This window comes from Pseudorca crassidens, chromosome 2 (genome assembly GCF_039906515.1).
Source record: "Pseudorca crassidens isolate mPseCra1 chromosome 2, mPseCra1.hap1, whole genome shotgun sequence".
Classification (NCBI taxonomy): domain Eukaryota; kingdom Metazoa; phylum Chordata; class Mammalia; order Artiodactyla; family Delphinidae; genus Pseudorca; species Pseudorca crassidens.
The window spans coordinates 123,604,998-123,735,503 of NC_090297.1; the positions used below are offsets into that span (position 1 = coordinate 123,604,998).

Here is a 130,506-nt window from a genome sequence, read left to right on the forward strand (position 1 = left end):
TTCAGACAATATTACAAATCTACAGTACTCAAAACAGTGTGGCATTGGCACAAAAACAGACATATGTATCGATGGAACAGAATGAAGAGCCCAGAAATAAACCCACACACCTATGGTCAATTAATCTTCAACTAAGGAGGCAAGAATATATGATGGGAAACAGTCTCTTCAGCAAGTGGTGTTGGGAAAGTTGGACAGCTGCATGCAAATCAATGAAAGAACACACCACACACAAAAATAAACTCAAAATGGCTTAAACACTTAAATATGACATGACACCATAAAACTCCTAGAACATAGGCAAAACATTCTGACATAAATAGTACCAATGTTTTCTTAAGTCAATCTCCCAAGGCAATAGAAATAAAAGCAAAACGAAACAAATGGAACCTAATGAAACTTACAAGCCTTTGCACAGCTAAGGAAACCATAAACAAAACGAAAAGACAACCTATAGAATGGGAGAAAACATTTGCAAACTATGCAACTGACAAGAGCTTAATTTCCAAAATATAAAAAGAGCTCATAAAACTCAACAGCAACAAAAAACAGCCCATTTGAAAAATGGGCAGAAGACCTAAATAGACATTTCTACAAAGAAGATGTACAGATGGCCAATAGGTACCTGAAAAGATGCTCAATATCGCTAATTATTAGAGAAATACAAATCAAAACTACAATGAGATACCATCTCACACCAGTTAGAATGGCCATCATTAAAAAGTCTACAAATAACAAATGCTGGAGAGGGTGTGGAGAAAAGGGAACCCTCCTACACTGTTGGTGGGAATGTAAATTGGTGCAGCCACTATGGAGAAGAGTATGGAGGTTCCTCAAAAAACTAGAGCTGCCATATTATCCAGCAGTCCCACTCCTGGGCATATATTCGGACAAAACTATAATTCAAAAAGATACATGCACCCCTATGTTCATAGCAGCAGTGTTCACAATAGCCAAGACATGGAACAACCTAAATGTCCATCGAGAGATGAATGGACAAAGAAGATGTGGTACAAATATACAATGGAATACTAATAAGTAATAAAACAATGCCATTTGCATCAACATGGATGGACCTAGACCTTATCATACTAATTGAAGTATGTCAGAAAGAGAAAGACAAATACCATATGATATCACTTATATGTGGAATTTAAAATATGACACAAATGAACTTATCTATGAAACAGAAACAGACTCACATATATAGAGAAGAGACATTGTAGAAGAGACTGTGGGAGTGTATGTCCTGTGAACCACGTCATGTGTGATGTGGCAGAAAAAGAAAAGAGATACTTCCCCCAGCCCACAAGGGCAGCAGTAATGAAATCAGGTTCTCTTGGTTCCTCCCAAATTAGAATTAAGTATTGGGGAGTTTCCTCCTTCTGCTGGGACTCTGACTTCCAAGCTGCACAAGAAACATACCAACCAAACACATACGTATTTCTGAGGGTGACTACAGCCCCAAGGGAGCTGGCTTAGTGTTTAAAAGGGAACTTTGGGTACTCTTTTGCCCCTTAGAGCCACAGGCCCCCTTCTGACTTCTCTAGGTGATTACATTGCTAACCAGATTTCAGAACAAATGGCAGGGCAGCAGTCTTGGCTACCAGGGGAGAGGGAGGATATCAGTTACAGGGGGAACTGACATCAGGTTTGCTCATTGGTTATGAGGGAGACCAGCAGAGGAGCAGGTCCCTCCTAGCCCTCAGGTTAAGGCTGTCCTGGGCAGGTGTTTCCCTTTGATAAACTAGCAGGGTGGAGCTGTTCTGGCCTAAGGATTAGAAAAATCACGAGCTCGGGGGCAGTGGTTGGAGGGCAAGCACATGGGCAGTTACTGTTTAGTTTCCATGATTAAGAGGGAGTCAGGTGAGTTAGGGCGTCGGTAAGGCAGGGACTGGTTGAACAGGAGATGTACAGAGAGCAAGACAGCAGCCATCTTGAGTGGCCTGATCATACACTCCACCCCTACCTACACTGCTTGACCCTCACAATCTTGGCCCTCCCCTCTTCTGTGATATCCCTGGGGTCAGGTATGCAGAGGTGCCCTGCAACTAGATGCCACAAATACAATACAGACAACAGCAGCTAAAGCAGATTAAGAGTAAGACACCTAGTACGCTAAAGACAGTAACTGTCTAGGATGTGCGCAAAGCATGGAGCCAGGAGATTATCCGGTCAATGAAGAGGAAGTCAAGGGCAGCAGCATTCTGTCCAGGCATAAGGAAAGGTCACCTCTGGCTTCCACAAACCCAGAGCCATCTCCATGGGGTGGGGGGCAAGACTCCAGCTTTAAAGGAAACATTCTGGTGGCCCAGCCAAGTGTCAGCAGTCACAGTACAGGTCTGCCACCCCATGTTGTGTTGGGTGCCACTAGGGGCGGGCCCATTAGGTCTTTCCAAACAAAAAGCAGTTAATCCCACTAGTTGGACCTGTGTGGCCAGGAGCCAGCCTATTCTGCTACACACAACATAGCCCGGGGGCATTCATAGGCCGTAATCCTGGCGAAGTGTAAAATGTGTTTTACAGTAACGTTAACCAATGACAGTCCTTCTGACCTATTGGCATGCAGGACAGGAAGAGGGTGAGAGTCTTTTCCCCACACTGCCAGCTGTCCCCACATGGTTGCATTAGCCAGGTCCATTTTCCGTGAAAGTCCAGAGGAGGACACCAACAGCATCTCGCTGTAGACCCAGCAATTAGACTCATTTTGCAGTGAGACCATCGTTGCTGCCCAGTTCCTCTGCTCAGGCTAAGGATGAAATGTAAGGCATCTAACAGGCACAACACAGGGGAGATCATGACCATCAAGCAAAATACAAGCCGTAACCACATTCTGAGATGATTCCACTCCTGCCTGTGTTTTTTTGTCCTGGTCTGTAATACAGTTCGAATACCTCAAGTTTTCAGGAATACAGGAATGTGTCTAAAATCACATCTATGTGGCCATCCTGTTCTATTTTGGATGCCTGAGCCATAGTTAATTTTGATTTTTGATTTTTTGTGTGTGTGTGTGCAGTGGCTTTGAGATATACTTATTAAAAAGGAAGGAAGGAAGGAAGGAAAGAAAAAAAGAAAGAAAGAGGGAAAAAAAGGAAGGAAAAAAAAAGGAGGGAGGAAAAATCAGGAAACTTGGATACAATCTGAAATTTAAAAATACAATTTTGGGGCTTCCCTGGTGGCGCAGTGGTTGAGAGTCCGCCTGCCGATGCAGGGGACACGGGTTCGTGTCCCGGTCCGGGAAGATCCCACATGCCGCGGAGCGGCTGGGCCCGTGAGCCATGGCGCTGAGCCTGCGCGTCCGGAGCCTGTGCTCCGCAATGGGAGAGGCCGCGGCAGTGAGAGGCCCGCGTACCGCAAAAAAAAAAAAAAAAAAAAAAAAAAAAAAAAATTAGTAGAATGGGTCTTAACAGGCCTGGTCCAGATTTTTGTGTCAGTTGCCTACCACTGTTGTCATCTTTTTCTTGGTGTGGATTTCATTTGGGGTTAGCAGTCTTTTCTGTAGACCAGTCCAATGTAGAGGCCCTTCTTAAGTGGGAAGTATGATTTCAAGAGTTAATTTCCTTCAGTTCTATTGTGTCCTTAAGAATATCTGATAAGCGTCCTTTTGAGAAAGACTCTGTTAACTTGTTTTATCCTTTTTTTTTTAATTTTATAAATTTATTTATTTATGGCTGTGTTGGGTCTTCATTGCTGCACGCAGGCTTTCTCTAGTTGTGGTGAGCAGGGGCTACTCTTTATTGCGGTGCGGAGGCTTCTCGTTGTGGTGCCTTCTCTTGTTGCGGAGCACGGGCTCTAGGCACACAGGCTTCAGTAGTTGTGGCACGCAGGCTCAGTAGCTGTGGCTTGTGGGCTCTAGAGCACAGGCTCAGTAGCTGTGGCGCACGGGCTTAGTTGCTCCGCAGCATGTGGGATCTTCCCGGACCAGGGCTCAAACCCATGTCCCCTGCATTGGCAGGCGGATTCTTAACCACTGTGCCACCAGGGAAGTCCCCTGTTTTATCATTTGCACTCATAGGAAATATTCCCCCACTCTAGTTTGTAAGGTGAGACCTGCTATCACATCCATTGTAAGTATCAATATATATTCTGGGATTGGAACTATGAACACTTCATATTTGGTGGGGGGGGGGGGTAACTGCCCAGTTTGTAACATCAGTGACATCTTTTTGCTCTTACCATTCCACCGCCATACCCAGGGCTCTCTGTCATACAGAGAGTGGGCCACAGGGCCAGCTGACATTTCCTTATATTAATGTTCATTCAGCCCTGGTATCCACCAGGGCTAAGATAGTTTGTCTGTTCTTTAGGGACCAATAAATGGTTAATTCTACATGAGGCCTCCGGTTCCCTGAAACCTGCATTACTGTGGCCCAGGATCTTTCCCTGAAACCTACATTACTGTGACCTGGGACCTTCTGGGACCTTGGCTATACCCCTAATCTAGTGGCCTTGGGGGTTGACACATTCCTTCCACCTCCAATGGTAGGGCCTCTTCCTCGGGAGGAGTGGAAGGAGCGTCTTGGGTCTCTCTTATTCGGTAAACTCTTGTTCAGACTTTAGCTTCTGCCATAGCTCCACTAACGTAGCATCGGGCTGCTTATCTATCTTGGTCATAGGGTTCCCCACCGCCACTAGGTCCTGCCCCATCTGTTTTCTAGTTACTCGGGTGAGTCCCCGGAAGGAACAAGGAGGAGCTTTACTTCCTTCTCCCACGTCTTTGGGATCAGTGTTTCTGATCCCCTGGTGCCGTATCTTTTCCATTTCTCCCAACTCTGCTATTGTTTGCACCACCCAAGCAAGTGGGTGCCCTAGGAAGGGACTCAGGGTGCAAACTAGAGCACCACACCATTGCCCAGGAGCAGACTGGAGGATCGTGTTCTTCATGCCTGCTGTAAATAACTCATCGTCCGGGCCCCAATAGTGCTGGGCATATATGGTGGGTTTCACGCCTAGTTTTCTTAATACATCTTGTAGTTTTTCCATGGTTTGCCAATGGAGAGGAGGAGTAGGTACATCCCCTTCATTGGGCCAGGTGGCGCAGCAGGCGGCCAGTATCCAAGAGAGCAAGGAAATCACTTTGCCCTCATTGATGGCCCCATATAAATGCTCCCGGAGGGCTGGGTGCCTAGCCACAGAGGCCATCTTTGACATATCCAGGCCAGTTAACATCATGCCTTCCCCACCAACATCCCAGATATGCAGCAACCAAGCCACGACTGATTCCCTGCCTCTTGTCACCCAATTCAACTGGTTCAGTCTGGGTGCAGTGTCTGAGGGTGGCCAGTTAGCCCCACTCTGGGGGAGGGAGCAGATCGTCATCTGCACTGTGGTCTAAGCCGCTATTTGTATTTGGTGGTCATCACAGGGCCAGCCACTGGCCTCACTGAGGCAGGGAGTCCTATGACCTCATCCCAATTTTCCTCATCAGTGCTCTTGTAGGGTCCCATACTTTGGGGTCCCAATTTGGACAGACCATGACCATTCGGACTGTCAGGGAAGCTGCCTCCCCTTTAGCTGGGCCACGCAGCAGGCTAATGTCTCTAATGTCCCATCTTGTTCCCTCAATCTAGCCACTAATGTGTCTGTAGTTTCAGTTTGGGCCAGCTTAGTGTTTTCTCTCGTTTTTTTTTTTTTTTTAATTTATTTAATTAATTTATTTATTTTTGGCTGCGTTGGATCTTCGTTGCTGTGCGCGGGCTTTCTCTAGTTGCGGTGCGCGGGCTTCTCATTGCGGTGGCTTCTCTTGTTGCAGAGCACGGGCTCTAGGCGCCCCGGCTTCAATAGTTGTGGCTCGTGAGCTCTAGAGCACAGGCTCAGTAGTTGTGGCACACGGGCTTAGTTGCTCCAAGGCATGTGGGATCTTCCCGGACCAGGGCTCAAAACCGTGTCCCCTGCATTGGCCGACAGATTCTTAACCACCGCGACACCAGGGAAGTCCTTCTCTCAAGTTTTTTTTTTTTTTTTTTGCGGTACGCGGGCCTCTCACTGTCGTGGCCTCTCCCGTTGCGGAGCACAGGCTCCGGACGCGCAGGCTCAGCGGCCATGGCTCACGGGCCCAGCCGCTCCGCGGCACGTGGGATCCTCCTGGACCGGGGCACGAACCCGTGTCCCCTGCATCGGCAGGCGGACTCTCAACCACTGCGCCACCAGGGAAGCCCCTCGCAAGTTTTAATTCCTCCTCTAGACACCTAACCTCAGCCTTGTCTGATAGTTCACCATCCATGACCTTTCTTAACGCAGCAAGCAACGGCCAGCCCACAGCTGCAGCCACTATCTTATTGTCTAACTTCTTTTCTCCCACTGTAATGGAGGCCAATAGCTCTGCAATACCCTTAGGGGTATCTATGAGTTCTCCGTACTCTCTTGGCGGCCCCCATTTATCAAGAACAGCCGCCAGAGGGTCCCACATGCTAGCGCACAGCCACCCTGGGATTTTCCTGGTAACTTTCCATTCCCCGTTCTTATTTCCCGACATCTCAGCACTCACGGGAGTTTCCCCGGCCTCCTGGCTGTCTAGACAATTGCTGGGTGCACCTCACAGGCCTGCAAAGCTTGTAGTTGCCCAGCCACGAGACCAAAGAAAGAGCCTGGAGGCACCGACAGAGACGTCAGTGATTTATGGGAGCGGGGAGCTTACACGTCCGAAGCAAGGTCCTGGAGCAGCTCTGCACCGTGGAAGGCTGACAGCAGGCAGGATGAGGCAGCAGTCTTGTACCAGGGGGAGGGGGAAGCTACCAAGTTATAGGAGGAATTGACATCAGGTTGGCTCATTGGTTACCAGGGAAAACAGGGAGGAGCAAGTCCCTCATAGCCTCCTGGGGCAGATGTTTCCCTTAGATAAATTACCTGGATGGAGCCCGTTCTGGCCTAATTAGAACAATCACAAGCTGGGGGTGGGGGAGAGGAAGAGTAGGTGGGTGTCAAGCACATGGGCAGTTACCAATTAGGCTCTATGATTAAGAGGTAAGGTCAGTCGCGTATAGAGTCAGGGACTGGGAGTAGGGGAAGCGCAGAGGGTGAGAGAACAGCAATCCTGAGTGGCCTGATCATACAGCAGGTTCCCCCCTGCATGTTTTTCCTGTATATTCAAGATATTTTATTAAGAAGAATTTCAAATGTTGCAGGAAAGAAAGTGGGGCACAAGAGGATGGTCACATCCCAGGTCTCAGGCTGGTCCCCGGGACAGCCACCAAGTATGGGTTCTTGACATTGTGCAGGAAAGAGTTCAAGAGCGAGACATAGTAAAGTGAAAGAAGGTTTATTCAGGGAGATACACACTCCAATAGACAGTGTGTGGGCCATCTCAGAAGGCGAGAGGCACCAGGGTACGGGGTTGTCAGTTTTTACAGGGTTGGATATTTTCATAGGCTAATGAGTGGGAGGAGTATTCCAACTACTTGGGGGAAGGGGCGGGGATTTCCAGGAATTTGACAACTCCCCACTTTTTGGCCTTTTATGGTCGGCCTTGGAACTGTCATGGCGCCTGTGGGTGGGTCATTTATCATATGCTGATATATTACAATGAGCGGACACTGAGGCTCAAGGTCTAGTGGAAGTCAGTTATCTGCCATTTGGGACCTAGTTGGTTCTATGGTTCTAACCAGTTTATGTCATGTCCTCAATGGCTGTCATTCTTTTAAAGGTTGTGCCCTGCTCCCTTCCTGTCTCACAAACATGCACAAAAGAAGAAAGAATAGTAAAATCAACCTCCATCCTCAGTAATTACTTCATCCATCCCTTTTATCTTTTTCCTTTTTCTGAATTATTTTAAAACAAATCTCCAAATCATATCAGTGCACCTCTACATCCTTTGGCGTGCATCTTTAAAAAACATGGACATTTTCTTACATAACCATAATCGTCCTGTCACATTGGATGGAAACATTTTTAAAAAACACGTTTAAATGAACAATTCCTTGATTTCATCTAATACCCCGTTCATACTCAAATTTCCCCTTGTCTCAAAAATGGCCCTTTTCCAAATGGTTTCTTCTAATCAGGATAGAGATATGGTTCCACTAAAGATGTCTTGCCTGTTTTAAAAAGAAAAATGGGTCAGTGGTGCTCTTCTGTTTGCTTTCACCCCTTGACATTGTGTCTGAGAAGCGTCCCTGTAAGGAAAGAACTAGGCCATTATTATTAACACCTGCAGGGCCTTCTCTTGTATAGATGTGTAAACAGATAGGTTAGGGGGTCCCCAGAGAAAGAGAACCAGGAATGGCTCTCTTGCCATAAGAGAAGCCTCTTTGGCCTAGGCCATTTTGTGATCTAAGCCTGGCCACAGTGCCTGCCCTTGAACAGGTCTCAGTAATTAATGATCTTTAGGGAACAGAGGAATGCAGGAACAGAGAAAAGGCAGTCAAGCACCAGTGCAGTGATAAAGCAGAGTCCTAGTTCCTCTTAGTTCCTTCCCCTACTTAATAATGTATCTTTGAGTTCTGCAGGAACTAAGGCCCCCACCCAGGTGGAGGGTGGGGTGATGTTGACACGCCTGACTTCAATCAGCTAAAGCTTGGACTCTGTCGACCTTTGCCCCAATTCTATGCTGAATTCTCCTCTGCTCAAGCCCCTTTATAAATACGCAGGTATCCTTAGCTTAAAACTTCCCCAATTCTGCTGTTCGGGGAGATACAGCTTTGAGAAGAATCCCCGGTATTCTCCTTACTTGCCGCAAGTAATAATAAATCCTTTCTCCTCCTGATCTTTGGCTTGGTTGTATCTATTGGCTCTACACCCAACAAGAGGTGAACCCAGTTTCTGTGTAACAGATGTGTCATCAAGTTGTAAACCATTTCTGGATATTTAGGTTGTTTCCAGTTGTCTTGTGTTGGGACTTCCCTGGCGGTCCAGTGGTTAAGACTCCACGCTTCCACTGCAGGGAACGTGGGTTTAATCCCTGGTTGGGGAACTAAGATCCCGCATGCTGCGCAGCCCAAAAAAAAAAAAGTCCTACAACCAGGTGTTTTGTTTTGTCTATCACAAGTGGTGCTGTAGTTGTGGTCCGTCCATATGAACTATTAAAGAAAAAAAAGCCAAATTCAAATCTCTTGCAGCCACGGAAAAGCAGCTCAGGATGAAAGACAAGTCCTCCTGGACCTGGAAATGGGACCTAAGTCTGAAGGCGATGATGGCGGCAATCAAGCTCCCCTCCCCTCCTCACATCCTGACGAAAGGCTGCTCTCAAGTCGGACTGAGTCAGGTTGTAAGAAAAACAACTGGGGCGGAAGGCAGGAGGGAGCTCTAGAACCTCCAGGAGACCCGGCTGTGTTTACAAGAAGGAAGCACAAATCTTTCAAGCTCCGAGAGTCCCAGGGGAACAGCTGCTTCCAGCGTCTGTTTCCTCCTGCAAACAGGATGTTAAACTATTGTCCCTTCTCGGCTCAGGGTTTGCGTTTAATTGTCCATCCTTTCCTTCGCTGTGGGCTTTATGGATCTGACCTTTCTTATTCCAGAATGTAAGGAAGGCCTGGGATTTTTTTTTTTTTTTAATCTCCCAACATCTGGGAAGAGGAAGTTTAACAGGTTTAGTATTCTCACATTTGCTTCCGAACGCTGCCATCGAGTGCTGTGTGGCTAACACATTTGTGGTCGCTTTGTCCTTTGGGGCATTAAGTAATTTCAGGCATGTGTACCTAATCACTGCTCTGCTGTGGGCACGGGGGACATGGCAAGGCTAAGGGCCAGCTTGCTTAAGGTCTGAGGTTTCTCTTCCCCCAATAAGGACACCCTGGGGACTGAGTTTTGAATCTAGATTCAATCTAGGTTCTTTCTCTTGCTTTGAATAGAATTGGGTGTGTGTGGGGGGGGGGGGTTGGCTTGTTGTTTTGTTTTGTTTTCTTAAATTACAGAGTCTCTTTCAACTAGACAAAAGAAACAGAAAATCTAAACTTATTTTGTAGGGAATCTCTTAGAATGTACAATGGACCCAGAGGAATATGGATCATTTTGCAAAACCCTGTCATTGATCTTGCTGGCCCAGCAGAACCCTAGGGGCTTTGTTTATAACATGTCTCGGTGTTCCTACAAGCCATTCCTTAAGGAAGTGGGTCTGGCAGAGGGGGAAATGGCTCTGAAAAGCGTATTCAAGGATCTTGGTCCCAAAGAATGTAAAACTTCTGTGGACCACAGGGGCGCTGGCAGCCAGCAAGTACCACGCTGCTCTGTGTCCTTTAGCTGAGGCAGCTAAACCGAGCTCCCGGGTTAAAGGATAAGAACCAGCACCGTATCATCGGGAAGGAGCACACAGTGCAGAGGGCACGGGGTGAATCCTCTGACACAGGACACCTCAAGACACGCCAGGCTCAGACAGGAGGCTAAGCTCATGATTGAATGTTGGCTAATTGAGGTTGAGCAAGAGAGAAAAAAGCCCAAGGGAGAAAAGTGAAATAAACTAAGGAGGAGAGCTAGCACTAGGATGGAAATAACTGGCCTCCTTCCATGACCTCTCTCAAAAATACCATAAGAGAAAGTGAAAGATTTGGGTTCATTGTAAATTTTCTGTCTATTTCAATTAATTTCAAGCTTTTAGATTATGACTCTTCCAGAGCCACCCTTCAGGCCTCTTCCTCCCTGGGAGCCGGCATGCATTAAAGTCATTGCAAAATGCAATCCCTTCCTGTGGAGGCAAAGGCCTGGTAAAGCAACCTCACCGCGGTATGACCTGGGCATTAGACTAACATCTGATCCATTATTAAGCACTAGTTTGGCATCCTGGAATCACATTAATTGGAGAAATACATATCGATAAGAGGTTTAGCCTAACTGGCCTGATACATTTTCTCCTATGTATTAATAATTCCCCTCTGATCCAAGCTGGTATTATTCTCTGACCAGCCCCTAGATAGTTAAGAAACATATCTATGGAAAAATTTCAAAGAGCCCAGATTCTTGCATCTTCCCATACATAAAAGAGCACTAAAATCATTAATTTGAGATGTCTGTTCTTTGTGATTAGCAGTAACCTTTTTATGTTCAACTACATGTTTTGGGTTTTTTTCCAGCAAAAAAAATTCATATATATCCTGGCTCCTCCCCTACTTCTATGGAACAGTTTCTCAGACATCTGAGAGGCTGTCTCCTGCGATATCGTCCTCAGTAAGACACTGAATAAACTCAGCTCACAGCTCTTAGGTTGTCCATGTTTTTTTTTTTAAATAGACATCTGTAACCGCTGTGCGGACCATTTCTTATTCATCATTGTAACCCGAGTACAGAGTCTGGCTAGCAGCGTTGATGATAAGTAATTTTTGTTGATTTCCCTGAAAGTCCATATAGTTTACTTATTCAATAAATACTAGGTTCCTACTTCTAAGAGTGCTTGTAAGAATTAACTTAAGATGATCAAATGAAAATGTGGTTAAATCACTAATTCACATTTCCTAAGCACTGACTATATATCCAGGCACTGAGCATAGTGCTTGGTGATAGGGAATGAGGACAGAGCCTCTGCCTTCTAGGAACTCATAGACTTGGGGAAGAGAGTTCACAGGCTAATGAGAAGGAAGGAAGGAAAGAAAGGGGAAAGAAAGAAAGAAAAAAAGAAAGAAAGCAGGAAGGAAGGAAAGAAAGAAACAAAGAAAGAAGGAGAGAGAAAGAAAGAAAGAGGGAGAGAGAAAGAGAGAGAAGAGAGAGAGAAAGGGAGGAAGGAGGAAAGAAAAGATAGGGATTCACTTCTCCGTTACTCTCTGTTCCTGAAATCTTCATCAATTATTTGCCTTCTCCTAAAAAGAATTCTAGCCAGAATCTACCTTCTCAAGTGATGTTCCTGAGAACCTTATGCTGGAAGCTCCCTGTAGATAATGAGGGGAGCTACCGTGGGAGCCGACATGGTTCTAACTGTTCAGGGCTGAGGCTGTATAGCTGAAGACAAAAGCTTGGAGCTTGACCAGAAACTGTTCCTTGGGCCGTGGCCAGAGCAAAGAGCTGGTGCTGCCATCTGCTGGCCACGGAGAAAGTAGACCCACACCCCGCCTGTTGGTAGGAGGAGGGAATGGCTACCTGACGGGGAGGGATGGGAACCTGTCACAACCTGTTTAGTTTAGAGGTGAGGAAACTGACGAAAAGGTCACATAACTGGTTTGTGGTGTAGCTGCGGCCAGAAAGCAAGTTCAGGATTCCTGTAAAGCCTGACGCCGGCTCCTCCGGATTCAGACACGTGGAATGTAAACTCTCTAAATTGCAGTTTGGCCGTTTCCTACTTCTTCCTCTGTTTTCACTTTCTTAGATCAGTCCTTAGGGAATTACCTCATTGTACTTCTAGTAACAGGCTGCCCTCCCCCTGTCGACCTCCTCCAGTCTTTGCTTTGGCTTGGTCAGAGGCCAATAAAATAAAGTGAAAGAAGTTTTGAAAATCTTGGAGGATGAAGGATTGTGGGCACAGCCCAGCCCCCAGCTTCTCCCTGGAGGACTTCATCTGGGAGGTGCTGGTAATGTAAATGAAAGGTTCTGCCCCAGGAGGGGGCGTGTAGGGGGGGTTGGAAGGACAGCACTTCACTTCCAGGACAGCCTCTGCAGAACAGACCCCCCGATGCTTGGCCGAGGACATCTATAAGCTCCACGTCAAACACCTCTCTGCTATAGGCCAAGCGTTGCTCTCACTTTTCTCCTCATGTGCACCCACTCTCCCTTACACATTCACCTATCTTCACCCACACTTGACCTCCACCCTCACCTGGAAGGCACAGGGTAATCAAAATGACTTCCTGTCAGAGGCAGTTCAGCTAAGTCTTCAGAGATGTCTGGGTTTTGTGTGTGCTACTCTCTCCACCATGCTGTTTGCTGTGTACACACCTCTAGCATAATTACAGTGAAATATGGGCTAAGTGAGGTTGACTTGTGTGTCTGTTTCCACTACAGGACCTATGAGCTTACCAAGGTCAAGGACTGTGTCTTTTATGTCTTTGTGTCTTAATCTCTGGCACTTAATCAATGCCTGATGCATGGTGATCAGTTAAAAAAAATGTTAGTTGGATGAGTAAACAAGTGAATGATTAAGATGAATGTTACATAAAATAATGAAGGCTATTAGAAAGCAAGGAATTTTTATGTAGCACATGGGACAAGTGTGCAACTTTCAGGATGACAGCTTTGAAGGGGACAATATTTATGCAAAGTTCATATCTGATGCATTTGTTTAAAATCAGTCATCTGTCTAATACTAACTTTCTGCTTGTATGGCACAGTGTAATTTTTCAATTCCTTTTTACAACTTTATTATCTTACTTGATACCCACACCCAGTGCTGAAATAGGGTGGTTATGTGATAAGCCCCCAGGAATATGCTTGTGGCAGGGCTCATGTTAGAACCTAATGCTCTGATCTCCTAGCCAGCTGTCCTTACCACCATGTCAGGGCCCAGGCCCCTGTGACTAACCTCCTGGTATCAACTGGGATTATCCAACCTCCTTAGTAGAACTCAGTTATATTACCAGGAGGAAAAACACAGCTTTGCCTTTTGCAGAAGGACAATGAAATACAGGCCTATGAAAGAACGCACCCACATGGGGCACTGCCTGTGGAAATCACTAGGAGAATTTGAGGTGTACGTTAATGTCGGACACGTCGATGTCCATCAGAAGAACCTCTTTCCAGGATCAAAAGGTGACTAGAGTCAACAAAATAGAAATCCTGGGGCACCTGCTTGAGGAGGCCACCTGGGTCTGTGAAATGAGTGAACAGGAGGGAGCTGCAGCAACGCAGAGAGGGGCTGAATCTACAGGTGTTCCACATGAACCATCAGAGGCACAAAGTGCCTATGAGAAATGTTCTGTCTGCCAACAAAGAGAGACAGTGACCACAGATGGCACTAGGGCAGCTTCTCCAACATCTGGGAAATTAAGTTGAATGCTATGACTTTGCTAAATATAGAAATATATCAACTCTAAGCATGTAAAAGATACATCAAAATTGCTAACCTTTCCATTTAAAAATTTATTTCCAGGAGTTCCCTGGTGGCCTAGTGGTTAGGATTCTGGGCTTTCACGGCGGTGGCCTGGGTTCAATCACTGGCCGGGGAACCGAGATCCCACAAGCCGTGCAGCCAAAAAAAGAAAAGTATTTCCACAGATATTTGATCCATGTGCTTAGAGGGGCTTTGGAGGCTGCAGTCACGCACAACAAAGAGGTGTCTTATCAAATCTTGCCCTTACAGACCGTGAGGAGAATTTGCTATTTGTAATCCTGGGCTATATACAAAAGATTAAACAACTGGACATTTAAAAATAACCATTTTCAGTTTAATAGATTAACTAGAAGTGTATCTGTTGCAACATGTACCATTTTGGTATTAAAATTTTTTGATCTGATACAATTTTGCATGGGCTGAAAATAAACAGATCAAGCTAAAACAACACGAAAGGCAAAGGGAATTTGGTTAAAGCTGGGAGAGAGGAAAGCATGACACTACCGACCCTTTCTAACCCTCCAGACAGAGGAGAAACCCAGAGGTCTGGTTCTGTGTCTGGAACAGAAGGGAATATGCAGGAACCTGGATGGTGCTGCCTATAAAGAAAGGTTAATAATGGATAATCACAAGAGGATGAGTCTTACTAAAACCTTTGCTCTCTTCATGAAATGTTAGAAAGGATTGTCCAGGATATTAACTCTCATCAGGAATTTGTTTTTTTGAATATCCTGCATGTTTACCTTGCCTGATACAACTTTTTCCCATGGTGGGAGACTCAAGAGTGTCTGAAGCCACTGGTCTTCTGTTAACTCAGAGTTTGAGTACCACCGTTCCTGAGAGGAGACAAAGAGAACACAGAATTCATCAGTGCTCCTCAGCTTGTGTGGTCAAGAGTGGGGTAATCCCAAAATGGTCAAATGTCCCCGAGCTTTTAAAACCAGGCGAACCCACAGGCAAACAATGAATTTTGCTGCCCAAACTAGGATACTAACACATGACCCTTTAAATAAACATGTAGAAGCGTACATCCATTCACTTATTCAACAAATACTGAGTATAAGGCACTATGCTAGGGACCCAGTGGTTTTTGCATTCTAAGAGTTCACATTCTTGAAGGGAGGCAAGACATGGAACACAAAGTGGAATGTGGTGAGTGAGACCTACGAGAAGGTGGAGATCTTGCTAAAGGGGATTTGCAGGAGGGGAAGATCCCATGAGAACTCAAAGGGGAAGAGGAGGTGCAAATACCTGACCTAAGGATGTGTCACCCCTTTCAGTAAGCCTCTGATTGCCTTTCACACCTGGTGAAACCCAGCCGGGCAGTGGGCTTCTGGGGCTCCTTCGCATCGCCTGTGAGCATCCCGTTCCCCAACTTGCTAGCTGATGCTACATACTTTGCTCATGTTCAGCCAGCATTTCTCCAGCACATTCCCTTGTGTTTCACAGAGCTGTAAGGCTGTGTTCAGGAAGAGGTTGCAGTTCTGGCCATCTCCCATTAGTATACAGACATAGGCCATCAGGTGGTAGAGCCTCGGGTAGAAGACAGGCCCAGTGGTATTTTGAGCCACCAGATTCTCCAAGTTCTAGAGAAAAAAAGCAACATTCAGAATCAGACACGGGTCCTTGACTGGAAAGATTTTTCCTTCTCAGATGATTTGGGATCATTTCAAGGGTATAAGCAAAACAGCATATTACAGAGACATACACAGAAAGTAGTGGAGATTAGATGATAACTGCCAGGTGGAGTAGCCCCAGTGGCCTACCCAGACCAAGAATGTGATATGGGTGGGCGCAATAACCCTTTTTGGCAACCACTTTTTAAAAATGAAACTAGGTCCCCCTGAAATTCAGTTCCCCCGCTGAGTTTATGATTAACCTCTCTATCTAAAACTTTATTCTCTCTCTTGTCCTGCCTCCCTGTTCCCCCCAGGATTGAGGAGTATCAAAGAAAGGGGGTGACTGAAACTAAGCAGGACCCTGCAGGGCTCTCCCACATACAAAAGTCCTTCTGTGTCCCCTGTTTCCTGTTTGTAGAAAAGGGCTTTGGTCTTCTAGGCCTTCCCTGAGTTCCAAAGGGCAGACTCAAGCAGTTACTAATGAGGGAAGTGAGGGGATGCAGAAAAACAGTCAAGAAACAATAGTTCAGTGATAAAACAGAGTCCTAGCTCCTCCCCAAGGGATATACATCACAAACTGATACATATCTTTGAGTTCTTCTGCAGGAACTAAGACCCCCACCCAGGTAGAGGATTGTGACTACATGCTGACTACAAGATACAGATCCAGACTGGTTGGAACCAGAAAGCTGATGATTAAGATTCCTGAAACACCACCCTATTACATCACCACCAGCCAATCAGAATAAAGTCATGTACCCTACAGCTCTCACCCCAAAATGTTGCCTTTAAAAACCCTTCCCTGAGGGACTTCCCTGGTGGTCCAGTGGTTAAGAATCCACCTTCCAGTGCGGGGGACATGGGTTTGATCCCTGGTCAGGGAACTAAGATCCCACGTGCTGCAGGGCAACTAAGCCTGTGCACTCTAGAGCCTGTGCACCACAACTAGAGAGCTTGCGCGCTGCAACTAATGAGCCTGCACACTCTAGAACCAGCGTGCCACAACGAAGATCCCACGTGCCGCAACTAAGACCTGATGCAACCAAATAAATAAATAAATATTAAAAAAATAAAAATAAAAACCCTTCCCTGAAAATCTTTGGGGAGTTTGGGTCTTTTGAACATGAGCCCCCCATTCTCCTTGCTGGGCCTGACAATAAATGCTGTACTTTCCGTCACCACTACCTGGTGTCAGTAAATTGGCTTTGCTGTGTGGTGGGCAAGCAGACCCAAGTTCAGTTCAGTAACAACGACAACAAAACCACAATATTTTCTTTTGATTACCAAAGCAATATAAGTTAGTTTTCAAAATTTAGAGAATTATACCTCAATTGAAAAAAAAAATGTAGACATTGGAGAGGGGGGAAAAAGGGAAAAATGAAAAAACAACTCAGAATTTAGGGAAAAAGTGAGGATAGAAAAACAAATCACTCGTAACCGTAACACCTAAAAAGAAATATTTTCACATTTGGATACATATTCTCCCATTTTGTTATTTCTTTGCTGTGGACAGGGAATGTTGCCCACCATCGCAGTTCTACAAGAATCAAGCCATTAGCCACTGCAGCCACCCACCGATGGTGGGGCCTGAGAAAAACCGGAAGCATTTTGTGTTTTGGATACTGGCCATAGATAGTTAAGATGCATATCTAAGGAATAATTTCAGTGAACCCAGATCCTTGCATCTTCCGTACATAGAAAAGTGCTAAAGTCATTAACTTGAGATATGTGTTCTTTGTGACTAGCAGTAATCTTCTGATGTTCTTCCCAGGAAAAAACTCCTATATATGCTGTCTCCTTCCTTACTTCTTCAGAGCAGTTACTCAAAAGCTATCTGAGAGGCCATCCTCCAGGTTACAGCTATAGTCCTCAGTAAGATCCCTGAAGAAAATTTAACTTGCAACTTTTACGTTGTGTGTTTTTCTTCAGTCGACACTGCCTATCACTTACACACACACACACACACACACACACACACACATACACACACACTCATACCCACCACAACTGGGATCATACTGAAACAGGAGGGAAGGGGGCAGGGAACAATCTTTGAAAGAATAACATAGCCCGAGGACAGGACATAAACTGATTAAAACCAAATGGGTCCAAGGTGGTGGACAAGTCGACTTTCACTAGACCTTGAGACTCAGTATACACTCACTGTAATACATCAGCAAGCTAAATGACACACCCACAGGTACCATAACAGTTCCAAGAATCCATAAGGATCAAAAAATGGGCAGTGGCCCAATTCCTGGAAATCCCCACCCCTTCCCTGAAATAGCTGGAATACTCCTCCCACTCATTAGCCTATGAAATTAGCCAGCCCTATAAAAACTGACAACCCCCATACCCTGGTGCCTTTCTCACCTTCTGAAATGGCCCACACTCTGTCTGTGGAGTGTGTTTCTCTCTAAATAAATCCACTTCTTACCTATTACTTTGTCTCTCACTGAACTCTTTCTGCGATTAGACATCAAAAACCTGAGCTTCAGTAATCCCTGAAACCAGGTGTGTGATCTCAGTTGTAAGACTATGGTTTTCGGCCGGGTTCGGGTCCCAGCACGTGGGTTCTAGTCCCAATCTGAGGTGCATAGTTTCAAAATTAATCACCAATACAGTAACATTTTTTTCTCATTTAGCACCACGTTATGAATATTTTCCAATGACATGATTCTTTTTTTTTCTTTTCTTTTTTTAACATCTTTATTGAGGTATAATTGCTTTACATTGTTGTGTTAGTTGCCGCTGTATAACAAAGTGAATCAGCTATATGTATACATATATCCCCATATACCCTCCCTCTTGGGTCTCCCTCCCACCCTCGTATCCCACCCCTCTAGGTGGTCACAAAGCACTGAGCTGATCTCCCTGTGCTATGCAGCTGCTTCCCACTAGCTATCTATTTTACATTTGGTAGTGTATATATGTCCATGCCACTCTCTCATTTCATCCCAGCGGACCTTCCCCCTCCCCATGTCCTCAAGTCCATTCTCTACGTCTGTGTCTTTATTCCAGTCCTGCCTTAGGTTCATCAGAATCATTTTTGTTTTTTAGATTCCAAATATATGTGCTAGCATATGGTATTTGTTTTTCTCTTTCTGACTTACTTCACTCTGTATGACAGACTCTAGGTCCATCCACCTCATTACAAATAACTCACTTTCGTTTCTCTTTATGGCTAATATTCCATTGTATATATGTGCCACATCTTTATCCATTCATCTGTCGATGGACACTTAGGTTGCTTCCATGTCCTGGCTATTGTAAATAGTGCTGCAATGAACATTGTGGTACATGTCTCTTTTTGAATTATGGTTTTCTCAGGGTATATGCCCAGTGGTGGGATTGCTGGTCGTTAGTTCTATTTTTAGTTTTTTAAGAAACCTCCATACTGTTCTCCATAGTGGCTGTATCAATTTACATTCCCACCAACAGTGCAACAGGGTTACCTTTTCTCCACACCCTCTCCAGCATTTATTGTTTGTAGATTTTTTGATGATGGCCGGTGATTCTGATTTTTTGATTCTGACCGGTGTGAGGTGATACCTCACTGTAGTTTTGATTTGCGTTTCTCTAATGATTAGTGATGTTGAGCATCCTTTCATGTGTTTGTTGATAATCTGTATACCTTCTTGGAAGAAATGTCTGTTTAGGTCTTCTGCCCATTTTTGGATTGGGTTGTTTGTTTTTTTGATATTGGGCTGCATGAGCTGCTTGTAAATTTTGGAGATTAATCCTTTGTCAGTTGCTTTGTTTGCAAATATTTTCTCCTGTTCTGAGGGTTGTCTTTTTGTCTTGTTTATGGTTTCCTTTGCTGTGCAAAAGCTTTGAAGGTTCATTAGGCCCCATTTGTTTATTTTTGTTTCTATTTCCATTTCTCTAGGAGGTGGGTCAAAAAGGATCTTGCTGTGATTTATGTCATAGAGTGTTTTACCTGTGTTTTCCTCTAAGAGTTTGATAGTGTCTGGTCTTACATTTAGGTCTTTAATCCATTTTGAATTTATTTTTGTGTATGGTGTTAGGAAGTGTTCTAATTTCATTCTTTAAATGTAGCTGTCCAGTTTTCCCAGCACCACTTATTGAAGAGGCTGTCGTTTCTCCATTGTATATCCTTGCCTCCTTTGTCAAAGATAAGGTGACCATATGTGCGTGGGTTTATCTCTGCGCTTTCTATCCTGATCTGTATTTCTGTTTCTGTGCCAGTACCATACTGTCTTGATTACTGTAGCTTTGCAATATAGTCTGAAGTCAGGGAGCCTGATTCCTCCAGCTCTGTTTTTCTTTCTCAAGATTACTTTGGCAATTTGGGGTCTTTGGTGTTTCCATACAAATTGTGAAATTTTTTGTTCTAGTTCTGTGAAAAATGCCATTGGTAGTTTGATAGGAGTTGCATTGAATCTGTAGAGTGCTTTGGGTAGTATAGTCATTTTCACAATGTTGATTCTTCCAGTCCAAGAACATGGTATATCTTTCCATCTGTATCACCTTTAATTTCTTTCATCAGTGTCTTATAGGTTTCTGCATACAGGTATTTTGTCTCCTTAGGTAGGTTTATTCCTAGGTATTTTATTCTTTTTGTTGTAATGGTAAATGGGAGTGTTTCTTTAATTTCTCTTTCAGATATTTTGTCATTAGTGTATAGGAATGAAAGAGATTTCTGTGCATTAATTTTGTATCCTGCTACTTTACCAAATTCATTGACTAGCTCTAGTAGTTTTCTGGTAGCATCTTTAGGATCCTCTATGTATAGTATCATGTCATGTGCAAACAGTGACAGTTTTACTTCTTCTTTTCCGATTTGGATTGCTTTTATTTCTTTTCCTTCTCTAATTGCTGTGGCCAAAACGTCCAAAACTATGTTGAATAATAGTGGTGAGAGTGGACAACCTTGTCTTGTTCCTGATCTTAGTGGAAATGGTTTCAATTTTTCACCATTGAGAATTGTGATCCCTGGATCATTATGTAGTGTCCTTCTTTGTCTCTTGTAATAGTCTTTATTTTAAAGTCTATTTTGTCTGATATGAGAATTGCTACCCCAGCTTTCTTTTGATTTCCATTAGCATGGAATATCTTTTTCCATCCCCTCACTTTCAGTCTGTATGTGTCCCTAGGTCTGAAGTCGGTCTGTTGTAGACAGCATATACGGGTCTTGTTTTTGTGTCCATTCAGCCAGTGTATGTCTTTTAGTTGGAGCATTTAATCCATTTACATTTAAGGTACTTATCCATATGTATGTTCCTATTACCATTTTCTTAATTGTTTTGTTATTGTAGATCTTTTCCTTCTTTTGTGTTTCCTGCCTAGAGAAGTTCCTTTATCATTTGCTGTAAAGCTGGTTTGGTGGTGGTGAATTCTCTTAGCTTTTGCTTGTCTGTAAAGGTTTTAATTTCTCCATTGAATCTGAATGAGATCCTTGCTGGGTAGAGTAATCTTGGTTGTAGGGTTTTCCCTTTCACACTTTAAATATGCCCTGCCACTCCCTTCTGGCTTACAGAGTTTCTGCTGAAAGATCAGCTGTTAAACTTATAGGGATTCCCTTGTATGTTATTTGTTGCTTTTCCCTTCCTGCTTTTAATATTTTTTCTTTGTATTTAAAATTTGATGGTTTGATTAATATGTGTCTTGGCTTGTTTCTCCTTGTATTTATCCTGTTTGGGACTCTCTGTGCTTCCTGGACTTGATTGACTGTTTCCTTTCCCGTATTAGGTGATTTATTCTGACCAAGACACCGTCCCTTGAGCACTGGCTAAGGGAGTATTCAAATAAGCAGTTAAAATGCGATGGGGAAGTTTTCAACTATAATCTCTTCAAAGATTTTCTCAGTCCCTTTCTTTTTCTCTTCTTCTTCTGGGACCCCTATAATTCAAATATTGGTGTGTTTAATGTTGTACCAGGGGTCTCTGAGACTGTCCTCAATTCTTTTCATTCTTTTCTCTTTACTCTGCTTGTGTTTGTTATTTCTGCTATTTTATCTTCCAGGTCACTTATCCATTCTTCTGCCTCAGTTATTCTGCTATTGATTCCTTCTGGAGAATTTTATATTTCATTTATTGTGTTGTTCATCATCGTTCGTTTGCTCTTTAGTTCTTCTAGGTCTTTGTTTAATGTTTCTTTTATTTTCTCCATTCTCTTTCCAAGATTTTGGATCATCTTTATTATCATTACTCTGAATTCTTTTTCAGGTAGGCTGCCTATTTTCTCTTCATTTGTTTGGTCTGTTGGGTTTTTACCTTGCTCCTTCATCTGCTGTGTATTTCTCTATCTTCTCATTTTGCTTAATTTCCTGTGTTTGGGGTCTCCTTTTCACAGGCTGCAGGTTCGTAGTTCCTGTTGTTTTTGGTGTCTGCCCCCAATGGGTAAATTTGGTTCAGTGGGTTGTGTAGGCTTCCTGGTGGAGGGGACTGGTGCTGTATTCTGGTGGATGAAGCTGGATCTTGTCTTTCTGGTGGGCAGGACCATGTCTGGTGGTGTATTTTGGGGGGTCTGTGAACTTAGTATGATTTTAGGCAGCCTCTTTGCTAATGGGTGGGGTTGTGTTCCTGTCTTGCTAGTTGTTTGGCATGGGGTGTCCAGCACTGGAGCTTGATGGTCATTGAGTGGAGCTGGGTCTTAGTGTTGAGACGGAGATCACTGGGAGAGCTCTCGCCGATTGATATTACGTGGGGCCAGGAGGTCTCTGGTGGTCCAATGTCCTGAACTCGGCTCTCCCACCTCAGAGGCTCAGGCCTGACACTTGCTGGAACACCAAGACCCTGTCAGCCACACGGCGTAGACAACTGTGGTAAAAATCTGGCTGGTATCTTGGATTTTTCTTTGCTGGGTGATTTATCCTGAGCAAGACCCCATCCCTTGAGCACCAGCTAAGGGAGTATTCAAATAAGCAGTTAAAATGCAGTGCAGGCAACATGGGAATGAGGATCCTCAGGGAGAACACAAAGCAGGAACTTCTTAATTTCTCCTGGAAGATGTGGAAGGGATGTGAGATGTGAAGGAAGAAGACATGGCCAGACAAACAATGTTGAAAGAAAGCAGATTATATATATAAAGGTGCTAGACAAGGGTGGATGGTTGTTGCAAGAATTAAAAATAGTTCTGAAAGTTTGAAGAGTAGATTTGGGTAAAGGGAGTTAAAGAAAATCTGGAGATGAAGCTGAAGTGACATGCAGATGTTCTATCTTGAAGGGCTCTTTTAAACAACATGATTCTTTTACATCAGATCTCACAAATTCAAATGCTGACAGAGCTGGGCAAGAAACATAAATAAGAGGCTGAATGTAGCAAGATAAGAAGCAGAGGGGATTATGTCATACTGAAGAGGGTATGCCCTAAATGTCACCCCTCATCAATTCCAGCCAGTAGCTGCCCTTTAGGATTGGGGCCTAGAGTCATCAGATACTCCAATTTTTAAAACAAGAGTAAGAAATTCAGATTTTTTTTTAATGTGAAAGTATCCCAGGGACTTCCCTGGTGGTTCAGTGGGAAAGAATCCACCTTACAATGCAGGGGATACGGGTTCGATCCCTGGTCAGGGAACTAAGATCCCACATGCTGTGGGGCAAATAAGCCCATGCGCCACAACTACTGAGCTCACATGCCTCACCTAGAGAGTCTGCGTGCCACAAACTACAGAGCCCATGTGCTCTGGAGCCTGAGCGCCACAACTAGAGAGAGAAGAACCCTCATGCCACAACTAGAGAGAAGCCCGTATGCCGCAACGAAGAGCCCATGCGCCGCAACAAAAAGATCCCACATGCTACAACTAAGACCCAACGCAGCCAAAAATAAATAAAATATCTTTAAAAGAAAAGAAAAGAAAAATAAATCCCAATGTTTAAATACACAATTTCTGACTTAACCAATATTTTTGAAAGGCATATGCTTTTTATTTTCCCCTAGTTTTTTAAATACTATAAACCTGAGATCAACATCTTTATAGATAAATTTTTGTTTGCCATCTGATTATTTCCTTAGGTTAGTTCCTAGGAGGACAATTAAATGATGTGCATATTTTAAAGATATTCATGCATTTTGCCAGAATGCTCTCTAGAAAGTTTATGAGAGTCCTTCAGAGTATGAATGTGTCTTCTCTCATGTCTTTGCTAACTTGATGGTCAACAATACAATGTCTTTTTCTTTTATTGCATTTACTTCAATTTCATAGAAATGGATTGAAACATTGAGTTTTCCTGACTAACCTGTTACATGTTTATTTTGTCTATCAATTATTTATTCACAAAATTAAACATCTACTGTGTGTAACCAAGCAGAACCCTATGGGGCCTTCTCGGGACAGACCACTCCCACCATGTCCTCTGCCTTCCTCTTGTCTGCAGAAAAGCTGTAGTCTCCCAGGCCCCCCCTGAGTCACAGAAGCCTGGCTCAAGAATGAATGATTGAAAGGACATGACCATGGAGTGACAAAAATGGCAGTTGGGCCAGGAGCACTAGTAACAATTTAAACAGTACATCAGCCATATGGCAGTCACAGAATCTTTAGTTCCTCCATGAAGTAACTAGATAACACTACGTGTTGCACATTTCCTGAGTTGTTTTATAGATGTTAGAAGCTAACTACTTAATGACCATGAGATATAGCCCCCAGACCTACTGGAGCCTGAGGATTGATGGCGTTAACCCCTGTGACACTGCCCTGTTACCTCAACATCAATCAGTCAGAGAAATGTGTACAAGCTGATCACATACCCTGTGAATCTCCTCCCTCACCTTGCCTTTAAAAATGCTTCCCTGAAACCTTTCGGGGAGTTTGGGTTTTTTGAGCATTAGCTGCCCCAGACTCCTTGTCTGGCACCTTACAGCAAATGCTGCACTTTCCTTCACCACACCTGGTGTCAGTAGATTAGCTTTGCTGCATGTGGGAGAACGAGCCCAAGTTTGGTTCAGTAACATGTGTAAAAGGCATTGCTCTGTGCACTGTGGGAGATACTAAGTTTGATTTTATGTTCTTTTGTGTTCTTGTGTTCTTTCTACTCCCCACCTCTACCACTCCCTCTCATTCCTGGGCTTCCCAGCCCCATCCCCTTCTGGAACTCAAAGCACAAACTCCTTGAATACAAAGACAACATTTTACACATCTTCGTTGTAATCCCAATAGCACCTATTGTGTTTTTAACCTGTACTGTCTTTGGGATAGGTGAGTTTTATACTTTACTACTCATTAAATAAAGACGTGCTTTCTTTTAACCAGCTGCTAATTTATCTACCTGGATTTCCATATATCAGGTTGGCCAAAATTGTGGTATTATTAGCACTGAATATTTAAAAGTGGTAATGACAGTCAACCCATATGTCATACGTAATGTGCCTGGTATTTGAAAGGAAAAAGAGAATGTTGGAATAAATTAAATCATATTTAAGATGGTAAAAATCTATTTTTTTAAAACAACATGAAGTTAAGCATGTTTTAAATCCCCCACAAGTAATTTTCTTAAGGAAAGACATTTGCTCCATCAAATTACGTGAAATAAATTACATAATACACATAATAATTACATAAATCATATGTAATACATAATAATTACATAAAACAAAATGTTTTATATCACCAATTTCCATATACTGTGTGAGAACCAGAAGAATGTTTTATGAATCAGAAATACAAATACATGTTCTATGTCAAAGAGTACATACCTCCAAGCAGTGATGACAGTGAACTTGTGTGTTTTTGGAGGCGGCGATTTAGTCAGCTGGTGTGAACAAATTGCAGGAAGAGATGCTGAGGTTGAGTGTGCTATGAGAGTGGTAGGGAGTGGGCTCCCACCTGGGCAAATTCAAGACTTTTCTATCCAGCAGCAGTGAAGAAGACCCAGCCCATAACAACGCCTCCGAAGATTAAATGAGCTACTATTCTTCACTGGTCTCAAGATGCCTTGTTTTGAAACATTTTAACATCTCTGAAATAGGGATGTGCCTTAAAATTGTCAGCATCTAGATTCTGCCAACAACCTGAAGGAACCTGCAAGCAGGTTCTTCCCCAGATGAGAAAATACCTCAGCCAACACCTTGATTTTAGCCTTGTAAGACCCTCAGCAGAGAACCCAGCCAAGCTCGTCCAGACTTTTGACTGCTAAGCCCGGAGATGAGAAAAGAAGTGCTGTCATTTAAGCTGTTAAGGTTGTGTACTTGGAGACCTAGCAGTAGAAAAGGAATTCACCTGCATTCAGTTTCTAAGAGAACAAGGCAAACACTTGTTAAGACGACCCTGGAGGTTCAGCCCTTCATTCTCTTAGGGAGGCTTGCCCATGCTGGGCTGTAGACTCTGGGAGGCAGGCACCAGGTTTAATTTGCTCACTCTTGTACCCCAACACATAGTACCAGGTCCTTACTATGCATCAGCTGAATGTTTTAAATTGCTGTGTGCAAAGATTTATCTACCAAGATGTTTATCACAGCAACAGCAATAAAGTACTACAGAAAAATTCTATCTAAGAATAGTTTGGCAACATCATCTAATAGTATATCTATAAGATAAAATACTAGGCTTCCTTTTAACTAGTGGTGCAGAAAACAATTTAACGGCAGGGAATTATTCATAAATATATCTTATTTAGTAGCAAGTTTAAAAAATGGAAATGCATGCACACACATGGAAGAAAACTTGGAAAGTGATATCTCAGTATGTATAAACTGATTATCTCTGAGTAGTAAGGTTGTGGGCAATTTATATTCTAATTATGGGGAGGGAGTGGCCTTCAAAAACTTAAACTATAAAACACGTGTAACTTCTGTAATCAGAGAAAATAATTATCACAGGAGGTAGAGAAAAATCCATTCAAGGCATGACTTACCGGGGAAACCAGAGAAGAGGCCTTACCTTGAGTAGGTCAACTCCACTGTCCTGAGCATTCTCTGATTGTTCTTCAATTTGCTTTTGAAGGTAGAGAACTTGCCCTTCCATGTACCTACTGAGGCCTATGTAGTAAAGAGCTGCTGGGGTTCTTCTTGACACTAGACTTTTGGCTCTGTTGGAAAATATGTGAAAGCTGTCCCACTCCTGAAGTCTGGCATACCTGTATCACCACAGAAGAATAAGAAAAATCCCCATCACCCTTGGAATGGGCTGGTTTCCTGAAATGGGTCTCTCTAGAGGTGTAGCTCCTAGTACATTGGTCTCTGGAAGCCTGCCACTGGCCTATTCAGGGAAAATTATGTGATATGCAGCAAGGACAGAATAGAATTTTTTGATGATTTCAAATGAATATAATTGGGGGGAATACTTGGGCAATATTAGCTACCATTTAATTCTTTGGACTCTTTAAAGTGAGGGGATTTCCTGGAAGTCCAGTGATTAGGACTCCTCACTTTTACTACCAGGGGCCCGGGGTTCAATCCCTAGCCAGGGGACTAAGATCCCACAGGCTGCTCGGTGTGGCCAGGAAAAAAATGAAACAGATGAGGCACTTGGAGCTATAAATTCTGGGGCTTGAAGAAATTGCTCTGATTTCAGAGAGAGATAGCCTGGGCTGATACCATTCAAGGTGTGGGCCACAGACAGGCATCATCAGTACCATCTGAGTGCTCCTTAGAAATGCAAGCTCTCTGGTCCAACCCAGATCTACCGAATCAGACAGGCTCTGGGGATGGGGCCAGAAATCTGAGTTAACAAACTCTCCAGATGATCCCCATGCCCATAAAGTGGGAGCAGTATTGGCCTAAGCTACAGCTGTTGCAAGAACGCTTCAGGTGAGGTAGCGTAGAATAAGGAATTAGGGTGATTTTTGGACTTTAGATTCCTTGAACTTTAACTCACAAGGGCAAATTAATTTGACTTTGAACTTTCACTTCTTTAGACTTTAGCTGGCCAGGGTAATTGATTTTTTGGATTTTAATTTCTCCCAATGAGTTTTATAATAAGAGGAGATTTCTATTCAGATTTGAAACTGCTCTAGTTTGTGGCACTTTACATAGGAATGTCTTCGTATTATCATTTAAATCTCATCACAAAATCTTTAGACACTGGACAACATGACTGCATATATAAATTGAGATGGGGAGTGGAATAGGGAATGACTTTCAGTCTTGGGGATGGCTGTGGAAGTAATTTATTTAACGTTCTGGAGCCTTACTGTCCATCTACTTCCTTGAAGCTAAAGCCATAGCTACAGGCTTATTGAGTTTAAAAAATGTAATGGGTTAAAGAGATTAAGCCTCAGGCTCAATGGGTTAATGGAGATACAGGAAGCCTGCTTCTTCCACCCTCCTGAAGTTTCCTTCCACGTGAGGGAGCTCCACTGGTGCAAAGCTCCACATTTCTTTCCCTGCCTCACTCACTCCTCCAATGACAAGGGGTGACTTAGTAGGCTGGTGACTTTGGGACAGAAATTAGGCAGGTGTAGCTCTCTTTCATCTTGAGAGCCAGTGAGACCCACGGGGAGCATGGTACTTCCTGCCTCAATGGGGTGGGGAGGGGGTGGAGTTTTCTAGAACTGCCTGCTGCTGATGGGTAAGTCTAATCCTGGGGTTCAATATTAGGAAGCTCACTTGCCTGCAGATACAAGCCATATCCTCCAGCATCGGCTCTATTAACAATGATTATGATTCCATCTTGGGGGTGGGGAGGGGGTAAGTAGTGCTATTTATTAGTCTCCCTCAAACCCCCAACACTTCTCAGAAGCAAGTACGCTTTTCTTATTCATCTCTGTATTAATACTGCGCGCTATGTATGCAATAAGTGCTTGTTGCATTGAGTACAATTGAAGTGGCATCGCTTTACTGGCCTCAGCTGAGCGGGATGAACTAGGTGATCCCCAAGGTGTTTTTCAGTATAAATCTGCCCTGTCACTTTCAATCTGTCTTGGGTATAAATTAAAAGTACTTTCTCTTCCTTTTCTTTCCTTTTGTCAAATCTCATAGAACTCTTCCAGGATTCAACATTTTCAAATGTGGGAATTCAGTGGTATGCAACACACTGTTACCAGATAGCGATACAGGAGTAAAGTCCCAGGAGGATTCCATTTTGGAACTTCAGTATTCTGTTGTCTTCGTTTTGGTGTATGAATTCCAAACATTCTTCAAATGACCTATAAACAAAGCCTAAAAAAGAGAGAAACAGGAGAGCTTGGCTGGTAGATTAGGGGTGGAGGGGTATCGTCTTTCTGGCCTAACAGCTCCCAGGAGAATTTCCCACTGTGAGGACAGGCCTCGGTCTCTGATTATTTTATGAATCCAAAGGGTCCCACGGATTGCAACAACCAGGTGACTGCACTGCCCTGTTTGCTGAGCCCCTGCTTTTGTGGAAGTTTATGTGTATAAGATACAAGTCCATAATATCAACTAGGCAGGAGTGGGGTTTAAACCAACCCTCCCTGCTTGAGCCCAAGGAATCAGCCTCAGTGCAGCCTGGGACTTCTCAGTCTTCGCGTTCACACTTCCCTTGCTGGCAGCAATATCCACATCCCTCGGTGAAAACATGGCTGGGAAAAAGAATGCCCAGTTTGGCCCCTCTGGTTTAGTATGTACACTGAGGCCTGCCTACCTGGTGTAACATGAAGGCTATCAGGAAAGAACTTGTTTTCCAAATCACTAACAGCTGCCAGTGCCTGGAACCCTCACCTCACCATTAGCAGCCCTACCCTTCATTTTCAAGCAGGAAGTCTCTAAGTCTATCCTGCTAAAAATTAAATGCCCTAGTAGAAGCCACATAGTAAGACCCTGTCAGTCACTATCACTTGTGTGACAAATGATCTGACGCTTTAACTGGCAGCTTAAATTCTAAATTCTCTTGCTTGTTGGTCCCTTGCAATCCTCGCACCTTCTAGCCGGAAACCCAGTGGTCTCAAAGCCCTAGCCCTGTCACCTGCCACACCACACCAACGCAAGTGTTATTCCCCCAGTTTCTTATAAATTCCAAGGCCATGCTCACCAGAATAAAGCATGATGTCCAGGCAGACAAAGTAGAAAAATGCCTTGCTGAAGATATGCTCTTCTGCTACAGAAAGATCCCACAGCCACCCCAGCACCTGGATCAGTTGCTTGTATCTATGGATAAGAAAAGGTGGTAGGATTAAAAAATAGTGTGTGCGGAGAGAAGGAAGTTCAGTCCTAGTCTCAGTCCTGCCCAGCCATTCAGGACCAAATACGATTCTTCAACAGACTTCAAACCCACTCCTAAATCTCAAGTTGGCTCTCTGTTCAAACTGTTCTTTCCTGGACCTCTCTATCGGGTGGCCAGAGTCAGGCCAAGTTGGCCTGTGCCTCTGGTCCTGGTTTGGAAAATGCCTTGAGATAAATACCTGTTTTTCAAGAAGAGGGATTTACAAAGCCAGCAGAGGACCAGATAGTGTTTGTTGGGATTATGAAGCAATGACCACATCTTGTGGGCTCGAGAGCCTGGGAAGAAAACAATTCCAGTATATTTCTGGGCATTACCTGTATCTGCAAGTTCTTTCTTGACCAACCAGGGCTTACCTAAGTCAATGGCCAAGTCCAAGTGACCCATTAGGAGCTTGATATAGCCAAGTGTATCGGCCACGTAGGTCATGATTTCAACGCCCTCGCGTTTCAGGGGGAGGTTGAAGATGTGCTCCATGGTCATGACCTCATATTTGAACCACACGCCCTGGTAGCCGGCTAGATGGTGGTACAGTGAATAGTCCAGGTAGGCCTTAATGATCTGAAATGGCAGCAGTGGAGGAGAAGAGGAGAGACGGGGCAAGACTGGGATGGAACCCGAAGCAGAAAGCCCAGGATATCACCAATCATCTGCCAGTAAACATGGATTTATTAAGCTTGGGAATGGAGCTGGACATTTGGCAAAACCATAGACTTAGACACAGAAATTAAGCTGAGTTTCTGCCACCTATTTAATGCATGATCCAGGACAAGCTCAATGGCCCCTTTTGCCTACACAGGATCCTTAAACAAAATATATGCATTTTAACTTTTGTGAAAAATAAAAGCAATAGCTTATATGTGTGGATATATGACTGCATACCAAAAAGCCTGGAAGGATTCATTCCAAACTACCAAATGGGTAACTGTAAAAAGCAGTTACCTATTTGTTGCAGTTGGAGTAGAGATTTGAGGGACTTTTTACTTTATGCATTTCTGTGAGGTTTAATTTATTGTTATAACAAGCATGTTATTGCTTTTGTTGTTTAACAATAAAGGAAGGTTGGTTTGGTTTTGTTTGCTTTCAAAAATAATGTTAAGGACTCTAGTTCTAAACTTAACAGGGAGATTGAAGAGAAGTTGGTTACTCTTTAAACAACTCTTCAATCTGGTGATGCTGTCATCGTTGATATGGTTCCTGGCAAACCCACGTGTGTTAAGAGCTTCTCTGACTATCCTCCTCTGGGCCGTTTTGCTGTTCGTGACATGAGACAGACAGTTGCTGTGGGTGTCATCAAAGCAGTGGACAAGAAGGCAACTGGGGTTGGCAAGGTCACCAAGTCTGCCCAGAAAGCCCAGAAGGCTAAATGAATGTTATCCCCAATACCTGCCACCCTAGTCTTAACCAGTGGTGGAAGAACAGTCTTAAAAATGTTTGTTTCAACTGGCCATTTAAGTTTAATAGCAAAAGACTGGTTAATGATAACAATGCATGGTAAAACCTTCAGAAAGAAGGGAGAATGTTTTGTGGACCATTTGTTTTGTGTGTAGCAGTTTTTCAGGAAAAACAGTGAAAGAACTTGAAATGGGCCAAAACAAAAAAATTCAGTGGGTGTCCTGTCTAGCTCACTCATCAAGGTTATATCTCTGCCTTTCACTGCCTTTGGGAAACTGGTAATAATGTAAATGATCCTTTTTCATAGAAATAGAAATGTTCAGTGGAATACAAGTGATTCTATTCTTGCCCTGTGACTAGTTTTGTATACATTCATAAATTAAATTCCCCTGGGAACCAGTTGTAACATCTTACTAGTTCTCTCACTAACTTTAATGAGCTCAATAACATCTCTGATGGGTGTTCTTCTACTTTTACTTTTTTTGGCCATGCTGTGCAGCTTGTGGGATTTTAGTTCCCTGACCAGGGATTGAACTCTGGCCCTCGGCAGTGAGAGCACGGAGTCCTAACCTCTGGACCGCCAGGGAATGATTTTATCTTTTTAAAAGAATTATCCTGTTACATTTTCCTTTTTCACCCTCATTCTCTTACAAGTACAATGTGGAGTTTTCCAAGGGAGAGTTATGTGACATTACAAGGAAGTGAAAGTAGAAGCAGATTGAGAATCTAGCTGTCTTCTGTGAAGTCAGACATTAAGGTATTTGCAAAAATGTAATACATGCCATTCTTCTCACAAATTTTTTTGTTTGGGGAAATAAAGTTTTTTTCAGTGAAAATGTTAATTATGTTCATATGTCATGGGTTTATTTTCTCTAAAAAATAGTTTTGAAGTATCTCAGTTTTTGTTTCTTATATGACAGTATCAATAGATATACCCCATAAAAATATACGATCCCATATAAAAAATATAAATATATAAACCCATATAAAAAGCTATTTGAGGTCCTCAATTATTAGGAGTATAAGGGGATCCTGGGACCAAAGTGTTTGACAACTGCTAGCCTCAGCGGAACAATCTAGTCTGCAAGGTTTTTATTAAATCTTCATGATTTTGAATTTTGATTGGCTTTCACTAGGCTTTTCTCTCCAAATGAGATTCAGAAACGTAAAAAGCAGCTACAAAAATATCTTACCTGGAAATCATCTTGAGTTTCCAGGGCAGTATTCACTTGCATCAGAGCTGCCAGGTGGCAATAATACTTGTAGTGAAAAAAATAATTTAAGCTATAGATCTGCCACAGTAAGGAGAAGCAAGTGGTTTGCTGGTAAAGTTGCGCCAGCCTCTTCTTCCTATTAGATAAAGTACACACATGGGACATAAGAAGAAGGTATCGCCACCAGCATGCCTGAGGGAAGCGCAGGGGCAGAGTCCTCACTACTGGCTTGGGGGTCAAAACAGACTTGAGTTTGAGGCCTGTTTCCTTTACATGGAAATTAACATGCACGTTAATTTTCTCTTTTTTTCAGTTTCAGCACATAGTATTTTTTTATTGACACATAGTTGATTTACCATGTTGTGTTAATTTCTGCTGTACAGCAAAGTGATTCCGTTATACATATGTATATTGATACATTAGTTTTTTAAAATATTCTTTTCCATTATGGTTTATCACAGGATATTGAATATAGTTCCTCCTGCTATACAGTAGGATCTTGTTGTACATGTGCAAGAATCTTTATGAAGCACAATTTTTCCACTGGACAATGGGGACCATAATACCTACTTTGTGATGATTAATTAAGGTAATTGATGTAACTCACCTGTCCCCTGTCAGTTCACTGCCATTTAAATGAAATTATTTAAAAAGCACATTTATATCATTTTATCACATTTGAGACTGATGACAACCCCGTAAGAAAGGAAGGAATAATTAACCCCATTTTACATGAGCGGAAGGTGAGACTCAGACAGGTTAAGTAATTAAGTCAAAGTCACATAGCTAGAATGTGATGGTGCCAGGACTCCAGCCTTGGCCACCTCCAGCCCGGCCAGTCCAGTGTGTCATTTCCTCTGTTACACATGGTTGTCAGGAACTAGGTCTCAGCTCAACAAAGGAAATGAGTCTTTTAAACAATCCCATTCTGCTGTGATCTGAATGCATCCCCCAAAATTCATAAGTTGAATTCTAACTCCCCAAAGTGACGGTAATAGTAGGTGGCGTCTTTAGGACATGATAAGGTCATGAGGGTGGAGCCTTCATGACTGGGATTAGAGCTCTTATAAAAGAGACTCCACAGAGTTCCCGGTCCCTTTCCACCATGTGAGGATACGAGAAGAAGCCTGTGACCCTGAAGAGGGCCCTGGCCCAGCCACGCTGGCACTAGGACCTCAGACTTCCAGCCTCCAGAACTGTGAGCAATAAACTTCTGCTGTTAATAAGCCACCCGGCCTGTGGTAATTTGTCACAACAGTCCAAACAGACTAAAACACATTCTGACAATGGAGTGGAATGTCGCAGGAGATGGTGAACTTCCTGTGCTGGAATTATTCAAGGGAAGGATGGCTGACCACATACCGAGAATGTTTGGGGTCTCAGCCACAGCATCCACAAGTCATTTAACTGGTAAAGTAGCCCCCAATCTTCTCTATTTGTGATAAAAATGGGATCCTAAATTGGCTGCAATATTAGTAATTTAACAAAGCCAAGAAAACAAAATATAACTAGAAATAACTATCAAAAAGCAGATTTTAGGGCTTCCTTGGTAGCGCAGTGGTTGAGAGTCTGCCTGCCGATGCAATGGACATGGGCTCGTGCCCCAGTCAGGGAAGATCCCACATGCCGCGGAGCGGCTGGGCCCGTGAGCCATGGCCACTGAGCCTGCGCGTCCGGAGCCTGTGCTCCGCAACGGGAGAGGCCGCAACAGTGAGAGGCCCATGTACCGCAAAAAAAAAAAAAAAAAAGCAGATTTTAAATAAAGATGAGAAAGGAAGATATCCTACTAGAGATTCTTAAAGAAGAATTCCAGGTACTTTCACTTTAGACATTGATGACATTCATTCTGTTGTGGAAACTATTTTTTAAAGTTTCTAAGGAAACATGGAGAAGGTAAAATCCCTTATAACATAGGGAGTTCATGAAGCTGTAGAAATTCTGACATTAAATATTGTTTCTTTTTTTCTTCTTTTTTTTTGCGGTACACAGGCCTCTCACTCTTGTGGCCTCTCCCGTTGCGGAGCACAGGCTTCAGACGCGCAGGCTCAGCAGCCATGGTTCACGGGCCCAGCCGCTCCGCGGCACATGCGATCCTCCTGGACCGGGGCACAAACCCGTGTCCCCAGCATTGGCAGGCGGACTCTCAACCACTGCGCCACCAGGGAAGCCCCTAAATATTGTTTCTTAACGTCCTTATTTTTGAGATGAGAACCTTTTGACTGGACACCATTTTAAGCCAATTGTTCTGTAGTTTCTTCCTGATCATCACTTTTTCACCTTCTCCTCTTGTGCAGGTACTTCTTATTCCTTTTACAAACTGTGGCTGTACATTAGGCTTGTCAGATTTAGGGAATGAAAATATGGGATGCCAAGTTAAATCTGAATTTCAAAACAATTTTTTAGAATGCATATGTCCTAAATATCTTGTGTGATATAAGGTGTACTAAAAAAAAATCATTTATTATTGATCTGAACTTTAAATTCAACTAGGCATCCTTTATTTCATCTGGCAACCCTCTGTGTGAACCCAAACTCCAATTCTCTCTTACCTCTCCGAGAGATCTCTGCTGAACTTCTCCCCGCCCCTCCCCCTCCTGGTGTCTCCTGAAGCAGCAGGCTTAGATTCTCAGAAGCCTGTCCCCAGCCTGCAAAGGAGCTCAGCTGCACCTCATTTCCATCCCAGCCTCCCCCATAGTCAAGGGAACACTTTCAGGAAACTGGGGAAGGCAGTTTTTGGTGGGATTGCCAAAGAATTGCAGCAATTTGCCCATAGAAATAGATACTTGTATCTCAGGCAGAACCTGTGGGAATATTGCAGCTGGCCTCTCCCAAGATGGAAGAGATCTACTGCCAGCTCTCCAGATCCCCAACTAGGTGGCATTTCTCTTGGTATGAATTGCTAGGTAGGGGGAATACATTTTTAAAACTTTTATTGTGGAACATTTCAAACATGCACACACAGTAAAACAGGAAACTATAATGAGCCACATGTACCCAGCATCCAGCTTCAGCAACTATCAACATGCTTATTACATCTGTCCTTCTACTCTGTTTCCTTCTCCTACCCCACCTCATTATTTTTTATAGTTCTTTTATAGATAAAATTTACGTACATTGAAATGTACATATCTTAATGGTATAATCTTGACCGATGGATACCCCATGTAACCCACGTATCTATATAGAGTTAAAAAATGGGTGGGCTGTTTTGTCTTTTGGCAGATGTCTTCAGGACCTGCCATTTTTTGGGGGGGCAGGGACAATACCCACGGTTTTAGCACTGAATTGGAAGAGGACTTGTGACTGAGGCTCTAGGAACAGGGGGTGCAGATTCCCATTGGAACGTGGATGGCCAGAGGGGTTAGTGGGTAAGATGAGTGGGGAGGGGCACTGGAGCTCACCTTGCAAAGGACTCCCTTAAGGTTTTGTCACCTGAACTCCCTTTGGCAAAAGCTTCCTGTTAAGTTGTTCTGAGGCAACCCAGCCCTGGCCTGGCAGCCCCGCTCCCACACATCCCCTCCCACACCAGCGAGCCACCAGGACTCCTTGCGCCCGCTAGAGGCCCAGGCTTTGGGGGCTGACTGTTGGACTATGTGTAGGTCTCTCTCCTCTGGGGAGTGAGATGAGACACCCAGCTCTCCCCAGCTCCTTCCTTACCCTGGAGGTGAGCTCTCTTGGGCCTGCTGATTCTGATTCACATAATGAAAGTGTCTGTTTTTTTCAACATGAATCTGGAGAAACAAGGAGATTAAGTTGTAAGGAAAGATTCGATTGAGGAGCTTCAAGGCCTTCCTCAGCATTTTCTTGGCAAGCACCATCTGGCCCATGTTGAAACAGACCTACAAGGAGAAGAAAGGGGAAGAAAGGAAAAGAAGAAAAGCAGTGATTCTAGGCTTGGTTGGTATGTTCCAAAAATACATAGTTAAGGAATCTTATCCAAAAAAGGTCATTTAAGGCCCAGGAACAAGATCTCCCAGGGCCTGGCACAATCGGAAATGTTTCTTGGATGTATCTGTGGAAGGATGGTTGAATGACTAGGACTTTGCATCCTCATTGTTCATCATCTACCTCTGAGAAAATGTTTACCCATTCCTGTCCATTTTGGGAGGTTGTTAGATAAACATTTCATAAAGCTGTCAACCGAGAGGCTAAAGAAGATCTTGCTGCAGACAAGTGATGGTGAGGAGGTTTGAGGCCCGGGGCTTGGGGTTCTGGAATCTTGGGAAAGATCTGTGGCAGAGGATGGGAGGAGGATGTAGAAAGTATAGGGATGACTTCTACTACTTCTTCTACGTAAAGCCGCAGTGATAAAGAACAGATGAACTGCGTTTCTAATGGTTTCTTACCTGACCTTTGAGGGTAAAAAAGGTAGTCCACTCAAAAGTCTTACTCCAAGATTTTTCCTTCTTGAGAATTTTCAGCAACCTCTCTCCCTCATTCAAATATATGTAAGCCTGCAACCAGCACAAGGAGTAGAAGGTATTGAGTCATCAGGGATTGGGACCAAGGAGGGGCCATTGCCCCAGACTCTACTGAAGGAAGAGAAACAGGACCACCCAGCTTCCACCTCCATCTCTTCCTTCAGCTCCTGACCAGAGTCCTTCAAACTCTAGACAGAAAGGGTGGGGAAAGTTCCTGCTGAAGATATGGGTCACCTTCATGTTCCTCTTGATCTACTGAATCTCATTCTAGAGGATGAATCTAGAAACCTCCTCCTTTCCTCATGCTGTCATGTAAGTCACCTTACCTGAAGTTTTCCCCAGGGCAATTTCCCTCTTTGAGTAATTCCATCGCCAACCTCCCTATTTCCAACAGTGTACTCATGGCTCCTGAGAGCATCCTCACATCTATGACAAGCCAGTCTCTACTTTTGGAATGAGTTAGGAGCCACTCCCATTTCTTTTGCCAGGGCCATCGTTGGGAAGTGGAAGAGGAAGGTAAGGCCCTGAGCAACCTTCCTCCCTTCCTCTTCAACGTCCTATGAAATCGTGAAGAGAGTCTTGGCACTTGTAAACACCAAGGCAAGGTCAGACTTGAAGAGTAAAATAAGGTGAGGCCCTGTCCCCAAGTCTCATGCAGCCTAAGGCGTAGGTGTTGGATGCAGAAAGAGGGAGACAAGGTGTCTTTGCTGGGAGATGGGGAAGCAAATGGCACATTTTGGGACCCTGCACTGGGGCTCTGCTTCCAATCATTGTTTTCCTGAGCATTTGTCACTCCCTGGATAATGAGATGAGGGTGAGCACAGGTTTAGCAAGTTAGCCCCCAAGGCTGCCTAAACCTTCCCTTCCTGGTACTCACTGGCCGCATCACTGCCTTCTTCACCTATGTGTATAAAATATGCACAGGAGCCTTTTGTTCATAAATATTTGAGAGAACCACAGCTTACTGACATTTTTAATGGTTTAATTTTAAAATTTTATATAAATCTAAGGTGTGGAGTTTAATTAGGCCACAAATATAAAATCTGAAACCGTCCACAAGTGCAGGCATAAAGGGTGGCAGCCATGGCTACTCGGGTGTGGGAGGCTCTGCCCAGAAAGGCATTTCCTCAAGTGAGTTCGTGGAAGCTTAGTCAGCCAGCTGCTCTATGAAAAGTGGTCTAAGGTCAAATAAGTTTGAGAGAAAAAATATGTCTCAGTCCTAGCCCAACCCTCTGGGAGACTTCTATGGATCTTAGCGTATTAAGATCCTGAAATATTGTAGTACAAAAATCTATTTAGCTTTATTCAGCTCAGTGCTTCCCAACTTACTTACCAATAAATTCTTTTATTTCATCATATGTATCAGATCCCCATATTTCTAAGGGCATATTGCCCTGGAAGGTTATTTACAATTATCCTAGAGAAATAGTCACTAGGGCTTTGGTGGCCTAAAGGTATGTATGATAATTTAGCACAAGTTACATGAAGACCAAAGTGAGCGAGCCCCTTCAGGGATCACAAGACTAAAACTAGATTTCTGCTTATTCAAAGACCTACAGGTATTTGTGCTGACAGATACTTGGGGAAGACGGAGAGCAAATGCGGCTGGGACATTACTGAGGAAGACGCTACTGAAACTGAAGAGTTGAAACCAGGGTCCCATGTAGGTAGACGATTCAAAGCAAGTTTCTAATGACAGCAGTATTTTAAATGATGTATAATGGTAGTTGTGGTTTGTTCTGACTTTTTCACAATCTCAGCTCATTTCCTTTCTGAGCAATTTGATTTTCAAAGAAGGGGGTGCTGCTCAGAATCAAGAACGTGAAGTAATAATAATAATAAAAAAAAAGCACTTGAGCTTTCTTTCTGGTCCTGTGGGCTGTAGGTCCGTCTCAAAGGTGGAGGGGATCTGGGCAGAAACAGCTTACCATATAATTATCACCCAAGATGAGATAAGCAGACGCAAGTTCTAGGAAGTAATATAAGGCTTTGTTGTTTTCTCCCAAAGCCAGAAAATGGTGAGCCAGAGGCATGATGACAATCTCTAAGATTTCCTCACACTGGCAAGATTCCAGAGGGATGATGTCATTCTCAGATGTCCTCATTTTTGATATAATGATGTCAAAGAAACTCAAGATCTTTTCTCTTATTTCTTCAGAACTGTCCAAATGCAGAAATAAATAGGAGTAATAATTTGTAGATATAGTATAGTGTTTGATATGAAGATATCTTCAAAAACAAAACAGCAAGATAAGAAAAACTAATGTAGATTTCTTCCACTTGGTGGTGGTTTTAGCATCTGTAAAACAACTCAGGAAGTGTGCATCAGATACTATTATCTAGGTACTTCAAAGAGGAGCTACAGGGACTTCCCTGATGGCACAGTGGTTAAGACTCTGCACTCCTAATGCAGGGGGTCTGGTTTCGATCCCTGACCAGGAAGCTAGATCCCACATGCATGCATGCTGCAACTAAGGAGCTGGTGAGCCATAACTAAGGAGCCCACCTGTCACAACTAAGGAGCCTATATGCTGCAACTACTGAGCCCATGTGCTCTGGAGCCTGTGTGCCACAACTAGAGAGAAGCCCGCACACCACAACGAAGAGCCTGCTTGCCGCAACAAAAGATCCCACATGCCACAACTGAGGAGCCCGCCTGCTGTAACTAAGACCCAGCGCAACGAAATATGTAAATAAATATTTAAAACAAAACAAAACAAAAAAACCCGAAGAGGAGCTACAGGAGAGGATATGGGGGAGAGGGTCTGTCCTGGGAAGGGCCCATAGGTCCCCGCTCCATTACATAACTACTGACCAAACTCACCACACACCCCCTCTGATTTGTGCCTAAAAGACCCAGAGTACTGGCCAGACAAGTGATTCTAACAGTGTTCTGAATTTAATGCCAGTTGTTCAGCTCTACCTCCTAAACAATTACAGAAGCCTGTACCTGAGATTTTCAGAAAATATTGCAGATCTCTTAGAAGTCTCTATTCTGGAAAAGGTGATCTCTTCTTCAGCTGGAAAATAAACAAACAAGTGAGTTGTATGGGTCATTGAAATGTTCATGTGGCAGAGATGTCCGGTGTCCGCTGAAGCTTCCTGTTCCCCTTCCACGACAAAGTTGTTGTTGCCCAGCCAGGATCTACATTTTCCAGTCCCCAATGCATCTTAAGTGAACACATGTGTTTACTTTGAAAATGGGATTCCATCAGAAGTAATGTATGTCACCTCTGAATTGAGATGGTTAGATATCTTCACTACCTTCTCCTTCCACAGGAAAACAAATTAACTGTGGGGATCTAAGGGATAGCAAATCTACAACATAGTCAGGGAGGCTGGGTCCCTGACTGACTGTGTTCAAGGCTATTGGACAACATTCTCATTGGATCATTACCTGGGCAGAAAAAAAACTGTCATTCGACGGTGTTAACCCACTGAAATGCTGGGGTTTGTTTTAGATGATAACATTATCCTAACTAATTCACCCTGCAGTAATTCAAACTATGAATTAATGATGCTGAAGAAAGCGATGTCAGCTTCTAATGGAGACATACAGACAATTAATGGAATACCCCAAAGGGCTAACTTAAGGGCTGAGAGCCTTGAATTTGAAACCTTCAGTCTATCTAGACTTCAATAGGTTAGAAAATTCCATAATGATCTTAAAACAGAAAACAAATGAGGATTGTTGAAATCTAGCCACTTCTCCATTCAGGGAGAAGGAAGAATCCTAAAGAGAGGAAGGGACTTGTCTCAGATCATATATCTGTTCGTGATGGAAGTCTCCTGACTCCAAGGTGAATGCATAACTCCACAGATCTTTTAATTTACAAAATTCAGTTTCAGCATCTATTGATACTTATCACCTTCTTCTGAAAGCTTTCTGTGCCCTTGCCCCATAGAATTAGTGCCTCAACTTGTGTGTGCCCATTGACCCCATGCAGACCTCTATCATCATCCTTTATCACACTGTATAAGGATTAATTTGCCCACCTCTCCTAGTCTGCTGTCTAGTTTATCTCTAGTAGACTAGAGGCTGAATAAATTGAATTATGCCTTTATCCTCCTATTCCTCTAAAACTTTCTTGTCAGGGTTACCAGTGACAACCAAGTTGCCAAATCCAAAGGTTACATCTTTGTCTGCATCTTATTACACCTCTTGGCAGCATTTACGACAATTGACCACTCCTTTTTTTCACCGGCTTTCAAAATACCCATTCCCTTGTTTCCCTCCCTCATTGGCTGCTCGCTTTACTGGCTCCTACTCCTCTATCAATGTTCCAAATTTTGGTAAGCCTCAGTTTGACTGTGGGCTCTTTCCTCCATCCAAATTTCTCCCTAGATAATTTCACCTGCCCATGACTTTAAATTCTACCCATATGACAATGACTTTGGGTTTTACATCTTTAAGACCTGACATCAGCCCTTACCTACCGACTCATACATCCAAGTGTCTCCTTGGCAGCTACCACGTGGATGCCTAATTGCAAAATTAAAATGATCTAAACAGAACTCTTGAATCTCTTTTCCATAAACCTACATCCACCAACGTTTCGCCTGTCTTAGTAAGCATCACTGCTGTATTCATTTCTCAAGGCATCACTGCCATATTCATCTCCTCAAGGCAAAAACCTAGACAACGTCCTTGATTCTTTTCTTTCCCTCACCCCTATCCCCATTCAGTCCATCAGAAAGTCCCATTATGTCTGCTCCAATACATATCTGAATTCATCTTCTTCTGTCAATCTTCTCTAGAGCACCACCCTAGTCCATCACCAAATTTCATCTAGACAAGTGTGAAAAACTGATCTCCCTCCTATTCCTATCCTCTTCAATCTGTTTTCTAAAATGAAGGCAAAGTAAGTTTTTAAAAACATGATTCAGGACTTCCCTGGCAGTGCAGTAATTAAGAATCCACCTGCCAATGCAGGGGACACGGGTTCGAGCCCTGGTCCAGGAAGATCCTACATGCTGTAGAGCAACTAAGCCCATGTGTCACAACTACTGAGCCTGAGCTCTAGACCCCATGCTCCACAACAAGAGAAGCCACCGCAATGAGAGAAGCCACCGCAATGAGAGCAGCCACTGCAATGAGAAGCCCACGCACCGCAATGAAGAGTAGCCCCCCTCGCCACAACTAGAAACAAAAAAACAAACAAACAAAAAAGCCCATGCACAGCAATGAAGACCCAATGCAGCCAAAAATAAATAAATGAAATAATAATTTTAAAAAAATGATTCAGATCTCAGTGGCAGAAACTGCTTGTTTCCTATCTCAACTTCCATTGTCCCTTTTCTCCTTAGTAATAGAACTCAATTTTACTTGGGGAAGCTACATTTTCCAACCTCCCTTGCAACTGGATATATAGCCATGTGACTATTGTATTGTATTGTATTGGTCCTTGAGATATAAGGGGAGTATTGGGTAGGAAGAATTCTAGAAAACTACTGAAAAAGGAAGGGGTATCCCTTTCATTTTTTGGTTTCTTTTCTCCTCCTTCTAGTGTTAAATGTGAACATGATGGCTGGAACTCCAGCTACTATTTTGAACCAAGGATCTCTGATGATCATGAAGACACCAAACCAGTCCCAGTGATGAGACAAGCATTTTACATAGAGAGAAATACATTTAATAATAAATTTAAGCCACTCTAGCTGGGTCCTTGTTATATGCAGCCAATACTAATTCTAATCAATGCTATTCCTTCTTCAACATCCTATATGTTTTGTTTTATATTTCAAATTGTAATAGTGATAGAATGAGATGTGGCAAAAAGCAATATTGGCTAAATAAAGCAAATAAAGTCAGGATATATGAGATATGATTTTTGTCATATCATTCAACCCTTGGGTGAATCATATTATTTTTAGGTCTCAATTTTCTTCATTTATGAAGGAAATATATTAAAAGTTCCCTACTTCAAAGAGGATCTGTAAAAATCAAAAGAAAAGAAATATACGGAATGCTTGTAGGTTCTCAGAATAAAGGAGAAAAGCAAAGAGAGTACTTGCTCACCTGTGGTTTCAAAGACTCAGAAATAAGACTTCAAGTTCAAGATGAAAAACTGACCTCTTTTATTTATCTCCTGACCAGCACATTTTACCCCATTAAAACAAGAATAAAATAATTTTTAAAAGCATAAACTCACAATATACAGAATGGAAGGGGTCAATTCCTATCTTAGGGCCATGACCCTGGCCCTCCCCTCTGCCTAGAATGCTCTTCCCCAGCCATCCATACAATAAAATCCCTCATTTCCTTTGCCTTTCCATGAATCTTACCTCTCACTGAGGGCTACCCTAACGACTCTGCACTCCTCATCTCCCTTGCCCTACCCAACATTCTCTTCTGGTTTTCTCCTTGGGATCACTTACACATACTACAGAATTTACTTCTTTGTTAATGTTTTCTCTCCATTGTCTGCTTCTCCGCAACAGAATGCTGTTTTGTTCCCTGATGCATCTAAGGTGCCTAGAGCACTGTTTGACACATATCAGAAACCCAATAAATATTTGATGAATGAGTAAACGAAACATTAAATGAGATTTCAGCACATGTCAAGAAGATCAAGGAATGAGAGGAGTGCTCCCTGAAGAATTAGATGGAGCAAGTGGAACGAAAGAGCCCAGGAGGGAGCCCATGGGCTGTTGATCCTTGGAATGGATCAAGAGTCAGATAAGTTTTTAGGAAGGACATGAGGATTGATAGAGAATTGAAAAGAAAATCAACTTCCTCACTATCTGATTCATAGCTAATGCTGTGTCCTTGAACCTCTTATGATATGTCCTTCTCCAACCTTTTTTTTTTTTTTTTTGCGGTATGCGGGCCTCTCACTGTTGTGGCCTCTCCCGTTGCAGAGCACAGGCTCCGGATGCGCAGGCTCAGCGGCCATGGCTCACAGGCCTAACCACTCTGCAGCATGTGGGATCTTCCTGGACTGGGGCACGAACTCGTGTCCCCTGCATCTGCAGGCAGACTCTCAACCACTGCGCCACCAGGGAAGCCCCTCCAGCATTTCTTAAAAGCATACCTCATGGACTTCCCTGGTGGTACAGTGGTTAAGAATCTGCCTGCCAATGCAGGGGACACGGGTTTGAGCCCTGGTCCAGGAAGATCCCACACGCCGTAGAGCAACTAAGCCCGTGAGCCACAACTACTGAGCCTGCACTCTAGAGCCAGTGCTCCGCAACAAGAGAAGCCACCACAATGAGAAACCAATGCACTGCAACAAAGAGTAGACCCACTCGCCGCAACTAGAGAAGGCCTGCATGCAGCAACAAAGACCCAATGCAGCCAAAAATAAAATAAAATAAAATAAAATAAAATAAAAATAATTATTAAAATAAAAGCATACCTCACACTTTGGGAGATTCAGGGGTAATGGACAGACTGTCCAGCCAAGATTGAAGCAGGATATTATAAAGAAGACATGGCAAAAAAAAAGTTTCCTAGAAACTCTAGGAAAAATAAACTTCTGTTAAGAAATCTATTCACGAAGAGGAACCAAGATGGTGGAGTAGAAGGACATGCTCTCACTCCCTCTTGTGAGAACACCAGAATCACAACTAACTGCTGGACAATCATCGACAGGAAGACACTGGAACTCGGCAGAAAACATACCCCACCATCCAAAGACAAGGAGGAGCCACAATGAGATGGTAGGAGGGGCACAATCACAGTAAAATCAAATCCCATAACTGGTGGGTGGGTGATTCACACACTGGAGAACACTTATGCCACAGAAGTCCACCCACTGGAGTGAAGGTTCTGAGCCCCACGTCAGGCTTCCCAACCTGGGGGTCTGGCAACGGGAGAAGGAATTCCTAGAGAATCAGACTTTGAAGCCTCGTGGGATTTGATTTCAGGACTTTGACAGGACTGGGGGAAACAGAGACCCATCTCTTGGAGGGCACACACAAAGTAGTGTGTGCATTGGGACCCAGAGGAAGGAGCAGTGACCCCATAGGAGACTGAACCAGACCTACCTGCTAGTGTTGGAGGGTCTACTGCAGAGGTGGCGGGTGGCTGTGGCTCACTGTGGGGACAAGGGCACTGGCAGCAGAAGTTCTGGGAAGTACTCCTTGGTGTGAGCCCTCCCAGAGTCTGCCATTACCCCCACCAAAGAGCCCAGGTAGGCTCCAGTGTTGGGTTGCCTCAGGCCAAACAACCAACGGGGAGGGAACCCAGCCCCACTCATCAGCAGTCAAGTGGATTAAAGATTTACTGAGCTCTGCCCACCAGAGCAACAGTCAGCTCTACCCACCACCAGTCCCTCCCATCAGGAAACTTACACAAGGCTCTTAGATAGCCTCATCCACCAGAGGGCAGAGAGCAGAAGCAAGAAGAATTACAATCCTGCAGCCTGTGGAAGAAAAAACATATTCACAGAAAGACAGACAAGATGAAAAGGCAGAGGGCTATGTACCAGATGAAAGAACAAGATAAAACCCCAGAAAAACAACTAAATGAAGTGGAGACAGGCAACATTCCAGAAAAACAATTCAGAATAATGATAGTGAAGATGATCCAGGACCTCCCAAAAAGAATGGAGGCAAAGATCCAGAATATGCAAGAAATGTTTAACAAAGACCTAGAAGAATTAAAGAACAAACAAACAGATAAACACTACAATAACTGAAATGAAAACTACACTAGAAGGAATCAATAGCAGAATAACTGAGGCAGAAGAATGGATAAGTGACCTGGAAGACAGAAAGGTGGAATTCACTGCTGCGGAACAGAATAAAGAAAAAAGAATGAAAAGAAATGAAGACAGGCTAACAGACCTCTGGGACAACATTAAACGCAACAACATTCGCATTATAAGGGTCCCAGAAAGAGAAGAGAGAGAGAAAGGACCCGAGAAAATATTTGAAGAGATTATAGTCGAAAACTTCCCTAACATGGAAAGGAAACAGACACCCAAGTCCAGGAAGCGCAGCGAGTCCCATACAGGATAAACCCAAGGAGAAACACACCAAGACACACAGTAATCAAATTGGCAAAAATTAAAGACAAAGAAAAATTATTGAAAGCAGCAAAGGAAAAACGAAAAATAACATACAAGGGAACTCCCACCAAGTTAACAGCTGATTTCTCAGCAGAAACTCTACAAGCCAGAAGGGAGAGGCATGACATACTTAAAGTGATGAAGGGGAAGAACCTACAACCAAGATTACTCTACCTGGCAAGGATCTCATTCAGATTCGATGGAGAAATCAAAATCTTTACAGACAAGCAAAAGCTAAGAGAATTTAGCACCACCAAACCAGCTCTACAACAAATGCTAAAGGAACTTCTCTAAGTGGGAAACACAAGAGAAGAAAAGGACCTACAAAAACAAACCCAAAACAATTAAGAAAATGGTCACAGGAACATACATATCGATAATTACCTTAAACGTGAATGGATTAAATGCTCCGACCAAAAGACACAGGCTTGCTGAATGGATACAAAAACAAGACCCATATATATGCTGTCTACAAGAGACCCACTTCAGACCTAGGGACACATACAGACTGAAAGTGATGGGATGGAAAAAGATATTCCATGCCAATGGAAATCAAAAGAAAGTTGGAGTAGCAATACTCCTATCAGATAAAATAGACTTTAAAATAAAGAATGTTACAAGAGACAAGGAAGAACACCACATGATGATCAAGGGATCAATCCAAGAAGAAATAACAATCGTAAATATTTATGCACCCAACATAGGAGCACCTTAGTACATAAGGCAAATGCTAACAGCCATAAAAGGGGAAATCAACAGTAACACAATAATAGTGGGAGACTTTAACATCTCACTTACACCAATGGACAGATCATCCAAAATGAAAATAAATAAGGAAACAGAAGCTTTAAATGACACAATACACCAGATAGATTTAATTGATATTTATAGGACATTCCATCCAAAAGCAGCAGATTACACTTTCTTCTCAAGTGCGCATGGAACATTCTCTAGGATAGATCACATCTTGGGTCACAAATCAAGCCTCAGTAAATTTAAGAAAATTGAAATCATATCAAGCATCTTTTCTGACCACAATGCTATGAGATTAGAAATGAATTACAGGGGAAAAACCCGTAAAAAACACAGACACATGGAGGCTAAACAATACGTTACTAAATAACCAAGAGATCACTGAAGAAATCAGAGAGGAAATCAAAAAATACCTAGAGACAAATGACAATGAAAACACAACGATCCAAAACCTATGGGATGCAGCAAAAGCAGTTCTAAGAGGGAAGTTTATAGCTATACAAGCCTACCTCAAGAAACAAGAAAAATCTCAGATAAACAATCTAACCTTACACCTAAAGGAACTAGAGAAAGAAGAACAAACAAAACCCAAAGTTAGCAGAAGGAAAGAAATCATAAAGGTCAGAGAAGAAATAAATGAAATAGAAACAAAGAAAACAATAGCAAAGATCAATAAAACTAAAAGCTGGTTCTTTGAGAAGATAAACAAAATTGATAAACCATTAGCCAGACTCATCAAGAAAAAGAGGGAGAGGACTCAAATCAATAAAATTAAAAATGAAAAATGAGAAGTTACAACAGACACTGCAGAAATACAAAGCATCCTAAGAGACTACTACAAGCAACTCTATGACAATAAAATGGACAACCTGGAAGAAATGGACAAATTCTTAGAAAGCTATAACCTTCCAAGACTGAACCAGGAAGAAACAGAAAATATGAAGAGACCAATCACAAGTAATGAAATTGAAGCTGTGATTAAAAATCTTCCAACAAACAAAAGTCCAGGACCAGATGGCTTCACAGGTTAATTCTATCAAACATTTAGAGAAGAGCTAACACCCATCCTTCTCAAACTCTTCCCAAAAATTGCAGAGGAAGGAACACTCCCAGACTCATTCTGTGAGGCCACCATTACCCTGATACCAAAACCAGACAAAGATACTACAAAAAAAGAAAATTACAGACCAATATCACTGACAAAGAGAGACGCAAAATTCCTCAACAAAATACTAGCAAACAGAATCCAACAACACAATAAAAGGATCATACACCATGATCAAGTGGGATTTATCCCAGGGACGCAAGGATTCTTCAATATATGCAAATCAATCAATATGATACACCATATTAGTAAACTGAAGAATAAAAACCATATGATCATCTCAATAGATGTAGAAAAAGCTTTTGACAAAATTCAACACCCATTTATGATAAAAACTCTCCAGAAAGTGGGCATAGAGGGAACCTACCTCAACATAATAAAGGCCATATACGACAAATCCACAGCAAACATCATTCTCAATGGTGAAAAACTGAAAGCATCTCCTCTAAGATCAGGAATGAGACAAGGATGTTCACTCTCACCACTATTATTCAACATACTTTTGGAAGTCCTAGCCACGGCAATCAGAGAAGAAAAGGAAATAAAAGGAATCCAAATTGGAAAAGAAGAAGTAAAACTGACACTGTTTGCAGATGGCATGATACTATACATAGAGAATCCTAAAAATGCCACCAGAAAACTACTAGAGCTAACCAATGAATTTGGTAAAGTTGCAGGATACAAAATTAATGCACAGAAATCTCGTGCATTCCTAGACACTAATGATGAAAAATCTGAAAGAGAAATTAAGGAAACACTCCTATTTACCATTGCAACAAAAAGAATAAAATACCTAGGAATAAACCTACCTAGGGAGACGAAAGATCTGTATGCTGAAAACTATAAGACACTGATGAAAGGAATTAAAGATGATACAAACAGATGGAGAAATATGCCATGTTCTTGGATTGGAAGAATCAATACTGTGAAAATGACTATACTACCCAAAGCAATCTACAGATTCAATGCAATCCCTATCAAATTACCAACGGCATTTTTGATGGAACTAGAACAAAAACTCTTGAAATTTGTATGGAAACACAAAAGACCCTGAATAGCCAAAGCAGTCTTGAGGGAAAAAAATGGACCAGGAAGAATCAGACTCCTTGACTTCAGACTATACTACAAAGCTACAATAATCAGGACAATATGGTACTGGCACAAAAACAGAAACATAGATCAATGGAACAAGATAGAAATCCCAGAGATAAACCCACACACCAATGGTCAACTAATCTATGACAAAGGAAGCAAGGATATGCAATGGAGAAAAGACAGTCTCTTCAATAAGTGGTGCTGGGAAGCTACATGTAAAAGAATGAAGTTAGAACACTCCCTAACACCATACACAAAAATAAACTCAAAATGGATTTGAGGCCTAAATGTAAGACCAGACACTATAAATCTCTTAGAGGAAAACATAGGAAGAACACTCTTTGACATAAATCACAGCAAGATATTTTTTAATCTATCTCCTAGAGTAATGGAAATAAAAACAAAAATAAAGAAATGGGACCTAATGAAACTTCAAAGCTTTTACACAGCAAAGGAAACCATACACAAGATGAAAAGACAACACTCTGAATGGGAGAAAATATTTGCAAACAAATCAGTGGACAAAGGATTAATCTCCAAAATATATAAACAGCTCATGCAGCTCAATATTAAAGAAACAAACAATCCAATCCAAAAATGGGCAGAAGACCTAAATAGACATTTCTCCAAAGAAGACATACAGATGGCCAAGAAGTACATGAAAAGCTGCTCAACATCACTAATTATTAGAGAAATGCAAATCAAAACTACAATGAGGTATCATCTCACACCAGTTAGAATGGGCATCATCAGAAAATCTACAAACAACAAGTGCTGGAGAGGGTGTGGAGAAAAGGGACCCCTCTTGCACTGTTGGTGGGAATGTAAGGTGATACAGCCACTATGGAGAACAGTATGGAAGTTCCTTAGAAAACTAAAAATAGAACTACCGTACGACCCAGCAATCCCACTACTGGGCATATACCCAGAGAAAACCATAATTCAAAAAGATGCATGCACCCCAATGTTCATTGCAGCATTTTTTACAATAGCCAGGTCACGGCAGCAACCTAACACCCATCGACAGACGAATGGATAAAGAAGTTGTGGTACATATATACAATGGAATATTACTCAGCCATAAAAAGGAACGAAATTGGGTCATTTGTTGAGATGTGAATGGATCTAGAGACTGTCATACAGAGTGAAATAAGTCAGAAAGAGAAAAACAAATATTGTATATTAACGCATGTATGTGGAACCTAGAAAAATGGTACCGGTGAACCGGTTTGCAGGGCAGAAGTTGAGACACAGATGTAGAGAACAAACATATGGACACCAAGGGGGGAAAGCCGTAGGTGGGTGGGGATGGTGGTGTGATGAATTGGGAGATTGGAATTGACATGTATACACTGATGTGTATAAAACTGATGACTAATAAGAATCTGCCGTATAAAAAATAAATAAAATTAAATTTAAAAATTAAAAAAAGAAATCTATTCACAGTATATTACTACTTAGTTCTCTAATGGACAGCATTTTCATAGTCTTAATGATGTAAATACTTGATTGATTTATCTAATGATAATTCTATAACAATATTGGAGGAGAGGTGCCCAAGGGTGGCTTAATAGAGTTCAAATCCTTACCTACCATAGCAAGACTAAAACAGATGATGTCAAATTTGATTTTTAAAAAAGCAGCATTGGGCTTCCCTGGTGGCACAGTGGTTGAGAGTCCGCCTGCCGATGCAGGGGACACGGGTTCGTGCCCCGGTCCGGGAAGATCTCACATGCCGCGGAGCGGCTAGGCCCGTGAGCCATGGCCGCTAAGCCTGCATGTCCGGAGCCTGTGCTCCGCAACGGGAGAGGCCACAACAGTGAGAGGCCCGCGTACCGGAAAAAAAAAAAAAAAAAGCAGCATTAACATACCACTTAGTGTATGCAAGTAATGACTAGAGGGAACAGCTAAGTTAAAAATGTTTGCCCCTGAGAAGAAATATTGAACATACATATGCAGGGCAGTAGGTCATGGGACTATTGCTTTTATGGTAAAACTTTCAGGAAATCTAAAAAATGTCTTTATTTAAAGATGTCTAGTTGATACTCTTTTAAATAGGTGAAAAATTATAAGGGAAATAGTCAAACCCTGGCCTCACTCAGGTGGAGGTTCTGTTGAAAGGACATCAGTAGATATGACTCAGAGATATCTGGTAACATATGCTCCAAAGTCAAACGGTTAAGGAACATTGGAGAACCTGAAATAACTGGAGTTGTTTCCTTTGGTGGCCCTAGCCAGCCTGCTTAAGACCAACGAACTACTCAGGCTAAACTGTCTGCTAGCTGCCAGCTGATTCTACCCCTCACCAAATAAATAATTAAAACATACATATATAATATATGTAGTTTATATATAATTTGTTTATATATATAATGTGTATATAAAATAAGACTCACTGATCCCACAGAGTCTGGAATACAGTAGGTCCCCTACATACAAATGAGTTCCGTTCTGAGAACACGTTCAAGTCCAATTTGTTCGTAAGTCCAACAAAGTTAGCCTTGGTACCCAACCAACACAATCATCTGTATAGTACTGTACTATAATAAGTTTATAATACTTTTCACACAAATAATACATAAAAAACAAACACAAAAGTAAAGCATTTTTAATCTCACAGCACAGTACCTTGAAAAGTACAGTAGTACCAGCTATATCACTGCTGCTTTTATGCCTGCTTCTGGACATCCTGGGCTTGTAATAAAGATACTGTACTACTGTACTCTATACAGTACTGTACAGTAAAGTACACAAAAGCACCACCACTTGTAGAGGATGCACACACCTGACAATGTACGCCAGACACATGAACTAACTTACATGACTGGACATGCGAACGCACGTTCACATCTTTGAAAGTTTGCAACTTGAAGGTTCCTATATAGGGGACTTAGCTGTATTCTTTCCCTTTTCTCTTATCTCTGTCAGTTGACTCTCTCCTATTAATGCTTTCATTGGTGCTTTGACTATGGCCCTGTGTTGGGAGCCTTCACTGAAGATCCCCTGATCCAGTCATGCATCCTCTTCAGCTCTCCATCACCTGCCCTCTAGGTGCCTGTTTTATTCTAGCAGCCCACTACTAGGGGTCTTCTCACACTCCTAGGGGTACTCTTGGGAACAACTTAAAATGATGCCAGGCTGGCTTTTTCTCCCAGGTGAGTTATATCTGATTTATAGGAAACCCTCACACATCCTCTCCCAAACTCTGGGAGGGCAGGTTGATCCTGGTGCAGCCACAGGCCACTCTGGCCTCATTAGGTGTGAGGTCTTCTGTGTCATCTAACTGATTCCAAGGAAGACATCTTCCTAGCACTGACGCTTATACATTTTTTCCACTGGAACCTTGTTTCAAACTAGACAGAGAGCAACAACATTTTATCTGCCAAGAAACACCACTCCCTCTCGGATCTTGCTCTCCCCCCCCCACTTCATGTCAGACCCTGCTCCCTACCCGCTACCCTCCTTGGATTCCATCCCTTGGTGCGAAGGAAGCTGGGTCTGTTTTATTCCTTTGGACATTTTAATTTGGGCTCTGGTCACACCCTATTTTGCCAGAGTCCTTACCCCCGAATCCTCCCTGACAGTCTCACAGTGAGATTGGTTCTGCCAACTCAGCTACATGTATACTCCCCAACTTCCTGCCCTGCTGACCTACACTGCTCATGTCTCATCATTCATGGTGCCCGAGCCTGCAGAGGACTTGAAATCCTCATGGTCCAGACCCACTTCTTCTAGGTCTTGTCTCCACGTCCCCCAGTTATAGTTAGGACTAATTAGGAACGAAGAAAGTTTACTTTGAAATCCATGGGACTTAGCCATCTTCCTAATGGTATCCAAGTCCAAAGTGTTGAGCCGGATGTCCACTGCAAAGTGGTGAAAGGGGACGAAGTCTCCACTTCGGCAGTGGTCACACCTGTGGGCGTTTTCTTCCAGAAAGCGGGCACATTTCAAGTGCATGGCTTTCTTCTGGTCTTTCAGCCACAGCTCATAGGCTGTTTTCTGCATCATCGGGCTGCAGAAGCGAATGATGTGGCACTCAATCACCTCACTTTCCAGCTCACAGAGCTCTTCCTCTTCACCATGGGCTAGAGAGGACAGAAAGGCAGTGGGCCATAAGTCAGCCCCTGCTACAAAATACAGATCAGTTCTTTTAGCAAGATGTGCCTTAAACTAAAGGAAATATGGGTCACTTCCAGGCTCTACTTACCCATTCCTTCAGAGGGTGGCTGCAGAGAGAGGGAACGATAATTCACCTCAAACGAGGCCGCGTTCTGTTTTAGGGCTATTCGTAGCTCCTTGCCATTCCGGAAACAGTCAAAGACGTTGGATTTCACGAGGGTTGCCAGGGCAGTGATCATCATCTTCATGTTCCAACAAGGGAGAATCTCATACAACAGTTCTGTAGTGAAGGTCAGGCCAATGATGGCTGCACATCTCACCAACATCTGGCGGGACAGGCTCATGCTATCCAGCTGGACCAGAGAGATTTCTGCAGGTGGAAAGCCACACAATAGGGAACTAGTCATCTGTCTTTATCAAATACATTCTAGAGATGGACAACTGTCCTGTTCTCTAGTTCTTGTTCAATAGAACTACACCCAGCTGAGCTAGGCCAAAAGAAGTATTTGCTTAGTACCTATTTCACAGATAGCACTTGTGTCAGGAGTATAAAAGATGGAGATGCTATGACCTAAAAATATGCATGTCCCATTGGCCATGACAATAAGATGGATTTCAAGGTGTTCTGATTTTGTGTTAAAGTGTGACAAGGGTGTGTGAGGAGAGCAGAGGTCATGCTGAGAAGTGGTCAGAAGGAGAAGGGCCTGCCATCCGTGTTCTGTGTTGACTTATCCAGCTGCTCATTCTCTGTCTTCTTCACTGGCTGCCCTTTCTCCTGGAACTTCCCAGCAATAAGCTTTCTCTCTATCTGCCTCAGGGATTCAGTTATTCTTGTGACAACCCATTACCATCTCTATGCTCATGACCAAGTGTCAGAGAGCTCCTAGCTCCAATTCCATCTTCTCATCTACGTTCGCGTATCATAGCTCACATGGCTTCTTGGACATCTTGACCAGGATGTCCTTCTATTACATCACCCTCCTCAGGGACAAAATATGAACTTCTCAATATGTCCACAGAACATTGTAGAAACCGAGCTAGTCCAGATATAAGTAGGGTTAGCAGATGTAAGCTTTTATATGTAGAACAGATAAACAAAGGCTACTGTATAGCACAGAGGACTATATTCAGTATCCTATAATAAACCATAATAGAAAAAAATATTTTAAAAAAAAAGAATGTGGGAATTCCCTGGTCGCCTAGTGGTTAGGATTCCAGGCTTTCACTGCCATGGCCTGGGTTCAATCCCGGGTCAGGGAACTGAGATCCTGCAAGCTGCATGGTGTGGCCAAAAAAAAAAAAAAGAATATATATATATATGTATGTATAACTGAATCATTTGGCTGTACAGCAGAAATTAACACAACATTGTAAATCAACTATACTTCAATAAAAAAATATTGATTAAAAGAAACCAAGCTAATCCACCTTGCTATTTTAGTAGACATAGTGAATGAAACACAAATGATGCTCTTTTGGAGATAGAGAACTTGAGGTCTCATCCTTGTACTAAACATTTGAAGTTGAACATTTTATAGATGGCATGGATTGGAGCTGAATGCATGCTAGAACACTGCTTGAAATTCATTTTTCTTGAAATAAATAACAGTACATCCCTGATATAAATTCACTTGTTTGTCATTTCTTATGGAAGTAGATAGCAGGAAAAGTATCACTGTTAGATCTTCTCTCTCACTATTTGATTTCTGTTTAATTGAAAATGTACTATACCTCATTCTTTTATGCAGACGAATAAAACTTTGTTCAAATCAGACTCCAGCGTATGCACAGGGGGAAGGTGGCTCCTGTTTAGAAGCAGAAAAGCCAAGCTTGTAAAGGAACCTTCCCATTGCCTGGGCAACACACAATAAAAACAAAGCCAGTCTTCTATCTTCCTTTCTCCTTTGTTGGAGGCATCCTAGAGAAAGCAAGAGGGGAATCTAGGTCCTGGAAAATGAACACCAGGTCAAATTTTCTTTACCTTTTAATGATGCTGGCAGTGACAAGTTTTTCAATCTGACACCACTAGCGAGGTTACAGACTTCTTCATTTCCCTCCTCAAGACCAAAAGTAAATTTTTTTAAGTCCTCTGTTGGCTTAGCAAAATTCTCTACAGAGGGGTAAAAGGGAAGAAAAGTTGAGAGTCATTGTCCTATTATCGTCTGGATTTTCCAATAAACTTCGAGATGGGTCTCACATGAGAAAGAGCAGGCAGAGATGTGTGTTGGTTTGTAAAGTATTCTGGAATACTGTGTTTTAAGTAAAACTGATATATGAAAATCACAATTTACTCAAAACATGTTTTTCCTCCCCTGCCCCCAAGAAAAAAAAGGATTGGTAATAACTACAGGATGTCTTCCATAAGACATGCAGTTTTACAAATATAGCTTATATTATATACTTATATATATACTGGTATGCACATTGAAATACCCACACTCGGAGGCAAACACATTCTGTGGAAGACTGTACTCTACTTAAAGATGTGGTTATTGTCAGAAAGAGATATTAAAAATGGTGAAGATTTCACGATGGCGGAGTAAGACGTGGAGGTCACCTTCTCCCCCACAAATACATAAGAAATACATCTATATGTGGAACAACCCCTACAGAACACCTACTGAATGCTGGCAGAAGACTTCAGACTTTCCAAAAGGGTGTGCGAGGAGAGGGGATTCAGAACACCGCCTAAACGAGCTCTAGAGACAGGTGCGAGCTGTGACTATCAGCGCAGACACCAGAGACAGGTATGAAACGCTAAGGCTGCTGCTGCAGCCACCAAGAAGCCTGTGTGCGAGCACAGGTCACTATCCACACCTCCCCTCCCAGGAGCCTGTGCAGCCCGCCACTGCCAGGGTCCCGTGATCCAGGGACAACTTCCCTGGGAGAACACACAGCGCACCTCAGGCTGTTGAAACATTGTGCTGGCCTCTGCGGCCGCAGGCCCGCCCCGCACTCCGTGCCCCTCTCTTCCACCCCCCCCCCCCCCCCCCGGCCTGAGTGATCCAGAGCCCCTGAATCAGCTGCTGCTTTAACCCCGTCCTGTCTGAGAGGGGAAGAGATGCCCTCAGGCGATCTACACGCAGAGGAGGGGCCAAATCCAAAGCTGAAACCCAGGAGCTGTGAGAACAAAGAAGAGAAAGGGAAATCTCTCCCAGCAGCCTCAGGAACAGCGGATTAAATCTCCACAATCAACATGATGTACCCTGCATCTGTGGAATACATGAATAGACAAGGAATCATCCCAAATTAAGGAGCCGTGTGGATGAAAGTCTCTCGGTGCTGCAGCCAGGAGTCAGTGCTGTGCCTCTGAGGTGGGAGAGCCAACTTCAGGACACTGGTCCACAAGAGACCTCCCAGCTCCACATAATATCAAACGGCGAAAATCTCCCAGAGATCTCCATCTCAACACCAGCACCCAGCTTCACTCAACGACCAGCAAGCTACAGTGCTGGACATCCTATGCCAAACAACTAGCAAGACAGGAACACAACCCCACCCATTAGCAGAGAGGCTGCTTGAAAATATAATAAGGTCACAGGCACCCCAAAATGCACCACCGGACGTGGTCAAGCCCACCAGAAAGACAAGATCCAGCCTCATCCACCAGAACATAGGCAGCAGTCCCCTTCACCAGAAAGCCTATACAACTCACTGAACCAAACTTACCCACTGGGGGCAGACACCAAAAACAACAGGAACTATGAACATGCAGCCTGCGAAAAGGAGACCCCAAACACAGTAAGTTAACCAAAATAAGAAGACAGAGAAATACACAGCAGATGAAGGAGCAAGGTAAAAACCCAACAGACCAAACAAATGAAGAGGAAATAGGCAGCCTACCTGAAAAAGAATTCAGTAATGTTAGTAAAGATGATCCAAAATCTTGGAAATAGAATGAAGAAAATACAAGAAACGTTTAACAAAGACCTAGGAGAACTAAAGAGCAAACAAACAATGATGAACAACACAATAAATGAAATTAAAAATTCTCTAGAAGGAATCAATAGCAGTATAACTGAGGCAGAAGAACGGATAAGTGACCTGGAAGATAAAATATTGGAAATAACTATCACTGAGCAGAATAAAGAAAAAAGACTGAAAAGAATTGAGACAGTCTCAGAAACCTCTGGGACAACATTAAATGCACTGACATTCTAATTATAGGGGTCTCAGAAGAAGAAGAGAAAAAAAAGGGACTGAGAAAATATTTGAAGAGATTATAGCTGAAAATTTCCCTAATATGGGAAAGGAAATAGTCAATCAAGTCCAAGAAGCACACAGAGTCCCATACAGGAAAAATCCAAGGAGAAACACGCCAAGACACATATTAATCAAACTATCAAAAATTAAATACAAAGGAAAAATATTAAAAGCAGCAAGGGGAAAGCAACAAATAACATACACAGGAATCACCATAAGGTTAACAGCAGATCTGTCAGCAGAAACTTTGCAAGCCAGAAGGGAGTGGCAGGACATATTTAAAGTGATGAAAGGGAAAAACCTACAACCAAGATTACTCTACCTAGCAAGGATCTCATTCAGACTCGACGGAGAAATTAAAAGCTTTACAGACAAGCAAAACCTAAGAGAATTCAGCACCTCCAAACCAGCTTTACAACAAATGGTAAAGGAATTTTTCTAGGTAGGAAACACAAGAGAAGGAAAAGACCTACAATAAAAAACACAAGACAGTTAAGAAAATGGTAATAGGAACATACATATAGATAATTACCTTAAATGTAAATGGATTAAATGCTCCAATGAAAAGACATACACTGGCTGAACGGACACAAAAACAAGACCCGTATATATGCTGTCTACAAGAGACCCACTTCAGACCTAGGGACACATACAGACTTAAAGTGAGGGGATGGAAAAAAGATATTCCATGCAAAAGGAAATCAAAAGAAAGTTGGCGTAGCAATTCTCATACCAGACAAAATAGACTTTAAAGACTATTACAAGAGACAAAGAAGGACACTACATAATGATCAAAGGATCAATCCAAGAAGAAGATATAACAGTTGTAAATATTTATGCACCCAACATAGAAGCATCTCAATACATAAGGCAAATGCGAACTGCCATAAAAGGGGAAATCAACAGTAACACAGTCATAGTAGGGGACTTTAACACCCCACTTTCACCAATGGACAGATCATCCAAAATGAAAATAAATAAGGAAACACAAGCTTTAAATGATACATTAAACACGATGGACTTAATTGATATTTGTAGGACAATCCATCCAAAAACAACAGAACACACTTTCTTCTCAAGTGCTCATGGAACATTCTCCAGGATAGATCATATCTTGGGTCACAAATCAAGCCTTGGTAAATTTAAGAAAATTGAAATTGTATCAAGTATCTTTTCCAACCACAAGGCTATGAGACTAGATATCAATTACAGGAAAAAAATCTGTAAAAAATACAAACACATGGAGGCTAACTAAAAGTACAATACTAAATAACCAAGAGAGCACTGAATAAATCAAAGTGGAGATCAAAAAATATCTACAAACAAATGACAATGAAAACACGATGACCCAAAACCTATGGGATGCAGCAAAAACGGTTCTAAGAGGGAAGTTTATAGCAATACAATCCAACCTCAAGAAACAAGAAACATCTCAAATAAACAACCTAACCTTACACCTAAAGCAGTTAGAGAAAGAAAAACAAAAAACCCCCAAAGTTACCAGAAGGAAAGGAATCATAAAGATCAGATCAGAAATGAAGGAAACGATAGATAAGATCAATAAAACTAAAAGCTGGTTCTTTGAGAAGATAAAATTGATAAACCATTAACCAGACTCATGAAGAAAAAAAGGGAGAAGACTCAAATCAACAGAATTAGAAATGAAAAAGAAGTAAAAACTGACACTGCAGAAACACAAAAGATCACGAGACATTACTATAAGAAACTATATGCCAATAAAATGGACAACTTGGAAGAAATGGACAAATTCTTAGAAAAGCACAACCTTCTGAGACTGAACCAGGAAGAAATAGAAATTATAAACAGACCAATCACAAGCACTGAAATTGAAACTGGGATTAAAAATCTTCCAACAAACAAAAGTCCAGTACCAGATGGCTTTATAAGTCAATTTTATTAAACATTTAGAGAAGACCTAACACCTATCCTTCTCAAACTCTTCCAAAACATAGCAGAGGGAGGAACACTCCCTCTGCTATGATGCGAGGCCACCATCACCCTGACACCAAAACCAGACAAAGATGTCACAAAAAAAGAAAACTTCAGGCCAATATCACTGATGAACATAGATGTAAAAATCCTCAACAAAATACTAGCAAGCAGAATCGAACAGCACATTAAAGGGATCATACACCATGATCAAGTGGGGTTTATCCCAGGAATGCAAGGATTCTTCAATATATGCAAATCAATCAATGCGATACACCATATTAACAAACTGAAGGAGAAAAACCATATAATCATCTCAATAGATGCACAGAAAGCTTTCGACAAAATTCAACACCGATTTATGATAAAAACCCTCCAGAGAGTAAGCATAGAGGGAACTTACCTGAACATAATAAAGGCCATATATGACAAACCAACAGTCAGCATTGTTCTCAATGGTGAAAAACTGAAACCATTTCCACTAAGATAAGGAACAAGACAAGGTTGCCCATTCTCACCACTACTATTCAACATAGTTTTGGAAGTTTTAGCCACAGCAATCAGAGAAGAAAAGGAAATAAAAGGAATCCAAATTGGAAAAGAAGAAGTAAAACTGACACTGTTTGCAGATGACATGATACTATACATAGAGAATCCTAAACATGCTACCAGAAAACTGCTAGAGCTAATCAATGAATTTGGTAAAGTTGCAGGATACAAAATTAATGCACAGAAATCTCTTGCATTCCTAGACACTAATGATGAAAAATCTGAAAGAGAAATTAAGGAAACACTCCCATTTACCACTGCAACAAAAAGAATAAAATACCTAGGAATAAACCTACCTAAGGAGACAAAAGACCTGTATGCAGAAAACTATAAGACACTGATGAAAGAAACTGAAGAAGATACAAACAGATGGAGAGATACACCATGTTCTTGGATTGGAAGAATCAACATTGTGAAAATGACTATAATACCCAAAGCAATCTACAGGTTCAATGCAATCCCTATCAAACTACCACTGGCATTTTTCACAGAACTAGAACAAAAATTTCACAATTTGCATGGAAACACAAAAGACCCTGAATAGCCAAAGCAATCTTGAGAAAGAAAAATGGAGGTGGAGGAATCAGGCTCCGTGACTTCAGACTATATTACAAAGCTACAGTAATCAAGACAGTATGGTACTGGCACAAAAACAGAAATATAGATCAATGGAACAGGATAGAAAGCCCAGAGATAAACCCATGCATATATGGTCAACTAATCTATGATAAAGGAGGCAAGAATATACAATGGAGAAAAGACACCCTCTTCAATAAGTGGTGCTGGGAAAACTGGATAGCTACATGTAAAAGAATGAAATTAGAACACTCCCTAACACTATACACAAAAAGAAAGTCAAAATGGATTAAAGACCTAAATGTAAGGCCAGACATTATAAAACTCTTAGAGGAAAACATAGGCAGAACACTCTATGACATAAATCACAGCAAGATCCCTTTTGACCCACCTCCTAGAGAAATGGAAATAAAAGCAAAAATAAACAAATAGGACCTAATGAAACTTAAAAACTTTTGCACACCACAGGAAACTAGAAACAAGATGAAAAGACAACCCTCAAAATGGGAGAAAATATTTGTAAATGAAGCAGCTGACAAAGGATTAATCTCCAAAATTTACAAGCAGCTCATGCAGCTCAAGATCAAAAAAGCAAATAACCCAATCCAAAAATGGGCAGAAGACCTAAATAGACATTTCTCTAAAGAAGATACACAGATTGCCAACAAACACATGAAAGGATGTTCAACATCACTAATCATTAGAGAAATGCAAATCAAAACTACAATGAGGTATCACCTCACACTGGTCAGATTGGCCATCATCAAAAAATCCACAAACAATAAATGCTGGAGAGGTTGTGGAGAAAAGGGAACCCTCTTGCACTGTTGATGGGAATGTAAATTGATACAGCCACTATGGAGAACAGTATGGAGGTTTCTTAAAAAACTAAAAGTAATGCTGATCTTTGGGAAACACTGATGTCATACTCAGCTTTCAAAGAATCATATTGCATTTTAAGACAACTAGGTTAAGTAGAAGGCATTGAAGAATGTACTAACTTGCAGGAAATATTTTGATACATGAAATTCCCAACTGAAGGAATTATTTAATAAGTAAAAGCTAAGAAATTTCTTTGAAATCAGAAAGCAGTTTAAAAGTAAATTGGTAAAAATAACTGTACTACCTAGTAGAAAATTATTCAACGAAGAGGAGAGTCAAGTCAAGTGAATATTATTTGTTTCTTGGTTACAGTATTTGTAACTTTGATTACATTGAAAGATAACTTTCTGTTAGTATGTTCTGTATTAATAAAAATGAACAAAATTAAAAAAAAAAAAAAAACAACTAAAAGTAGAACTACCATATGACCCAGCAAACCCAGTACTGGCCATATACCCTGAGAAAACCAGAATTCAAAAAGAGTCATGTACTACAATGTTCATTGCAGCACTATTTACAATAGCCAGGATATGGAAGCAACCTAAGTGCCTGTCAAATGATGAATGGATAAAGAAGATGTGCCACATATATGCAACGGAGTATTACTCAGCCATAAAAAGAAACGAAATTGAGTTATTTGCGGTGAGGTGATGGACCTAGAGTCTGTCATACAGAGTGAAGTAAGTCAGAAAGAAAAAAACAAATACCATATACTAACACATATATATGGAATCTAAAAACAAAATGGATCTGAAAAACTTAGGGGAAGGACAGGAATAAAGATGCAGATGTAGAGAATGGACTTGAGGATACGGGGAGGGGGAAGGGTAAGCTGGGATGAAGTGAGGAGTGGCATGGAGATATACACACTACCAAATGTAAAATAGCTAGTGGGAAGCAGCCGCATGGCACAGGGAGATCAGCTCGGTGCTTTGTATCCACCTAGAGGGTGGGATAGGGAGGGTGGGAGGGAGATGCAAGAGAGAGGAGAAATGGGGATAAATGTACATGCATAGATGATTCACTTTGTTATACAGTGGAAACTAACACACCATTGTAAAGCAATTATACTCCAAGAAAGATGTTTAAAAAAACACAACAATTTAACCAAAATCCTTAAGATTATAACTTTCAGCAAGGTAATTTTTCATATTAGAAACTCATATGATTACAGTGATCCAGAAAAAATATGTTGAAAACAGATGCTCATAGTCTCCTTAAACATTAAAATATTGTACATAGCCTAAATATCCAGCCATAACACAGTGATTACCTTAAATATTACATAGCCATTATGGTACAATTGTTGAGGAATACTGAGTTTGGAAAATCTTCAGCTGAGTGAAATAGGATAGTAAATATACCATATGATACCAAAAAAAAAAAAAAAGGTGAAGTTTGAATAGTGAGCTTGCCTAGTCATTTTTCTCCCGGTACTCCAAAATGCATTACTTATTTGTCCCTCCAGTCACTCATTAACAGTTGAGTTGCAAGACACTGAAATAGGTGATGTGGAAATATGAGGGTGAACGTACTAAGTTCCCGACCTCCTGGAAAGATAAGGTATATACACAGAGAGCCAGACGACCAGACAGTAAACAAGTGCCACGTGAGTAGGCACAGACAGTAAGGGCTGGAGAGTTCATATCAACACAGTACAGACTTTTTATGCACCATAACCTGGGAAGGCTATAAATGTGGCTAATGCATGCTTCCAGCCCTCAAGGATCTTAACATTTATGGAGACAGATATCTAGGCAACAAATCATAATACAGGAAAAGTGACTTAATAAGATAATCTCCTAATGTGAGTCAGTTTTGTGAAAGAAATAAACTTGGTGATAGAGACTAACAGGAAAGTGCAGACAGAGGAAGGCCTTCCTTTAAGCAGGGCATGGTCAGAGAAAGTGGCTGTGAGGAGGTAACACCTGAGCTAAGGGAGAGAGGGAGCAGGTATGTGAAATGCCAGAGGAGAGGGAGCAGAAAGGAGCTCGGGTGCTGGAGGAGCAGAAATGTGGCTGGAGCACATTTCAGAGTATCGGTGAGGCCACAGAGGGGGTGGAAGGAAGCTCCCTCAGGGATCTCCAGTCCAAGGTAAGGAGTTTGGATTTCATTGTAAACTCAGTAGGAAACCACTAAAAGTTGTTTGGTTTTTCAAAAATTCTTTTATTTGGTAAGTTTCAAATTTATGAAAAGTTATAAGAATAACACTATATAGTCTTTATTCCAATTCATCTACTGTTAACATTTTGCTCCATTTTTTATAGCCTTTGTTCTCTCTATATGTACTTATTTTTTCTGAAGCATTTCATTTGAGTGTTAAGTTGCATAATTCATGCCCTTTAATCCCCAAATACTTTACTCTGAATTCCCCAAGAATAACAACATTCTCTTACGTAAGTAGAATATACTTATCATCTTCAGAAAATTTAACATTGATACAATAATTTACTGTCCATAATCCAGTTTTGTCAACTGACTCAGTATGTTCTTTAACATTCTTTTTCTTCTTTTTTTTGTAAACAGCCCAGATGTCCTCCAACAGATGAATGGAGGTATGTCCATACCATGGAACACTACTCAGCAGCTAATAAGACCAAACTATTGATACACACAACAACCTAGATAATCTCCAGAGAGTTACACTGAGAGAAAAACAAATCTCAAAAGATTACATATACAATATTATTCCACTTATAAAAATTTTTTAAATGACAAAATTATAGAAATGGAGAACTGATTAGCAATTACCAGGGGTTAAGAAGGAAGTAGGGGTAGGAGAGAAGTGGGGGGTGGCTATCATAGGGCAATATAAGGGATCCTCATGGTGATGGAAATGTTCTGTATCTTGACTGTATCAATATTAATATCCTGGTTGTGATATATATATATATTTAACATCTTTATTGGACCTGGTTGTGATACTATACTGTAGTTTTGCTGATGTTACTACTGGGGAAAACTAGGTAAAGGGTACACAGAATCTCTCTATATTATTTTTACAATGGCCTGTAAATTTATAATCACCTCAAAAAGTTTAATTAAAAAAAATCAATGAGACAGCAAAGTATTATTGTATTCAGTCACTTCATTTATACTCCAAGAGGTCCCCAGAATGCTTCCTGTGGTGTCAGACAGAGAGAAGGTGCTCAGTAGATGTTTGTTGAATGAATAAATAAGAAAGGATTTGAGTTGCCTTTACCCCCCCACCCCCATTTTATAGCAGGTACCTGGCCATAAAGGCTGTGACTAATCCCAAAATACTAGCTATTAAATGGCATATGTGGAACTGTAACTCTGGACTCCTAACTTCAAGACCAAAATTTTCTTTTGACTACATTTTTTTTTAACATCTTTATTGGAGTATAATTGCTTTACAATGGTGTATTAGTTTCTGCTTTATAACAAAGTGAATCAGTTATACATATACATATGTCCCCATATCTCTTCCCTCTTGCATCTCCCTCCCTCCCACCCTCCCTATCCCACCCCTCTAGGTGATCACAAAGCACCGAGCTGATCTCCCTCTGCTATGTGGCTGCTTCCTACTAGCTATCTATTTTACATTTGGTAGTGTGTATATGTCCATACCACTCTCTCACTTTGTCCCAGCTTACCCTTCCCCCTCCCCGTATCCTCAAGTCCATTCTCTAGTAGGTCTGTGTCTTTATTCCCATCTTGCCCCTAGGTTCTTCATGACCATTTTTTTTTAGATTCCATATATATGTGTTAGCATATGGTATTTATTTTTCTCTTTCTGACTTACTTCACTCTGTATGACAGTCTCTAAGTCCATCCACCTCACTACAAATAACTCAATTTCGTTTCTTTTTATGGGTGAGTAATATTCCATTGTATATATGTGCCACATCTTCTTTATCCATTCATCTGTTGATGGACACTTAGGTTGCTTCCGTGTCCTGGCTATTGTAAATAGAGCTGCAATGAACATTTTAGTACATGACTCTTTTTGAATTATGGTTTTCTCAGGGTATATGCCCAGTAGTGGGATTGCTGGGTCATATGGTAGTTCTATTTGTAGTTTTTTAAGGAACCTCCATACTGTTCTCCATAGTGGCTGTATCACCTTACATTCCCACCAACAGTGCAACAGGGTTCCCTTTTCTCCACACCCTCTCCAGCATTTACTGTTTGTGGATGTTTTGATGATGGCCATTCTGACCGGTGTCAGATGACAGAAAGCCCAGAGATGATTACATCTTTATACTCTCTCTTTTCATGGAAGAGATGCTATCTCTTAAACCTTCATGGTCCTCTTTGTGTCAAAACATAGTTTCTTTCTTTCTTTCTTTTTATTTTTGCTAGAATATGATTTTTTTCTTCTCATCACTGCCATCTCTCTAAACAACTAGTATATCCACCACAGATATTTTCTTATCATTCACATTAACCTTAATCCTCTACATCCCAGCTTGCATCCTTACCCCATTCCCCAACCCCTACCCTTCTCCCTTCACTAAACTATTTTCTTAAAAATTCCAACTGCCCTCTTTGTGACATCATATGAAAGTTCATCCTTCTGTATGTCTCTGTAGCATGAGAACCTTGTTGACAATTCACTTTGAGCTAATAATTTTACCTTTTTCCCAGATAACATCTACATCCCCCGTCAGTTCTGATTCTGGGCTTTAAGATTCTCCAGTGTTCTTTCATTTCTATTACACGTCTACATTCATTCTCCCAGTTCAGTGAGTCCCGGGCAATGTTAAGTTCTCTCACAATCTGGGATATCAAGTCCAACGTTCTTTGCCTCCCCAAAGCCTCTGACCCATATAGGAAGCAGCCTATGGAAAAGCCCACCCTTGCCACCCTCTCTGCAGAAGGAGACAGGAAGAACCATCATTATGGGACTTACTGAACAGGTTATTCCAGGTCACACTTGTCTTCTCCTCAGACTCTATTGTTTGGAAAACGAGTACCCTGTGATGGTCCAGGTTTTTAAGCAATTCTTCACAGTAAATTGGAATCCCACAGCTTCCCTCGGCCAGGTACCTGTAGTGAAAACAACGCAATCTATTTATATCAAAGAACCATCTTTAAAGAAGTAAAAATATTTGCGTTTTCTCAATCACCTGAAAATAATCACTTCTCTTTCTCCATTTGTTTTGGTTTGTTTTTCATTTTTAGGGATTGCTTTTTCTTTTTTCTTTCTTTTTTTTTTTTTTTTTTTGCTGTACGTGGGCCTCTCACTGTTGTGGCCTCTCCCGTTGTGGAGCACAGGCTCCAGACGCGTGCAGGCTCAGCGGCCATGGCTCACGGGCCCAGCCACTCCACGGCATGTGGGATCTTCCCGGACTGGGGCATGAACCCGTGTTCCCTGCATCGGCAGGTGGACTCTCAACCACTGCGCCACCAGGGAAGCCCTTTCTTTCATTTTTAAAATTACATAATAAACCATTTAAATCTTTCCGAAGTCAAAGCTATGTAATAAGGTACATCCTCAGTCTTGCTTCCCTTCCTCGCCTTATAAGTAAGCATTTAAATTAGTTTCTGGTTTATCTTTTCAACGTTTCTTTTTAAAACTATAGAAAATGCACACACGTATTTCACTCTCTTCATTAGATAAAAGACAGCAAGTTATATATACTGCACACTAGGCAACCCCTTGTTTTTTCACTCAACAATGTATCCTGGTCATCCCTTCATATCAGTAGATCTTTCTTATTTCTCTTTATAGCTACATAGGGCTCAATCGTGTGGATGCATCCTAGTTTATTCTGACTATCCTCTTAGAGATGGACATTTGGATTGCTTTCAGTCTTTTACTAGTACAAATAATGCCTCAATAAAAACTGTGCCCATATGTCACTTCATATTTTTGTCACTATATATATTTTAAAAATTTTTAAATTTTTTATTGAAGTATAGCTGATTTACAATGTTGTGTTAGTTTCAGGTGTACAGCAAAGTGATTCATTCATATATATATATATATATATATATATATATATATATATATATTCTTTTTCAGATTCTTTTCCCTTATAGGTTATTACAAAATATTGAGCATAGTTCCCTGTCAGTATATCTTTGAGATAGGTTCCTAGAATTGGGAAGGCTAGATCAAAAAGTAAATGCATATCTAATAAATGCATACATATATAATAAATACATACATAATAAATAAATAAATACATACATACAGAGAGAAAGAGGGAGAGACAGAGAGACAAAGGGAAAGAACACACAAAATTCATGCCTGCAGGCTTCCCTGGTGGCGCAGTGGTTGAGAATCTGCCTGCCAATGTGGGGGACACGGGTTCGAGCCCTGGTCTGGGAGGGTCCCACATGCTGCGGAGCAACTAGGCCCATGAGCCATGGCCGCTGAGCCTGCGCGTCCGGAGCCTGTGCTCCGCAACGGGAGAGGCCACAACAGTGAGAGGCCCGCGCACCGCAATGAAGAGTGGCCCCCACTTACTGCAACTGGAGAAAGCACTCGCATAGAAACGAAGACCCAACAGAGCCAAAAATAAATAAATAAATAAAAATACAATTTGAAAAAAAAAATAAATTCATGCCTGGAGTTATTTTAAATGAGACTTTGTCCAAGACATTTCTCTTCCAGAAGCAAAGCAACCTCATTAGAAAGAACAGATACAGATACCAAGGTGGCTTGTAAACAGCCAGCTAAGGAAGAGGCATTGTCCACGTTGTTAAGGGGACTGCTGTCAAGACCCCAGGAGAGGAGCCACTGAGAAGCTCAGAGAGCACTGACGTCACCATCTGCCATGACAGGGGACACCAGTACCAGACCACGTTATTGCCAGCGACTAAGACCTTGCTCAGCTGTGGGCTGTGGTGCTTAAGGCTTACCAGTTTGCCTTTCATGTTACTTGCCCATGACAGTGCCCTTAGTCACTGTGGGTTAGAGTGAGTGTGCCCATAGCCAGCATGATGAAAGGGAAGCAAAACTGATGTCCTAAGCAACGTCTGAGACGGTGTAACAGGGACCATAACGAGGAAAAGTGAGCGGCATCCATCCTATCAAGCATGTTCAGTGGCCCCTTGGAAAGGCGGGACCAGCAAGAATCCTGAAATGGCCGCTTTCAGACACATCTTAAGGAATCTGATGAAGTCTGGACCTGGAGAATGAGTGCAGATGTCAAGGCCTCAGGATAGAAACAGGTTACTCACATGTCTAGTTCTTTGGGGATGCCCCTGACGTTGAGGTCCAGGCAGACCTTGTTGAGGATGTCCTTAGGCTGCACGGCTCCAAGGATGACATAGGTGGTGTTCCTGTTCTTCATTATGGCACGGGCAGCTGCACAGGGTATGTCGATGAAGGGAGACAGGGACATGATGATGAAGATGGGAACAGACCGGATAAGCTTCTCCATAAATGTCCAGGAGGCTGAATCGATAAACTGGCCTTCATCGATGATGAAAATAATCCTTTCCTCTTTCATTGTCTGGACAAGGTGGAGAAACACAAAGAAAAATGCTGTAGGACTTCAGGGTTTTTTTTTGTTTTTGTTTGATTTTTTGGCCGCACCGAGCAGCTTGCGGGATCTCAGTTCCCCGACCAGGGATTGAACCCAGGCCATGGTCAGCGAAAGCACCAAATCCTAACTAGACCACTAGGGAACTCCCGTGACTTCAGTTTTTTATACACATGTATGGGTACGCATGTGTATCCACCGAATTTTGTGAAGCTAAGCTAAATCTGTTCTTTCTAATAACTTTGTGTTAATTTAGATTCCACTAATTGGAATCTGTGGCAATTGGGACGGAACTGGCTGGAATAGACTCTTACTTGGTCAAATCTTTGTGTACAGATAATGTAAATATATAGGATAGATGGGGTTTTAGTCAACCTAAACAGCCATTACATAAAAATTACTGAGGTTTACTTCAAGTCATTCTAATCTATTGAAAAATGAAGGTCTCCTGGAAATATCTATTTGACATTTATTCAACCAACATCGATTCAACACATACTTACCAAGCACCCACTGGGCTAGGTGCTGGAGGCAGGCTGCTGAGAGAAACTCACCTGGTCTTTGCCCTGCCGGCAGTTTATGCTGTTCTAGCTTGAACTGCGGCACTTGTTACACTTAAAAACAGATCATGTGTCCCTCTTCTTGTGTAGAGTACCTTTCCCTAACAAGTCTGAATTATTTATTTACTCATTAAGCATTTATTGTGCATCTGTTAGGGTCAGGTACTGTTTTAAGCACTGGGGATAGAGTATTAGACAAAATACAGAGCTTACATTTAGTGTGAGCCCCTGCATAGCGGGCCCTGCATTTCCATAGTGTAAGATGTCTAAATGGAGAAAACCTTCCCCATTCTTACTGCTCCAGACTGCTCTTGGCTTCTTTTGTTTCCCTCTGGGAAGAGATTGGGTTAAGCCATTCTTTCCCTCTGCATGTTTTTATAAACTAGAGCAGCAAAGGCTACATTCAAATTTCAAATTTCAGAAGATGATCATTATAAAGTATTATAGCCTGCCTTATCACATATACGTAAGTCCCCTCTTACAGCCCCATTCTGTCACCAGATCGTTAGTTCTTCACTGACCCTGAGAACATTTTAATGAATAGGGGTTAGCATCCCATTGTTTTGTTTTGTTTTGTATTTGACTAATATCTTTAAAACTACGGGGCAGGGAATTCCCTGGTAGCGCAGTGGTTGAGAGTCTGTCTGCCAATGCAGGGGACACAGGTTAGAGCCCTGGTCCAGGGAGATCCCACATGCCACAGAACAACTAAGCCCATGCACCACAACTACTGAGCCTGTGCTCTAGAGCCCACAAGCCACAACTACTAAGGCTGCAAGCCACAACTACTAAAGCCCGCGCACCTGGAGCCCGTGCTCCACAGCAAGAGAAGCCACCGCAATGAGAAGACTGCGAATTGCAACAAAGAGTAGCCCCCACTCACCGCAACTAGAGAAAGCCTGTGCAGCAACGAAGACCCAACGCAGCCAAATAAATAAATAAATAAATAAAACTACGGGGCAGTTAGAAATGAGAGTTTTAGTCATAGAATAGCCTTGTCAGTGAATTATTTGTGAATTGGGGAGAGTAAAGCAGGAACCAAAAAACCTACATGAATTCAATAGTACATCAATGGCGCCAGCTTCTTCACATTTAAAATGAGGAGACTGAAATATTACTCAGCCATAAAAAGGAACGAAATAATGCCGTTTACAGCGACATGGATGGACCTAAAGATTATCACACTAAGTGAAGTAAGTCAGACAGAGAAAGACAAATATCATGTGATATCACTTATATGTGGAATCTAAAAAAAAGGTACAAATGAACCTATTTACAAAACAGAAACAGAATCACAGATGTGGAACACAAACTTATGGTTACAAAGGGGGAAAGGTGGGGGGAGGGATAAACTGGGAGATTGGGATTGACATATACACACTACTATATATAAAATAGATAGCTAACAAGAACCTATTTTATAGCACAGGGAACTCTACTCAACACTCTGTGATGACCCATATGGGAATAGAATCTAAAAAAGAGTGGATATATATATATATATGTATAACTGATTCACTTTGCTATACACAACAAACTAACACAACATAGAAACTAACACAACATTGTAAGTCAACTATACTCCAATAAAAATTAATTAAAAACATAAAATAAAATGAGGAGATGGAATCAGGTCCTCTCTGATGTGAAAAAAGCCAACACTTACACTGCACCTACTATGTTCCCAGCACTGCGTGATGTGCTTTCATAAATGAACTTATTTAAAATCTTCGTTAATGGACTTCCCTGGTGTTGCAGTGGTTAAGAATCCACCTGCCAATGTAGGGGACATGGGTTCGAGCCCTGGTCCGGGAAGATCCCACATGCTGCAGAGCAACTAAGCCTGTGCGCCACAACTACTGAGCCTGCGTTCTAGAGCCCACGAGCCACAACTACTGAGCCTGAGTGCCACAACTACTGAGCCCACATGTGGCAACTACTGAAGCCCGTGCGCCTAGAGCCCGTGCTCCACAACAAGAGAAGCCACCACAATGAGAAGCCCGCACACCGCAACGAAGAGTAGCCCCTGCTCACCGCAACTAGAGAAAGGCCGTGTGCAGGAACAAAGACCCAATACAGCCAAAAAAAAAATTTTTTTAATTAAAAAAAAAAAATCTTCGTAACATTCATAGGAGGTGGCACTATTGAATCTATTTACTGAGAAAATTTAGGCACAGAGAAGTTAAACCACTTGCCCGAGGTCATACTGATAGTAAATGATCCAAAGATTGTTGTCATAGCACAGAGTCAAAGCACAGCTTTACTCATGGTTTCCAACTAGGTTGTGGATTGGAACCAACTGAGAAGTTTCAAAACAAAAAGAAACAACTAAACAGATTCCTAGGCCCCAACGAAGCCCTTTTCAATTTGGGGTAGAATTCACAAATCCATATATTTTATGAAGCTTCCTGGACACTTGTGATGCAAACAGTCCAAAGTCTGACATTTAGAAACTACTGATATAGCCTTATTTGCCTGCAGTGGAGAAGAAGGAAGTTGTATTATAAACTTACACAATGCCACAAACTTGAATTGTTTATTTATTATGTGCCAGACACTCCGCTGGTCAGTAGTGATACAAAAATGAGAAAGAGGCTCCCTTTCCTTAAGAAGCTCACAACCTCCTGAGGGGGAGAGACGCATATATAAGTAGCAAATCGCAATACAGTATGGAAAATACAGTAAGAAAGATGTTCAAAGTGTTACAGAAACACAGCAGAAGAGGAATTAGTCATGCCTTGTGATTTGGGGGAGTTCTCACTGAAGAGGTGACACTGAATGATGAGTAGCATTTCTCCAGGTTTAAAAAAAAAAAAAGTCTTTTGGCTTTTATCTCATTAGTATTGAGAATTACTTGGATAGTATAAAGTACAGGTTGGAGCGATTTGCATACACTTTGGCAGTTGTATGGAGGATGAATTGGAGTGGAGAGGTATGAGGCACAGAGATTAGTTGGAAAGCTATGGAAACAGTCCAGGAAGAGAAAGAGGCTGAACTACAGTAGGGAACAGAGGACGGGGAGATTCCAGAGTCAGTCTGAGGTAGACATGGTAGGACTTGTCAACTGAGCAAAGGTAACTTTAAATGATGTGTGAATGAATTTGCTATTGACTAAATCAAGGGTCAGGATCAAGATGAGGGAGATAGGGCACTAAAGTAGGGAAAAAAATGAATTTAGTATTAGACACTGAACTGAGTGTGAGTCCCCATACCCAAGTGGAATATACAGCTCTTGGAAATATAGTTTTGGTGCTTATACGAGAGCTGAGGAATGGGATATAAAGTTGGTGATCATCAACATATAATGGACAGTCATGATATTATTCAGAGAGCAAAAGTTAACATTGGTTGAGTGTTTCCAATGAAAGAGGCACTAATATAGGTTTTACACATAATCTAGTCATTTAAACCTTACAATCCTGTGAGCTAGGTACTATTATTTCCTCATTTTATAGAAGGTAAAGTAAAAGCATGGACAGGTTGAGTCACTTGATCAAGGTTACCCAGGTAGCAAGTGATAGGCCTAAGGGCTCAAACCTTGGTAGACTGATTACAGAGCCTATATACATAACCAGTTTGATAGACTGCATCTCATACAGAAGGAGAGAAAAAGAGGACTGGTTTTAAGGTGAGGCCAAACTCCCAGGAGTAATGTTAAAGGACTCCTTTTAAGCACAGCTAAATTCTGAACAGACTCTTAGCTTGAGGTTTGGAAGGATGGAGGAAAATGAAACACTTTGGGTTAAAGCTTTCACATACTTCAATGCTTCTTGCCATTGGAGTCTAAACCCTTGAGGTCACCTGGCTTTGCGGTGAGACGCCCAGTTTCCCCCTCCCCATTATTTGACCTATAGACGCTCTTACTTGCTCCAAGATCTTCATAAACAACGCTTCCAACTGCTTCTGCTTTCTCGTGGTGCTCATCCTGGAAACCTCTCGTGAAATAGGGAACTGTATAAAGAATTATGAGAATATTGAGTATGGGCAAATAGCAGGGAGAACTACTAGTTGTATGACTCTGGTAATTCACTATACTGTTCTGTGCCTTAAAATCCTCATGTGCTAGGTAATCCATAACATCCCTTCCAGCTCTGATACTCTATGTCATTGAATCTAATAGATACAGGAAAGAACAGGGCACATTCTTGTCTTTGCATTGGCAGTCACCTGTGGGAGCAGAGTGATTTCGTGCCCTGGACTAGCTAGTATAGTATAGCTATGATGGGAAGGTGAGAAAAGAAATGAATCAGCAGGTGGATATTTGGGTTTTCTTGAGTCTGGTACCAATATATCTCAGGAAGGTGGCTCATTCAAGGATTGGGAGTCATTTCCTTACCACCTGGACGCTGCAGATGAGAAAACAAGAGGATAATAAAGGCCAAAGAGATGCAAAGTCATAAAGCATCAGAGAGGAGTGGCCACATCTGCCCCTTCACTATTTCTAACGGGAGTCTAACACTAGCTAGTTACCTGCACATGGAAAATGTCATTAAGAAGACAATGGAACTTTTCCTCCAGCAGTAACTTGACTTTATTTTGAAGGTTGGTCTGTCGTTCTTTATAATGTTTGCAAGTATCCAGACCTAGTACATTGGCCATGAGTATCTGGATGGTATAAAAATTCTGATGGAAGCTGATCTTAGTCAACGCAATAGCAATAGTCCTGTTTATAAGAAAGTCAGGAATCAGAGTTTTAAAATATATTTTTTGAAAACAATAAAGGTTGAAGGAAAGCCCTGACTCCTCATATTCAGTTGTAATGACAGATTTCCCAAGCTATCTGGAAGCTGTTCTTTATTTGTGCTTCAGATACCCTCCCTTATTCCACTATGTTTCTAAGCTCTGTAAATGTATCCTAGCTATCCCCTCTTCTCTAGCCCTACCGCCAATGCCTGGGTTCAGGCCCTCATACTCTCACCTATACTCCCTAACAGCATACTACTACCCCTGTCTAGCGCCAAGACTCTCTGAATGCATCACCTTTATGGAAGCCTGAAGCACCTAGGGAGATGCAAGTCTAGGTTAAGTCTAGACTCCTTCACGTGACATATAAGCCTTTTCAAGTCCTCATGGTCATTTCTTGCCACTCTCTGCCCAGCAGTCTACCCTCCACCAACAACAAACCGGTGAGTGTTCCCTGTACATCCAACTGTTTCTTCTCTTTATGCCTTTGCTTTCCTCAGCCTAGAGTGTTATCACGTCTCACAGTCCCTCCTAATCCCTCATTTCCTGTTCATTTGTATATCTCAGCTCAGGAGTAACCTCCTGGAAATCTTCCCTGATGCCCTCAGGTTGGATGACATACCCTTCTTTCTCGTAGCTTTTACAGCACTCTACTGCGTGCTTCTATCACTGTCCTCACCACATTCTATTTTTACTGTCATCTCTCTTTCCTTCTCTTTTGTGAGAACTCCTTGAGGGTAGGGATCAGATATTATTCGTCTTCAAGGCTTTGCAACTTGTTATGGATTCATTTATGCACCCCTCCCCCCCACCAATTCATATGCTGAAGTCTTAGCCCTCAGAATGTGACCTTATTTGGGAATAGGGTCATTGCAGATGTAACTAGGTAAGTTAAGATGAGGCCATACTGGAATAGGGTGGGCCCCTAATCCGATATGACTGTCTCTTTATAGGAAGGGGAAATTTGGGGGATTCCCTGGTGGTCCAGTGGTTAGGACTCGGTGCTTTCACTGGTGTGGCCCAGGTTCAATCCCTGGTTGGGGAACTAAGATCCCGCAAGCCACGCAGTGGGAAAAAAAAAAAAGAAGAGGGAAATTTTTTGGACACAGACAGCACACATGGAGAACATCATGTGAAGATGGAGGCAGAGACGGGGGTGATGCTTCTACAAGCCAATGAACACCAGTGACTGCCAGCAAGCCACCAGAAGCTAGGAAAGAGGCACAGAACAGATTGTCCCTCACAGCTGATGGAAGGAACCAACTTTACGCCACCTGGATCTTGGACTTCTACCCTCCTGTACACCGAGATAATATACTTCTGTTGCTTAAGCCACCTAGCTTGTGATGCTTTGTCATGGTAGCTCTAGCAAACTAATATAGCACTAAGTTCCTGGAACATAGTAGGTACTCAGTAAGTGATGGAATAAATGAGTGTCTTCTGGCTATTTTGAATTATCCTTTCAACAATGTTAAAGATATTTTAAAACTAGTGTTTCTCAGGCCTGGCATTAAAAAAGAGTAGAAACATAGCTAAAAATAAGATTAATAAGAACTTTCCCTAACTTAAAGCCTTTAGGTTAGATGGTGAAAGGATGTGAGACACCATTACCATTGTCTTGGTCATCACCACTGTTACTGAATACCATACCGTCCACCTCCATGAGATGGGTTGTCCCAAAGAGAGCCCTCATGACATTCCTTATATGAAAAGAGACAAACAGCATGAGGTAAGTGCATCAGCTCTGCCTTCCGAAGGAAAATCCAGAGGCCTTTCATTCTCTAACCATACGCTCAGGCCTCAGTGGTTTGAACCAGTGATTCCCCGTTGGCCACATGGATAAACTTACATATTTGTTCTGCAAACCCAATCTATCCTCAACATTTATACCAGTTGTTCTCAAACTGTGCATTAGGAAACTTAAAAATATCAATGTCCAAGTCCGTCCTGGCATTAAATCAGGATCTCCAGGGGTCAGCCCATCTTCATTTTCTCAGTTCGATATGTTTATCGTTAATTACTTATCTAGCACAAGGGGCATGACACCCAATAATAACTGATAGATTGTGGATAGTTTACATAGGCAACTTATATAAAGGAGAGGAACATTGAAACAAATGAAACTCTTAAAGATGTCAAGATTCTCTGGATTCACAAAAAAAATGGTCATTGCAAGACACTCACCTGTGGTTCTCACCTTGGGCCAGGTACTCAATTTCCACTAGTAGCTCGCTTTTTCCATATCCTGATAATCCTTCGTACATCAGGACTCGGCTGCAGTTAGATATCAAAAATTCCTTCATAGTACACATGAAGTATTTGATCTCCTTATCGCGTCCTGTTATTTTCATTTTTTAAAAAGGGAGCAAACCCAATCAACATAAAATAGTCTAGAAACATAAAAAAGCACATAGTGATACAGCTTCTAAGAATACCCTTGGAATTTCCATGGCATTGTTCATGGAGTTTCTTGAGGTCCTGTGCACTTTAAAATTAAAAAAAAATCTTTCTCTAGAACTTTCCAGTTTAACAATGTGGTTTTACAGTTTTGTTTTGGTTTGGTTTGGTTTTTTTTGATTCCCACAAGCTGTGAGGGAAAGGATTCTTATAATGCTCATTATGATGTCCATTTAACTTTAGTGTAGAAAACTGAGATTTGCTTAAATTATACAACCAGGAATTAAACCAGGGCTATCCGACCCTAATGCTTGTTTTCTTTTCCTTTTTCTGTAACACACTAGAAGTAACTATAGATTATTACATTAGGAAATCAACTTAATAAAGTTAGGGTTCCCATGTTGAACAATATGGATAAACAGTTTTTATTTCCGATTCTGTGAAGGAAAACTTGCTCTTTGTAAATGAGAAATTATACTTATCTCAGGGCTACTAAAAGTATTAACGGTGATAAACAAATTCAATTTGCTTTAAAAAACTCATATATAGATTAATTCTATCATAAGAACAACCTAAATTCTTAGTAAAAATAAATTATAGTTTTTTTCCTTATTATAAAACTAATGCATGCTCACTGTAGAAAATATAGAAAACTTAAAAAGGAAAAGAAGAAAATAAAAGTCATCTTGGGTTACAACCCTATCACTCTTATTTTTCTTATGTGTCTTTAAATATGTGTAACAGGATGCCCTGACTGAAATCTGAAACTCAGCCTACAATCTTTGAAACCTGGGTGGGCGGGAAGGAGTTGGCAAAACCGTAATTTCTGTCAAAAGAGCTGGAGACCAAATCAGGGCTGACTCTTCCTTCTTTGCTGGACAGATCACTGTGGAGGGCCCATTCTGTTATCCATTGATAGAGTAAATACATACCTAGGTGTTAGCTAAAGTCTATTGAAAACCAAGACCACTACTCTAAGCTTAGATGTTTTATACAAAGAAGCTGAGTGTTTATTTGGTAATGTAAATTTCTGGGTAAGATTTAGTGAGAATTACTCTGCAGACCATATTGTTTCTTTTAGGTGCAACATTTCCTTTCTGAAAGCACATTTGAATTTCAATTTTGTGAGATGTGTAGTATTGTTCTTTGGCCTAAAGTTTACACAGGAACTTAGAAGATGCCCAGAAGGCTGCAAAGCAGACTCTTCTAGCTGTTTTATGTTCTGTTTGTCTAGAACACATACAGGTAAGAACTTACTGATTGTCTTTTTAGTTGGATTCTAAAATGAGGTTAACTCAACTTGCCTTGAAGTATGCATACCTTGTTTCTATTTGAACAAGGCCCTAATACCTGAGACTGTTGTACATATTTTTGACACTAAAAGAACACTTTTTGTTCATTTTAGTTTTGTTATCAGTTAGCATATACAATTTCACTTACAGGCACTCTTGTAAAAGAAGGGTGTTTCCCATACTCCTAACCTCTGACAGTCTGTTTTTGGTTATAGCTTTAAGGAAAGATATGTGGGCCTGATCTTTACCTTATACTGGTGAAATCAGGGCAAAAAGTCAAGTACAGAGAATTCCCTGGCAGTCCAGTGGTTAGGACTCTGAGCTTTCAATGCTGAGGGCCTGGGTTCAATCCCTGTTCAGGGAACTAAGGTCTCACAAGCCGCTCAGCAGCAGCCGAAAAACAAAACAAAGCAAAACACATGCACAGAAAACAAACAAACAAACAAAGGCAACTAGACCAGGCTGAGAAACATATGCATATTGTAGCAATGTATTCTAATATGTCTGTCATAGTGAGTCCTCAATTTTGTAGAAAGGGGGTTAGGACTTCCATTTACTGTCAATCATTATCACAACAAGCATATCCTAGGATGAAAAGTTAGGCCTCGGAGGAGGGTGAGAGTGGGCATTCCTTCTCCTTTCTAGCCTTCAAGAGTTTGGGGATCTGGACTTATAAAAAGTGATGTGCTTGCAGACTCTGAAAACTACCTGAATGCACTGAAAGTTAGGCATTGCTGCTGGCTCAAGTGCTCTTTGAAGTTCTGGAACTGTTGCCTTCTTTTATGCTCTGCTGACATCAAGATTCTGTCCTAATACTCCCCCAAGGTGTGGGACAGAGCCTCTTCTCAATTGCCCTAACACAGTTATGACCGAGATTTAATTTATAATGATACTTTTAGGGATGTTCAAGTCTAACAGAAGGAAATTACAAGTGTTACTTGAAATGGCTGCCTTCAGAATCCACAGGCCAATCTTCATGTGGGTCTCTTCTCTACCTCATTTTGTGTCTACTTCCCTGCATAGTCTTGAGTTAGCTTTCTTATGATAGGGTCTCTCTCACCAAGAATCACAAAAACATCACTGCCGGATGGATCATAGCTCTAAATGTAAAAGGTAAAACAAAATTTCTGGAAGAGAATCTAGAAAAATATCTTCATGACTTTTGGATGAGGAAAGATTTCTCAAACAGTATACAAAAGCACTAATTATAAAGAAAAAAATTGATAAATTGGATTTCATTAAAATCAAAAGTTGTGTTCATTAAATACATCACTAATAGAGTAAAAAGGCAAGCACAGAATGGGAAAAGTTACATACAGTAAAAACAAAGGGACCCATTTTCAGAATATATAAATAATTCCAACGGATCTATAAAAAAATACAATCCAATTGAAAAATAGACAAAAGATTTGTACAGACACTTTATAAAAGATGATTTCCAAATGGCCAATAAATATTTGGAAAAGGCACTCAACCACATCAGGGAAATACAGATGGAAACCATGGTGAGATACCACTATAAACCCAACAGAATTATTAAAATTATAAAGACTGAGAAAACTATCTACCAAAATTGTACCCTTTGCCCCAACAGTATCACTCCTATATATATACTCAACAGCAGAAATGCATACATATGTTCACCATAAGACTTGTACAAAAATCTTTATGGCAGTATTATTCATAAGAACCCAAACTGGAAACAACTCAAATGTTGTACAAAAGCAGAATGAATACATTGTTATATACTTATAAAAGGGAATATAGTCATCCCTCTGTATCCACAGGAGATTGGTTCCAGGACCCCCGGGGATATCAAAATATTCGGATGCTCAAGTCCCTTATATAAAATGGTGTAGTATTTGCATACAACCTAAACACATCCTCCTGTATACTTTAACTCATCTCTAGGTTGATTATAATAGCAAATACAATGTAAATGCTATGTAAATAGTTGCCAGTGTGCAGCAAATTCAAGTTTTGCTTTTTGGAATTTTCTGGAATTAAAAAAAAAATTTTTTTTTGATTTGTGGTTGTTTGCATCCCTGGATGCACACCCTGCAGATACAGAGGGCCAACTGTACTACAAAGCAATGAAAATGGATGAGTTATAGCTACATCCAACAATATGGATGAATTTCATAATGTAATGTTGATTAAAAGAAGGCTTATGTAAATGAAGACCCGAGAGGCTTCCGGGAAGATGGCGGAAGAGTAAGATGCGGAGATCATCTTCCTCCCCACAGATACACCAGAAATACATTTACACGTGGAACAACAACTACAGAACACCTACTGAACGCTGGCAGAAGACCTCAAACCTCCCAAAAGGCAAGAAACTCCCCAGGTACCTGGAAGGGATTAAGAGCGCTGCTTAAAGGAGCTCCAGAGATGGGCGCGAGCCGCGGCTAAAAGCGCGGACGCCAGAGACGGGCATAAGACGCTAAGGCTGTTGCTGCCGCCACCAAGAAGCCTGTGTGCGAGCACAGGTCACTATCCACACTCCCCTTCCGGAGAGCCTGTCCAGCCCGCCACTGCCAGGGTCCCGGGAGCCAGGGACAACTCTCCCGGGAGAACGCACGGCGCGCCTCAGGCCGGCGGGGCGAGCTGCCGCCGCAGGCTCGCCCCGCCCTCCGTGCCCTTCCCTCCCCCACCGCCTGAGTGAGCCAGAGCCCCCGCATCAGCGGCTCCTTTAACCCCGTCCTGTCTGAGCGAAGAACAGCCGCCCTCCGGCGACCTACACGCAGAGGCGGGGCCAAATCCAAAGCTGAGCCCCAGGAGCTGTGAGAACAAAGAAGAGAAAGGGAAATCTCTCCCAGCAGCCTCAGAAGCAGCGGATTAAAGCTCCACAATCAACTTGATGCACCCTGCATCTGTGGAATACATGAATAGACAACGAATCATCCCAAATTGAGGAGGTGGACTTTGAGAGCAAGATTTATGATTTTTTCCCCTTTTCCTCTTTTTGTGAGTGTGTATGTGTATGCTTCTGTGTGAGATTTTGTCTGTATAGCTTTGCTTCCACCATTTGTCCTAGGGTTCTATCCATCCTTTTTTTTTTTTTTAATTTTTTTCTTAATAATTAGTTTTTATTTTAATTATTTTATTTTATCTTACTTTATTTTATTTTACTTTATCTTCTTTCTTTCTTTCTTCTTTTCTTCCTTCCCTCCTTCCTTCCTTCCTTCCTCCCTCTCTCCCTCCCTCCTTTCTTTCTTTCCCTTTCTTTCTTTCTCTCTACTTCTACCAATTCTTTCTTTCTACTTTTTCTCCCTTTTATTCTGAGCCGTGTGGATGAAAGGCTCTTGGTGCTGCAGCCAGGAGTCACTGCTGTGCCTCTGAGGTGGGAGAGCCAACTTCAGGACACTGGTCCACAAGAGACCTCCCAGCTCCACATAATATCAAATGGTGAAAATCTCCCAGAGATCTCCATCTCAACGCCAGCACCCAGCTTCACTCAACGACCAGCAAGCTACAGTGCTGGACATCCTATGCCAAACAACTAGCAAGACAGGAACACAACCCCACCCATTAGCAGAGAGGCTGCCTAAAATCATAACAAGTCCACAGACACCCCAAAACACACAACCAGACGTGGACTTACCCTCCAGAAAGACAAGATCCAGCCTCATCCACCAGAACACAAGCACTAGTCCCCTCCACCAAGAAGCCTACACAACCTTAGCCACTGGGGACAGACACCAAAAACAATGGGAACTATGAACCTGCAGCCTGCAAAAAGGAGACCCCAAACACAGGAAATTAAGCAAAATGAGAAGACAGAAAAACACACAGCAGTTGAAGGAGCAAGATAAAAACCCACCAGACCTAACAAATGAAGAGGAAATAGGCAGTCTACCTGAAAAAGAATTCAGAATAATGATAGTAAAGATGATCCAAAATCTTGGAAATAGAATAGACAAAATGCAAGAAACATTTAACAAGGACCTAGGAGAACTAAAGATGAAACAAGCAACGATGAACAACACAATAAATGAAATGAAAAATACTCTAGATGGGATCAATAGCAGAATAACTGAGGCAGAAGAACGGATAAGTGACCTGGAAGGTAAAATAGTGGAAATAACTACTGCAGAGCAGAATAAAGAAAAAAGAATGAAAAGAGCTGAGGACAGTCTCAGAGACCTCTGGGACAACATTAAATGCACCAACATTCAAATTATAGGGGTTCCAAAAGAAGAAGAGAAAAAGAAAGGGACTGAGAAAATATTTGAAGAGATTATAGTTGAAAACTTCCCTAATATGGGAAAGGAAATAGTTAATCAAGTCCAGGAAGCACAGAGAGTCCCATTCAGAATAAATCCAAGGAGAAATATGCCAAGACACATATTAATCAAACTGTCAAAAATTAAATACAAATAAAACATATTAAAAGCAGCAAGGGAAAAACAACAAACAACACACGAGAGAATCCCCATAAGGTTAACCAGTGATCTTTCAGCAGAAACTCTGCAAGCCAGAAGGGACTGGCAGGACATATTTAAAGTGATGAAGGAGAAAAACCTGCAACCAAGATTACTCTACCCAGGGCTTCCCTGGTGGCGCAGTGGTTGAGAGTCCGCCTGCCGATGAAGGGGACATGGGTTCATGACCCGGTCCGGGAGGATCCCACATGCCACGGAGCAGCTGTGCCAGTGAGCTATGGCGCTGAGCCTGAGCGTCCTGAGCCTGCGCTCTGCAGCGGGAGAGGCCACAGCAGTGAGAGACACGCGTACCGCAAAAAAAAAAAAAAAAGATTACTCTACCCAGCAAGGATCTCATTCAGATTTGATGAAGAAATTAAAACCTTTACAGACAAGCAAAAGCTGAGAGAGTTCAGCACCACCAAACCAGCTTTACAACAAATACTAAAGGAACTTCTCTAGACAAGAAACACAAGAGAAGGAAAAGACCTACAATAATGTACCCAAAACAGTTAAGAAAATGGGAATAGGAACATACATATCGATAATTACCTTAAATGTAAATGGACTAAATGCTCCCACCAAAAGACACAGATTGGCTGAATGGATACAAAAACAACACCCATATATATGCTATCTACAAGAGACCCACTTCAGACCTAGAGACACATACAGACTGAAAGTAAGGGGATGGAAAAAGATATTCCATGCAAATGGAAACCAAAAGAAAGCTGGAGTAGCAATTATCATATCAGACAAAATGGACCTTAAAATAAAGACTATTAGAAGAGAGAAAGAAGGACACTACATAATGATCAAGGGATCAATCCAAGAAGATATAACAATTGTAAATATTTATGCACCCAACATAGGAGCACCTCAATACATAAGGCAAATACTAACAGCCATAAAAGGGGAAATCGACAGTAACACATTCATAGTAGGGGACTTTAACACCCCACTTTCACCAATGGACAGATCATCCAAAATGAAAATAAATAAGGAAACACAAGCTTTAAATGATACATTAAACAAGATGGACTTAATTGATATTTATAGGACATTCCATCCAAAAACAATAGAATACACATTTTTCTCAAGTGCCCATGGGACATTCTCCAGGATAGATCATATCTTGGGTCACAAATCAAGCCTTGGTAAATTTAAGAAAATTGAAATTGTATCAAGTATCTTTTCTGACCACAATGCTATGAGACTAGATATCAATTACAGGAAAAGATCTGTAAAAAATACAAACACATGGAGGCTAAACAATACACTACTTAATAACGAAGTGATCACTGAAGAAATCAAAGAGGAAATCAAAAAATACCTAGAAACAAATGACAATGGAGTCACGACGACCCAAAACCTATGGGGTGCAGCAAAAGCAGTTCTAAGAGGGAAGATTATAGCAATACAATCCTACCTTAAGAAACAGGAAACATCTCAAATAAACAACCTAACCTTGCACCTAAAGCAATTAGAGAAAGAAGAACAAAAAAACCCCCAAAGTTAGCAGAAGGAAAGAAATCATAAAAATCAGATTAGAAATAAATGAAAAAGAAATGAAGGAAATGATAGCAAAGATCAATAAAATTAAAGGTTGGTTCTTTGAGAAGATAAAGGAAATTGATAAACCATTAGCCAGACTCATCAAGAAAAAAAGGGAGAAGACTGAAATCAATAGAATTAGAAATGAAAAAGGAGAAGTAACAACTGACACTGCAGAAATACAAAAGATCATGAGAGATTACTACAAGCAACTCTATGCCAATAAAATGGACAACCTGGAAGAAATGGACAAATTCTTAGAAATGCACAACCTGCCAAGACTGAATCAGGAAGAAATAGAAACTATGAACAGACCAATCACAAGCACTGAAATTGAAACTGTGATTAAAAATCTTCCAACAAACAAAAGCCCAGGACCAGATGGCTTCACAGGCGAATTCTGTCAAACACTTAGAGAAGAGCTAACACCTATCCTTCTCAAACTCTTCCAAAATATAGCAGAGGGAAGAACACTCCCAAACTCATTCTACGAGGCCACCATCACCTTGATAACAAAACCAGACAAGGATGTAACAAAGAAAGAAAACTACAGGCCAATATCACTGATGAACATAGATGCAAAAATCCTCAACAAAATACTAGCAAACAGAATCCAACAGCACATTAAAAGGATCATACACCATGATCAAGTGGGGTTTATCCCAGGAATGCAAGGATTCTTCAATATACGCAAATCAATCAACGTGATATACCATATTAACAAACTGAAGGAGAAAAACCATATGATCATCTCAATAGATGCAGAGAAAGCTTTCGACAAAATTCAACACCCATTTATGATAAAAACCCTGCAGAAAGTAGGCATAGAAGGAACTTTCCTCAACATAATAAAGGCCATATATGACAAACCCACAGCCAACATCATCCTCAATGGTGAAAAACTGAAAGCATTTCCACTAAGATCAAGAACAAGACAAGGTTGCCTACTCTCACCACTCTTATTCAACATAGTTTTGGAAGTTTTAGCCACAGCAATCAGAGAAGAAAAGGAAATAAAAGCAATTCAAATCAGAAAAGAAGAAGTAAAGCTGTCACTCTTTGCAGATGACATGATACTATACATAGAGAATCCTAAACATGCTACCAGAAAACTACTAGAGCTAATCAATGAATTTGGTAAAGTAGCAGGATACAAAATTAATGCACAGAAATCTCTGGCATTCCTAGGCACTAATGCTGAAAAATCTGAAAGTGAAATCAAGAAAACACTCCCATTTACCATTGCAACAAAAAGAATAAAATAGGAATAAACCTACCTAAGGAGACAAAAGACCTGTATGCAGAAAATTATAAGACACTGATGAAGGAAATTAAAGATGATACAAATAGATGGAGAGATATACCATGTTCCTGGATTGGAAGAATCAACATTGTGAAAATCACTCTACTATACAAAGCAATCTACAGATTCAATGCAATCCCTATCAAACTACCAATGGCATTTTTCACAGAACTAGAAAAAAAATTTCACAATTTGTATGGAAACAAATAGCCAAATAGCCAAAGCAATCTTGAGAACGAAAAACCGAGCTGGAGGAATCAGGCTCCCTGACTTCACACTGTACTACAAAGCTACAGTAATCGAGACAATATGGTACTGGCACAGAAACAAAAATATAGAACAATGGAACAGGATAGAAAGCCCAGAGATAAACCCACACACATATGGTCACCTTATCTTTGATAAAGGAGGCAGGAATGTACAGTGGAGAAAGGTCAGCCTCTTCAATAAGTGGTGCTGGGAAAACTGGACAGGTACATGTAAAAGTATGAGATTAGATCACTCCCTAACACCATACACAAAAATAAGCTCACAATGGATTCAAGACCTAGATGTAAGGCCAGAAACTATCAAACTCTTAGAGGAAAACATAGGCAGAACACTCTATGACATAAATCACAGCAAGATCTTTTTTGACCCACTTCCTAGAGAAATGGAAATAAAAACAAAAATAAACAAATGAGACCTAATGAAACTTAAAAGCTTTTGCACAGCAAAGGAAACCATAAACAAGACCAAAAGACAACCCTCAGGATGGGAGAAAATATTTGCAAGTGAAGTAACTGACAAAGGATTAATCTCCAAAATTTATAAGCAGTTCATGCAGCTCAATAACAAAGAAACAAACAACCCAAAAAACGAACAACCCAATTCAAAAATGGGCAGAAGACCTAAACAGACATTTCTCCAAAGAAGATATACAGACTGCCAACAAACACATGAAAGAATGCTCAACATCATTAATCATTAGAGAAATGCAAATCAAAACTACAATGAGATATCATCTCACACCAGTCAGAATGGCCATCATCAAAAAATCTAGAAACAATAAATGCTGGAGAGGGTGTGGAGAAAAGGGAACACTCTTGCACCGCTGGTGTGAATGTGAATTGGTTCAGCCACTATGGAGAACAGTATGGAGGTTCCTTAAAAAACTACAAATAGAACTACCATATGACCCAGCAATCCCACTACTGGGCATATACCTTGAGAAAACCATAATTCAAAAAGAGTCATGTACCAAAATGTTCATTGCAGCTCTATTCACAATAGCCCGGAGATGGAAACACCCTAAGTGCCCATCATCGGATGAATGGATAAAGAAGATGTGGCACATATATACAATGGAATATTACTCAGCCATAAAAAGAAACTAAATTGAGCTATTTGTAATGAGGTGGATAGACCTAGAGTCTGTCATACAGAGTGAAGTAAGTCAGAAAGAGAAAGACAAATACCGTATGCTAACACATATATATGGAATTTAAGAAAAAAAAATGTCATGAAGAACCTAGGCGTAAGACAGGAATAAAGACACAGACCTAGTAGAGAATGGACTTGAGGATATTGGGAGCGGGAAGGGTAAGCTATGATAAAGCGAGAGAGAGGCATGGACATATATACACTACCGAACGTAAGGTAGATAGCTAGTGGGAAGCAGCTGCATAACACGGGGAGATCAGCTTGGTGCTTTGTGACCGCCTGGAGGGGTGGGATAGGGAGGGTGGGAGGGAGGGAGACGCAAGAGGGAAGAGATATGGGAACATATGTATGTGTATAGCTGATTCACTTTGTTATGAAGCAGAAGCTAGCACACCATTGTAGGGCAATTGTATTCCAATAAAGATGTAAAAAAATAAAAAAAAAAAGAAATGAAGACCCCATTCACTAAAAAAAAAAAAAAAAGAAGACTTATGTAATTACACAATATGTGATTTCATTCATATAAATTTTAAGAACAGGTCTAAGTAATTTAGGGTGTTAGAAATCTTTGGGTAAAGGGAGAGGGATAAAGCATGTGAGGGTTTCCAGAGTACTGTTATTTTTCTATTTCTTGGCCTGGATGGTGATTATACATTCATTTTGTGATAATTCATTAAGCTGAAGACTTATCATTGGTGTACTTTTCTGTATGTTTTGTTATAGTTCAATAAAGAGGTTTAAAAATCAAGGCTCACTACCTACCTAGCAAAGGGTAACCCTCATTTCTGTTGCAGATGAGGTATGCCATCCCAAACATGCTGAAGAGAAGAAAAGAAAAGATGTTAGCATCGAAACAGGGAAATACTGAGAGCCAGAGGACTAGTTCTTAGTTCCCAGAAAGCCTCCTTTTCAGTCTCCAACAGGAATCTATCCCCTGTTATCAAGGGGTCTATCAAGGGGTGCAGATGCCAAGAGGAAGGGAAAGGAGAAGTTCTTACCTGGTAATAGAGTCTCCAAACAACTTATGTAGCTGCCTTTACCACAGCACCTGGTACATTGTTCAAAAAATGCTTGTTGAGTCTGCATTGGTAGAACTGACCCTTTTCTAGGGAAACCAGACACTCAGTATGGGACCCAATACAGTTAGATGTGTTGTATTGTCTCACAGCATGGAAAAATTCTACCAGTTGCTCAAACAATGATAGTTTACCTTTGTGGAACACATGCTATGTGCCTGGCAGTTTCAAGGGCTGTACATGTATCATTTCTTTACTCCTGACAAAAACCTTATTAAGAAGGTATTATTATTATTATGTCCATTTTACAAATGCGAAAATTGAGGTACAGAGAATTTAACTTGAACAAGATCCCATGGCTAGTGGTGACAGAGGATAGTGACAGAGTCAGTATCTAAAACGAGGCCAGAGGCATATATGTTTGCCCACTGCATAATATCATCTCTTGAAGGGGCCTTTTTAGACAAACGGCTCATTCCCTTGTTTATACTATTATACTACCTTGTTATGCCTCTGTTATAGCACATACCAAAGTTTCCTAGGTTATATACACCTAATTTTGTGTATGTTGTCTTCCCCATTAGATTTCAGGACAGGAACCAGGCCCTGTTCATATTTGTATGTGTATTTCTATAGTCTCTTATTTGCAGAGATGGTACAGAGAAACCATAAAGAGGGCAGGCTTTGGGATCAGATAGTCCTGGTAGTTTCAGAAACAGTAGATAGTTTCTGTGGTAGACTGACTGCATTAATGGCGCCACATCTTCATCTCTACTTGTATCTATGTCCTTTGCTATGTACTGTACCTTTGCAGTGTCCTCCCACTCTGGGCTCAGACTTGTGAATGTTTTGGCCAATGGGATGTTAGCAAACATGACATAGAGGCTTGAAAAATGCTTGCTCTCTCTTGATCTTCTGATATTGCCATGACTACATGCATGGGTTAGCCCAGTTTAAGATGAGACACATAGAGTCAAACTGTCCCAGTTATGTCAGCCAAAATTCCCAGTTATTCCACCTGAGGTCATCCTGGATCAGCCAACACCCTGTTGAACCCCAGGCATGTGAACAAGCCTAGGCAAGATCATCCAAATCCGCCAAGATCAGCTGAACCCCACATATTCATGAGATAAGTAAAAATTTACTGTTGTATACAACTGAGGTTTTGTGGTTGACTATAATGCAGCATTATTGTGGCATTTTGAACCTTGGCTCAATTATTTACTAGATTTATGACTATGGACAAGTCATTTAACATCTCAGAGTCTCAGTTTTTAAATTTATAAAATAGAGTTAATAATAGTTTGTTTCTACCTCATATAGTTGATATTGAGGTAAAGTGCCTAATATTTAATAAGGGCTCGCAAAAATTATTATTCATTCATTTATTCGAACAGCATTTTATTGATGATCTACACATGCCAAGAACAGTGCTGAGCCCTGGGAATACAAAGATGAATACTAAAGACTCCTTGAACCAATTATAGCCCCGATTCTGTTATCTGACCCTTTAAGACCTAGATTCTAGCTTGCTAGTATAAAGAATAATACCTTTTCACTTTCCATCCACCAAGCACTACCATATAGAGCTTTCCATGCTGTTCATTCATTTATTCATCATTACTGATGCCTACCAAGCATTGGTAGGATATAAGAATGAACATTATATTATATTGGGGATATAAGAATGAACAAGAAATAATCACTATCCTCAAAAAGTTCCCAGTGTAGTAGGTGAAAAGGCACATCGAGTCTGTGATTGTGATGAGTGTAATGAATGTTCTAATGTGCTGTAGAGTTACACAGAGGAGGAGACAGCTAAACTGTCTGAGCTGGGGTTGGGTAGCTTCCAAAGGCAGCTTCAGAGAGGAGGACATCCTTGAGCTGGATTTCAAAAACTGACTGTGTTAGCATATGGTATTTGTTTTTCTCTTTCTGACTTACTTCACTCTGTATGACAGACTCTAGGTCCATCCACCTCACTACAAATTTCATATGGAATCTAAAAAGAAAAGAAAATGGTTCTGATGAACCTAGGGGCAGGACAGGAATAAAGACACAGACGTAGAGAATGGACTTGAGGACATGGGGAGTGGGGAGTGTAAGCTGGGACGAAGTGAGAGAGTAGCATTGACATATATACACTACCAAATGTAAAACAGATAGCTAGTGGGAAGCAGCCGCATAGCATAGGGAGATCAGCTCGGTGCTTTGTGACCACCTAGAGGGGTTGGATAGGGACGGTGGGAGGGAGACGCAAGAGGGAGGGGATATGGGGATATATGTATATGTATAGCTGATTCACTTTGTTGTAAAGCAGAAACTAACACACCATTGTAAAGCAATTATACTCCAATAAAGATGTTAAAAAAAAAAACTGACTGTGGTTTTCCTAGGAGACTGAGGATGGAATGAGTGAAAGGGAAGATAATCCCCTTAGAACGCCCCCTGGATCCCCACCCAGAGGAAAGGGCACAGGAGGAGGTGAGGTAGGAAAAGCAGGTGGTTACTTTGCATGTCTTTGCAAGGACTTTGAAAATTATCATGAAAATGATTGGAAGATACTGAGGGGTTTTAAGCCCCAATGCGAGAGCAAGTTGGGCTTTGAGGGAATGTATTTCACTAAACACTTAGAGGAGGAGCAATCCCTGTTAATGCCTGGACACACAGTTGATGTGATCAATAGTTAATGGTTGGTGATTGGGTCCATCTGGGTCCAAATAGAAACTCGAATGAGGGGATTCTCTGTTCTCTTTACACAACCTTTGAAGAATTACCCTCATAGTCTCGGAACTGAGGGTAGAATGGGATCTTCCACCGTGCTATACTATCAGCAGGATAGAGGAAGATGAAGGAATTTGAAATCTGGGCCTTGGTCTGGGAAGGAATAGATTTTAATTTCATGAGCTGCCTTTGAATCTGAAATGGGTGACCTGTTGTTTTGCTATCATAATTGTCCCACTTCTTTACTAAAGAGTACTGCAAGATCAATGCCCCACACTCACACTTTCTCATTAAGGCCCAAACACTGATACACTGGTCCAGAATCTGCAACACCTTTCATGACTTTCTTTGGAAGCTCTTTAAAAAAGTAGGCTGGTAGGTTGCTGCCATTGTAGGTGACGGAGTCACAGGTCACGATTCCTGGGTAGTACATCATCATCCTGGCAGCTATGTTGACTTTTTGACCAATGACTATAATAAGAAGGAGAGAGAAAGGCAAAGAGTTGGGAGAAAACAGCCATTGAACTGAATGTAATCTGAGGCATACTGTCCCCAAACGGCATTGTTACCCTTTACTCCCTTTGCCTCTCATGGATGACACAGCAATCTCACCTTCAACTACCCAGATTCAGCCAATGGCTATTTTAAAATACATAGGGAGTTAACTCATTTAGCCACCTGGGAGGCTAAGGGGATGATCTGCTCAGGGATAGCAGGACCCTGAATATGGAGAGGATTCTGTTAAGTGGGATGGTGGACAGGACCTGAGGGCCCTCAGATGAGGTATCCTTGGTCTTCTGCTACAAGAGAGATAAGCAGAAGCTTGGGCCTGGAACAGTGATCTCCAATTGGGTCTGCATGTTCCTGTGTATGAGCCTTCGTTTAATTTTTTAAGAGTGAGTAAATGGGGCTGGAAGGAGTGTGTGTGTAGGATTGGTTTAGGGGATATTGTAAGAGGTAATACACTGTAGTGCACAGAGTCTGAAACCAGGTTATGCAGGTTTGGATCTCAGCTCTACCTCTAACTACTATATGTAAGTTACTTGGGCAAAATACTTGAACTCTTCCATGCCTCAGTTTTCTAATCTGTAAAATGGGGTTGATAACAGTACCTCTCTCAGAAGGTAGTTTATGAAGATTAATGTGTTAATACACATAAAGAACTTCGAGAAGTGCTGGGCTGCTAGTAAACCCTCAGTTAATACTACTACTAATTAGGTATTAAATGTTGCACTTTGACATAAACTTGAATATTTCTGATTAAGATATTCATTTTTTAAAAACAGTTTATTATGGGGAAATTTGACCATACAATAAAGCATGGTATCATGAATCTATACACCCATCACCCAGTCCCCAAAACCATTAACCCGTGGCCAATCCTGCTCCATCCCCATTCCCATCCACTCTCCACTCTGTATTATTGTGAAGAAAATCTCAGATGTCGTATCATTTCAGACATAACTATTTCAGTTTTATATGTATTCAGTATTTTAGATGTATTATTTCTGAACATTTAAAACTGTAATAGCTTTGAAGAGGAAAAAGCAGTGAAATCTTGAGATAACACCTACTTACTATTTCCTTTTGAGATTAGTACTATTTATCAGTAATGCCAATAGTCATAATTTTTAAGAAGCAGTCCTGGGGCTTCCCTGGTGGCGCAGTGGTTAAGAATCCCCCTGCCAATTCAGGGGATAGGGGTTCGAGCCCTGGTCCAGGAAGATCCCACATGCCACGGAGCAACTAAGCCTATGCGCCACAACTACTGAGCCTGCGCTCTAGAGCCCGCGAGGCAGAGCTACTGAGTCTGCGCACCTAGAGCCCGTGCTCCGCAACAAGAGAAGCCACCGCAATGAGAAGCCCGCGCAGCGCAACGAGAAGCCCGCGCACCGCAACGAAGAGTAGCACCCGCTTGCCGCAACTAGAGAAAGCCCGTGCGCAGCAACGAAGACCCAAAGCAGCCAAAAATAAATAAATTAAAAAAAAAAAAAGCAGTCCTAACCTATCCCAGGAATTAAGAGGAGTAACCGTTTAATGTGAACAGAAAATTAACATAAAGGTCCATCGTCCCATGAGATTATGGCCCCCCATGGCTCCCCTCCATTGACTGCATATTTCTTATACTCAATCATAGCCCTAGAAATGCATATTTGCAATCATTGAGCTGTCAAGGGGCAAAGCTATATGGCTTGGTTCTGTCCGGAAGACTGTAAACTTTCTGAACGCAGGGCCCACGTCTCACTTATTTTTGTCCTTCCTCCCACCAAGCCCAGTGGCAAGGCACAGTGTTTGCTGAAAGGAAGATGGAGATAAGTTAGCCCAGCACACCTGTGTACTCGTGCCTCACAGAGTGTCCAACGATTCCGCAGAAGACAATCCCGCTGGCCACGCCGATGGAAACAGTGCTGGCTCGGGGCAGAAAGAGAGTTGTGAGGAAAGAGACAAAAACAATGAGGACAAAGAAGGCAGGGAGGGTGGGGACAAGGTGATGAATGGGATGGGGGAGGGGTGGGAAAGGATCTTCAAGAAATAACTCTCTTCCCTTTATAGTTAGGTTAGGGCAATTGTACATGGCCTGGAGATGTAAAGGAGGGGCACTTTGTGACTGAGAGCTAAGTTCTTAGAAGTGATAACTCAGTTCACTTTTCTGCTATTTTTAAGTATTCATCTGAGCTATTTTTCTGTAAAATAAGCTCATCACCCCAAATGGACTTTCAATATAGAATGACTTTGAGTAAACAATTTTAACTATCTTTTGTGATTGCTAGAAAGAACAAGGTCATTGTTTTGAAAGGAAGTCTCAGTGTGTGGCATCAAAACCTAACTTGGCTAATGCATACAGATGACTAGAGGCTGAGAAGGTGGAATATTTAGGGCAAGGGGTGGTACCTGTTAGAGTAGACCAGAGTGGGCCACAAGTAGGGTCACTGGGGTGCTCAGTCTGGGGGAGCCTGAGGGCACTGGGCTCTTGGACAGCTGGGGTTGAGGATTGGTAAACATTAACTTGACAGTTTTGTTCAGTGGATCATCTTGGGGCCAGATCAATATATAAATTTCTAACCCAAGGACTTACTTTATCTCCTAGTTATTAAAAATCAACTCAGGTCTCCAACATAGTTGGGAGTGCGACCTCTACCAGAAAGTAAGCCAGAGTAGAGAGAGACAACTCAGTTAGACTCTCTCTGGTACATTTGGACTTTTTAGGAGTATCCTTTCTCCACCTGGCCTTGACCATCCCCCGTCTGACTGCGTCAGGGCTGGGTTTGCTCACCCTACCTGTACATTAGGTGAGTAATGAATGCAGACATAAGGGCACCCAGGCAAGGACAGCCTTCTCCTGCCTTCCTCTTTCCTGACACTTGTCCTATCTCCCCATATCCTACACCAGGGTCAGGGACCAGACGGAATCAGGGTCTGGAAACACTCACTGGATCTTGTGGACGTGAGAGCAGAAGTCAAATATATCCACAGCACTTTCCAAGGCATGAGTGACCTCATCACGTGCCTTTTCCCCGGGAAAACCAAAGACACAGAGAAAGGAGCAGCCCTGTGAGGGAGAGAATCAGCAAACACAGCTGGTGGACAGTCAGCTTTAAACTGGACCAGCTAGAAGGCCCAGTGGAGGGTGGGCAGCAATTTTCACTCTCTGAAACAAATTTCATTGTGATTTCTCTCACACCCATTTTATTTTTAGCAAACTTCATGTAACTTCTAGTGCATCATCAACAGTAGGGCTTGAGCCTGAGAGGGGCTTGTTTTTGCTCCAGAGATAGTGGGTTGTACTGAGCTATTTGTGTGCACCCTCCTCTATTCTCTCCTGTGGCCAAGGTCTTAGGCTGCAAGGTACTAAGTTTCAGGCCAAGAAGCAGCACAGAGCAAAAGGTACCAGCTCTGGAATCAGAAAATCTGTGTTCTCAGGCCACTTCCCAAGTGTAGAAACTTGGACAAGTCAATTACACTCTATGAACTTCAGTTGATGAATCTGAAAATGGGTATAACCTAGACTTGCTGAGGTTGGTTTGACTACTGAAAATATTAATATATTATATATACATATTCACACATGTATACACATATACCTTATAAACTCTAAAGTTCTTTTCAGATATTGTTATTGTTCATTTTTCTTAAGGATAAAGGCTTAAGCTGGGAGTGGTTTTTCTCACAAAAAGTTAACTCTTTCAAGCAGAGAGTAAACTCTAAAACTTGGCACTTTTACTACCAGTCCCTTAAAAAATGATCTCAGACGCTGTTTTCTGTAAGAAAAGGGCATAATGAATAAAGCGCAATGAGTTAAAAATTTGAGTCTATGTATGTTATATCCTGATAAAATGCAAAAGAACAGCAAAACGCCTCAATTTCTTCAACCCTCTCCAAAAAGAAGCTGACCAAGAATCAAATCCTAATTGGCGCTGGGTTCTGTTGTGATGTGCGAGGGAAGCCCTGAATCCAGGTCTGTGAAGAGACTAGAGGGCAGCCCCTTTGGGGCCACTGGTGGGTCTGCTTTGCCTGGAAATTCTGCCTAGTGGCTTGGGAAGGTCTCACGCTGGCAGTGAGACTAGCACCTCTCATCTGCTGAGTGCTGACGTGAACTGGCATTGCAACAAGTGCTTCACACATATATTTTTTAAAACTTCCAACAATCATTTGAGGCAAATACTATCCCCATTTAAATAATATCCCTATTTTTATTCAGGAACAAACCAAGTCTCAGAGAAGTTCAATGACTTGCTTAAGGTCACACAGCTGAGAATTGCTGGAGCCAGGAACTGTCTCTCCAGGAATTGTCTGGAGTGTCTGTTAGACACCGAAGACTGTTCTCTTAGGTTCTATGCTCTTTTCTGATGATACTCATGAATGAATATGGAAGAAAGTACTAGAGCACACTGTGCTGGAGGGCCCCACTCCCTCAGAAGCACAGAGTTTATTTTTCCTACAAAGAATTTGTTCTTTCTGCCTGGTTCTGGGACAACGTGTGTGAGTTACCCATCTTTGCAGCCCTAGCTTTCAGTGGCTATGAAATGCTCAATAAGTGCTTACTAAATTAGTGAATGAATGAGTGTGGGGCAGTAACTGAGTGCCCTGCTCTTAAGATACAGAAACACCTGAGATGGGGAGTCAATTTTTTTTTCTTTTTTTTGCAATATGCTGGCCTCTCACTGTTGTGGCCTCTCCCATTGCGGAGCACAGGCTCCGGAAGCGCAGGCCTAGCGGCCATGGCTCACGGGCCCAGCCACTCCGCGGCATGTGGGATCTTCCCGGACTGGGACACGAACCCGTGTCCCCTGCATCGACAGGCGGACTCTCAACAACTGTGCCACCAGGGAAGCCAGGGTAGTCAATTCTCACGAGCACTTCTGTGATAATTTATCACATCATTTTTCTCTGAATTGAATAAGAGCAGATTGAAAACACTGAGAGCTAGATGTGACACCCACCACCCACCACCCACCCACCCCAACTGATTAAGAAACTGAAAGGGGAACTGGAAGTGTACCTACGGCAGGTGGAGGTTATCGGAAATTACAGCTTCTGGGGTATGACGGTTGCTAGAAACCTGACCTAAAATCTCTGGGAGATGCATTATACCCTGGGTTGCAGATATACGTATGTATAGTGAAAGCTAGTTGAACACAGTGGTTAAGAGCACAGACGAAGAAGGCACATTACCTAGGTTTGAATCCCAATCCACCATTTAATCTCATCTTGTCTCAGTAGCCTCATCTCTACCTAAACCTCCTCATCTGTCAACTGGGGACAATAAGAGCAGTACCTACCTCTTGGAGTAGTCATGAGGAGAAATGAGTGAAATATGTAAAGTGTGGAGAACAATGCCTGGCACGTAGTGAGTGCCATATCCACCACGTAAGCTGTACTTATAACTATGAATAAAGACTGATAGTTCTAGGTTAAAGGTGTCTATTCCCTCCCTCTCCCCCATGTCCACAGACATGAACGCTAACCTTAAATTATTGGTAGGTTCCCACACCTTTAGTGGGAAATTTACCTTGTCAAACATGAAGACTTTGTTGATTTGGCCTCGGAAGACCCTCAGGACAGAATTAATGTGCACGCAGGCATCCTGGATGGCCGAGCCTATGACTTCTGCTTTGTCTTGGTCCTTAAACACCAGGTTCACAAACACGATCGTCACTGGGCGAAGCTCAGACAGATAACCCTGAAGCTGTTTGTCATCAATCTGCAATTCAGAGGGAAGCTTTCCTTAACATGTGTCCTTGGCAGTGGCTCTTTCCTCCCAATATCACCCCTACACCCAAAATGATCACTGGGATAGAACTAGCCTTTTGAGTTTCTCTAGGGAAGCTGAAGTTATCAAAGTTGGGAGGTACAACACAGAAGAGGCAACCCAAAGTAAAAAAGATGGAAATGGAATGGCCTATCAAAATCCCTTCCAGGGCTTCCCTGGCGGCGCAGTGGTTGAGAGTCCGCCTGCTGATGCAGGGGATGTGGGTTCGTGCCCCGGTCCAGGAGGATCCCATGTACCGCGGAGCGGCTGGGCCCGTGAGCCATGGCCGCTGAGCCTGTGCGTCTGGAGCCTGTGCTCCGCAACGGGAGAGGCTACAGCAGTGAGAGGCCCGCGCACCACAAAAAACAAAGAAACAAACAAAACAAACAAACAAAAATCTCTTCAATGGAAACCTACACACCTGCTCATTTTTGGCCAGACACCACTCCCTTGCCCCAACTGCTAGCTCCCTCATGCCAATATGAGCCATCACAATAAAAAAAGGACTGCTGCTCTTTTGGCTCCCTTACAATGTAGGAATAAGAATAGCATGCTATGTAATTCAACCTTATGTTTTCAGAGAATATTTTCATATTCTACCCTATTTTATCCTCAAATGAAATAAAATCAGCATTATTATGCCCACTTTACTAATTAGATAACTGAGAGATGGTGAAATAACATAATTTTCCCAAGTCACATGGGGAAACAGTAGCAAACAAAAATGCAAATCTACAGACTTCTAGTCCAACATTCCATTTATAACATTCCCCTGCACAGGGAAAGGAAAGGAGGGTGTTCCCAAATTATCCCTGCCTGTATCATCAGCCCTGAATTTTGTTAAATTAACTGCATAGCAAACCAATGGGGGAGAATCACTGCATTTTTTTCTCCCCCAAATAGCACAAAAGTGTCAAATTCTCCATTGGCTATATGAAACACATCTTCTGGATGAAAGAGGAAATTGTGTATAGGGAATCTTGCAGGCTGAGACAGTCCTGGTTTCATGTAATTTGAGACTTTTCATAAAAGATAATTTAATAATTTCTAACTCACCAATATGATAACTTTATGAGTTTTCAAATGAATTTCTTAAATAAGTGTCAATATTTAATATTAAATACATGATTTTAAATGTTAAATTAATTAATTAATTTAAAATTTATTCTATCAGGCCGTGTGTTCTGAGTTTTGGTTTGGAAAATGCAACCACATCTCTGTTCTTTTTTTTTTTTTAAACATATCTTTCTATTATATGCCTACAACTCTCTGTTTTGTTTTACCTTGAATTTTTAGGGGTGCTTTTTATTTTTTTATTGTTATTATTTTAAAATTTTATTTTATTTATTTATTTTGGCTGCATTGGGTTTTCATTGTTGCACTCGGGCTTTCTCTAGTTGCAGCAAGGGTTACTCTTTGCTGCAGTGCACGCGTTTCTCATTGTGGTGGCTTCTCTTTGCTGCAGAGCACAGGCTCTAGGCGTCCGGGCTTCAGTAGTTGTAGCATGCATGCTCAGTAGTTGTGGCTCACGGGCTCTAGAGCACAGGTTCAGTAGTTATGGTACACAGGCTTAGTTGCTCCGTGGCATGTGGGATCTTCCCGGACCAGGGATCGAACCCGTGTCCCCTGCATTGGCAGGCGGATTCTTAACCACTACGCTACCAGGGAAGTCCCCACATCTCTGTTCTTGAAGTGCAGGGACAGGCCTTGGTAAAGCTGTAAAAGGTTTCTCTTTTGCCTCCTTTCAGCCCCCTTAGCTGTTATATCTTCAGCTGGTGTTTGTCATTCCTACCCACAATTTTCACAGTGACTCACGGAGTCTCACATATCCCATTCCTGTAGAACTTGCTCTCAGCTGGTAACAGCTGAAGAGGCATAATGTGTTATATCTCTTAGAGGGAGGGAGGGGAAGAGGGGGTGGCTCTCTTGAGCTTCAAAAACCTTGAAGAGTCGAACAATTGCAGCCACTAAAGGGAGTGTTTCTAAATTGAGCAGAATGTGGAGGGGTGCATTCTGATAGCTCTTCAACCCATACTGTGAAGGCAGCTGCCCACTGATCAGGCTTGTCCTACAAAGATTTCCTCTAGGGCACAACTGCATTTTGATGGGATTAAGAATTAAAACAGCCATATATTAGAGGCAGTGTATAGCCTGTGCAAAAAATGTAGGGTTCAGAGAGAACAGAGTTCAAATCCTAGGCACATTTGCTACTTTACAACCTCAGGAAAGTTCATGGCGTCCTCTTGGTCTCAGTTTTCTCACATATAAGGGATAAAAATACCTGCCAAGGACTGTGAAGAATAAATATATGAAAGGGTAGAGGGACTTCCCTGGTGGTGCAGTGGATAGGACTCCGAGCTCCCAACGCAGGGGCGCTGGGTTCAATCCCCGGTCAGGGAATTAGATCCCATGTGCATGCTGCAACTAAGAGTTCACATGCCACAACTAAGTAGCCCACCTGCCACAACTAAGACCCAGTGCAACCAAAAAAATAAATATGAAAAAAAAAAAAAAGGTGAACCACTTGGCTATAAATGTAGTTCAGATATATGTAGGCTATAAAAAGAAAGAAAGAAAGAGTAGAGTGTCTGGCATATGGTGAGTGCTCAGAAACAGTTATAATTTGCACAGATTAATGCATTTGAGAGACTCTAGATCTAAGGAAATGCAAAGGGAAAACTTTGGGGGCTGGAGGTAGCTCTGAGAGTTCTAATTATCTGTATTAACTTTCAAAGCTTAAGATCCAATTCAAGTGACTTAAGAGAAACAGTATCATTCATTTGACGTCTTTCTGCTATGTGGCCTATAGAAAGGGTAACCATATGTTCTTATATGCTTGGGACAGGTTCAGTTTGCCCAGTTGTGTAAGGCAACACAGTCTAGTTTACGCCTGTTGTCACAGTGTAATTATGAATAATGCTCCTTTAACTCTTAAAAGTATCCTGACGTGAACAATAAACTTTTCAGTCACCTAGGCATGGAGAATGTCAGCCCCACCTCTTTTTACTTCAATGAAACATTTTACAAGCTACTGATTTTCTTGATCTTAACAGCTGTCCAAGATCCCTGACACACCAAAAGCCAATAAATTAAAATATGAAAATACCTGTTTCGATATGCTTTCCATCACATACTTTTGTAGGGACAACTCCAGTTCAGGATCGGACTCCAGCATGCAAGCAAGCCTCAGGAGGTCTAAGAGGGCAGAAGGAGGGGCAGGCTCAGAAAGGGAAGCTTGGCTCTGCAGTGCTAGAGAGAGGCACCTCCCAGTCCCCATTCCCCTGGGCAGTGGTCTTCACTGTTCAGTCAGGACACTCTGGGCTACCTAGTGGCCAAATAGGGCCAAGGGAAATCCAATGAGAAGTTCTCAGAAGTTGCAGGTTTCCCAAAATTCAGTTGCGTGTAGCTCAAAACCCTGCTCTAATTGTCATCACGCCTCAGAACTTAAGGAGACTCTCACCTCCATACTTGGCCTAAAAGTCTTGCCACAGGTGATGGGAATGGAGAGATGAGGGAATGCCAGTGGAGGACAATGGTGACAGAATGTAGGGGATGACAGAGTTGAAAGAGCTGCACAAGTAAGATTCAGGACACTGGCTTCTGATCTCAGGTTTGATACCAACTCACTGTGTGACTCTGGACAAGTCGCTTCACTGCCCTGGTTGATTCCTACTTCCTTGTCCAGGGAAAAAAAGCACTGGGGTTTCATTATCGCTATGGTTCTCGTTACTGTAATGGTTGATAGTTCCATACTCTAAAATAGACTGATAGGAGGTGGTAAGAATGAGCTTGAAGAAATCAAAAAGTGAGGGAGAAAGAAAGGATGATAGGCTTTTAGCAGGGAATAAAATAATGATAATGTGAAAAAAATAGTTGAAAAATAACAACGGAGTCTGAAAGGGATACAAATTACGAAGAAAATTTAATTTTAAAGTCTTTATGGAATATATTCAAAACCTAGTATATTTAAAACACCATGCTAGGCACTGTGTGAGGAAAAAAAGTCATTAGGAAACTTGGACTTTTTCCTGGAGGCACTGACTTATGGACATTCAAGTATAATATTTTTAGAAAATTTAAATAGAAAAGAGGCCAAATGGGCTAAAAGATTATAAAGACCAGAGAGATTCAGAGGAAGCAGGGGCCTGGACAAACTGGTTTAATCTGAAAAGGGTTAAAAGGAGAACTAGGGATTTTACTCAATCTTGAATGACTTACAGCTTTTTACTAGAAGGACTGAGGAGGGCATTCCTAGCAGAGGGAACCAAGTTGGTTAAAGTCAAGAATGAGCACAGTATGTTACTCTAGCCTGCCTGGAGCCCCATGTGAATATTGGAGATTAGCAAGAAATGACACTAAATAGACTGTGGAAAAAGGCAAAGAGCTCAGGAAGAGAGCAGGAGTTGTAAAGGTCTAGACCATTACGGTGGCAATGGTGATGGAGACAAAACTTATAAAGAATTTGGCTGGTTTTCGTTTCTGGTACCTGAGAGTAACTTCTAAACCGTTGGGATTTCCCAGTTAATAGGATTGTCTCTGTTATTCACTGTGGGCCCTTTGGACCACACCTGAATTTATGCTAATGAGATGATTCAGGATAGGGGTCTATCTGGAAAGACCAAGCACATGATAAGAGGGGTGGGGCTTTGAGCCAGGTGATTAGAGCCTGACCTCCAGGACTTCTGAAGAGGGAATGGGGACTGGAGATTTAGTTCAATTGCAAGGCCAATGATTCAATCAACATGCCTACTTAATTAAACGCCAATAAAATCTCTGAACCCCCAAAAGCTTGGGTGAGCTTCCCTGGTTGGTAATCATACCTTGATGTGCAGGGAGAGTGATGTGTCCTGAGGATATAGAAGCTTCATGTTTGGGACTCTCCCAGACCTCACCCTATGTGTCTAGAGATAAATACAACACTGGTCTTCATTTGTATCCTTTACAATAAAGCCATCATTATAAGCATAACACTTTCCTGAGTTCTGTGAGTTATAGTGAATTATTTATTGAACCTGAGAGCATTGTGGGAACCCTTGGATCTGTAGCCAATTGGTCAGAAGTGCAGGTGGCCTGGTGATCTCAGAGCTTGCAGCTGGTGTCTGAAATAAGGAGAGTCTTATGGAGGACTCCACCTATCTGTGCTAACTCCAGGTAATTAGCACCAGAATTGCACTGCACTATTGCAGTGACCAATATAAGGCCAGAAGAAGCTCTTTATTGAAGGCATCATTAAGATCTAGGAGTTGGGATGGGATACAACTCAAGGAGTGTCACTAGACTTTCTCCATCCTTGGAGCTTTTGGGTTCTTGGCCTTTCCTGGTCAATTTTCCTGCAGTTCCCCTCAGTGTCCCTCCCACCCCATTACCTACTGCAATTTTGTAAAATTACAGTCTACTATTTGTGATGTTCAAAATATTCAAGACCTACACATAAATGATGAGAAAGAAAAATGATTCAAAGATGTTTCTGAAGTTTCTAGTTTGGATGAAGAAACAGTTTTTAGGGAAAGATAAGTAGCATAGAATTTGGACAATGTTGAAATAAATTTCTAGGCCCAAGATGGAGCTGTTCCCTGCCCAGGGTGCCATGTCAGCAAACCAAGACTTAGATAACGTTTATTTCCCTGTAAATGCTCCTCTTAACCAGAAATGCAATAATCCAGTCAGCCAATCCCCAAATGCCAAGCCAACTCTGGGCCTTCTCACCCCACACAAGACTAACTATATGACCCCACCCCATCAGATATTTTTTATTTGTCTCTTCCTTTATTCTTTACCCTATAAAAGCTTCTTGCCCTCCGCACCATTTTGCAGAAGACTGTCTACTTCATGAAGTGTTAAAGTTTGTTTTGTATCACCTAAATTGTCCTGCTTTCCTCACCCTAGTCCCAGCCCTGTGGAGTCATGGGGAAATCCAGCATAGATGAATGGTTCCACAAAATGTGGGTAGAGAAGACCAGACAGTCAAGGACAGATCCCTGAAATCATCAGCATTTAAGGAATAGAAAGGGCACTGAAAATGGGTAGTTTGAGGGGTAAAAGCAAAACTAAGAAAGAATCTTCTTGAAAGCAAGGAAAGAGGAGAAGGTAGTATCCAGAAAAAGAGAGTAATCTAAAGCCAAGCACCTAGTATGAGGCCTGAAGAGAGGTCAGCTGGTTTGGTAAGTTGATGGTTATTAGTGTCCTCAGTAGACAGGAGAAGTGGACAGAAGCTAGATGTCAGGGGCTCAAGACTGACAAGTAGGTGAACACATGCCCCCTCATCTCCGAGGTGCATGTAATCAATGCTTATTAGGTGAATAAATAAATGAGAGGATAGAAGAAGAGGCAGAGACATATAGATTACTATTCTGAGAAGTTTGGTGGTGAAGGTTAGAAGGGAAAAGTAGGGTTCATAGAAGTTTTATTTTTTTCTTTTATCATGGAGAAGACTTACAAATGTTTGGACGACGAGGGAAGGAGTCATTGCCAAGGGAGAGGTAGAGGATCCGAGGAAGGTTGTGGGGAATGGGAAGGAGGTCCCTTTTGTGTGCTGCTGGGGCTGGGAGCTGTACTGAGGAGGCCAATCCCTTGTAATGGAGCCCCTGGCATTGGTATAAGACCCTACTGACCAATTGTAGAGGCAAAGGCTTTTGTCTATAGAGGGTACTTACCTTTGTGGTCACTAGAAGGGTAATAATCCATGAAAGCCATACACCTTGTGAAAAATTCGTCAAAGTTAAAAGAAGGGGGTGGTTTTAAGAAATTAACCTAAATTGAAAAAGAAAAAAAGAGAAGTTTTTGGTTATTCTGAGGGCTGTCTGGTCCTTTGAATGTAATTTCTCAACAGAAAGGGCAGGGTGTATGCTTTTGAATATCCAGGACATGATAAACAGGGACTAGCATACTTAAACAATGAAGAGCTTTATTTGCATGTGACTACGTTAAAAGTATCTCCGATCGGTCATTAAAATCTCAATCTTTGGTATATACACAGAGGGCTATTTCCAAGGGGCTGACCTGTATACTTTTCCAGGCTTAGAACTTTCTTCTTCTTTTTCTTCTTCTTTTATAATATTTTAATTCAAATAAAGCTTGGTTAAACTGTACATCATTTCTTTCTTACAAGCGTAAAAAGACAAAGGGTGCTAATGCCCCAAAAGGTATCAGGAACAGCACCAGTAATAAGATTCATATCAAACCATGAACCCCAAGATATGATACATGGAGAATGGCACAACCTCACTTCTGTGACATTCTTGCCCCCCAAATGGATAACCTTAGTCCAATAATGAGAACCTATCAGGCAAAACCAGACAGAGGGACATACACTAAAATAACTGATTCATGCTCTTCTTACATGTCAAGGTCATAAAAGACAAGGAAAAACTAAAAAACTGTTTTAGAGATTGCAGGAGGCTAGGTAAAAATAACAAAGTGTGGTGTGAGATCACGGATAGAGTCCTGGAACATTCTACTGAGGACTTTAGTGGGAAAACAGGTGAAATCCAAATAAGGCCTTTAATTAGTGAGTAGTATTGCACCAATGTTAATTTTCAGGTTTTGACTATTGCACTCTGGTTATGAAGAATGCTAACATTTGGGGAAGCTGGGTAAGGGATATATGGAAACACTCATATTATTTTTGAACTTTCTTGTAAGTCTAAAATTAATTTAAAAATTAAAAACAATTTTTAAAGGTATAAGGAACAATTGAAGAAGATGGGGAATGGGGGGCATTGCTATCACCCAGCTAGGTCATGCAGCTGGGATGTGTATTACTGGGAGAGTGAGTGGGGGAGGGCTGTGAGGGTTGTAGACTGATGCATACCTAGTACATTGTGTGTGTGAGGGTGAGGGGGCTTTCATCTTTGCCTTCAATTCCATGTGTTCACCATCTCTTCTTTCCATCTGCCAAGCAGTCTCATTCTTGCTTCATCTAGCAGCACAGCTCTGCCCCCTTTCTCTAATTGGCTATATCCCAAGGACAGTTCTGCTTATAGTTGGTCTTCAACTTAACTACAGTGCTTTCTACTAGGCAGGGCCTAGTAGAGACAGGAAAAGTCTCTTCCTTCACTAATCTTTGCTGCCCCTGCTCACCTCCAATCCTCACCCTCGGTGATTCCTCACACTGAGTTAGGAGAGTGTTGAGTAGAGAACCTGAAGGCCAATGGCAGCCGTCAAAACTACAACCTCTGCTCCTAAGGAATAGCCAGGAGACTCTTCCTTTCATTAAGCAAGGGCACTGTTCCCCCCAAAGGCCTCCATACCCAAATTCCACATCCTTAATTACCACGGAGAAGCCTGATCATTTCCTCTTGAACTCACCAGCCTTGGTTCCTCCCAGAGGAGGTGTTCTGGACCAATACTTTATTTATTTATTTATTTATTTATTTGGCTGTGTTGGGTCCTTGTTGTTGCATGCAGGCTTTCCTCTAGTTTCAGGGAGCAGGGGCTACTCTTCATTGTGGTGTGTGGGTTTCTCATTGCAGTGGCTTCTCTTGTTGCGGAGCACGGACTCTAGGCGCCCGGGCTTCAGTAGTTGTGGCATGCAGGCTTAGTAGTTGTGGCTCATGGGCTTAGCTGCTCTGTGGCATGTGGGATCTTCCTGGACAAGGGCTTGAACCCATGTCGCCTGCATTGGCAGGCGGATTCTTAACCACTGTGCCACCAGGGAAGTCCCTGGACCAATACTTTTTAATCTAACCCAGATTGACCCCATCCAAGTCTCCAGCCTGGAAGCTTCATGGAACCAGTGGCTTCCCAGTGGCTTTTCTGACAGGAGGCCCCTGGCACAGAATGGCAGAACTTTCTGCAAGTGACAGGATCACACCTACCTTTACTGCTCTCTGATCTGGAATCCTCTCAATTTCAATCATGCTCCGGTCACAGAGCTGCCAGCAGTTTGGTGATAGAATGACATCATTCATCTGCGCCATGTTCTGCGCCAGGCGTACGTCATCCACTGCCTGACCAATCACTAGGAAGTAGTTTCGAGTTTCATCTCCAAAGACCAACATGGTGATGTGGCCGGCAGCCAGGCCTGGCAAGAAGGCAAGCAATGGATTTGCATGAGAAGTTTTGGCTTGGTCCCCAGCAGCATGAGTTCTTGGACAAATCAGAATCTTGAGCATCCCAGAGCAAAATCTAGTTTCTAAAATTTTACATGGAAATCAGAGCAGTCTATTCTGGGCCTGGCCCTTCCCAAACTCCTTTTCTCCCAAAGCTAGCAAGTTACCTACTTGTTTTCACCTTTCTATGACATTTAGCTCCCTAGATATCTGGCCCTATCAGTCCCCAAAGTTATTTTATCGTTTCTTCAATTTATTTATACTTTGACTTATTTACACTTCTTATTTATACAGAGGACAGTTTTAATGGTTTCTGTTTGGGAACAACTTGCATTTTATCAGAGATTGAGGCTCTTGCTGAAAAGAAGCACTTGGGGTGAAATTTCAGGCAACAGCCAGAGAAGAAAAGGTAGGGGAAAGGAACAGGCATTTTGACCATCAAGTTCTATCCCAAGAATGTGTCCTCCAGTTGTTTTCAAGTTGGGAGCTGAAGGTTTTGGTACCAAAGCAACAGAAGAGAGAATGTTGTAAAATATGACATGTATGCGAAATGTATGTATACATGAACTGTAAGTGATACACAGTTCTTTTAAATGACTATAATTAACATAATCAAAATTTGGTGTTTTTTTTTTTTTTGCGGTATGCGGGCCTCTCACGTTGCGGAGCACAGGCTCCGGATGCGCAGGCTCAGCGGCCATGGCTCACGGGCCCAGCCGCTCCGCAGCATGTGCAGTCCTCCCAGACCAGGACACGAACCCGTGTCCCCTGCATCGGCAGGCGGACTCTCAACCACTCCGCCACCAGGGAAGCACCAAAATTTGTTTTTTATCTTCGCTCTCTGCCATGCTGATTTGTCAAAGCTGATTTCCCCTGATATATACATATGATTTTTTTTCCCTCTGAAACATACTGATGCTTAGGCTCGTTAAAAGAAAAGTTACTGCAATAGAATAGAAACAAAAATAAACGAATGGGACCTAATCAAACTTACAAGCTTTTTGCAAAGCAAAGGAAACCATAAAAACAAACAAAAAACAGAAAAGATGACCTACGGAATGGGAGAAAATATTTGCAAATGATGTGACAGACTAAGGCTTAATCTCCAAAATATACAAATGGCTCATACAACTCAACAACAAAAAAACAAACAACCCAATTGAAAAATGGGGAGAAGACCTTAAGAGACATTTCTCCAAAGACATACAGATGGCCAGTAGGCGCATGAAAAGATGCTCAACATCACGAATTATTAGAGAAATGCAAATCAAAACTACAATGAGGTACCACCTCACACCAGTCAGAATGGCCATCATTAATAAGTCTACAAATAACAAATGCTGGAGAGGGTGTGGAGGAAAGGGAACTCCTACACTGTTGGTGGGAATGTAAGTTGGTTCAGCCACTATGGAAAGCACTGTGGAGGTTCCTCAGAAAACTAAAAATAGAATTACTATATGACCCAGCAATCCCACTCCTGGGCATATACCTGGACAAAACTATAATTCAAAAAGATACATGCACCCCTATATTCATAGCAGCACGATTCACAATAGCCAAAACATGGAAACAACCTAAATGCCCATCGACAGATGAATGGATAAAGAAGATGTGGTACATATATACAATGGAATACTACCCAGCCATAAAAAAGAATGAAATAATGCCATTTGCAGTAACATGGATGCAACTAGAGATTATCATACTAGTGAAGTAAGTCAGAAAGAGAAAGACAAATACCATATGATATCACTTATATGTGGAATCTAAAATATGGCACAAGTGAACCTATCTACAAAACAAAAACAGATTCATAGACATGGAGAACAGACTTGTGGTTGCCAAGCAAAGGAGTGGGAGTTTGGGATTAGCAGATGTAAACTATTATATATAGGATGGATAAACAACAAGGTCCTACTGTATAGCACAGGGAACTATATTGAATATCCTGTGATAAACCATAATGGAAAAGCATATAAAAAAAGAATGTATGTGTATAAGTGAGTCACTTTGCTGTACAGCAGAGATTGGCACAGCATTGTAAATTAACTATACTTCAATTTTAAAAATTTTTAAATAAATAAAATTAAATTAAAAAAAAAGAAAAGGTACTGGAACCACTTCACTTCTCTAACAGCCAATCAGCATACACATGAAGGGTCCCCATCATTTTCCAAGAAGGGTAATATGTCAAAAATCTCTAGGTGTTAACTTGGAAAAATAAGATTCAGTATTATAACAACTTTGATTATTTTTTCAACAGAAGATTTAACTAATTTGGAAATTCTGAATAACCTAAAGAAAACTGAGAAGCAGTTAATTGGATAACCTCTGATCTTCTCATCATTTATGATACTGGAGAATTATAAAGTTTACAAAGTTTAGTTAGGCAAAAGCTAACGTCAACAGCATCAGCTGTAACTCATCATTTACACTTCTCAGAATCTCATTCCCCACCTGTGAAATCCTTTGATGCCTGTACCTCAGGACTGTGGTGAAGTGGAAATGACATAGTGTAATGTCTGCAACACAATTGGAAATATGTGTGATTGCTATTGTACGTGTGAATTTAAGAAGCCCTCTGTTAAGTGGAGCTGTGTCGCAGGTTGAACTTTTAAGCTTTTCTTGCACATGATTCTTATGAAGTGGGGGAGGACCAGTCTTACGACATTGCTGAATCTATGTAATCACAAGCTGCTGCCTGTTGTGCTTAATGATACATATTGTGGACAGAAGCAAGACCTAATCATAATAACAGCAATAGTAACGATAAAGACTATTTTGTGGAGTGGTGACTATGTGCCGGGTACTATACTAACCACTTAAATTTACTTTTTTGTAAGTCTATGGGGTAGATATTAGTTCTCTTGACTGATAAGTGAGGGAACCAAAATTCACATTCTGGTTAACCTAATCCAAAGTTCAAGACAAGATGGTGGACCTGAGTCACAGTGTTCTACTGTTTTCTCTTTACCGGGAGATGCCTCAGGAGTCAGGACCTATATCCAAACTGCTATAGCATCTCTTCTTTCTCAAGAGCTTACCTATCTTGACTCGGACATCCAGGCCTTCTTCAGACTTCTGGGTCTCAAACAATCCATGGATCTCCAGGCTACATTTAATTACCACCGTGATGATGTTTTTCAGTTGCCTCCGCTCCACCTTCCACAGGGCTAGCAGAGCATCACCTTGAAAAGAAAGACACACCAGAGGTCCTGACCTGCCCTGGGGGCCAGTCTATTTTGTATGAAATCTGTACAGAATTATGCTTCAAACATTTCTCCACCCGGTCTGCTGGCCACTGTTTTCTCTGAGATGCTTCCTTTGTCAGAGCACAGGCCCCTTGGCATTCCTTTCTTACCCCTGCTATGTCGGTAAGCCCCCATACCTGCAAATTTTAAGATGTCTCCTCCAAAAATCAACACTTCTGAGGAAAAAAAAAAAAGAAAAGAAGGTAAAATCAAACTCTGGTTTCTTTCTTTCTTTTTAAATTATGTAAGTTTCAGGTGTACAGAATAACTTTGATTTCTTAAAGCTAATAAAAGGAATCTACTCTTCAACAGTGGGATAGAAATTAGGTCAAGAGAAGAGCAATTCAGAGAATAGGTTTATACTAAAGATGTCATCTCAGACAAGGCATTTAAACCCATTTGAGTCTCTTTCCTCAACTGCAGAATGAGAACAGTGAACTAAATTATGTACCTGCTCTGTTTTTGTGAATGGGAAAAGATAGGAACGAAGATGGTGGGATTGCTGAGGAGGCTTAAGGACAGCTATCCTACTCCCATGATAATGGGACGTTCTTCACTGATCTATGTATGTCATGAGCAGGGGCTTGAGTGAGCGTGGGTGAGTACATGAGTGACAGGACTCCATAAGAACTGAAAATCAGAAAAAACCCACAACTATGGTCGACTTGGGTTTTGTTTATTACCAACTTGCATTTTGTTTATTTAGGCTTTCTGACATAAATGGACATTTTTCCTCTTATTTCTGCATCATCACAAATTTGTTGAGCACCGTTGTGCTGAGTGTAATGCAAAAAGGAATTAGATACAGTTTCTGCTTTTAATGACAATCAAATTTTATCTAGCGGGTGATATTAAGATATTACTAGGGAACTCAGAGCCTGATAATGGACTAGACCTAAGATTTACCTTAATAGAATAAATCCTTTTCTTCATGAATAGTTCGAATTAATAATGCAAACAATAATGCAAATAAGTCCTACAAGTTTGTAGGCAGAGGTTGAAAAGGAGACCAAAGTTTCAGTCAGCTGGAAGTACTTCAGAGTCCATTATTAGGACACAAATTACTGACAAGTTGATTGTAAATCACTCATGTATTCATACCATATTCTCTTAATGACTGTGTTTGAGTTATATTGATGCTAGTTTTTTGGAGTTATTGAATATAACTAAAAGAATTACTACTACGGTTTTTTAAAAGTAGTCTCTAATTTAGTTTTGTAACTAATGCAAAACTAATCCCTCAAATAGTCTGTGTTAATGAGGTTTGATTGCATTCCTTCATTTGTACTGTATTATATTTCAAAAAGACTAGTTTCATACACATTTCATGGAGACAATGAAGAATGCTAAGCAACAGTACTTTATCAGGTTATAACCACCAAATACAGAAAAACAATGAATTGAAATATGCTTGAGCCAGAAACCCATGGGGACACTTACTCTCCACTATTGCACTTATATAGTGGTTGAGGATCTCCACCAACTGCTCAGCCCCTCTGTCCATGTACATGGCTGTGCTGAACTTCTCAGTCATTGCAGTAAAACCTGTAACAAACGTGCAGCTAGTTTCCTTGTGTGCTGGGAGGAACTAAACAGTCAGGAGAAGAGGACCACACTGGTGAGCAGTGGGCCTCAGCTTTTAAGAACTGGCAGGGTTTCTCTTAAATGATCTATGTGGCTGGTCAAGTGTCAGATATTGGGTCTTCTCTATTTATTATTTTAGGGGTCAGGGAAAGGCACCAGATAACTCTTCCCTCCTAATTTCTCAACTTGTACAGGGATGACTGCAGTTTCTTTAACTGGATATAGAACTTCCATTTCATGGCAATGAAAACTCATAAAATTCAAAGACTTCTGAAGAGGTGGCAAGTTTCCTGTTAAGCTGTAAACAACATCTGGAGAGGCCATTTCCTGAGGTCAATTTTGCCTGGGATGCTGTTGGGTGTGGGGGGTTGAGTCAGTTGGGACAGGGCCATTGGAGCCTGAAGTTCCAGGCCTGGGACGTAGACATCTTAAAGATTTGCCCATTACTGGACATGCTGGGTAAGGGAAGAAGAAAGGGAGCCAGGTCCACGGGTTATCCCTCCTCCCTCCAGTTTTCTCAGTAGGAATATTTGCAGTAACAGCACAAAAACTCGAAAATGCCGCCCCCCCCGCCCCCACTCAGCAGTCAAGCTCTGCATGTAATTCCGATTCAAGCCTGTTGTTCCCCCACATTAAACATCCCTTTTGTGCTTGCCTGAAATATCAACAAACATCAAGACTCCGTCAAAATAATCCACAGAAGGTCGCTCTGGAGAAAAATCTCCATAGACAATGAGGTCCGGTAAATGAGCTGCTATTTTGACGATGGACCGATCCTGTGATTCATGTTCTCTTTGAGTGCTCATGTTAAGGCAGATGTTCAGCGTTGTATGGTCACCGCAGACAGTCCCCAGATAGACCTTCTGGAAAGCAAAGCTGAGAATGGTGGCAATCTGACTTACATTCATTCACTCACTTTCCTATTTCTTTCTTCCCTTTTGCTTTGTCTAACCTGTGGACTGCTTATTTAAGTGGTTGAGGTGATAATGACTGAGTTGTTGACCATGCATTTCCGTGAAGGGGTGAGCCCTCAGGGTACAAGTGCTGCGGTAGAGGGGCCAGTAGTACTAATCCCTCCATCCAAGCCCCTTTTCCTTCTGTCCACATGTCTCCACTTTCCCTCTCCCTCCCTTTTGGTCTCTCATCTTTTCTCTCTCCTTTTTGAAAATTAAAAGAGAAAGTGTAGACATGAGTTTATGTTTGTGGATATTTATATAAAGGTGAGTAGCAAAGTGGAGTATTATATATAAGAAAGAGATTGTTTTAAGGTATAGGCGTAAAGAAATAGAGAGAAAGAATTAAAAGGTGTGTGTGTGTGTGTAAGACTTTAAACTGTAAGTGGGAGGAAATATTGAAATTTTAATGTGTTACGCAGTTAGCTTTGAGAAAACTAGGATTTCCTAAGGCGTTCATTTAGCTGCTGGGGCTGACGAAATGATCATGCCTGAATGTTGTAAAAATCATGCTCCACCACCCTGAACAGGAATAGCATACCCAGTATTTTCAGAGCAATTCAAGTTCTTGGAATAAGTGATAAAGATACTAAGTGAATTAAAAAAAAAAAAAAGGAGGAACTGATAACTCACCAACATGGAGGACCTGCTTAGTAATTTCAACCAAACATAGGTCATGTTGGGGTACATAAGAGTATTAGAAGGAAAAAGTGAGTTAACATATATCTTAGACTTCAGGAAAGCATTTTTTTTTTAAATCAGGGAAAACATTAGTATATTAGTATATATAACAAACAAAAAAAACAAACCTTAAAATGGATAGAAACCTCTAAAAATGGGTACTAAATATTAAGTATTAGATAATCTTTAAAAGGAAAAACATTGGTAAATGCAAATGTTAAGAAGTGAACAAAAGGTAGAAGGAGAAGCATATAACTAAGGTTAAAAAAAATAAAAGTATCATTAAAACACAGCATATGCTAGGAACAGTTAACAGATAACAAATACATCAAATAAAAAATTTCAGAGAGTGAATTTGATAAATGCTATATGAATTTATCAAAGAAGGGTGTGAGAATGCCCAGAATGAGCTGAGACTTAGGAAAAATGATGAAGTTAAGAAAACCCAGAGGGACTTTTAGGTTTTATTGAAAGCAAGGTAATTAATAAAAGAGGAATAAGGACAAAGCTTAACTATGATGTACTACACAGCTCTTCTTTTGTTTCTGTCTTCTCCACTATGGAGAATTGAAAATATAACAAATATTGACAAGAAAGAGTTGAAGTCCAAGATAAGAAAGCAGTGATAAAAAACTAGTCATTTAAATTCAAGTAGCCATTCCCAGATAACCTATATCCACTGAAATATATGGAAGAACTGACAGATGTAATGTCAGTAATCTCAAAGAATAATGTAGAATGAGAGAGAGGTTGGAAAACTAGAGACAGGTACATTCTCTTCTGAATTTCAAAAGATGAGACTACATGTGGATTCCTGAAAACACCATCTGGTAAACGTGATGTATCAGTCAGTATAAGCTAGGTTTTGCTTCATTAACAAAAAAATCCAAAATCTCAATGGCTTGAAATAGCCAATGCTTATTTCTTATTCATTTCCTGCTGGTGCTACATGTCCATTGTAGGTTGTCTGAGGCCCTACTCTATCGTTGCCTTCACTTTGGGACACAGGCTGGGACATTTTGGTTGTGGAGACAGTGGGAAAAGAGGATTTGATTGCAGACTCTTTCTTAAAGTGTTTTCCCAGAAGCGATATATTTCACTTCCACTCAAATGACATTGGCCAAAGCAAGTTATGCAACATATCTAATTTCACCTAAGTGGGAAAGTACAATTCTACCATGTGTGCAGTGAGAGTGAGAGCTGGGATATTTGTGAGTTATCATACTTGATAATATGTGAGCATTTAATCAGTAACAGGTGATTAATCATACTCGATAATATGTGAGCACTTAGTAACAGGTGATTAAAAGTAGTCAAAAGGGATTCAGAGCTGAGAACAAACTAGCCTTATTTCCTTTTTTTTTTTTTCTTTTTGCGGTACACGGGCCTCTCACTGTTGTGGCCTCTCCCGTTGCGGAGCACAGGCTCTGGACGCGCAGGCCCAGCGGCCATGGCTCATGGGAGCAGCCGCTTTTCCCGCACCGGGGCATGAACCCGTGTCCCCTGCATTGGCAGGCGGATTCTCAACCACTGCACCACCAGGGAAGCCCATATTTCTTTTTCTGATTTATTAAACTTTAAAATCAAGAGAATGCTGTTGACAAAGTATATCTTGACTTTAACAAGGCATTTGGCCAAATTTCTCACATCTTTGTGGGTAACATACAAAATTATAGGAGTGATGAAAATATAGTTAGCTGGTTAACAATTAGACCTAAAGGATATTGATTTGTGTTCTAGTGTCCATTCAGAGGGGGCCTCCATGAGTGTGCTAGAGGACTCAGATAAAGATATAATTGGAAGGAGAGCTGATGTACTGAATGATAGAATCAGGATCTTAAAATATTTTAATTGACTGAAATAACAATGAAGTTTTGGAAGAATAAATGCAAATAAGTGCTGTGCTTAGAATTTTAACAAAATCAAATGCATAAGCATGTGGTGTAAAATACTAGATTTACTGCAAATTCAATGTTATCTTTTAAAAAACTTACTTATTGAAGCATAACACATGCACAGAAAAATGCAAAATTCCTAACTGGATAGCTTGATGAATTATTATAAAGTGAACAAATCCATGTTCTCTACTCATATCAAGAAAGAATAGTACTTCCCCAGTGGCGGGTTGAGAGTCCGCCTGCCAATGCAGGGGACATGGGTTGGAGCCCTGGTCTGGGAGGATCCCACATGCTATGGAGCAACTGGGCCCATGCGCCACAGCTGCTGAGCCTGCACTCTGGAGCCTGTGGGCCACAACTGCTGAGCCCGTGTGCCACGACTGCTGCGGCCCGTGCGGCTGGAGCCTGTGCTCTGCAACGGTGGAGGCCACCGCGGTGAGAGGCCTGCACACCGTGGCGAAGAGTGACCCCAGCTTGCTGCAGCTGGAGAGAGCCTGCACACAGCAGCGAAGACCCAACAAAACCAAAATTCATTCATTCATTCAAAAAACAAATAAGGAACATGAGCAGCACTACAGAAGCCTGTTTCATATTATCTCCCGCTCATTCCCCCCACATCTCCCCAAAGGTGACCTATCTCCTGATTTCTAGCACCATAGATCATTTTTACCTTATTTTTTAACTTTATATAAATGGAATCATATATACTTTCTTATTTTTTCTCAATTGTTTGTGATGTTTATCCATGTTGTTGTGTGTATACAGTACTCATTTATTTTCAGTGCTGTATGATATTGCTTGATTATACACAAATTATTTATCCCTTCTACTACTGACCTATGGGTTGTTTCGTTTTAGGCTATTAGAAATATAATGCTGCTAAGAACATCCTTGTATATGTGTTTTCGTAAACACATGTACGCATTTCACTTCGGCATATACCTAGGAGTGGAACTGCTGGGTCAATTTACACCCCACAAGCAAGATGTGAGAAGTCAGAAGCTCCATAACCCAGCTAACATTTGCTATTGTCAGTCTTTTAAAATTTTGGTCATCTTGGTAGGTGAGTGGTGTTATCTGTGGTTTTGTTTCCCTGGTGGTACTAATGAAATTAAGCACCTTTTCATATGTTTATTGGCCATTTGGATGTAATGCAAATCTTATGGTAGTAAGCAGTGTTCATATCTGATTCGGAGTATTGGGTTAAGTTTGGCCCACTTTATTTGAAGTTCATGGACTATGGAATGTGAGGAATGATGGGAGAGATTGGAAACATTGTCAGATGATGACACTTGGGTGAAAATGGCCACTGTCTTCCGGTATTTATTTATTATTATTATTTTTTAATTTTTATTTTATATTTTTTACATCTTTATTGCAGTATAATTACTTTACAATGGTGTGTTAATTTCTGCTTTATAACAAAGTGAATCGGTTGTACATATACATATGTTCCCATATCTCTACCCTCTTGCATCTCCCCCGCCCATCCTACCGCTCCAGGTGGTCACAAAGCACCGAGCTGATCTCCCTGTGCTATGCAGCTGCTTCCCACTAGCTATCTACCTTACGTTTGGTAGTGTATATATGTCCATACCTCTCTCTCGCTTTGTCACGCTTACCCTTCCCCCTCCCCATATCCTCAAGTCCATTCTCTAGTAGGTCTGTGTATTTATTCCTGTCTTACCCCTAGGTTCTTCATGACATTTTTTTTCTTAAATTCCATATATATGTGTTAGCATGCGGTATTTGTCTTTCTCTTTCTGACGTACTTCACTCTGTATGACAGACTCTAGGAATATCCAACTCACTACAAATAGCTCAATTTCATTTCTTTTTATGGCTGAGTAATATTCCATTGTATATATGTGCCACATTTTCTTTATCCATGCATCCGATGATGGACACTTAGGTTGTTTCCATCTCCTGGCTATTGTAAAAAGAGCTGCAATGAACATTTTGGTACATGACTCTTTTTGAATTATGGTTTTCTCAAGGTATATGCCCAGTAGTGGGATTGCTGGGTCATATGGTAGTTCTATTTGTTGTTTATTAAGGAACCTCCATAGTGTTCTCCACAGTGGCTGTATCAATTTACATTCCCACCAACAGTGCAAGAGTGTTCCCTTTTCTCCACACCCTCTCCAGCATTTATTGTTTCTAGATTTTTTGATGATGGCCATTCTGACTGGTGTGAGGCGATACCTCATTGTAGTTTTGATTTGCATTTCTCTAATGATTAGTGATGTTGAGCATTCTTTCATGTGTTTGTTGGCAGTCTGTATATCTTCTTTGGAGAAATGTCTATTTAGGTCTTCTGTCCATTTTTGGATTGGGTTGTTTGGTTTTTTGTTATTGAGCTGCATGAGCTGCTTATAAATTTTGGAGATTAATCCTTTGTCAGTTGCTTCATTTGCAAATATTTTCTCCCATTCTGAGGGTTGTCGTTTGGTCTGGTTTATGGTTTCCTTTGCTGTGCAAAAGCTTTGAAGTTTCATTAGGTCCCATTTGTTTATTTTTGTTTTTATTTCCATTTCTCTAGGAGGTGGATCAATACGGATGTTGCTGTGATTTATGTCATAGAGTGTTCTGCCTATGTTTTCCTCTAAGAGTTTGATAGTTTCTGGCCTTACATTTAGGTCTTTAATGCATTTTGAGCTTATTTTTGTGTATGGTGCTAGGGAGTGATCTAATCTCATACTTTTACATGTACCTGTCCAGTTTTCCCAGCACCACTTATTGAAGAGGCTGTCCTTTCTCCACTGTACATTCCTGCCTCCTTTATCAAAGATAAGGTGACCATATGTGTGTGGGTTTATCTCTGGGCTTTCTATCCTGTTCCACTGATCTATCTTTCTGTTTTTGTGCCAGTACCATATTGTCTTTTTTTTTTTTTTTTTGCGGTACGCGGGCCTCTCACCGCTGCGGCCTCTCCCGTTGCGGAGCACAGGCTCCGGACGCGCAGGCTCAGCGGCCATGGCTCACGGGCCCAGCCGCTCCGTGGCATGTGGGATCTTCCCGGACCGGGGAACGAACCCGTGTCCCCTGCATCGGCAGGCGGACTCTCAACCATGGCGCCACCAGGGAAGCCCACCATATTGTCTTGATTACTGTAGCTTTGTAGTACAGTGTGAAGTCAGGGAGCCAAATTCCTCCAGCTCCGTTTTTCGTTCCCAAGATTGCTTTGGCTATTCGGGGTCTTTTGTGTTTCCAAATAAATTGTGAATTTTTTTGTTCTAGTTCTATGAAAAATACCAGTGGTAGTTTGATAGGGATTGCATTGAATCTGTAGATTGCTTTGGGTAGTAGAGTCATTTCCACAATGTTGATTCTTCCAATCCAAGAACATGGTATATATCTCCATCTATTTGTATCATCTTTAATTTCCTTCATCAGTGTCTTATAATTTTCTGCATACAGGTCTTTTGTCTCCTTAGGTAGTTTTATTCCTAGATATTTTATTCTTTTTGTTGCAGTGGTAAATGGGAGTGTTTCCTTGATTTCACTTTCAGATTTTTCATCATTAGTGTATAGGAATGCCAGAGATTTCTGTGCATTAATTTTGAATCCTGCTACTTTACCAAATTCATTGATTCACTCTAGTAGTTTTCTGGTAGCATCTTTAGGATTCTCTATGTATAGTATCATGTCATCTGCAAACAGTGACAGCTTTACTTCTTCTTTTCCGATTTGGATTGCTTTTATTTCCTTTCCTTCTCTGACTGCTGTGGCTAAAACTTCCAAAACTATGTTGAATAAGAGTGGTGAGAGTGGGCAAACTTGTCTTGTTCTTGATCTTAGTGGAAATGCTTTCAGTTTTTCACCATTGAGGACGATGTTGGCTGTGGGTTTGTCCTATATGGCCTTTATTATGTTGAGGAAAGTTCCCTCTATGCCTACTTTCTGCAGGGTTTTTTCATAAATGGGTGTTGAATTTTGTCGAAAGCTTTCTCTGCATCTATTGAGATGATCATATGGTTTTTCTCCTTCAATTTGTTAATAAGGTTGATCACATTGATTATTTTGCGTATATTGAAGATTCCTTGCATTTTTGGAATAAACCCCACCTGATCATGGTGTATGATCCTTTTAGTGTGCTGTTGGATTCTGTTTGCTAGTATTTTGTTGAGGATTTTTGCATCTTTGTTCATCAGTGATATTGGCCTGTAGTTTTCTTTCTTTGTTACATCCTTGTCTGGTTTTGGTAACAAGGTGATGGTGGCCTCGTAGAATGAGTTTGGGAGTGTTCCTCCCTCTGTTATATTTTGGAAGTGTTTGAGAAGGATAGGTGTTAGCTCTTCTCTAAGTGTTTGATAGAATTTGCCTGTGAAGCCATCTGGTCCTGGGCTTTTGTTTGTTGGAAGATTTTTAATCACAGTTTCAATTTCAGTGCTTGTGATTCATCTGTTCATATTTTCTATTTCTTCCTGATTTAGTCTTGGCAGGTTGTGCATTTCTAAGAATTTGTCCATTTCTTCCAGGTTGTCCATTTTATTGGCATAGAGTTGCTTGTAGTAATCTCTCATGATCTTTTGTATTTCTGCAGTGTCAGTTGTTACTTTTCCTGTTTCATTTCTAATTCTATTGACTTGAGTCTTCTCCCTTTTTTTCTTGATGAGTCTGGCTAATGGTTTATCAATTTCCTTTATCTTCTCAAAGAACCAACCTTTAATTTTATTGATCTTTGCTATTGTTTCATTTCTTTTTCATTTATTTCTGATCTGATTTTTATGATTTCTTTCCTTCTGCTAACTTTGGGGGTTTTTTTGTTCTTCTTTCTCTAATTGCTTTAGGTGCAAGGTTAGGTTGTTTATTCGAGATGTTTCCTGTTTCTTAAGGTAGGATTGTATTGCTATAATCTTCCCTCTTAGAACTGCTTTTGCTGCACCCCATAGGTTTTGGGTCGTCGTGACTCCATTGTCATTTGTTTCTAGGTATTTTTTGATTTCCTCTTTGATTTCTTCAGTGATCACTTCGTTATTAAGTAGTGTATTGTTTAGCCTCGTGTTTGTATTTTTTACAAATCTTTTCCTGTAATTGATATCTAGTCTCATAGCATTGTGGTCAGAAAAGACACTTGAAAAATTTCAATTTTCTTAAATTTACCAAGGCTTGACTTGTGACCCAAGATATGATCTATCCTGGAGAATGTTCCATGGGCACTTGAGAAAAATGTGTATTCTTTTGTTTTTGGATGCAATATCCTATAAATATCAATTAAGTCCATCTTGTTTAATGTATCATTTAAAGCTTGTGTTTCTTTATTTATTTTCATTTTGGATGATCTGTCCATTGGTGAAAGTGGGGTGTTAAAGTCCCTTACTATGAATGTGTTACTGTCGATTTCCCCTTTTATGGCTGTTAGTATTTGCCTTATGTATTGAGGTGCTCCTATGTTGGGTGCATAAATATTTACAATTGTTATATCTTCTTCTGGGATCGATCCCTTGATCATTATGTAGTGTCCTTCTTTGTCTCTTCTAATAGTCTTTATTTTAAAGTCCATTTTGTCTGATATGATAATTGCTACTCCAGCTTTCTTTTGGTTTCCATTTGCATGAAATATCTTTTACCATCCCCTTACTTTCAGTCTGTATGTGTCTCTAGGTCTGAAGTGGGTCTCTTGTAGACAGCAAATATATGGGTTTTGTTTTTGTATCCATTCAGCCAATCTGTGTCTTTTGGTGGGAGCATTTAGTCCATTTACATTTAAGGTAATTATCGATATGTATGTTCCTATTTCCATTTTCTTAATTGTTTTGGGTTCGTTATTGTAGGTCTTTTCCTCCTCTTGTGCTTCTTGCCTAGAGAGGTTCCTTTAGCAGTTGTTGTAAAGCTGGTTTGGTGGTGCTGAACTCTCTCAGCTTTTGCTTGTCTGTAAAGGTTTTAATTTCTCCATCAAATCTGAATGAGATCCTTGCTGGGTAGAGTAATCTTGGTTGCAGGTTTTTCTCCTTCATCACTTTAAATATGTCCTGCCAGTCCCTTCTGGCTTGCAGAGTTTCTGCTGAAAGATCAGCTGTTAACCTTATGGGGATTCCCTTTTGTGTTATTTGTTGTTTTTCCCTTGCTGCTTTTAATATGTTTTATTTGTATTTAATTTTTGATACATTGATTAATATGTGTCTTGGCGTATTTCTCCTTGGATTTATCATGTACGGGACTCTCTGTGCTTCCTGGACTTGATTAACTATTTCCTTTCCCATATTAGGGGAGTTTTCAACTATAATTTCTTCAAATATCTTCTCAGTCCCTTTCTTTTTCTCTTCTTCTTCTGGAACCCCTATATTTCGAATGTTGGTGTGTTTAATGTTGTCCCAGAGGTCTCTGAGACTGTCCTCAGTTCTTTTCATTCTTTTTTCTTTATTCTGCTCTGCAGTAGTTATTTCCACTATTTTATCTTCCAGGTCACTTATCCGTTCTTCTGCCTCAGTTATTCTGCTATTGATCCCATCTAGAGTATTTTTAATTTTATTTATTGTGTTGTTCATCATTGTTTGTTTCATCTTTAGTTCTTCTAGGTCCTTATTAAATGTTTCTTGCATTTTGTCTATTCTACTTCCAAGATTTTGGATCATCTTTACTATCATTATTCTGAATTCTTTTTCAGGTAGACTGCCTATTTCCTCTTCATTTGTTAAGTCTGGTGGGTTTTTATCTTGCTCCTTCAACTGCTGTGTGTTTTTCTGTCTTCTCATTTTGCTTATCTTACTGTGTTTGGCGTCTCCTTTTTGCAGGCTGCAGGCTCGTAGTTCCCGTTGTTTTTGGTGTCTTACCCCAGTGGCTAAGGTTGGTTCAGTGGGTTGTGTAGGCTTCCTGGTGGAGGGGACTAGTGCCTGTGTTCTGGTGGATGAGGCTGGATCTTGTGTTTCTGGTGGGCAGGTCCACGTCTGTTGGTGTGTTTTGGGGTGTCTGTGGACTTATTATGATTTTAGGCGCCTCTCTGCTAATGGATGGGGTTGTGTTCCTGTCTTGTTAGTTGTTTGGCATAGGGTATCCAGCACTGTAGCTTGCAGGTCGTTGAGTGAAGCTGGGTGCTGGTGTTGAGATGGAGATCTCTGGGAGATTTTCACCATTTGATATTATGTGGAGCTGGGAGGTCTCTTGTGGACCAGTGTCCTGACGTTGGCGCTCCCACCTCAGAGGCACAGCACTGACTCCTGGCTGCAGCACCAAGAGCCCTTCATCCACACAACTCAGAATAAAAGGGAGAAAAAGTAGAAAGAAAGAATTAGTAGAAATAGAAAGAAAGAAGGGAGGGAGGGAGGGAGGAAGAAAAACAGAAAGAAGATAAAGTAAAATAAAATAAAGTAAGATAAAATATAATAAAGTTATTAAAATAAAAAATAATTATTAAGAAAAAAATTTTTTTAAAAAATGTACGGATAGAACCCTAGGCCAAATGGTGGAAGCAAAGCCATACAGCATAAATCTTGCTCTCAAAGTACACCTCCTCAGTTTGGGATGATTCGTTGTCTATTCATGTATTCCACAGACATCAAGCTGATTGTGGAGCTTTAATCCGCTGCTTCTGAGGCTGCTGGGAGAGATTTCCCTTTCTCTTCTTTGTTCTCATAGCTCCCAGGGGCTCAGCTTTGGATTTGGCCCCGCCTCTGCATGTAGATCGCCGGAGGGCGTCTGTTCTTCGCTCAGACAGGATGGGGTTAAAGGAGCTGCTGATGCGGAGGCTCTGGGTCACTCAGGCGGGGGGGGGGGGGGGGGGGGGGGCGGGGAGCGGGGCACGGAGGGCGGGGCGAGCCTGCGGCGGCAGAGGCCGGCCTGACGTTGCACCTGCCTGAGGCGCTCCGTGCGTTCTCCCGGGGAAGTTGTCCCTGGATCCCGGGACCCTGGCAGTGGCGGGCTGGACAGGCTCCCCGGAAGTGGGGTGTGGATAGTAACCTGTACTCGCAAACAGGCTTCTTGGTGGCGGCAGCAGCAGCCTTAGCGTCTCATGCCCGTCTCTGGGGTCCGCGCTTTTAGCCGCGGCTCGCGCCCGTCTCTGGAGCTCCTTTAAGCGGCGCTCTTAATCCCCTCTCCTCGTGCTCCAGGAAACAAAGAGGGAAGAAAAAGTCTCTTGCCTCTTCGGCAGGTCCAGACTTTTCCCCAGACTCCCTCCCGGCTAGCCGTGGTGCACTAACCCCCTGCAGGCTGTGTTCACGCCGCCAACCCCAGTCCTCTCCCGACGCTCCGACCGAAGCCCGAGCCTCAACTCCCAGCCCCGCCCGCCCAGGCGGGTGAGCAGACAAGCTTCTCGGGCTGGTGAGTGCCGGTCGGCCCTGATCCTCTGCGCTGGAATCTCTCCGCTTTGCCCTCCGCACCCATGTTGCTGTGCTCTCCTCCGCGGCTCCGAAGCTTTCCCCCTCCGCCACCCCCAGTCTCCGCCCGTGAAGGGGCTTCCTAGTGTGTGGAAACGTTTCGTCCCTCACAGCTCCCTCCCACTGGTGCAGGTCCCGTCCCTATCCTTTTGTCTCTGTTTATTCTTTTTTCTTTTGCCCTACCCAGGTACGTGGGGGGTTTCTTGCCTTTTGGGAGGTCTGAGGTCTTCTGCCAGCATTCAGTAGGTGTTCTGTAGGAGTTGTTCCACGTGTAGATGTATTTCTGGTGTATCTGTGGGGAGGAAGGTGAACTCCGCGTCTTACTCTTCCGCCATCTTCCCGGAAGCTTTCCTGTCTTCCGGTATTTAAACTGAACTGTGAAAGTTGTGGAGTAACCAGGAGATACATGTGCAAAGTCTAATGCAGACCCCTGAATTTAACAAAAGAATTCCCCTACTTTCTCCCTCAGGTAGGCATTGGATTTGGCTAAGCAAGAATAAACTTCATGGGAGGGCTGAAGAGGGAAAGGAAAGCTGGCGTTCTTTTTCCTCAGTGGAGGGAGCTGCTCTATCAAAGAATAGGTAACCTTAAATAGTATACGTTCTGTAGGAATGGGTGCTCCGAACAGGCTTCCACAGATGGGCTGAGCGGCCATGAACAGTTAGGACTGAGCAGAACTGAGCAGGGTGTAGCTCTATTCCTCCCTCTCCTGCCCCTCTTTGTTGACTATCTCAACTTTGCTCTCTTTTGCTGTCACTTGAAAGAGTGTCAGATTTAGCAAATAACAATATAGGACATCCAGTTAAATTTGAATTTTAAATAAACAGTGAGTAATTTTTTAATATAAATATATTTCAAATATTACATTTTATTTAGCAACTCTACTACCAGCCCCTTCAATGTTGGCAATACCACATACTCTTCACATGCACAGTACGGAATGTTTTGCTTTAGTCTTAAAACCCACACTAAAACGGGTTAGATTTATTGATTGATTGATTGATTGATTCAAAAAGATCAAGTGGGATCAATGGCTGGCAATGCCTGGGAGGCAAATTTAAACAGTGTAAGGATGAACATTGGACCTGGGTAGTCTTAGGAAATATTGGATTTCCTTGTGAGAGACTGCATGTCCATCTGCCTTCAAGGTTGTAGAGGTGATTCTCCTCTTTAGTGGAAAGATGAATTAGATGATTGCTAAGATTCCATTTTTATTGAAGTATAGTTGATTTACAATGTTTCAGGTGATTAAATGAGGTGATTTGAAGATTTAGACAGATTTTTCTAAGTTTACGATTACTAGGTAAGGAAAGTAGATGCATTTGGAGATTAAGATGACAAATAAAGAAGGGAAACTAGAATAACAAAATTATTTGTTCATGGGCTGAAGAGGCAAAGACATCTAAGATGAACACCTGAGCTTTTCTCATGAACATCCATAAGAACACAATTGGAATTTTCTCTTTTAGAAGACCTAGTTTTCTGCTTTAAGTTCTGCAACATCAGAAAATGATTAGTGATATGGCACATACCACATTGTAATAATAATTTATTAAGAACTTTTTTAAAATAATCTTTTTTAAATTAATTAATTATTTATTTTTGGCTACGTTGGGTCTTTGTTGCTGCGCACGGGCTTTTTCTAGTTGTGGCGAGCAGGGGCTACTGTTTGTTGCAGTGCATGTGCTTCTCATTGTGGTGGTTTCTCTTGTTGCGGAGCATGGGTTCTATGCGCACGGGCTTCAGTAATTGTGACACTCAGGCTCAGTAGTTGTGGCGCACAGGCTTAGTTGGTCTGTGGTATGTGGGATTTTCCTGGACCAGGGCTTGAACCCATGTCCCCTGCTTTGGCAAGTGGATTCTTAACCACTGCACCACCAGGGAAGCCCTATTAAGACCTTTTTAATGTAAAGCATTTTACAGAGGTTGCCTCATTTAATCCTCAAAACCGCACTGTGAAGTAGGCCTCATCCCCATTTTATAGATACAGAAAATGAAGCTCAGATGAATTTGCCTTAGGTCACATAGCTGGAAAGCAAGCCCAGGTCTGTGGAATTTCAAAGTCCATATTCTTTCTACTATACCACGGTATACCCCATTTGTATATGTTTTATGACACTTTGGGGATGTTTATGACCTAGAGAAAATATGTATTTAATTTTAGAGCATTTTCAAAGCATGTTGATGGTACCCTCATCAAATATTTGGCCAATTCAATCACAATCAAGAATAGAGCTTGAACAGAGAGCAGACACTCAGAAAGCATGAAAGCATCTAGGAATGAGGGTACCTGACAGAGTGAAAGAGCAAGGCCCCAAAGATATACCAACACAGATTTTCCTGAATGGAGAGTGTGTGTCCAGTTTTATTCTGCTTAAAGAGAACTCAGCAGTACCCCCAAAGGCAAATGAAACTAAAGATCAATCAATTATATCCATTATTGTTTCTCTAAATATCTTTTCTAGAAACTTCTAATAGATTTCAGTTTTCATCCCATTTTTCATCAATACGTAAAGTCAGGTTTTACAAGAATCCAAAGGAGATACTCTCAACATAAAGGGATAATGTTATCTGTCACGAAAGCTTGCCAGACCACTCTAGCCAAGGCAATTTTTCCTCTGAGCTATTAGGGCACTTAGTGTTTGTAAACTTAAGTGCTTTATTATCTATTTAAAAATCTTTGATTATCTATTAATCTGTTTATGGCTTCTCTGAATTGAAGCTTCTCTGTTAGAGATCACGTTCTACATATATGTTCGTTTCCTCCATAGTATCTTTCTAGAGCTCCTTCACATGGTAGGCATTTGCTATTTGATGTCTGATAAGAAGGATATTATGTGAGAAGATGCAGAAGCTAGGCAAGTAGACAGGAAGCTAAAAAAATAGAGCATCTAGGGTAAATAGGATGAGGTAACGTTGAAACCTTCAAGCTTCTAACCTCACTTAAATGACTGACACAGATATATACAAGGGGGACCTCTATTCCTAGCCCAAGGCCTTCCCACTTTCCTTAAGCTCCCAAACCTGTCTTCTTCCCCAAGGGTTGCCCTCATCTTTAGCTCTGCAACCATTCTTTCTACTCAGACTCCTACTGCCACATACCTCTTCTTTCTTCAAGGCTGAGGAAAAGTCAGAGCTTACATTAGGGCCTAGATCTTTCAGGAGTGCAGAAAACAGGAAAGGGGCCTGGATGACATTATTCAGAAGACAGCAAAAGTGCCATGTCTGTCTATAGCTGACACATAAAATGACAGTTGTGTCTAAAAACCGTTTTCCTGGCCACAACCTCATCAGAAGCTCATTGTTTCATGGGCACTGACTATGCTTCTGATTGGCTGGCACTGCCCTCCCCTCCCCCACCAGCCCCAGTGGCCTATTGCTCACGCAAGGACTGTTTCAGGTTCTCTAGACTGGATATATGGGGCAGGGGTCAGGGAGACTGATAAGACGCCCGAGTAGTTTTCACAACTCTTTCTCTATGTGGCGGGTGGTTGAAATTAGGCAATAGTTGGTAGGTGATTATCGTAAAGACAAGTATCTCCTGAGTAAACACCCAATTTTGGTCAATAATGACTGTGACTTTTACCAGGACTATGAAATTTACATTACAATACTTCTCTTCAGAGATTTTTGTGAGGTAAAATTTTGACCTGTCCTTTCTGACTGGTCAAGCCCATACATCCACTCAAATTCACCCCACAGATAACAGCAATACAATGTGGCACTGGATTTGAGTTTCTTCATCCTATGGACGCTGGCAAAATGTGTTTTAAGAGGGCGGCATACTTTCTTTTCTTTTTTTTTTTTTTGCGGTACGCGGGCCTCTCACTGCCGTGGCCTGTCCCGTTGCGGAGCACAGGCTCCGGACACGCAGGCTCAGCGGCCATGGCTCACGGGCCCAGCCGCTACGCGGCATGTGGGATCTTCACGGACCGGGGCACGAGCCCGCGTCCCCTGCATCGGCAGGCGGACCCTTAACAACTGCGCCACCAGGGAAGCCCAGGGCGGCATATTTTCTAACAGCTTAAATCAATTTTGATTTTCTAGCTGTTCTTATGTATATCACAATGACAATTAATATTTAGTGACACATTTGTAAAACCTGAATTTTAAAAAGTTGAGCTGAAAAACAAGCAAACATTTTCAAACAAAGCCCAGCCCTATAATTAAGTTTACTGTGTATTTCAGAATGTTGAAAAACACAGTTTTCTTAAGGGAGGAGAAAAAGAAGCTCATTTAATTATGTTTGCTGAGTAAATTTTCTGGCATTGTGGAAACCGGTCTTAACATAGTTATATTCATACCTCATATAATTAAACAGACTCCTTAGGGAGAAAGCCAGTCTTAATAAATACAAGTACTTTCTATCTCTGTTTCATTATATAAACAAGCTCCAGTAAAACTGTTCTGTTTTACAGAGAGGAATCTAGGCTTTGAGGTCAATCCTTGTTTCGATTCAACCTTTCACCATCATTATAACAACTTAAAAAAACAATCTGTTTACCATGGATAAACAACAGTATTGATGTACTTTGGATCAATGTTGTTTTTTGAAATGAATGCCAAACCATAAAACAGATTAGGTTAAGAATTTATCTCTTACTGAGCCTCTCTACCTCACCTCTGGCCCACTACCCCAAAACAGCTTGTTTTCTGCTTTAACCTGTGTAAGCCTCAAGAATTCCAACAGTTAGGGCCTCAGAAGGTGTGAAAATAGGTTAACACATTATATCCTTTGGGCAGCTAAATTAAAACTCCTTTGTTTAAGAAAGTGCTTTTTGGGTCTGTCTTCAATTAATAAGCTTCCCGAGGAGATTGGTTCAAGATGGCGGAGTAGAAGGACGTGCACTCACTCCCTCTTGCGAGAGCAATGGAATCACAACTAACTGCTGAAAAAACATCGACAGAAAGACACTGGAACTCACCAAAAAGGATACCCCACATCCAAAGACAAAGGAGAAGCTGCAATGAGACAGTAGGAGGGTGCAATCACAATAAAGTCAAACAAGACAAGGATATCCACTCTTACCACTATTATTCAACATAGTTTTGGAAGCCCTAGCCACGGCAATCAGAGAAGAAAAGTAAAAGGAATACAAATTGGAAAAGAAGTAAAACTGTCACTGTTTGCAGATGACATGTTACTATACATAGATAATCCTAAAGATGACACCAGAAAACTACTAGAGCTAATCAATGAATTTGGCAAAGTTGCAGGATACAAAATTAATGCACAGAAATCTCTGGCATTCCTATACACCAACAACGAAAGATCAGAAAGAGAAATTAAGGAAACAATCCCATTCACCACTGCAACAAAAAGAATAAAATACCTAGGAATAAACCTACCTATGGAGGTAAAAAACCCCCATACTCAGAAAACTATAAGACATTGATGAAAGAAATCAAAGATGACACAAACAGATGGAGAGATATACCATGTTCTTGGATTGGAAGAATCAATATTGTGACAATGACTATACTACCCAAAGCAATCTACAGATTCAATACAATCCCTATCAAATTACCAATGGCATTTTTTACGGAACTAGAACAAAAAAAATCTTAAAATTTGTATGGAGACACAAAAGACCCCGAATAGCCAAAGCAATCTTGAGGTAAAAAAATGGAGCTGGAGGAGTCAGACTCCCTCACCTCATACTATGCTACAAAGCTACAGTAATCAATATAATATGTTACTGGCACAAAAACAGAAATATAGATCAATGGAACAGGATAGAAAGCCCAGCGATAAACCCACGTACCTATGGTCAACTAATCTATGACAAAGGAGGTAAAGATATACAATGGAGAAAAGACAGTCTCTTCAATAAGTGGTGCTGGGAAAACTGGACAGCTATATGGAAAAGAATGAAATTAGAACACTACCTCACACCATACACAAAAATAAATTCCAAATCAATTAAAGACCTAAATGTAAGACTGGACACTATAAAGCTCTTAGAGGAAAATATAGGAAGAACACTATTTGACATAAATCACAGAAAGATCCACCTCCTAGAGTAATGGAAATAAAAACAAAAATAAACAAATGGGACCTAATGAAACTTCAAAGCTTTTGCACAGCAAAGGAAACCATAAACAAGATGAAAAGACAACCCTCATAATGGGAGAAAATATTTGCAAATGAAGCAACTGACAAAGGATTAACCTCCAAAATATATAAACAGCTCATGCAGCTCAACATTTAAAAAAACAAACAACCCAATCAAAAAATGGGCAGAAGACCTAAATAGACATTTCTCCAAAGGAGACATACAGATGGCCAAGAGGCACATGAAAAGCTGCTCAACATCACTAATTATTAGAGAAATGCAAATCAAAACTACAATGAGGTATCACCTCACACCAGTTAGAATGGGCATCATCAGAAAATCTACAAGCAACAAATGCTCGAGAAAGTGTGGAGAAACGGGAACCCTCTTGCACTGTTGGTGGGAATGTAAATTGATACAGCCACAAATTGATACAGTATGGAGATTCCTTAAAAAACTGAAAATAGAATTACCATGTGACCCAGCAATCCCACTACTGGGCATATACCCAGAGAAAACCACAATTCAAAAAGACACATGCACCCCAATGGCCATTGCAGCACTATTTACACTAACCAGTCATGAAGCAACCTAAATGCCCATTGACAGATAAATGGATAAAGAAGATATGGTACATATATACAATGGAATACTACTCAGCCATAAAAAGGAACGAAATTGGGTCATTTGTAGAGACATTGATGGACCTAGAGACTGTCATACAGAGTGAAATAAGTCAGAAAGAGAAATACAAATATCATATATTAATGCATACATGTGGAATCTAGAAAAATGGTACAGATGAACTGGTTTGCAAGGCAGAAATAGAGACACAGATGTAGAGGACAAATGTATGGACAGCAAGGGGGGAAAGCGGGGGGAGGGATGAATTGGGAGATTGGGATTGACATATATGCACTAATATGTATAAAATAGATAACTAATAAGAACCTGCTGTATAAAGAAAAATAAAATAAAAAAAAAACTTCCCATTTTCTGACATTTTCTACGTTTTATTTAACACCCGTCATGCACCAGGCACTGTGTTAAAACATTACCTCGATTATCTTGACAACAATCCTATAAAGTAAGTAATATTATTTTCCCCATTTTACTCTTGAAAATACTAAAGCTCAGAAACAAACATTAACAAGGTCTCACAGTTAATATGTGGCAGAGTTGGGTTGAAACACAGGCCTATCAGACCTGGCCTTGAGAAAATGTACCTAATGAAGCGATCAATAAGGATATGTTAGAAAATTTTGATATAGAATTAAACTCAACTAGACTGAGTGATTTTTACCACTGTGAAAGCTTCTTTTATGAAGTTTAGTAGCTATATTGATAGTAAGGACTTCTGGTATACAGTTGCTTCTTTCTAAGTTTTTGAGAGTAGTTATGAAACTGATCACTGACAGCGAGAGTTTTCGATTGGATACATATTAGAATCTTTAATTTTTAAGATTTAATAGTGGGATGGATGAAAGTTTTTGGGCAGAAAGGAAGCATGAGACAGTCTGTCGATGTAGCTTCTGAGAATCAAAAGGATTGTCTGTGATTGCATCTAAATGCTACAATTAATTTGACTGACAAGTGGGGCTTAGGAGAACCCATATAGGAAAGAGCAGGTTTTAATGAAAAGGAAGTGAAACACCAATTCAACACACATATTTTCATAAACTTTTTTGTATCTGTGCCATATTTCAGAGTATATGTTTTCCTTAAATGCTTAACCCTAGAAAATACGTACACATGTGTGCATTCACATGCCAAACAAATATAAGTGTGGCTTGAAAAGAGAAAGCAGTAATAATTTGACGCTTGAGGACCTCTTCACTTTTGCCTGTGTCAAATGTTCTAATCCTTCCTCTTCAAAGATGGACAGTGCTTTAATCAACTATACTCCAATATAAAATAAAAAGTTTAAAAAAACCCCCCAAAACTAGACCATGGCAGAAGTGATGGGATATAACTTACGAGATTAGGTTATAAAAAGACTGCAGCTTCTGTCTTAGGAACTCTCTCTCATCTTCTCTCCCTCTCGGGTATTTTCACTCTGGGGAAAGCAGCCCTTTTGGTGAAGAACTGATGTCTCTGGCCAAGAGTCAGAGAGGATGTGAGAATGGGCAATATCCATGTGAGAGAGCTCGGAGGCAGATCTCCCCAGAGGTGAGCCTGAGGTGACTGCAGCCTTGGCTGGCCACGTGACTGCATCCTGTGATACCCTGAGCCACAGGCACAAGCCAGAGGCATTCATATGAGCTGCTCCAGGATTCTTGACCCACAGAAACTATGAGATAATAAACATTTGTGGTTTTCAGTTAAAATCACTATAATTTTATTGGTTAAAAAAACAAAGATGGACAATGCTGAAGGGTTAAAAGATAAAGTGCAAGGTTTTCAATTGCTAATTGCCAAATTTTGATTATAGTATATTATTACTCAAAAAGTTCTTTTTGTCACTTGCTTCTTCAAATTTAGAAATAGCTGGCTTTGCTGATTTCTCTGACTACAGTTCTAACCAGGATTGGTTTTACTAGGATTTTCAGAAGAAAGGTCAGTACCCCAAATGGGAATTCAAATCAAATATGAATCCTCATAACAGGGACAAAGGTCACAAACATTTACAGAAAGCTGACTTATGTCCCAGGCACTCTGCTGGACACTTTCTTTCTTTCTTTTTCACACACACACACACACACACACACACACACACACACAGTGTATTTTATTGCACACTTTCTTAAATTGCCCGAAGTCAGAG

The 130,506-nt window shown here is 41.5% G+C and overlaps 1 protein-coding gene across 1 annotated transcript; it reads right to left on the reverse strand.

Moving 5' to 3' along the window:
• Positions 1-14,257: 14,257 nt before the first annotated feature.
• On the reverse strand, positions 14,258-110,645 carry ADCY10 (adenylate cyclase 10). The gene is made up of 32 exons (XM_067714247.1): positions 110,495-110,645; positions 109,696-109,800; positions 108,393-108,431; positions 108,049-108,192; positions 104,771-104,976; positions 102,608-102,704; positions 99,061-99,149; positions 95,715-95,906; positions 93,136-93,254; positions 92,036-92,112; positions 89,986-90,175; positions 86,727-86,782; positions 75,757-75,910; positions 73,360-73,552; positions 72,754-72,840; positions 68,025-68,299; positions 65,746-65,882; positions 54,691-54,819; positions 52,798-53,079; positions 52,385-52,675; positions 39,574-39,643; positions 38,552-38,783; positions 36,549-36,656; positions 35,860-36,041; positions 32,182-32,338; positions 29,950-30,154; positions 29,775-29,871; positions 29,405-29,520; positions 28,458-28,575; positions 26,357-26,552; positions 15,298-15,486; positions 14,258-14,736 (listed from the first exon to the last, which is right to left on the reverse strand). Exons 1-32 carry the CDS (start codon positions 110,643-110,645, stop codon positions 14,575-14,577), a joined length of 4,845 nt encoding a protein of 1,614 aa, XP_067570348.1. The 3' UTR covers positions 14,258-14,574.
• Between the last annotated feature and the right edge of the window lie 19,861 nt (positions 110,646-130,506).

What these genes read in the sequence shown, in the direction of transcription:
- ADCY10 (XM_067714247.1), bottom strand. Translation starts at nt 110,645, where the DNA reads ATGAGCACTCAAAGAGAACATGAATCACAGGATCGGTCCATCGTCAAA. An exon ending in GATGTTTGTTGATATTTCAG is followed by an intron (nt 109,801 to 110,494) that starts GCAAGCACAAAA and finishes CGTTTGTTACAG; the next exon opens with GTTTTACTGCAATGACTGAG. An exon ending in ATGACATTTTCCATGTGCAG is followed by an intron (nt 72,841 to 73,359) that starts GTAACTAGCTAG and finishes TTCTTTATACAG; the next exon opens with TTCCCTATTTCACGAGAGGT.